Raw genomic sequence first — 102,004 nt, 5'->3', positions numbered from 1 at the left:
GGCTCCAGCTCCAGGGGCACCAGACCCCTGTCACCAGCGGAGGATGCTGTGGCGGCCCCATGTCCACCGTTCCGCAGCCGGGCTTGCAGGCCTGTCCGCTTTTCCCCGTCCCCCTCCCCACCTGTGACGCACCCTCCCTTCCTCCTTCCTGCTCAGGGGCTCGACCCACCCTACGGAGCCACCTGGACAGCACCCTCTGACCCAGGGGCCCCGACCCGCCCTCCGTGCGCAGCAGTCACTGTCCTAGACCCTCACCCTGGCCTGGGGACCCAGCTCTGTACCCTCCTGGGGCAGGTCAACCCCGCCTCCTGCTGGAGCTCTCCCTCGAGACCGATGCCCCTGCAGTCAGCCTCACACCCGCGCACACTCACACTCGCAGACTCACGCACACACAGGTGGCAGCTGTCCCCTCCCCAGCAGCGCTCAGGCAAGGACACGAGGGCCAGGGCACAGGTATGCTTTATTACTTCGTTTCCACAATCGATTGTCCTCAAGAATAATTCAGACCCCTTCCCACGCATTTATAATCTGTGAAGAACCGGCTATTCGGGGTTCCAGGTGCTTCCCGAGGAGCCAGCCCGCCTTCCCGAGACCACCGGTCATTCTGGCCCCCACCACAGGCCCCCACTCCTGACCCCTGACCTCAGGGAAAAGAGCAGGCGCATCCAAGAGGCTGTCCCACCTGGGTCCCCTGCTGAGAAAGGAAACGGGGGTCCCAAAGTGGTGAGTCAGCCCTTCCCAAGGCCCCACCTCCAGGAGGCCAGGTCCATCTCCATGAAGAGAACAAGGCACAGGTGTGAAGAGGACGAAAAGTCAAAAAACGGAGCTGAAGACGGCCGGGGGGGGGTCCCCTCCAATGCAGGTCACCGCCCCTCACCTTTCCTTTCTCCCAGACTTACCCCAGGCAGTTGGGTCTGTGGTGGGTGGAGGTGGGCGCGACAGGTGAGTCCACAGCAGAGGGCTGGGGCCGGGTGGGACTGGCAAGAAGAGGCATGGCCCCCAGCTGTCCACCCCCCAGGGTCCCAGACCAAGCGTTAGGGTTAAGGCCTCACGGCTCCTGCCCCCCTTTCCCGTGGTCCTCAGGCCAGCCTGGCACCCGACGGGGCGCTCCTCGGCCCTGCATCGCGGCTCAGCCCCGGTAACTCTTGAGCAGTTGCCCGGCGATCACCAGCCTCTGGATCTCGCTGGTGCCTTCATAGATCTCGGTGATGCGCGCGTCGCGGTAGTGGCGCTCGGCCGGCATCTCTGTCACGTAGCCCATGCCTCCCAGGATCTGGATGGCCTACCAGGGAAAGCAGCCCATCAGGAGGGAAAAGGCCGCGTCAGGGGCAGGATCGGCCACACTGGGGGACCAGCAGGGGCGGGGACGCTGGCCCACCCCCCGCCCGCACAGGGACACTCACCTGGTGGGTGATGGCAGTGGCAGCTTCCGACGCGGCCAGCTTGGCCATTGCCGCTTCCTAAGCACAGGGGACAGTGGGGTCACAAACCTGACTTCCAGCGGGAGCCACCGGCACATGGCGCTTCAGTGGGGCCGGTCCTGGGGAGCCTCCCCCTGCGGCCATAAACCCACAGGCCCGAGGAACTGGAACCCCACCCAGACTTCTCGCTCCACACACCAAAGCTCTGGGCCATGCCTGGGGAAACCCCTTCCCCACAGGCACCTTGGTGAAAGGCTTCTTATTATCCTTCAGCATGGCAGCACGCCAGGTCAGCAGCCGGGCGCTCTCCAGGGCCAGGGCCATGTCCGCCAACTTGAACTGCAACAACCCAGCCCCCCCACCCCCACCCCGCAGCAATCAGTAGCCGCCCCTCCCTCCAAGGATGTGGGGGGGGAGAACCCAGGAGCCAGAGAGGAAAGGCCTAGCTGCCCTCCCTCCAGCATCCGGGCTAAGCTCCCCTGTTACCTGGATGCTCTGGAGCTTGGTGAGGGGCGCCCCAAAGGCCCTGCGATTCTCGGCGTAGTTCACAGCACAATCGAGGGCGGCCTGGGAGATGCCCAGGGCCTGGGAGGCGATGCCAATGCGCCCCATGTCCAGGGTTTGCTGTGGGGAAGGCCCCGGTCAGTGGCTGGCCAGCTGGGCCCCAGGGCCCCGGCCCCACTGCCAGGCTCACCATGGCTATCCTGAAGCCCATCCCCGGCTCCCCCAGCAGGCTGTCCTTGGGGATACGACAGTCCTCAAAGATGAGGTTGGCCGTGGATGAGGCCCGGATGCCCAGCTTGTCTTCCTTCTTCCCCAGCGTGAGCCCAGGCGTCGGCATGGGAACCAGGAAGGCACTGATGCCCTGCAAGGCCCAGACACAGGCAGTGACGTTCTCAGGCTGGCCCAGCCACCCCCCTTACTCAAGGGCACCAGAAGCAAACCGGCCCCCTCCCACCACCTCCCTCAGACCTCAGCCAGGGCGCCCTCTGCGGGCTGCACGGGGAAAGGTGCAGACTCGGGCCTCAGGCCACCAGCAGGCCAGGGAAGCAAAAGGGCCGCCCCAAGGGGTGTGAGAGCAGGGACAGCTCCACTGAGCCACAGGGAACTCGCGTCGAGAAGCTCCGGACCATCTGCAGCCCAGAGGTCTCCCCGGCCCTCTCCCTGGGGTCCTCACCTTGTTCTGCAAGGATCTGTCTGTGCTGGCGAAGACGACGGCAGCGGAGGCCTCCCAGGAATTGGTGATCCAGGCCTTGGTGCCGTTCAGGACCCACGAGTCCCCCTCTGCCCGGGCAGTGGTGGAGGCGGCTCCCGCGTCGCTGCCGTTCCCTGTCCCCCACACAGATTCAGAATCCACTGTTGCCACCAGTGAGCAGGGGACCCAGCCTGGCCCCCAGCTCCAGCACAAAGAATCAGGGTTTTGGCTCCCAAGAGGAAGCTCCCGGGCCACACCAGCAACCAGAGAGCTCTCAGAGACTAGTCCAAGAGGGCCCAGGGCGGGGGCTGCGCAGAGCGGGGCATCTTCACACCCAAGGGACCCCAGAGCCAGGCGGCCAGAGCTCAGCACCCCCCGCCCACACCGAAGGCCTGTGCCCTTGTGTCTCATAGCCTCGCTCCTGCCTCAGCCCCAGCGGCAACCCAGCTCCAACCCGAGTCTGTCACTGTGATTCTGCACAAGGCACGGGGGCCAACCACGGTCCCACCATGGTACCTGGTTCACTGAGCGCAAAGCAGCCAATTCTGTCGCCACCAGTAAAAGGGGTGATCCACTGTTGCTTCTGCGCCTTGGAGCCGAACTTCAGGATAGGCCCCAAGTAGAGGGACTGTGGGGGTGGGTGGAAGGGGTGGGTGGGTGGTCAGAGGGGACCTGTGGACCCCACTCCAAGACCCGACCTGAAAGAACTGAGCCCAGAGGAGGTTGGGGGCTGGGTGCCAAAGCCCGGCCATGCCCGGGACACCAGGACATGTGGCCAGAGTGCCCACCTGCCCACGGGAGCCTCCCTTCCACCTGTGTGTCCCAGGAGTGGGGACTCACGTTGTTGACACTCATGATGACTCCTGTCGAGGCACAGCCCCGGCTGATCTCCTCCATGGCAATGGCATAGGCCAGGTAATCGAGGCCGGCGCCGCTGAACTCCTCAGGCACATCCATGGCCAGAAGCCCGAGCTTGCCCATCTTCTTCACCTGGCCACAAGGAAGGATGTCACGGCAAGGGCAGCTGGGGGCCCGTGCCCATCCCTCCCAACTCCAAACCCTCCTGCTCCTGAGCCAGTGCCTGTGGAAACTCAGGCCATGTGGTCCCTCCACCCGCCCCCTGATCCCCGAGGCCAGACGCTGAAGACCCAGCCTCAGCTCAGGTCTGCATGACAACACCGTGCATCCAAGCTGTTCTGCCCCCACACTCCACACTGGCTCACCTCTGTGTCCACAGCCACAGCCAGCAAGCAGGCAGAAGGCACAGGAAAACTTCAGAGGCCCCCAGGGTAAGGAGCAAGACAGCACAATGCCGTACCAACCTTCTCTCAGCTCTACACACATAGCCCTGTCTCCCCACCACAGGGCCTTCGCACGTGCTGTTTCTGTCAGTAATGCCCTGTATCAACTAGTTGTTGTGGTCCCCCTCCCTCCAGATCTCAGCTCAAGCCTCACTTCTTGCAGCTCTCCCAGAACCTGTGCCCTTCCAATGCAGGGCTTATGCAGCTGGAAGTTCACACCTATTACTCTGCTGGTTTGGGTTAAGATCCTTCTCCCTGGGGTGCCTGGGTGGTTCAGTCGGTGAAGCGTCTGCCTTCGGCTCAGGTCATGATCCCAGGGTCCTGGGATCGAGCCCCGCATCGGGCTCCCTGCTCGGCGGGAAGCCTGCTTCTCTCTCTCCCACTCCCCCTGCTTGTGTTCCCTCTCTCGCTGTGTCTCTCTCTGTCAAATAAATAAATAAAATCTTAAAAAAAAAAAAAAAAAAAAACCTTCTCCCTGACCATGAGGGCCAAGACTGGTTTTTGGTCACTGCGATATTCGCAGTGCCCATGAATGAGTGAATGAATGCTAAGAGCTTGGAGTTTCTGATTTGGAACAACAGTAACAGTAACCGTCAACCAGCAAGTGCCTACTGTGAGCCAAACTCCACATCTGAGTCTCTCCAGACCTCAAACACATGGAGCAACCTGCTCGGGGCCAGAGCTCGTGAATAATGCGGCCGGACCGCACCCCAGTGACTCCAGGGTCACAACCAGCTCAGCACAGCGCCCAGCTCCACCCCTCCGACCTGGGACAGGTGAGCCTGCATTCTGGGGGACCGACACAGGCCACACAGAACCTACTGAGCTTCGAAAGGAAGCAACTGAAACCAACTGCCCATGGGGAGGGGCAGGGGGCACGGGGAGAAGGGCAGCGCTGCTTTCCAAGAGCCCCTCGGTGTCATTTGATTCCTGGAACCGTGTTCTTACACTATTTGGACTTAAAAAAAAAAAGCAAACATAAGAATTTTCACAATATTTTCTCATTTTTCTATAATTAATATTACTTCCGTGATTATCAATGTTGCACCCCCTCTGCAAATAGCACCTGCGTCACGGGACTGTTGGACTGAGAAAATGCATATGAAGTGCGGAGCCCAGCGCCTGGCGCAAGTGGGGTGATCGGTGAACGCGCCTCCCATCACGAAGTGGCTGACGAGTGGTCACCTGGACGAGGGTGAACGGTATGAGAAGCACTCCCATCATGATTTACGTGCCCCTCCGTGAAATTCTTACCAGACTCTGCCTTGAACTGTTCCCACGGGAAACCCTCCTACAAGCCTCCACGCTTGGGGTGACCTTACTTCCCCCTCAGTGTCTCCCGAAAACACCCGGGGTGGGGGGGACAGACACTTCTTGTCCCCGGGGTAGCACTGACCTACCGAGCCCACAGTGCTGATGGCACCCTGCGGCCACAAGAGGGCAGACGCGGGTACCTCTGCAGGGGAGATGCAGTTAAGGATCGTGGGTTATCCAGGGGGACCCAATGGCATCTCCAGGGTCCGTACAAGGTGAAGAGGGAAACAAGGAGAATGAGAGGTGACAATGGAAGCAGGCGTCCGAGGGACCCGAGTGCTGACCGGAAGGGGGTCACGGGCGGGTAGCGCAGGCGGCCTCCACATGCTGGAAGGGGCAAGACCTGGACCCTTCTCCAGAACCACCAGCATGCTGATTTCGGCCCAGCGAGACCCACTTTGGATTTCCAACCTCCAGGAACTGTCGGATAATAAGCTGCTAGTCTCTAGTCTGTGGTCATTTGTCACAACAGCACAAGAGGAAACTGACAGTTTCTGAGCCTGGGTGACTCAGTTAAGCGTCGGACTCTTCATTTCAGCTCAGGTCATGATCTCAGGGTCACGGGATCGAGCCCCGGGTTGGGCCCCGCCCTGGGCACGGAGCCTGCTTAAGACTCTCCTCCACCCACAACCTGGCCCCCACTACCTGTCCCTACTGCTCGCGCTCTCTCTTAAAAAAAGAGGGGGGACTCAGAGGTACCCCAGATGTGTCGCTTTAAGAATCTCTAAAAAGACGAACATTCTGTGGTGACCACACAGCTGCAGCAGGAGGGGGTGGGCCTGCTCGGAGACACTGCAGCACGGCGGCAGGCACGGGAGTTGAACATAGGGTGGTCGACACAGCACCGTATCTCATTCCACGTGGGGGCTCACAGGGCCCGGGGCCGGCACGAGTGTGGGCCTCAAAACAGAAACCGTCAGACTCACCCTTCAAGGCAGCCAACAAACCCATGCCAGGGGGAACGCGGCCTTGTGCTGGGGAAGGCGGTGCGGGGTCGGGAGCCTGGGCCACACTCACCGGGGGCTGGAAGCACGCGGGCCTCCGGGATGCACGCGCAGGCCTCGGCAGGTGTCTTGCTGGAAAGCTCTCTCTGGCCTCCCGGCAAAACTGTCCCAGCTACAGGTGCCACCCAACCTCCTCTTCATCCCACAGCCCTTCAGGGTACATCCCTGGAATGAAGGATGGAGTCGTCCCACACCCCGCAACTCCACTTCACCCCAAGAAACAAAAAGGGAACCGAAATCCCCAGGTGGGGTGTGGGCAGAGTGAGGATGATCTGTCTTCCTTCTGCAGGCGGGGGGGAGCTCCCACAGAGAGGCGACCCCTCCGGGACACAAGACGTCAAGCCACGTCCAGGCCACAAAGAAGCCAGAGCTCAGGGGCCCTCTCCCCTTGACTGCACCCCCCACCAGCTCTCCTGACAGTTCTCGTTCTCGCTGCGGGAGCTCACTGCACCCCAACCAGTCACTCCCCTCAAGTCTCACCCAGGTCCGCTCCGCCCCCGCTACTTGCCACCAGGGTTTGCTTGAAAAGCCTCCAGCTCCAGCTTGCTCAAGGGCAGGAGCTCGCCCACATTGGACCCAGAGCCTGGACGCAATCCAGCTCACCCAATTTCATCAGTGACGCCTGGCTCTGCTTTTCCCAACCTTTCTACTCAGAAAGCCCAGGGCGCCTGGGGGGCTCAGTCGGTGAAGCATCTGCCTTCGGCTCAGGTCATGATCCCAGAGCCCTGGGATCGGGTCCCGCATCGGGCTCCCTGCTCAGCGGGGAGCCTGCTTCTCCCTCTGCCTCTGCTGCTCCCCCTGCTTGTGCTCTCTCTCTCTGACAAATAAATAAATAAATCCTTAAAAAGAAAAGAAAAGAAAACAGATCACCAGATCCCTGGCATGATGCTACAGCCAGCTCGCAGGAACGTTCTAGGGAGAACACAGAGACAGAACAATGCTCGTGGTGTACACGCGCCAAAGTGTGTCCAGGCAAACAGACCGGCGGCGGGGGAGACAGCCAGCCTGGCAGCGCAGGGAAGAGATGACAGCACGGAAAAGACAGAGAGACCGGGGACAAGATGCAAAGCAGCAGAAACAGGAAGAACATGTGTGTCCTTCCCGTTGGGGAACGTTGAGTGGGCACTTCCTAGAGACACACCACCGTACGCCTTCACAGAATCAAACGTATCCTAAGTTTGCATGAGCTCAACACAGTCAAAACTGACTCCCTTCAAACGATCCGATCTCATCGCTTGCCGGAGATCTGCTGCTTATTCAAGGGAGAGAAGCCCTGTTCGCCGCCGCCTCGAGTGTCCGCTGGTGGCCGGCAGGTGCTACGTGCTGGGCCAGAACGGCCACGCAGCGTCACCTCGCCTCCCCGTTCGGTCAGCAACCCCGCTGTGGACTGTCGGGCTCTTTCCGAGAGCACAGTGTCATGTGGACAGGGACATGCGGGCGTGAGCAGGAAGCCGACCGCCCGAGACAGCACAAAGCACCGTGCTAAGGCCAACCACAGAGTCGCCGTGAGGAACAGGATGCTCCTGGGACACAGATGGATGAATGCGCTTGGGACAGAGGGGAGGTGGCATTCGGGACACACTTCCAGGGTGGAATTAACAGGACTCAGTGGGTAGGAGGAAGAAGACAATGGGGTATGGTTCTAGAGGTTTCTATGTGGCTAACTGGGTCAGGGAAGCACCATCACCGGAGACAGAGCACGACAAGGAAGAGCAGGTCTTGCACCTGCTCTAGTAAAGTTATTCAATAAACAGTCACCGAGTGAAGAAGAAACGAGGCTTGGTTTTTTTGTTTTGTTTCGTTTTTAAAGTAGGCTCCGCACCCCAACATGGGGCTCAAACTCATGACCCTGAGATCAAGAGTCGCACGCTCTACTAACTGAGCCCGCCAGGCATGGGGCTCAGTTTTATACAATAGATATACAGCCCCCACGTGCTGGAAGGCTGGTGAGTCCAAAATCAGTTGAAACACCATTTTATTTCTTATTTCCCTTTATAACAAAGTAACATTGTAAATTTTCCTTTGTTTCCTTTCTTCTTCTTCCTTTTTTTTTTTTTTGGCTTGAATACAGGAAAACTGAAGCTCAGTTTAGGTTCCCAAACCAGCCAAGCAAGCAGAAATTGGCACTAGCCTTCCACCTAATTCTCGGCCTCCCTCAATTCTTCTCCCCTTGAATCTTCCCCCATGAACCCACTTTTTCTGGGGGAACCGGGTGGACAAAAAATTCTTCAGGAAAAAATATTAGAAATCACTAACTAAGCACCTACTATAGGCCAGGTGGGCACTCAGGGGTCTGTATCTGGCTCCTCCCATCCTACCTGTGGGGCTGTTAGGCAAGAAACTTAACCTCTCTGGGCGCCTGGGTGGCTCAGTTGGTTGGGCGACTGCCTTCGGCTCGGGTCATGATCCTGGAGTCCCGGGATCGAGTCCCGCATCGGGCTCCCTGCTCGGCAGGGAGTCTGCTTCTCCCTCTGACCCTCGTCCCTCTCGTGCTCTCTATCTCTCATTCCCTCTCTCTCAAATGAATAAATAAAATCTTTAAAAAAAAAAAAAGAAACTTAACCTCTGCCTTCAGTTTCTTCATCTAAACACCGAAGACACTTTGAGTAACTTCCCCAGAGTGTTGTGCTGAAGGCATAATGCGTAAGCACCTGGAATACAGTAACCCCCAAATGACAGCTATTCCTGTTCTTATCAACGTTTTTTTGGGAAACGTTCAGTGGTATTACTCTTTTGATTTAGGCAACCTGCCATATTATCTGTGAGTCTAGTTCTCTGATCCCTCTGCCCACGTAAGCCCTGGACTCCCTTCGGTACCTGGGAGCTGAGCGCCAACCAGAGTAACAGAGCCGGGGATAAAAGCACAAACCCAGCAGGCTTCCATCTGCCACGAAGGGAAGCAAACACGGATTAACCTCCGCACCCCATCAGCCGCCAAGAGAAGAGTCCGGGGCGCGGGAGGAGTGGTGGCAAGATCAGAAGGTGAGGCACAGCTCCCCCCTAGCTCTACACCCAGCCATTCAAACAGCTGCTCCTTCGTCATCTCCGACAAGGGGCAAGTACGAGCCGGATGCGTGATCAGCGACACAAAAACACCTAGACCGACAGACCCAAAGACAGACGCCATCACGACTCGGAGCTACGGCTGTGCCCTGGGCGAGTCCTGATGAGCTCTCCCGGCTTCCAGCGGGAGGGAGGCTGACGCCATGGCCTCCTCCCTCCACACCTGTGTCTGTCACTGCTCCAAGGGGTAGCTTGCAAACTCCCCAGTCCCAGGAAGCAAGGAGGAGAGGATAAAGCCAGAGGACTAGTTCAGAGGAGCTTGGGGGAAAAGAAATCTGTTTCTACTGCCAGCTTTCTTGCCCAGAGCAAATCTAGGCCTGTCATCTTAGTAAGAATTTGAGGGAACAGGGATGCCTGGGTGGCTCAGTCGGTTAAGCGTCTGCCTTCGGCTCGGGTCGCGATCCCAGGGTCCTAGGATCGAGTCCCGCATCAGGCTCCCTGCTCGGCGGGAAGCCTGCTTCTCCCTCTGCCTCTGCGTGCTGCTCCCTCTGCTTGTGCTCTTTCTGTCAAATAAATAAAATCTTAAAAAAATAAATAAAGGATGAGTCATAAAATGTTAAAAAAAAAAAAAAGAATTTGAGGGAACATAGGAAGAGCAGAGGAAAAGTAAATCAAGCTGTCTGTCTTTTGGTAGGAAAAGCCCCAACACACAGCCATGTCTCAGGCAACTGCTCTGGGAGCAACGTCTTGAAACTCCTCTTGGCTTGTTCCCATCCTCTGCTCACAGAGAGCTGGAGTTTGGTCACATCTCCATTAATGGCACTGAACGATGAAGGGAACGTGCCAGGCGGGGTCACAGAGCGGAGGGCAGAAGGGTAGTTTAGGCCCTTGATGGGAATATTCCCAACTAGAACAGGCCTTCCCTGCCCGCCAGCTGGGCTTCTGGGCCAACCTCGGGGAAACTGGATGGAGAAGGAGGTCCTGGAGCCAGCCAGGCTTGGGATGTGAATTCTAGCGCACAGATCGGTAGCCTTGGAAAATCACTTAACCCCTCTGCCTCAAATTTCTCAACTGTAATAAAAACGATCATAGTGTTGCCAGTTCCCACGCCCCCCGGACCAGGAGGCACCAGAATTCGACATGTGTTGGCTCACTTAATCCTGGCAAGCATTCTAGAAGCCAAATGGGGATCAGATTTGCAGGTGAGGATGTCCTCAGACCTAGCGGGGATGACCCAAAAGTTACCCAAAGTTACCCAACCAGTGTCAGTGCCCAGATTGCCATCTGCCCGCCTCACTCGGAGCTCCCCGTGTGTCGCCACAGTCCGGGCACGGTGCCCAAGACGCTGTGAACAGCACGGTATTTTCTAAGCTGGAAAAGTGGCCCCAGAGCCCAGGAGACATGAGATGGCAATCAGAAAACTCTGGAACTCCTTAGAGTGACAAACAGGCCAGGACGAGAGGCCAGAAAGATCTACAACTCCACAAACTTTACTGAACAAATATTTGTTGGATATTTATGCCATGTGCCACAGCGCTCGCCAGGCCCCGGGGATCCAGCAGAAACATCTTACCCAGGAAATGACAGAGGAGATGACTGCAAGGGAAACACACAGAGGCACGGGAAGGAGCATGCTCCCTGGGGTCTAAGGGTCGGGCAGAAGAGCTGGGCCTCAGCCCTTGCTCGACATCTCATTAGCTCCCTGACCTGGGGCACAATATTTAACACCCCCCCCCCCCAGTCCATGTGAGTTCACCAACTATCCAGCAGGGTATGTAATACTTGGACCCTCACCTCACAGGTTGATTGTGAGTTGCAGATGGGCTGGCACACCTCGAGGGCCCTAGAACCAGGCCTAGCCCCTGGCAGGCATCCTGCAAGCGCTAACCGTAGCTAGCAGCACAATGCCTGGCCCACGATAAGTGCGATGCCCACCCACCATTATGACTGTTACTGCGGAAGTTAAATCCGGGCAACAGGCCTCATGCTGGATGCAGGAAACCTCCAGAGCATCTTCTGGGTTCCAGGACCCACCTTAGGATTCCTGGCTTGGAGTCTCAGTGCCCCTGGCTGTCCCTGTCACCGCCAGTCCCGCAGTGGCTGGCAGACCACCACTGGGGGCTGCTGAGGTTGGAACTCTCACCTGGGCTGCTGGGAAGCGATGTTCCTTGTCCAGCTGGGCTGCAATGGGAACCAACTCCTTCTCAGCAAATTCCCGGCACGTCTGGCGCAGTATCCGGTGTGTCTCTGGCAGCTCCACAGACTGGTAGATAGTATGTGACCGACGCCAGGCCCGAGGACGCAGAGCTGCAAGCAAGAACAGGTAGTAGTGGGAGGGGAATGCAGGAGGTCCTGCTGCATGATCATCATCGTGGTGGCCATCCAGTGACTCAGTGGGCCTCCCCCAGGGATGATTTTGCCTCCCGGAAGATATCTGGCAACGTCTGGAAACATTTCTGGTAGTTGTAGGGTGGACTGCTATTACTCTGGAGTGGGTAGAAGCCAGGGATATTGCCTAACACCCTACAAGGTACAGGACAGACCGCAAGACAAAGAATTATCGGCCCAAAATGTCAATAGCAAGCTGTTGAGAAACCCACACCAACGGAATGCTTCTTCCACTTGCTAAACAACTATCCCAGTCGATCTTCAGGACGACACCAATCGTACTAAGACCACAGCTTTGCCGCCTTAGCCAAGGATCTTAACTTCACTGAGCCTCCGGGCCTAGAAAACCTGGTAGCCAGCAGTATTGAACTCCTGGGGCTGGGAGGGTGAAAGAGATGCTGACTGCAGCACCAGCACAGGGCCTGGCAGACAGAGCCCTCCACGGGGGTCCCCTTACAGTTGTCCTGCAGGCAAAGGAAGCCCTGGCCACATGAGAGAAATAAGCTGGGAAAGGTGCGGCATGAAATAATCAACAAGCCCAAACAGTTACTGAGAGCCATCTGACAGGCGCTGTGCTGAGTGTTTTACCCAGCCTGCGTGCGATCTGATCCTTGTAACAACTCCACGAGAACAGGGACACATCGCTAGGACCATTTTACACCCAGGCGAAATACGGCGGACGGGCCAAGCGTCTCGCCCAAGGTCACAGACGCAGAGTCTGGGTTCAGACCCAGGCCTGGCTCGGGAGGACGGGCGCCCCTGGGCCTCCGCCGGCGAGGAACTGAGCGGGGGTTCGGGGGGCGGTGTGGATGCCACGGCGAGGGCGGGGCGGCGGGCGCGGATCGGAGCGGGAACCGAGGCCGCGCAGGCGCCAGCAGCGGCCCAAAGTGGGGCAAAGGCCGCGCGCGCTCCCGGTGAGGGTGCAGTCCGGCCAACGGGACTCGAGCCCGCTCGGCCGGCCCGGGCCGCCGCCGCCCCGCTGTGCAGAGCCGGAGCGCACTCACCTCCGCGGCTGAGGCCGCAGGCCCGGGCGAGCAGCGCGGCGGCCATGGACGCGGACGCGGCGCCGGGCTTTTGCTCGCCGACCTCCCGCTCGCCGACCTCCCGCGGGAGCGCACCGGTTCCGGGCCACGGGGGGCGGAGCCAGGGCGGGCCGACACGCCCCTTCGCCCCGGGGGCAGGTTCCGGCCCCGCCTCCCTCCCCGCACCGCTGAACGCGCTCTCCGGCCCCGCGCCCACCGTGCCCTCGCTGTCTCTGCTCCAGCCGCACTAGCCAGCTCCAATACCCCGGCTTGTTCCTGCCTCCACGACTTCGACTTCGCAATCCCTGTTCCTCCACCTGGAAGGCTCCTTCCCTCCATTCAGGTCTCACTCTCACTGAGGCCTGCCCTGACCACACATTCTCCATCCCAGCGTCTGTTTTATTTATTCCTGGCACTCAGCGTCTGACATCTCGACTCCTCCCTCTAGTCTGTGAGCTCTGAGAGGCACAAGGATCTTGTCTTGCCCTGATGCTCAGTATTCGGCCCCAGGGAATTGGGCTGCCTGGGAGGGGGATGTCTCCTCCAGAAGTTGTGCAGGTGGGGTGGAGCTGCCATCCCTGTTCCACTGCAGTCCCATCTGTCTCACCCCCAGTCGTGGGGCAGAGCCCATTTGGGAGCAGGGGGCACTGCCCCCAACGCCATGCGTTTGGTCCTTGGCATCCTCATCGAGACGCCTTGACCCTCCCCAGGAAACTGGCGACTCCAGGGCCCTGACAAGGGTCTTCCTTCAGCACAAGCATGAGTCAGACTTCCACACCCTCCCGGGCACCCACACATCCCTCTGTCCTTTACGCCTCTGTAACTCAGCCAGGCACCTGTCCCCAGCACTGACACGCATGCCAAAATTTGTCTTCCACCAAGACCTTGCTCTCCCTCCCCGAGATCAATGAAAAGATGCAGCAAAGTCCTTAATATGTTACCTCTCATTTAAGAGAAAGCCTCTAAATCCACAGTACTTTAGACCCGAACCAATGAACTGTGGTCGGCTAATGCTCTGAGGCCTTCCTTACCTTTCCACTGCCCCACCTGGTGCCAGTCCTGGGTGAAAGAAGAAAGGAAGAAGCAGGAGAGGGGGAAATCAGTGAGTGGACACGGGCCAATGACTGCTTCGGCTGCCACAGACCATCCAAGCCAGACTTACTTCAAAATTGTATTGTTACCTTAAACAACGATGTTAGTTTTATATTAAAAGTACACCAATTTCCCAGTAAACACAGAAACCAGACAATGGTTTCAAGGGAACTGGCCTTTGAGGGAACTTTGCAGGGTGATACAACAGCCCTGTATCATGATTGTGATGGGGCAATAAGGCTGCGTGCTCATCCAGCTGTATCTCAAACCAGGTGAATTCTACTGCAGTTAATGCATACCTCAATAACCCTAACATTAAAATACTACATACATTTTTAATTCACAAAGCCCCCCCAGCAAAACAAAGCAAAAATATTAAACCTAGAGCCCAATACTGTTCACTGATCATCCTAAAAACCAGCAACACTCATTATTTACAGGAAGGTCATTTAAAGAAGCTTGGAGCCCACCCCCACCCCAAACCTGCTCCCCCGCAGCAACCCACAGGGCCCAATCAGGGGACAAGAGAAGACGCACGTACTGTGAAAATCTTTTATTACTGTCTCTTGTGGCAAAATAACATTTTGTACAAATAAGTCACCTAGTTTACTTTGGACACAAAGACAATACAAACTGGAATGAGGATCTTAGGTGAAGGGGAAAGAGGAGGAAGGACAGATCAGGTCATTGATGTTTCTTATATTCTGTGAAAAATAGATTTACAGGGAAAAAATAGACTTTCACAACTTCAATGACTTTACATGATCCTTTGTAAAACAAGGGGTAAATCCGCCTCCACCAGACCCTTTTTGTGGCGAAGATGTTCTGTAACATGGAATGTGAGGAAATGAGCCGACGATCAGGCGCTTACAGCAGGTACAGCAGCACCTCCGCACCAGGAATCCTCGGGCCCTGGCAAGGAATCTATGCTGTGGTTCTGGGGACACTGTCTCCAGTCCTCAAATCTCACTGCCATCGTGGTGACAAGAGCCACCAAAAGAAAGTGACTTGACAGAGGGGAAAAAAAAAAAAAGAGTACCCTGGGAGCCTACTGGGGGTAGCAGGACACACTAAGGCAAGACTCCCCCAACTTGTCCATTACACACAACCTATTAAATCCATCCCAGAAATGAATTCCACTTCAACTGGAAAAATAGGTCGACGATTACCCGTCACTGCCATTTCAAGAATCACCAGTCTACGGTGAGCCCCACCTTCCCTAAATCACTGCCCCTGCTGGAGAATCAGATGGCCCAATGGCTGGACGTGTCTTCCGGGAGTTCTGCAGGCCCCTGAAAACTGCCTTCTCCGCAAAGGATCACTGAGCAAACACATAAGGCCAGGGCGGCCTACTTTAGCCCACAACTACTTTTATTGGTTATTTCTTCTGTTTGCTCTTTAGAACAAAATGAAATCAACAGGGATCTTCTTTGGAGAAGCAAGAAGGGCATCATAGCCCAAAAGCTCCACAGGAAAAGAGAGATATTCTTCCTGGAGATTCCAAGGCAGAGGGATAGGAGCAGGACGGCAGAGGAAGAGGCGCAGGCATCTGGCCCCCGTGGCACCAGGTGGGCCTGCCAGGCTGCTGGCATGAGTCCCTCCAGGAGCTGCCACCCAGATGCCAGCTCTGAACAGGAGGCAAGGTGTCCCCGTGCAGGTCACTTTTCCCCTCCCCCAGCAGCACCCCCAAGACAACTGCTATCACCAGCCCCGATTCCTTACTAACATGGCCTCCCGATTCAACTTTTGACGGCTTCAGCTACTTTCAGAGAAAGGAGGACTTCCAATTCTTTCCCCAGGTCAGGTACAAAAGCGTGAATTCCAAACTCACTCTGGTTCACCCCCCAGAGTGGTGATGCTTCTCCAGATTTCCTGAGTAGTGAGACACAAGAATCCAGACTCCCAGGTACAGAACACCAGACAGACCGTCGGGAGCAGATGGTATACCCCTGTGCTCCTGGGCACAGACGGAGCACACGGCCTCCAGATGGTCCGGTGAGACTAAGGCAAGCTAATGGGGAGGAGGACAAAGCATGACTCAAGCCAGCATGCCTAGCCCCCCGCCCCTCCCCCAGCAAAGGCTAACACTGCAGAGAAGAGACAGCCTACTAGTCCACACGACGTGGTCTGCCCTGGGACACATTTCCAAGACACTCTATTGAGCAGAGCTCTGGACAGCTCCAGAAACCACATCCTAGATAATAATTAAATAACAAATAGTAGAAAATCTCCCGATTAGGCTACTGTCCCATAGAGAAGGGGTGATTCTGAAGCTCAGTATGTACACACGAATATGCTAGAGAAGTCACGAGGAGAAACCAGGCAAGGAGGCAGTACTGGTGTCTGTCCACAGATGAGGAGGGAAGGAGGGCAATGCAGCTTTTCCCAGCAGCACGTGGGACAGAGCCACACATAAGGCACCTGGATTTGTGGTCGACTCCAGTTCTGAGATTCACCCGGTCTGGTGATGAGTAACCCATGTGCAGGGTGCCTGGTCTCTTCCCTCCCTCAGTGGTTGGATCCAGTGCCAGCACACAGGAGTAAGGGTTTTCTCAGTGAGAAAGCTGCCAGCATCTGGCACAGCCCAGACTCTGGCCTGGCACAGAGCACTGGGCCAAGGTTCAAGGCCACTCACACTCTAGAATCCAAAGAGGGAGCAACACTGGTTAGCGAATGCACAGGAGACTTCTGTGGCAAAGTGCTGGCCCTTCTATCCTGGGCCCCATGTGGCCTTTGTCCCAAGCATCTTGGGAGACTGCTCTCCAGCTACTATGATGCTTTACAGTGACTATTCCCTCATGCCCAGGCCCTTCCTCCTGCTACCTTCCTATCAGTGCTAAACCCTGGCCACAGCAACAATCTTATCAGAGGGTCAGCCACCCCAGTCAGACAACCAGGAGGAGCTGAGGCTATCCAGGAAGGGCCTGAGGACAAAAGTAGCCCACAAGGATGTGCAGGGAAGGTTTTCTGAGAACACCTTTTGAGAGCCAACTCGGCCGACTTCATTCATCTTTTCCGAACACCCAAAAACATTCCAACTAGCAGTATGAAGGATCGGAATATGCATTACTGAGGTCTGACCTGCCAGGATGGTTCCAGAAATTATTTCAGGAGAAAGGCAGACAGGAAAATCCTCCTAAAGAAGAAATCTACCAAGAGTTTCAGAGGCAAATCCACATCATAAGCCAATCCTGCAGGCTCTCCTGTGTAGAGAAAAATCAAATCCCTCCTTTAAGTAGCTGCTGGTCGGTAACTATCCCAGGCCCCAACATGAGCCAGATTAGCCCCAGGCGCCTGTTTAATACTATCAGAAGTCTAACCACACACCATATATGCTGGGAACACCACGGTAGTCTTATAAAACCTCCCCAAAAGAAGACTAAGGGGGGGAAAAAAAAAACCAACACAAAATACAAGGCCTGCTGTGGCCTCAAGAGATCCTACTGTTCCAAAAGCACAAAACTGACAGTCTATTTCAGGAGATACTCAAAAGTTAGGAGCGAGGACAAGCAGAGCAAGCTCATCTTTCCTCCAAAATGGCAACAGGAAGGCACTGCCAGGCTGAAATCTTGGGTGTGTCCCCAGGAGGGCTGGTGGAAGATCCTGGAAGTCAGACAGAGAAGCAGGCCTCGCCACAACATGGACCTTTCAGTCTGGCAGCCCTAGCGGCCCCCTGCACCCCCACTCTTGGCACCCTTCCACCACCCCCTTTCTTTCCAGTTGCTTTAGAACTACACACAAACTGAGGTCACACTATGCCAACAGCAACACTGTAAGCAAGAGGAGGAATCGCCTAGAAGAGGCCTAGCTGTCAGCTTCTCACCGTGCCCAGGAAGCTACGGAGAAGCTGCTGCAAGCCGGCCGGCCAGAGCCTCCTCACCCCGACGCAGCTGTGCCTGCAGAGACCCAGGCTCATCAGCACAACCAGCAGGCAGCTAGGACAAGAGGAAAATAGACTTTCTTTTTTTCTCTGGACTCCAGGAACCTGACCCTAATCCTTTACTTTACTCTAGTACCTCTGCGACCTACGGGGCAGGGAAAAGGGAAGAAAAAATACTGGGGAAGAAGACACAGCACTGCTTGGCACCTCTCTTGAGCACAGGAAACTACCACGCCAGCCTTGGCTTTCCGGGATGAGGCTCCAGATGTGTGTGGACGAACAGCAGGTTCAACCACCTCCATGTGCCAGGACCTTGGGCCACAGCAAAGCACCTCCCCGTCCACTCCTGCAGCAGTCACTGGCCTCCATTATAGGCATAGTCAGCCTTGTTGTGCATTATCAGCTTGTTGTCAACAAAGTAGAAACTGTCAGAACGGGTCTCATAGGGATTTTCAATCATCAGACGAACTGCAAGTCAGAGAAAGGGAAACAGGAAAGACATATGTGTGAGTCTGCCCCCTGGGCTAGGTGGGAAAAAACGTAGTATCCCCTCTGTAATTCATAAGCCAGCCCTCCAGAATGTGTGAGTGTACTCTGCCAGAATAATGAGGTCAGAACAGAGGAGGGTAGGCTTGGAGAGCTGGAGAGAACCAGAGGCCCCCAAATTAAACATGATACCCACTTCAACATAAGGATGTAATCAACTCTGACATGGCACTACTTGGGCATCTCCAGCCCTTAATCAGAACCCCAGGGAAACAGGATTACCCTTTTGCCAACATGGACCACTGAAGACTATTTATTCAGTACTTCTGGTCTGTTCCCCATCTCTAGACACTCTGGCCCAAATTCCAAAAGCTGTGCCTCACTGTGCCCACTCCCCATGGGGATCCCTGACAACCAAAGGAAGCCTAGGAATGCATGAGTGCAGGGGGACAAAGGGCGAGGACGCTTTCACAGGCATGGCTCGGGGTATTAGGTCGCAAATGATCCAGCAAAAGATCTGCTTGTCTTGGGATCCAGATTTAAATCTTCTGTTTGCTCAGGCAACTGCCCAGACCTCTTTAGCCATACTAGACAGTCAAGATAATTAACAGTCACAGCCTCTGATCGGTTTTGAGTTAATGATCACATGCTATTTTGGCTCCTCTGGAGGAAATGCGCTTGTTTACCACAGTTCTCAAAAGATGAAACGAATTGTTTCAAGTCCTTTGAACCCACTTGGGCCGTACTTATTTGGTTTATATCCAGAATATTGACCTCCACACTCCTTCAGCTTATTTGGTTTCAAGAAGAAAAGTTCTATTGCCTTGGGTAAAAACTTGAAATACTATACATAATCCTTTCCTGCAAGTATCTACCTATTCTGGCCCAGCTTGGGGAGCGGGATCAGAGGCCGTCATCAACAGCCTGCCCCACATCAGCAATCCTCATTTTACCTGGAAACAGCACTGTCAATGTGAGTGGAGAATATTCTGGTTTTTGGAATCTTAACAGTTTTAAGGACCTGGGATTCTGAGAAAACCAGTGTATGTAGGTCCTTCCCTACAACTCAGCCAAACTCCCCCGACTATTCACTATTCACAGGATCCCGCTCACATTCTCATTGTTCTGGAGCCATTTTCCCTGGTTACCAACAGGGAATGCTAACCCAAGAGAGCGCCACCAGAGTCCCAGGAACTGATAAATCCTGTTCTTTCTCTCGATCAGTCCACCTCTTCCCCTGCCTCGGCTTCTCCCTCTGGGGCCTCCTGAGTTCTTCCTCCTCAGAACTATAGGATTACTCTTCCTAAGACATGGCTTCCATCCGGCCACCCCTGCTGCTCCAAACTCTGTAACAATTCCCTTTTTCCTGTGGATCTAGTCTGACAGCAGAGGATGAGAAAGACTTCTGATTCTAGTTGGTCCCCAGCTTCACTTCTCCCTCTGACTAAGGAGCGCCAGGCAGGAGCCAATGACCAGAACATAGTGGAAAACCAAAGCGGCTCAGAGAGGCACTCCAGCTAACCCTAGGCCCAGGGATCATCACGGGCCTCCCCGCCTCTCCTTCAGTCACCCCCTTTCCCGCAGCAGGCACCTAAAGCAGACAGCCTGCATTATTAAAACCTTCGATGCTCCCAGACAGGCAGAGTTTGGAACCCTAGAGAGGAGCACTAGGAAATGAGAAGCCTGAGGTCAAATGCCTACAAAGGCATCATGTCACCACCTCCCTCCTCTGCCAGATGAGGGCGTTGGACCAGATGGACTCCAGGGTTTGTTCCTTCTAGCCCTAAGAATCTAGAATGGTACAGAAGTCAGGGGATACATACTGACATCCTCAGAAAGCTGGGGAAACTCATAGATATGTTCACAAGTGTTTCTACTGCTGGGGATGCAGAAGCCGAAATCGAAGTCAAAGTTCTTCAGCAAGCGTTCCCGGAAATAGTGCCGCTCGATCATCCGGAAGTTTGACACAGGTTTGTCTCCCACTGTGAACTCCACTCTGCAAAATAAACCTCTGTGAGCCCTACTTGGCCTCCTCCCTCCTCTAAAGTCAATCCAGAACCCAACCAAGAACATTCTTTGTGGACAAAGAGTGTTCTCCCCTCCAGAAATACTGGTACTCACGTTGCGCCGACTGTCCGGAGGCGGAGAAAGGCTGGTGTGAACTGATAGCGGACAAAACGTCCTGCACTGATATCCGCGTCCCCACCTTCGTCGTCCTCCTCCTCCTCTTGGTCTGAAAGAGTGAGCACACAGCATCTCGAGTGCACTGTCTTGGCACCACCGGTCCCAACAGCACAACCGGTGAATGGTACTAACACCCACAGCAGGATGGTCAATGTCGACTGCACATTTGCTACATACCAGGCCTTGTGCTGATCACTCCCCAGAATCCTCAGAGTAACCCTGGGGGGTGTCATCACCATCTCCATGTTACAGATCAGGACGCAGAAGCTCAGAGACATTAAGTCACATGTCCAAAGTCCCCCAAATAGTAAATGGGGGAAGAAAGGATTTGAACCCAGGGACTCAAAGCTTGTTCTCAAACACTAAGCTATTTACCTTTTATGTAGTTTAAGGGCTTGGGCCATATCCTAAGAGAGCCGGCCTGAAATATAAGCCAGGTGCTAGGCCCCTGGCATGGTCGAGAGCATACAGACATGTCTGCTGGTGACGAGGTTGCAGTCCTAGCCACCAACCAGAAGAATGAGACTACAAAGGTTGAAACGAGTCAAAAGGCCAGTTCAAAGAATGCAAAAATTTCTGATAGGCAGCAAAGATAACCCCTAGAAATAACCTTGTTATTTAAATGGAAGATACTGGCCTACAGTCTTGGGGTACCGTAATGCCTATTCCAGGCCACGCCAGGTCCAACACTGACCAACTGGGAAACAGTGAGGCAGATAGATGGGCAATGGACCAACGTGTGGGACCTGAATGAGAGCCAGTCTAGTCCATTCCTGAACCCAGAAAGTGGAAGTTCTGTAAAATGAATCAAAGAACCACTCTAATGTGAAAAACAAGGTAGTTCCCACTAGTAGCCATCCAGTGTCCAGCAAAAATATTTTCTCCAGGTATAGGCTGAATATGGGTGCAACTGATGTCTTTTTTAGCCCCAGACATCTCTGCCAATGACAACCCCAAGAGCATATGGGCAACCAGACTGAGCAGGGGTTCAGAGCCAGCCACTGGAGAGTCCTCGCTCCAACAATGTGATTCAGAGAGAATCAGACCAAATCTTCTCAGGAATTCAAATTCATCAGAACAAGAGCAGCAGGAAGGTACTGATTCAGTGGGAGCATATTCTAAGTGAATCAAGATCCTTAAAGGTAAAGACTGGAGAAGTTGAAAATCAAGGTATTTTTACAGGATCTGCAGCTGACCTTCTTGAGATAGTTCAATTTTGTACTGAAATGACTACTATGGGCCCAGCCTAATCCAAATCCACATATCTGAAGCAGCCCTGGGGTCCGCAAAACATCTGAAGTACTGGGACGGGGTCACTTAGGGATGTGAATGCCACAGACCCAGGAAGCTGGCTGGCCCTGATCCTCCCAACACCAGCTAAGCACCCACAGGCTGGAGCCGTTAGGTGCCTTGGTCAGCCCTAGATTATGAGAGCACAAAGGATGCCGGATGGGGTGAGAAGACTAGGGCTCCAGCCTTGGCTGTACAACGAACCTGAGCTGAGACCTTCTCAGGAAAGCCTTTCGACCTACCTGGGATACTAATACCTGCCTTACCAAATTTACAGGCTCTTCTGAGCAGCGAATCAGATGAGAAGAGCTTTGCAAAAAGAATTATTAATACAGACTTCAGTGAATACTCTGCAGACATCGCACTGGTGTTCTAAAAACTAATGCCAGAGGGCGCTCCGTCTCCGGTGATGAGCTCCAAGACTGACATGTGGTCCCCTGGCCAGGAATGAGTCACCCTGGGGCTGCATCACAAGCACGGGAAGTATCTATTCAAAGCTAATTTAAGGAATCCCAAGTAGTTCATAGGTCTGGGCTTTCTGTTCATCCAGAAAATGGTGAAGATTAAAATCCAAACTAGGACTTACAGGGAAATAGGAGGCACTGTTTAAAGGAAAGCGAGGGAGAAGACAGGGGAGCCCAGACCGGGACCCTCAGCATCACCCCTTCCAGTGTTCCCAGGACACAAGGCTCAGGGGAGCTTTCCTCATTCTACTTTAATTCCAAGGCTTCCTATCCTAAGTGGAGGCAACATGGTAAGATGAACGAGCACAGAACCTTAGGAAAGTACCTGGAAATTCTGGGTCTGTTTCCTTATCTGTAAAATGGGAATAACATTTCTGCAAACAGAAACACATGTACAATCAGCAGAGGGTAGATACTCAACAAACACCAGCCTCTCAGCACAGCTTCCGACCAGTACGCCAGGCAGGCCAGGTTTCAGGAGGAGGCACTGCACGGACATGCTGGAGTACAAGCCACAGGATGCAACGGCTCACACAAACGGGAGCCTCGGAGACCTTCTCAAGTGGCTGCGACAATACTGAGGCCTACCTGAAACACAGGGTTTGGCAATCTCAAAGAGCACTGTCCCTGTCTCCAAGTCTCGAATTTTGAAACGAGTGAAATCAATACTGTAGATGTTATCTTCGGGTTTACATAAATAATCTGAAAATAAGAGAGAGAGAGAAAGACAAATGCTGTTTAGTAATCCTCCAAAACTACCATTTCTTTCTTTGTCAAGTTTTGAAGCAAACTCAGGGTTTTTCTTCTTACACAATTCACTTAAAATACACCAAAAACTTCCTCTTATGTTACAAGCAAAAGCTGTGTGAGAAGAATAAGGGGATTGAAGAAAGAAAACAAGACCATGGATTTGGATGGGATGAAAGATTAACACTTTTAGAAACAGGGATAGTATCAGGGGCTTGCTTTAGAAACACCCCCAAAATGGCCTACAAAGCTTCCATGATCTATTAACTTGATGTCACAACAGAATTTTTTTACAAATCCATTTTAAAACATTTATGCTGGGGCGCCTGGGTGGCTCAGTCGTTAAGCGTCTGCCTTCGGCTCAGGTCGTGATCCCAGGGTCCTGGGATCGAGCCCTACGTCGGGCTCCCTTCCCCGCGGGGAAGCCTGCTTCTCCCTCTCCTACTCCCCCTGCTTGTGTTCCCTCTCTCGCTATGTCTCTCTCTGTCAAATAAATAAAGTCTTTAAAAAAATTTTTTTAAAAGAATACTTTAAAAATAACAAATAAATAAATAAAATAAAACATTTATGCTGATCTAATGGCCAATATAGTGCCTGTTTGCCAGCCATGGGTATCGCACAGCAGAGATCAGCAAATGTTTTCTGTAAAGGGCCACATCATAAATAATTTAGACTCTGGGGCCACACTGTCTCTGTCACAACTACTCAACTCTGTCTCTGTGGCAAAAAGCAGTCGCAGACAACCTGCATATAAATGAGCATGTCTGTAGTCCAATAAAACTATTTACAGACACTGAAATATGAATTGCATATAACCATGTGTGCCGACATTTTTTTTCCCTCAACTATTTAAAAATGTAAAAACCATTCTTAGCTTGTGGACTGTACAAAATCAGGCGGTGGACCATACCTACACAGGTGACAGGGCAGATCTGCTGGGAGGGCACTGGGCCAAAGTGAAGTGGAGCCCGTGACAACCTGAGCAGCTGGTCAATATGGTACTGATCATAGGAAACTTCCCTGATTTCTTTCTACGATGTGACTCCTGATAGCATCTTCTTCTCCACAACTCATTTGAGCACTTTTTCTTACACTGTCTGCTTGTGTTAGTTGTTCCATGTTTTACAAGCTGTCTCTCCAGTAATATGGCAAACTTGAGACCCGCTGATTACTTTGTAAATCCTAAAAAGACTGAGATGGCTTCTGCACCTTTCAAGGGTATTCAATAAATAACTTGCTGAACGGAACAGACTTGAACAAAATCCAGAGGTCACCACGCTCTGACCTGTGGCTTTCTCCAGTAGGCTACTGGGGTGAGTTTGAGCAAGAGCACCAATCCCAAGCTCCTACACATGACCTGAGTGCCCACGGAGAATGCCGCTAAGGGCCAGGCATTAGAATGGCCTGATTCACCCTTGGTATCAGGAGAAAGCAGGAGGCTAGAAAGCTCAGGTGATGCGCACTTCTGGACCTTCAGAGCCCCAAATGAAAACGGGGATAGAACAGAAGCAGCGTTTTCACAATGTTTCAATAAACTGAATAGCAAGACCTTCTATAGATATACTCAGGCACGCAAAGGACAGGCCCAACCCAATGGAAAGGGGGGACATCGAAATATCAAGAGTCAAGTTAAACCTATCAGGAGATGGGAATTCCTTTTCATACAGGCTGCACCAAGGCCCACTGTCTAAACTCCCGCCCCCAAATTACTGGAGCTGCCACCAGCTACCTGAGGTACACCTGAGCAGCCCCAGGCTGACAGCTAAAGCAATTCAGCAGGTAACGCTGTGGCAGCCTTAGATCCACGGAGGGAGTGCTGGTGTCGCAGGGTTAGAAGTCTGGAGGGCCGCAGGATGGGCAGGGCAAGCAGGGTCTAACCTGGGAGAGGGGAAAATAGCAGCAAGAGAAAGGGTGGCAAGTCAGGGCTTGGCTTGGAAAAGAATATAAAAAGGGAGAAGAACCAAGACAGGGGGTGGGCAATGTATTTCTTCCCACCCTTCCTTATTATCAATGAAACCTTGTAGGATGGTTGCATTTTACACAAGAAATGCATTTCTTAAACACTGACACATTCTTAATTCACTAGAACAGGTGTCAAAAGCGAGATTCACATTTTAGACTGTGTACATAAACTGAAACTTTATTAACATATCTTCTAAAGTGGCAGTTTTAAATTTGCATAAAACGCCACGGCAATATGTTTGAGGAAGGAAGGGCCCTCCTGCACACAAAAGGGGCAAGGCTTGGGACCAAAGGAGTAAGGGGGCCAAGGCAGGCCGGAGAGGGGGCTGTCAGGGGGCGGAGTGGACGGAAAGGCAGAGAAAGCAGGTAGGGGTCTGGGCGGGCAGAGACTGCAGAGGCTGGGAGGGGGCAGGTTGAGGGAGCCTGGCTGAGCAGGAACTTCACTGATACCCGTGGGTCTTCCAGGACGAGGGGGCAGCGGTCCTATTTAACCAGGGTCAGGAGGTTCCGGTTAAGCTAAAGGGGCTCCCTACCCAAACGGATCCAGCTGAGGAGGAGAACGACCCAGCCTGGAGTTCCAGCTGGGGCCGCCCAGGAGCCTGGCGCGGCCGGACACAGGGGAGCGCGGTCAAGCTCAAGGAGAACCCCTTCCCAACCAGGTCTGGCTGAGGGTGGGGAGCGCAGAGCCGGCCCGGCACAGCGGCGGGCGACGCGGCCTGGCCGGCCGAGGGGCCTGGGTGGACCCCCGGGCCGGTCAGGCGGCGAGCGGCCGGCTCCGCTGAAGGCGATAAGGGGCCCAGGGCCCGGGGCGAGGGCAGGGGCGCAGTCGGGCCGGCACTCACTCTCGGTGACCCGGCTGAGGCGCAGGACGTGCTCGGGCCGGATGGTGTCCAGAGCCAGCAGCTCCTGCTCCGTGACCGCCGCCCCGATGCCATCCTCTGCCGCGTGGTGGGGCGCCTGCCGCCGCGCCTTGAGTCGGTTCAGCACGCCGCCGCCCGCCTTCTTCTTCTCTTCCTTGCCGGCCACCAGCCCCCCAGGCCCAGCCGCCGACCCAGCGGCCGCAGCCTTCGGGTTGGACCCGCTCATCGCTCCGCCGCCAAGATGGCCGCCGCCTCCACAGCGCCGTAACTATGGAGAGCGGGGGCGGGGTCCGGGGTGGTGCCTGGGGGCGGGGCGGGGCGGGAGGCGGGGCCTACGGGCAGCGGCCAGCCGCGTGCTCTGCCAGCTCGGTCCCAGCCAGGTGTGAGCGCTAGGGGTGGCCGGGGGTGCCACCCACCCAGACTCCATCAGGCTCCCAAGGTCACTCCAAATGTCTTTAGAATATTTCACACAAATGACTTTCTGTCATATAAACTAAGCAAGGCATCTTGAGGAAATGTTTTCTAATCTGTAGCACAGAAGTTAAAACAAGTGCTCGCTATGCAAAAGCAGCTTTCCCAATTAGATTACCATTTCTAAACCCTACTGTGCCAAGCTTTGAACTAGACATCCGGCTAGATTACAGGAAATGTAAGAATATGAACCAAGACAGGGATTAGGTCCACCTTATTCACTACTGTATTCTGGCAGCAGAGCTAATGCCTGACACGGTGCTCAATAATGACGGAATGAGTGAAGGCATGCCCCATAATAAAGGAGCTCCCCCTTTGTTGGGGAAGACTGTGAAGTACATAATTCATTATGTGGCCCTTCCTCTTGACCAGCCCAGTATGAATGAACTAGAAGATGAGCCAGACTGCCAACTGCTCTAACAGAGGCACAGCAATGGTGCTACCAGCACACACAGGAGTGGTCTGGCCGAATCGGAAGAGGCTTCACAGAGGTAACATCTGCATAGAACCGGGGCAGTTAATCATGATTTCACTAAGTGGAGGAGGTGGGCCAAGGGGTTGGGCGGGTGGGTGGAGGGTGGGTTAAGGCTGTCCCCTCACACCCCAAGTGGCTCCTTCTCTAGGGATTCTGGGTCAACAATCTTCTGTGTTAGAGGCCTGGGTCCCACTGTTGTACTGTGTCTGCTGGGTCTGATATCACCTCTCAGCCAGACTTAGACCAGAGTGAAACCCCACCCCTCTCCCCACAATCAGCCTCAAGACTTGGTTTATGCCAGGCCTTCCTGGGTCCCTCTTCACCTTATGTAAGGGGCTTGGGAGGAGCTGACAGGCCTAGCCTGGTTCCTGGACAAAATCCAAACCTGACTCCACCCCAGCTGCCCAGCCTATTTGAACAGTATGTGGCCAAGTTCCTATCTAAATGCTGCCCTATCTTTGAGAGATTACAACTGGGTGGCATTTACAAAACTGTTCAGGAAAATTTTATTTATTTATTTATTTTTAAAGATTTTACTTATTTGAGAGAGAGAGAGATCACAAGCAGAGGGAGGGGTACAGGGAGAAGCAGACTCTCTGCTGAGCAGGCGCCTAATGCGGGACACAATCACAGGACCCTGGGATCATGACCTGAGCCTAAGGCAGACGCTTAACTGACTGAGCCACCCAGGTGCCCAGTTCAGGAAAAATTTAATAGATGTGTACAAAGAATTAAGGTCCTTCCCTTCGCAAACAACTCTTTTTAAACCACTCAGCAGTGAGTGGTTACTGAAGAATTTCCAGAACTTTTAATATGCTACTTAATTGTGAATCACCAGGAGGGAGGCTCAGCATGCAGCCATTTCCCACAATCACTTACTCACTAAACCTTCGTTCTCAGAACACCAGGACTAGTTACCTGGATCCCCGCTTTTCTTTCTAGGGATTATAACAAATGTATTACCCCCCTTACCTGCAACTCCAGATCCTTTAGCACAAAGATGTTTACCACAGGACCGTTTGTAACACTGAAAAATTACAATAAATTACAGTTGCACCCATTCATGTTATGCAGCTGTTAAAAAGAATGAAATCCATCTATATGTACCAGTATAGAGGGAGCTTAAAGATATATTAAGCTGGGGGGGGGGGGAGCAAGCCACAGAATACCATTCATTTTAAAATAAAAAGAATGTGGGGCACCTGGGTGGCTCAGTTGGTTAAGCGACTGCCTTCGGCTCAGGCCATGATCCTGGAGTCCCGGGATCAAGTCCCGCATCGGGCTCCCTGCTCAGCGGGGAGTCTGCTTCTCCCTCTGACCCCCATGATCTCTCTCTCTTATCTCATTCTCTCTCTCAAATAAATAAAATCTTAAAAAATAAATAAATAAAATAAAATAAAAAGGATGTGAATATATTGATTTGTATTTGTAACTGCAAAGAGGTCTGGAAATGCACTGAAGTGTTAACCGTGGTTCCCTCTGAGGAGAGTATTGGAAAGACACGAGAGCTGCTTATGCACTGTTTTATCACAGCAGGCATGTGATCATGGGTTGCTTGTATATTAAAAAATATATATATATCTTAGGATCTCTGTCTGGAAGAAAATACAAAGCCAAAGTAGCCTTCTCTTCACATTTAAAAGCAACTTCACACTTGATCACTTTTTTCTGCTCAAAAGAAAGTTAAACAAAAACTGTCATATAAGGGAGTTAGGGCCTGTACTCTCAGGTCACCACCTATGAATTGTGATTAAAAGGAAAAGGCTGTCTTTAGAAAACACACACAGAAATAATACGTATATATAATAATATGGTATATGTATTTATATATATGGAAAGAGTAGGAAAAATAAGGGCTATAAACTCCAATCTGCCTCTGCTTCTCTTCACCAAATCTTCCTAAGGCTTATCAAAAGGCTCTTTTAAAAATTTTTCGGAAAGTACATAAACTAACACTGTGTTTGGGGGAACGAGGACAACAGAGATCTACCGCATTAAATAGTAACCCCAAGGTTTCTCTGGGCTAGACAGGTAAAGACCAGCATGAAAAGGATGGCCTTCCCTTCATCCCAACCCCAGGCTCTGCAAGTCCCTCTCCTTCAGCTGGTTGTTTTCCTCTCTGTAAGAGGTGTGACAGGAGCTGTTTTCCAGGGCAGCCCCAAGGGTAGCCAGGCAGTCTGCCTCAAATCAGGCCAGGCAGGTGGGGCCTGGAGCTGGTGCAGCCAAGGTAAGCAAGACATTAGAGGGCTTTTTTCTGCAAAGACTGGGAAATTCAGTCCTCCTTCCTAGTGCCTCCTAACGGTGGCATGCATCAAATCAGCAGGTCAGGCTGGGGCTGCAGGCATGCCTTGTGGTCTGGGACTGAGAGCTGGTATATTTCCCTAGTACCCAAGTCACCACTCTCCCTGGCTGAGGGTTGTTTTTACAAAGTATTAATTTATTATTTATATCCCACCTGTTTCCAAAAAGGATTTCTGGCCTCATCCCAAATCATACAGCACAAGATTGGTGAGCGAAAATTCATGGAGCCTCGAGAATTTGTAAATACATGTACTGTTTGACCCAGTAATTCCTTAATGGAGTCTGAAGAAACACTTGTATGTGTGCACAATACATATGTGAAAATATGTGCATATGGACATATATAAAAATACATATAAAAGGAAACATATACTCCGGACTGTCACCTGTATTATCCTCTAGGGATTAGACAGGTAGGTATGAGGATGATTGAGTTTTCACATTTTGCACCCCATATAACTTTAAAAAATATATATATGTTTATGCATTTCCTGTATCACTAAGTCTTAAAGTGTTACTTTCTTTTCCAGAGAAGGAAGGATATGATAAACCTCCACGTAACCATCACCCAGCATCATTAGTTACTTTCATTCAAACAGTTCTTTTTAAAGAACAGCCCGTGGTGTCTGGAAAACAGTATAGAGGTTCCTCAAGTTGAAAACAGAGCTACCCTGCGACCCAGCAATTGCACTACTGGGTATTTACCCCAAAGATACAAATTTAGTGATCTGAAGGGGCACATGCACCCCAACATTTATAGCAGCAATGTCCACAATAGCCAAACTGTGGAAAGAGCCTAGATGTCCATCGACAGATGAATGGATAAAGAAAATGTGGTGTATATACATATATATACATACATACATATATATATATTATATATATATATATATATACACACAATGAGAACATTATGCAGCCATCAAAAAATGAAATCTTGCCATTTGCAACAATGTGGATAGAACTAGAGGGTATTATGCTAAGCGAAATAAGTCAGAGAAAGACTATTATCACATGATCTCACTGATATAAGGAATTTGAGAAAGAAGACAGAGGATCATAGGGGAAGGGAGGGGAAAATGAAACAAGACGAAACCAGAGAGGGAGACAAACCATAAGAGACTCAATTTTAGGAAACAAACTGAGGGTTGCTGGAGGGGAGGGGGTGGGAGGGATGGGTGGCTGGGTGATGGACACTGGGGAGGGTATGTGCTATGGTGAGCGCTGTGAATTGTGTAAGACTGATGAATCACAGACCTATACCCCTGAAACAAATAATACATTATGTTAATTAAAAAAATTAAAAAAAAAAAAAAAGAAGAGCCCGTGGTGGCATTGAGAGCATGAGCGTGCAGTTCGATAGTCCCAGTCCTCACTCTGCCACTGACCAGCTGTGGGACTTTGCATGGGTCATCTATCCCCTGAGCCTTCCTTTCCTCCTTTATAAGTCAAGCTAGGCACACGTCTCCCCTAGGGCTACAGTGAAGAAGAGATGAAAACGAGCAACGAAAAGCAAAAAGCACAATGCTGGTGCCAGGGAGTGTGTCTCATGAATGGTCACTATGCCAACCTATTTCAGTAGCCTTTCTGCAGGACCCCTCTGCCGAGGGCAGGCACGCTGGACAGAGAGAAGACATGGAGCTGGACGGGAGAGTGTGTTGACTGGAAAGAGCCAAGGGGAAACGAGCTGGAAACCAGGCTTGAGGAAGTGACACACGGACTCCAGGGGCAGCAGCAAGGAAACCTAGGAGAGCGAGTCTGAGCACAAGGCCAAGCCGAAAAGCAAGTGGGGTTATGTTTTACTAACATATACATGGGTAACAACAAACAAAACTACGACTCTTGGGCCAGAGTCCTGCGGTGAGGTGCCTGCCATCTCAGGTTGCTAGAGAGCAGAGGCAATCCTGCTCCAGAACCTCCCTGCTCCACCTCCTCTCTGCCTTGACCCCTCATGACTGCTAATAGCAACAAGCTTTCCAGTAAATGTGGGGAAAACTCATCTCTCTTCCCCTATAAGGGGTGGGGGGGTGGGGGTACTAAGTATGGAGAAAGGTCCAGCACACCGGCTCCAGCCAACCGGGAGCCTGATTTCCTTAGCGAGATTAAGATCTGGACCCAAGGAGTGGTTTAACCCAACCCCCAGCACTTGGCCCAAGATCTTCTGTCAGACAGTTTTCCTCCCTGCAACTCCCTAGAGCAAGGCTTCTTCAGGTCTCTTCCCCCATTTGGCAGCTCATGGAAAGCTACTTGAAATAGTAACAGCTAGGTCTGAATTAGTAAAGAATTCCAGTTATGGGTGGGCTCGAGCTAAGAAAGAGGCTCTGTGGGCCTCCTGGTTTATTAGGGCCCTGAGAACAGACTCCATCAACACTGGCCTCATTCTTGGAGCTGAGCACTGAATTCTGCCCTTCAAGGGGTAACTGAGGGAGGTAGGCCAAACTCTCCCTCCCTCTCCTCATACCAGCAGCCTCCATTCCTGCTGGGGAAATTTAGCAGGTAGGTTCTCGAGTCTGAAGCCAGTCGCATAGCATCGTGGGGAAAGGAAAGGTAATGAGAGTAATAACAGCGTAATGATCAAGAGCCAGAGTGCGGGTATAAAATACCAGCTCTGTCTTTTGCTGGCTGTATGGCCTTGAGCAAGTCACTTCACCTATGAAAGGCTAATACCAACTGGTTTGTTGAAGATTAAATAGGAGTAACATCTGTAGAAGTGCTTGGCATTGTGCCTCATCCATTTCGAAGGCTTCATAAGAGGTATCTAACATTATCCTTACAGCCTTAGAGAGAACATGGGCTTTGCAGGCAGACAGACGGAGTTCGAAGCCTGCCTTGACCGTTTGCTGACTAGCCTGGGGTAAATTACTTAAGTTTTTTGAGTTTCATGTTCCTCAGCTATAAAACAAGGGAGATAAATTACAGGAAGAACATCCTCTGGTCTTTCTGCCCCTTCCCAATGTACACTCAACACTGAAAACACACTAGAAAAAGAGAAAGCAGTTAAGGTATGTGGGTGCTCAGTTGGTTAAGCATCTGACTCTTGACTTTGGCTCAGGTTATGATCTCACGATTGTGAGACTGAACCCTGTGTTGAGCCCACGTCAAGCCTGCTCAAGATTCTCTCCCTCTCCCTCTGCCTCTGCCCACTCCCCACGCCAATCCCACAGTGCGTGCTCTCGCTCTCAAAAAAAAAGGGGGGGGGTGGAGAAAATTGTCCCAGGGCTTTGTCTGTCCACAGGCTGTCACGGAAGCTGAGTGAAAGATGTGCACTGGGAGGGAGACAGTCATGGCCTGGCGTTCCAGTGAAAGTGGAAACAAAACAACTGTTTATTTTTCCTTGAATGCACTACTGGCTGAAATGGCCAGGCAGAGTTTTACAGAACTTCATTCCATTAAACAAACATCCCGGCTAAAATGGACAAAAGCCCTAGTCTTGTCACAGGAGAGCCCTTCGCGGCCAAGTGAGCCCCCGGGGTCTCCCTTTTCCCACCCCATCACTTCACCTCTTTGCAATCAAGTTCAAACTCAATCTCAACAGAGTGTCACTGCAAATTGTTTATTAAAACACAAAGCAATGGACAGTGAAAAACATCCTGATTTTTTTACTTTTTGGTGGGAGTAGGGCGGGGCATGTAAAGGGTAGGGACAGATGGAGACAGCCCAGAAGGAAAGACAGCTCTATCCACCCCTACTGCTTTCCCGGGCCAGCCAGGTTCAAAGCCCCTCACTGTGCTGCTGTAAATGCATGTTGTGGCTACAGACAAAGAGTTGGTTTGACTTCCGCAGGGAGAGGATGGGAATCTAGGAGCTACCAGGGCTACTACGAACTTGACACTATTCTCCAGAACTTGGTACAGAATAGAGCAGCCAGGCCCAATCTGGAGGGGCGGGGTGGGTTTCCTGACAAGCCAGGTTAGGCCGATAACGGTTGAAGAGGCTGCTCTGAGCTCAGAATGGGCAGCTGGTCCTAGCGTGTGAGAACATGGTGGAAGGAAAATCCAAGGAGGGGACTAATCCAGGGTCAAATTTCTTTTCATTCCCTGGATCATGACACACCAGGGAAGAGAAGAGTCAAGAACGCCTCATTCCTGGTTTGCCGTGAAGATCTCCCTGCCAATTCTCCCCTCCCACCTGGCAACTCAGCTCTCCTTTCCCGACAGTTGTCCTTTGAAAGGACGGAAAGCACACTTCAGTTTGTTGTTGTTTTCCCTCATAGTGAAATAAAGCACTGAAGCTCAAAATAGAGGTGAGAATGAAGTTCTGCTTCTCCTGGTGCTATGTGCCCCCATCTCACAAGCCTGCATGGATGTGAGAGGTGCCAGGGCCCTCCCTGCCAACTCTAACAGGACTACTGTTTCCCTGGCTGCCAGCACAATCCTGGCTCCTTGTTTTTATACTCCTGGGGGGACGGGGGAGGTGGGAGGGGACCGTCCCAAGAGATCCATCCTGCTCTTTTCCTGCCAACCCAGCCAGTCCCCACATCACCTGCTCTTATCAGAATGATCTGGCAACCGAAGGCAGGCTAGCCAAAAGGCAGCTGGGGAAGGACAAACTAGATCGGCAGCAAGCCACCCTTGTACAAAGAAACCCGCCCTAGCTGGGCAGCTGACCCACTGATGCCAATCTGGTCTCATAATAAAATGAGGAAACCTAGCCCTCTTGCCCCAGGAGAGGTCTAAACACACAAAGAGTCCGAGCTCGGACGGATAGGGAGAAATTACTCTGATCTCTCTGAAGCTTGAACATGAAGGTTTCTTTGCAATTTTCTTAGAGTTCTTTGAACCCTAATTAGATCTTTCCATAGAAGAGAAGCAGACTTCTTCTAAGATTTCTGAACACATCCCAGGTGTTTCTGATTCTGCTTCTGCACTATCACTTAGCCTTACCCCAGGCTCCTTCCCCAGGGCCGCAGCAGGAGGAGGCCCAAAGCATCTCCTCCTCCTTCCTTTTTGAACAGGAGCATCTGTTAGTCTCTCAGTTTGGAAAGCTCACCTGCTCTCCTAGGCCCTTTGGAGAGGCATGGAGGACAATACTACATGTTGCCACTTGATGCCATTAAGGCTCCTCGAGGCAAGAAGACACTTGAATTAGGTCAGAGCCGGCCAGCAAAGGGGAAGGGGAGAGAGGGATGGGGAAGCAGCCCCATGGCAGGGACTGTAAGACCCCTGCCCAGACCTGAATCTAGAGGGAATGCCCACCCTGGCTCAGAGCAGGAGAGGAAAAGGCACTGTGCTGACCGGGGGTGGGTCCTGCCCCAATCTCCAGGGAGGGTAGAGAACTTGTGGACTCTTTCCCTGGGCTTCCCAAGGTGAGCCAATTTCTAGAGAAAGGCGTATACCTGCTAGGAAAGGGAAAATACTGCTGCTGTTTTCTGAAGTTCAACTGAGATTCTAGAAGCCATGGCCAGGCGTTCTCAGGAGAAAGTAGAGACAGGATAAGAAGGAAGAGAAATTCCTTAAAACAGAAGCTTCTCCAAAAAGATAAAGAAGTCAAAACACAATTCTGAAACTGGATTAAACAGTTTCCAGGCACAGAAAGGGGGAGGTAAACCTAACTTCACCTCAGCTCTTCAAAGTCTAATTGACCTCTAATGTGATCCCCCAATTTCAGGCCAGTATCTCTTAGGCAAACAGTGGGAAAAAGAGAAGAAGGTCACACTCTCAAACCAGCCAGTGGCCCTGTAGGCCCCATGGCCCCCCCTGGGAGTCTGACCCCACTGACACGTGAAGAGAACCATCTTTCAAGTCACCAGAATTCAAGATATCCACTGAGCAGCTTCTCCTCCATAATGGAGACTTTGTGGGAAAATGGACCTGGTTTAGGGGACATGGGTCCCACAGATTATTTCCTGGCACAACATTTCAGTCAGCGTGAGTAAAACCCACAACGGCCACCTGGCCCCTGACCCAAATCAGAGCTAGGCTGCAGATTCTCAGCCCATCCCCAGCAGACATCTTTGTGTGGTCTACCCAGAAACTGAACCAAAAAAGGAGTTTCATCTTGGCCATCTGTTCTTGGCTTTGGCCAGCTGGGGTCAGGGAAATCTAAAAACCTAAGGGAGCGTGGATCCAGTAGAAGTGCCCAGATAGCCCTTTCCCCAGGTCTCAGTGGCATCCCTCATCACCTCCCAACCCCAGATAGACTCCCGGCAGCATGGCTGCCTGGTCCTCGCACTAGCTCAAAATATAGGCAGGGGAACAAACAGTGCAAAAAGCAAACGATGAACAGAGTAATTTGTGACACACACAATACAAAAATAAAAATACAGAGTGCCCCACCCCACCCCTTTAACCTAAACTTCATGTACCTATATCATCTTGGAGGAGCCAAAAAAAACAAAAACAAAAACAAAAAACAAGCTTTCAAGTTCAGCATCCTGGGCCAGCTGTGACCGGCCCTGGGCAGCTCTGTTAGCTGGGTGGGCTTGGCTCCAGGGGACTCTACCCGGGCCCCCACCATACTTCGTCCTGTTTCCTCACTTCTCCTTTAGTTTTTGTGAGCCACAGAAGGATGTTCCTTCCTTTCGGACACAAGCAGAGGAAAATGCCCATCCCTATCCCTGAGCTCAGGGGAAAGAAGTGGGCTTGGAAACAGGGGTGGGCTTGGAAGCAAAGCTGCTTGGCTTACAGTACCATTAGGAAATGGCCCCAGGAGCCAGGGTTTCCTTCTGAGACTCTGAGTCACTGAAGGGATGGGTTGAGGTGAGGAGGCGGGACCCCTCCTTCCTCAGAGACCCAGGCAAACTAACAAACAAGGCAAAATGGAGGCAGCACATCCTCCTTCCTCATCTCGTCTACTTCACTGGCAGTGGCCTACAGCTGTGGGAACTTCTGATGGAAGACGAACTGAAGCCACTGTCAGAAGCCCAATCAACAGTCAGGATGTCCACTGCCCCAGGCAGGGGGTCCCCAGGACCAAGGCCATAGGATGCCATCCTTTAAAGCAGGGAGCTTTGTGAAGGACTCCAGAAGTATTCCTCTTACTGTGGCCTCAGGCCACAGCCATCCAGATGCCTGACTCAATACCCTACTACTGAGGCCTAAGTCACAGCTAAAATAAAGGGCTCCAACTCTCAAAGGACTAAATGCTGGCCCAGAGTAACTCATCAAGAGTCAAAACCCAGGACATGAGCCCAAAGCCTACTTACTTTGTCACATAACAAACAGTTCAAATATATGGAGCTCTTTAAAACATTAAAAAAAAATAAAAGACAAAATTAAACACATTCTAAAATGATGAGCCTTGTCTGAGATTCTATGCTGCTCCAGCCCAAGCAGAAGCTAATCCTGTTGCCTTCCATCCACAGAAAAGCTACAAGGGTAGCTTGGCTGGGTCCTCCCTCGTTGCTGCCCTAACTGGGAAAAGGATAACAGTGACCAGAAAGGAAGAGAACAGGGAAGCTTCATTTCCTGCAGAAGTTTTTCCAGGGAATTTAAGACAGACACTTAGATGCTAAGGTTGGCTTCAGAGCTGCCAGGACTATGGCTGACTGGAAATCTTTCAGCCCCATCACACCAAGAACTCAACTGTAACTTGGATAGGGAGATGAAAGGGCAGAGGGGCATACTATTAAGATCAGTGAGAGGCACCCCTGGGCCAGATACAAACAATCAGTCTAGTTCCGTGGGGCAGCCCTGGGCATAAACCAAAACTGGTTGACTTGTGCCACAGACGCAAGATGGGAAAAAATGAACATCAGATACTAGACACTCTAAACAGGGGTCAGTCACTTAGTAGGGCTCAAGTCTCTGAGGTGGCTCTTAAGTTATGCTAACATAAGCCTTTTCTAATCCAAAGACCAGAAAAGACTTTTAAGGTCAAGTGTGCTGTTGCTGCAGGCTGGAAAGCACCCCTGTCCCCTGGCAGCAAGACCCTACAGAGGGGCCAGTAAAAGAACTGCTAGGTCAGGTCCTCCTGGCTGCTGGCTCAGAGATCCAGGGAGGGAAGTACCAACAAGGTGAGGTGGTAGAGGATAAGACATTCAAGCAAAGGGAACCCCAAATCCCCATGTCTCCTTCCCTTCTTGGCAATAACTTAGCAGGATGACTGGGAGAGAGAGAAGAGATTTCAAATGAGCCAGATTAAGGGGGGAAAAATGAGAGGAAATCAAGTCCCCAACAGGCACTGAAATTAAAATGATTTGTTGTGGTAACAAGTCAGAGGCAACTTGAGGACCTGACATAAACTATTTGTCTTGGATACCAGACAGTCCTCTAACTGGCACATGTCAGGGAGACAAGCAATGACAAAGCGCAAACACTTAAGGTGGAACCATCGTTAGGCTGAAACCAGAAAGGCTTCCAAGTAAGGAAGTATCTACTTTTCTTTCTTTTTCTGTTTAATCCCCCTCTGTTTTCATCTTTATCATACAAATTATACACCTTCACACATACACAAAGCACACACACTTTCAATCCCAGGGCATCTGAAAACTTATCTGGACGTCACTTCAGAACATACCCAACTCCCAGCACTGGTCTTCTCAGGTAGTAAGATGACATTTCCCTGCTGTTAATTTCTAACCTAAAAAAAGGAACTGTGTCTGCTCTGGGTTCAGAGTCCTTTCCACTAGGTGTGCAGACGAGGATCCTTGAACACGTAGGATCCGCTTTGCCCTAAGTACCCTGGAGAGGAAAGAGACGGCTGGGGCCAGCCACAAAGAGAGCATAAGGACTGAAGCAGGGCTGGGACCAGTGGTGGATGAGGGCTGCTCTCTACCCACTCTGCCTCTTTTTTTCTCCTTTAATTTTTGTGTGTGGTTTTTGTCTGTTTGTTTTTTTTTGTTAATCACTGTGAAAAATACAGAAACCAAAACCAACATGTTTGGTTTCTTTCCCTCACCCCTCCACCCAGTTCAGGATGGTATTTGTTCTCACAACCGGCAGAGGCAGAAGAGGGTTGGAATGAAGACTCCGAAGGCCACCAGGATGGGAAACATGAGGCTGCTGTTGTCCGAGGCATAGGGGTTGGGCGTGCGGGGGCCTGACTGCACCCGATTCTTATTGGTCTGTCTTTTGAGATTAGACCCTTCATCGTATTCTTCTTCTTCTTCCTCCTCCTCTTTCTTCTCCAGTCCTGGATGAGGCTGCAGCTTTGGTACATCTGACACAAGAAAACAGACACCTGTTAAGTGAGATCCACAGCATTTAAGTGAGACCCTTAGGAGCCGTAAATGAGCTACAATAAAGAGATGCTATGACCTAAGCTGGGTCTACGGGAAAAAAGAGAAGTAGCAGAACTAGCTCCTGGCCTAGAGAAGAACAGATTGCTGCAAACACTAGTTTTCTTTAGATTTAACTAAGACACAGTACAAGCCCTGCACCCAGGGAGGTTCGCTAGCTCCTCTTCCTGTCCTACTTCTCAGAACCGCGGGAGGACCAGACTGAACAGAGACAATGACCCAACACCCTAAACTTAACCTTTTCAAATCCCTCCTGCAGCCTCCGCAATCCCACATTCCCTTCTGATTCACGAAGCAACTGAGGAAAAGCTGAGCCACAGAGCCTTGGGCTGTCAGCACCCACTAAACCTCTGCTCTGCCTCCTCCTTAGCGAATCAAGCTGCAAATCTGTTTTTGTGGCAAGACATCTGCCTAGATGTCAGAATACCAGCATCTGGGGACACATCAAGACAACAGGATGGGCTCCCCGGTGCATTCAGGACAAGTTGGGAAAATGTACAGAGGTGGAATGGAGGTGAAAAGTCACTTAGACACAAGCTTTCTCTGCAAAAAATCAGCCTGGGAAGCTGGTGGGTAGGATGATCACAATGCTGAGAAAGTGATACACCCTAAGGCTGGATCCCAAGGCCAAGGAGACATTGGTAAGTAAACTCTTGTCCAGCACAGCCCAGCAATGCTGGAGCTCTAAGAGCATACCAACATGCAAACGGACTCCTCCTCCTTTTGCCTTTTCCCTTTTTGCCCCCAGTAATTAGATGTCAAAGAAAGAAAATAAGTCCAAGTTCTAGGCAATTCCAAAAGACTCCAAGGTTAGGGCACACCAGTAGGTACCATTATTAAGCCAAATTTACAGTGAAGTTAAAGGAATTTGTCCAAAACCAAAGAGCTGATTAAGTGACAGCAACAAAATTTGAACACAGACCTTACTCCAAAGCTTATGGCCAGCACCATGCTACACTTCATCCCCATCCGTTTGGCTCTGGATTCCCCACAATTTGGCTTTAAGTGTTCTCACGAGAGTGATCAGCTAAATTATCCCCCCAAGGGCTTCCTCAACCACATCCTTCAGCCCAAGGAAAAAAGGAGGTTAAAGATGCCACTTACCATCCACTGTCCCAGCCATGATGTAGAGTGCACAAACTTTGGGATTGTCATAGTACCCCTAGGAAATGGGAAACCATGGTCAGCACCACACAGCAGTGAACATTCCCCCTGCACCCATTCTTTTATTAAACATTTCCTCAGCGGGGAGGGCAGAGGGAGAGCATTACCTTAACAAACTCGATGTAGAGTTTCCCTGTGAAGGTGGACACCTCCCCTTGGACACTCAGCTTCCCCTTTCTGATGCTCATAGGGATGATTTCATCATGAGCTGTGCTGTGCCCAACACGATCAAAGATATCCAAGTCCTTCACCACGACGTGGCCATTCAATCGCACATCAAACACCTTCCACGATTTAAAAAAACAAAAGAGAGAGAGAGAGGACAATGTCAAAACCATCAGCTTCATACTCCTTTAGCAGCTGGACTTCATGTACCTGCCCGGGTCTTCAAGTTCAGAAATAATTTTTAAAATGACAGGGCTGGATATAGTCAAGGGTACCGAGTTCTTTACATGAGCTAAATCAAAGCCATGTTCTTTCACTGTCAAGGTCTCATACTGGCCTTAGGGAACAAAGAATACAAAGAGCTCAACATGGACAGAAGGAAATTCGCAAGAAGAGACAGGAAAAGAGTAAGGCTAAAAACAAGAAGGTGCTGACAACCGAGGAGGACAACCAGGATCAGTTAGTTGCCAAGAACTGAGTCTGGCATTGCCTTCTGTCACCAACCCCCAAGGCAAGTGCAGCCTTGTGAGCAATGGGACATTGCTTCTCTAGGGGCAGAAGGAATCCAGCTTTTCCTCAAAGCTCACCTGTTCCTCCCTTCTGGGGAGGCTCTTACATTCTCTGGCCCATAGCAGGGGACTATCCAAGAGTGGCAATGTCCCACTGACCAGGCCTCACCTTCTGCTGGGACTGTGCGAAGTAGACCTCAGCAAATTTCAACACCAGCACATAATCCCCCTCCTCCTTAATGGGCACTTCGTAGCCGAAAGTCTCCTCATTGTACCGCTCTGTTTGATACAGGATCTGGTCCTCCGGGTTGGAACGCAGGATCGGCAGTTTCATACCATAGTCAGAGGCTGTGGACAAAAAACAAAGAGAAACCACATCAGAGGCAAGACACACACAAAAAGCAGAGACCCCAGGACTGCCAGCCATTTCCAGGGCAATGCTAGTAACCTTCCCAGGGGAAGGGGCCACCCCCTCTCCACCTGGCTGTAAAGAGACCAGACACAAAGGCAAGAATTAGAGAGCCATTACCAAGGAAGAGTAAAGCGAGAGAAACCAAACACTAATCACCCCGACAGCTCCCTAACCCTCAGAGTAGAACTTTTTAAAAGCCTGTTAAAATGACTTTCCTCAACTGCACAGAGAGTAACAGGAAGAAAACAGGCGATAGCTACAGTTCCTGGCTCCCTGAGAAGGGGAGCTTCAGAGAAAGCTCATAAAACGGGGGGGGGGGGGGGGGGGGGGGGGTGGCCAAGAACTCTGCAAGATGATTAAGCTCAGAGAATGTGTGTGGTTTGGTTTTTTTGTTTGTTTGTTTTTCATTCAGAAAAGCTCAAGAGTCTAAAACAAACAGGCTATGTTAGGAAAGTCATTTCTGCATTGTCTTTACCGCAAATAAGATACCCGCTTAGTTGCTTTTTATAATTTTCATTCACAAAGTTCCAAGGCTGGTAAAGAGAAACATGCTCATAAGAAGAATGGTGTGATGCTAATTTCCTTTACATGCAAGCACCTTAATTCTCACAAACTCACAAAACTCAACCTCACCTACTCTCTCTTGCACATTCCCCCAGTTAAACCGAAAGAAGAAAAAAGTTCCTACTGTGTCCCCAGCACCTAACAAGGTGGCTGGCACATAAACAGGCACTTAATATGTTTTGCTGAACTAACAAACAGCAACAAAGGAGATGCCTGCAGAGCAGTGAAGCCATGCTATTCTCTCCACAAGGCTAGAGCCATCCTAGCAAGAAAAAATCTGCCAAGGTCCTACTGGCACCTCTGGCCGAAGATGCCCAAGTCCTTGGGGAGCCACCTTTCCCATTTCATAGACTGACAAGGAATAAGGCAGGGTAAAAGTAAAAAGACACCTGGGTGGCTCAGTTGGTCGAGCATGTGGCTCTTGATCTCAGAGTTATGAGTATTCAAGCCCCACTTTGAGCATAGAGCTTACATTTAAAAAAAAAAAAAAAAAAAAGGTAAAAAGTTGGGTATCAGAAGAGCAGAAAACCTCTATTACCCCCAACCCTCTTCCCCAGCCTTGGTAGAAGACAAGACTATGTATGTTTTTCTCCCGCCCCATAACAAACTAGACTGGGGTCCTTCCTCAAACATAAGACACCAACCACACTCCAGCCCCAGAGATGAATAGCTATGTTCCTCCTTCGAAAGTAGCTTCTCTGATTCCTTTATCATGTAAACACAATGAGGCTTTCCAGTGTTCCATAAATCTACTTTCCAAACTACAGACTTAGCAATGATTTTGGTACAGGCCCAGTCGCTCCCCCAGCCCGGAATTAAGATTTCAAGACCACCTTCCAATCTCACACAGTGACTCTGAAGATATTTGGCACCTAGGTCCTTTGGGAGATGTCCAAGAGCAGTCATCCCTGGAGCCTTACCTTCTGAATCAACAAAACTCCAAGGGGATCTTTTATCTCCAAGGGAGGTAAAAGAGTAACTAAAAGAGCCAGGGGCTAAGGTCAAGCCCTCAAAAAAATAAACATAACTGTTGACAGTTCCTGTAAGGGAACAGTTAGCCATGACATCAGGTGGACCTGATGAGACAATGCAACGGGAAACTCATTGCACTTTTGTCTTCAGACTTTTTTCTTATTTCTTCTCAAGAAATCAAAGAAGGGTGCTAAGTAGCACTACAAAGGATGTACTGCCAACACGCCTCAGCTCTTTCCCAGGCTCAAACCATTACACCAGGGCACAAACCCATAAAGATTAAAAGACTGCTATTTCTCTTCCACTTGAGTTCTAAGAATTTCCTTCTTCCATGAGAACCATGATCCTTACAAATTTGGAACATTAACTAGATTTGCTTTTTAGATACACAGAAAATTTTGTGCATGTGTGGGGAATCTTTTCTTTTCTTGCCGAGTGGAAAAAGTGAGAAACTGACAGTAATGTAATCTGTAACAGCCTTAGTCTCACAACTAAGAAAACTCAGCCATGTGAATAAAAACTATTTAACAACCTTGGAATTACCTTTAAATATTTTCCCTTTAAAGCCCAAGTGGCTTTCCCAGGAGATGTGCCACATGTAAAGTTGCATCTGCCCCAAGTCCCAAGAGACGCAGCAGGAAAAAGGATTTTTTTCTTTCCCCCTTAGACTTTATGTATTCACAGCTAAACAGATTTCTCTAAAATACAGTGATGTGTACACAATCAGCACACTGCTGAAGTTGGCACAATATAGTTCAGACAGTTAACCAGAAAGGAAAGGGGCCAAAGGGACTACATTATGTCTGCTGCTAAGATTCTTAGTTCAGGACAATGGAGGAGCCAGGCTGCTCGAAAAATTCAGCCCCGGTTTTATAGTAAGACAGGCCTGGATCTGAATCCTGGCTCTGCCACCTATGATGGGATTTGGAACAAATTATTTTCTCCAGGTGTTTTCTCACCTGTAAAATGGGGGCTACCACCCACTTAAATTCTCTACCTATGAAATTCTGCTACTTGGTGGGCCTGCAGATGAAGCCTGCCTCTTAGGTGACAGTACAGGGAGAGAATCCGAAACAAATCCCAAGGCCTTCAGCAAATCGGAGGGAGCAGGGACTCTCATCCTCTTTTTAGTTCTTATCTCCCCAAAGCCAAATCCCTCCCCAGCCAAAAGGAAGACTGCCCAGAAAAGGGTCTCCCTTAGGCTTACAGAATTAGTAATCTGATAGGCTCAGGCTCTAAGCCACCTTTTTACCCCTCTGGAATCATGATGTGCCCTAGTTTTAACTTCATGTAAAAGGTCACTGAGCACAGAAAAAGAGACACTTTAACCCATTCTGGACAGAAGAGTTTTCAGACTCAGGGCCACTGATTTCTAAAGCATCACAGGTTATACTAAAAAAGGAAAACAAGGCCCAGAGAGGTAAAGTGTGTTCTTCAAGGTCATACAAATGCTCAGCAGGTATCTTTCTATTAAGAGGAAATAGCCTCTCCCAAAACCAAGCCAAGTTTTATGCTCTCAGGTCTTTTCCTCCTCAGTCAGGAGGAACCCACAATGAGCAAGTTCAAAAGAACCCAGAATGTTCAGCATGCCAAAACCCCAAGTTGAGCACTGCCGAAGCACAGTGGTACTACCATCCGGTGAAGCACACAAGTTGAAAGAGCCTTTCCCAAGCTGTAAGTCTCTCCGATGAGCACTAGCTATCCTCAAGGCAGAAATGAAATTCAACAAATATTATGGAGTGCCTTTGAAAGCAAAAGCCACTAGGTGCCCTAGGCCACTCAGTTACAAGAATGCTGAACTACAAAGACACTACAGAGAAACACCAAGTTCAAAAGCAGGCCAAACCCTTATCTGGATTAACTTGGCAACAAATACCTGAATTCAGTCAACATAAAATGAACTTTCTTCAGCATGACAGAAACAATTATCAGAGGCATGTGGCAAAAGAATAAGACATACAGCTCCTACCGCAATTAGTGTAAATAGCTGCCTGAGGCAAGGGTCTCCAAGTACCTGGCACATCCTACCTAAACAGTGCCAGAGAAGGGAAGGTAGAGTGAACAGCTACACTTCCCTCAGTGGTGCCGACTCCTTAGCACAGAAAGAAACTACAGAGTTGCCTCCCGAGAGTGGAAGCAGAACCAGAGAGTGGAAGCTGAACCACGTCTCAGGCCCAGATCTAACGCCACCAAAAATTACTCTCAGGAACCCAGTGTGCAATGTTGCAACAGGCTGGTCCAAGCTGCAGCTGACAACCAGCCTCCACTCTTCATCTACCCCTTCCTATTGCTATAATTCATGGTCCACGTTTGTCATACTGACAGAGTGGAGCAGGGAACCTCTGTTTATAGAGTGCCCCAAATGCCGGGCTCCAGTACACATGGGCTTGGGTAGGTCTCATGTATTTTACCTGCTACAATAAACTCCAAAGAAACTGCAACCATGAACCAATAACCGAAGGACACAGAGACTGGATGAACGCTGACAAGCACCAGCACCTCCCCCGCTCCACCCCCAAAATCACCTACACCAGCAAATTAAAACCAGGATTTCCAAGTAAGAGGAGAAGCTGGGAACTAAACCTTCATGGTCTTAGCTTTTTCTTCTGCACAATAACCCTAATAGGATAATGTAACCTATGTGAAGCCTGGTATCCGTTAAGTGAGAGAAACCATCTGTACACTGTCCTCACCACCGCTATCTCAAGAGGCAAAGTCCACAAACGGTCTCTAGTTTCCTCAAGGGCTCCTTCCTCCCTGCCCACACCCATGAGGAAAGAGGAAGGGTCCAGGATGGAGATAGCAATGACCTCCTGCTTATATTAAGTCTGGCTTTGGCTGCTGTTACAGCTGCTAAAGATTGGAGCCCTGACTCAGCTGAACCCAGGCTACTGAGATCTACACGCCAGGGCTAACTAAATTCCAAGACAAACATAGAACTTCAGAAAACAGCCCTGTGTCCCAACACCCTCACATGTACGTATGGAAGCAATAAACTCGCTAATATAACAAACTCCAGGACACTGCAATTATCTTGGAAGAACTAAGTTAAACCCTTTCCTAAAGGCAAGAGCCAAATCTGGGCATTGTGGAAAGAATGAGAGAAAGTCTGTCTCTTGGTTTTCTGGAGATGGCATACTGCCAATTTGGCAGCCTCTGAACCCAGCATGCAACATAAATCTCCTTCCAACACATGAAGTATGGAACTTCCCTCCTAAACCTGTTGTCCAATCCCACTTACAGAAGAAACAGGAGTCTAGAGCAGATCTTCCCAAAGTCTGGTCTGGGGATGACCAACATCAGAAGCCCCTGGTGCAGAAACGTGGGTTTAGTCTACTAGGTCTGGAATTTGCATGTTTAACCAGCTCCCCTGGCTATTCTTACCCTAGCTTTGAGAACTGCGCAGCTCTCTAAAAACCGCTGCGGCTCGTCAGTTAAGTCAAAATCATTTTTCCCATACGTTGGAATCATACCTCTCAAGGCCACTTAGGGTAGGCTCTACACACTCTGGAACACAACACTCAGATCTTACACTGGCTGACCCAGCTGACACTCTATCAGCCTCACGTGCAGAATGGCTTCAATATAACCACCCTCTGGGGTGGCCTCAACTTACACCTTTAGGCGCACATATTCCTAGCTCTAAAAGGGGGGCGGGAGGAGGCTACCATCAAACTTTCCTGGCCCATCCTCTTCGAAGATTCCTTCCTATGCTGGCTAAGAATCAAGCCCCGTTCCCGCAGAAGGGGTAAGAAAAGCGGCTCGGTGCTGGGATGGCAGGAATCTACCAGGAACTGTCTTGTTAGGAGAGCAAAACCCCCCAGGCCTGGGACTCTGATAACCTACAACCCGTGAGGCCTCGAGGTGGCAAGAGGCCGCCCTCGTCTTTACTTTCCCAGATCGGGTGGAAGTGAGGGGTTAAGAAAATGCAGGATGTGAGGTCCAAATATAACTTCTCGCCAACTCTGCCTCAATTGTTCTTCCTAGGTTCGAGCCAGCGCCAGGCTTTGAGCTCGGACCGGGTCCCTGAGGAAACTGCAAAGAGAGAGACTTGGCTCCAGAGACGTGGCTCCAGGGTCGAGGAGGGGGCTCAGGGCCCGCAGCCCTCCGCCGGCTGCTCCCAGCACGGCAGGCCCCGGATCCCACGGCTCGGCTGAGGGGCTCTCACCTCGGCCCACCCGGCCTTCCAAAGGGTCCTTGCGGAAGTGGATCCCGTGCACGTCCACATGCGCCTCGCCGCCCGCGTTGACGGCCCAAATGACGCTCTCGGGTAACCCGGCCCCCGCGGAGCCGACCACGCCGAGCCCCGGCCCCCGGAGCGCCGGCGGCGGCAGCAGCAGCAGCAGCAGCAGCAGCAGTCGCAGGAGCGCCACGGCGGCTCCCTCAACCGCCCGGGCCCCCAGCATGGCGGCCACCACAGCGGGGGCAGCCTCCGCCGACCCTCGTCCTCAGCCGGCCGCGAGGCCGCCCCGGACTCAGAAAAACAGCACCACGGGCCGCTCTGCCTCGGCCGCCGGGGACATGTCGCTCTCAGGCCTCCTTCTCAGCCACGGGTGCCGCCTCCCACCTCAGGAACAACCTACCCCGCCGCCCAGCCCCCGGCCTCGACCCTGCAGCCAATCAGCGCCCGACCCTCATTAATTACCCATCACCCCGCCGAGACAAGACCGTCCATTGGCTGCCAGGCGAGGGAAAGGGCGTGGCCACTCCCAGGCGCCGGCCCAACCATCAGGCTCGAGAGGGAGCGCGCGCACAGGTTGAGAGTTCGGTTGAAGCGGCGGTTCAATGCGGAAGCGGCGGGGTGCAGCGCCCGGGCGGCCCCGGAATCCCGCAGCTGAAGAGGAAAGGTGGCCTGGGAGGGAAGGTTTAGAGTAGGGCGCACTGACACGTCGCCAACACTTCCGGTGCTCCAGATCTTGGGACCGAATAGGCTCCCGAGGGGGCGTTGCTGACTTTCCCGCCCCCTCTTCCTTTCTCAGGGAGAGGCATGAACATAAGCTCTAGTAGGAGTGCACACTCTTCGGACCTGAGCCCCAGTCTTTTTCTCCTTGTGAGGCAGAGAACCCATTCTCCCCTAGAGCGGCCACAAGCACAGCTCTTCAGGGCACGAGTCCGACGAGGACAACACCCCGCCCCCACCCCTTTGCGGCCTCAGGGCTGGTGGTAGCGTCCAGGCGGCCAACCAATCAGAAGGCTCCAACACAGCGGAAATGCGTGGCCTTGTGGGGGAGGGGCTCCAGCTACCCGTGTCTCCATGGCGACAGCCTCGGCCCCGCCCCAGCGACTCCGGGACGGCATCGGGGTTTCCCCCACGTTGGTGGGGAGAGTCGAGCGTGGTGCCCAGTCTGGAGGTGTATGCTCGACCGGAGCTCCTTCTCTGCTCCTTGGCAGTTCACCCAGCACTTTCCTACATTGGCGATCCCTGCGCTGAGGTCGCTGTCCGACCTCCCGACTTTTCAGACAGAGACAGTGAGGCCCAAAGAGGGTCGCAGAGTTGGCCAAACGGTGACACCGCAAGTTTAGGGCCGAGCCAAGGCAAATTCCGCAAATATTTTTTTGAGACCCTACTACTAGGGTTGGCAGATGTAGCAGATAAAATACAGGAAGCCCAGTTGAATTTGAATTTCAGATAAACAAATGGGACATACTTATATGAAAAAATAATTCATATTTTGTTTAAAATCCAAATTTAACTGGGATTTTTGCATTTTACCCGACAACCTTTCCTACTACGTACCAGGCAATGCAGTGAACAAAAACACACCCAGGGTCCTGAATGAGAATTGCAGACTGAACTACCCACAGCTCAATTATTTAGTTAGAACAGAGATAAACAAAATGGGATACCAAAATGGAGAACATCAGTGAGAAATTTAAATGCCCCATAATTCCTTCCCCAGCCCCCAGGGTCAGACCCCACAGGGGTAACTTTTAGAGTATCCCCTCTTGGTCCCACTTCCCCCCTATATTTGGCAAGGATCTGGACTAGCTTTCTCCCACAGACATGTTTCCTGCCTCAAGGCACCTCTGGAGTCCTACACTAGGATGTCTTAACCCACTCTCCACTCTCTCAAAACTCGTCTTTGGAGGAACCTGATAAGTCAGCTCTTGAATAGCCCTCAGGGCAGGGATATGGTGTAAATGGGGATCAAAGGTACAAAGAGGTGATGGGGGCTTCTTCCTTCCCCGGCAGTTGAGCTTCAGAGCCCATGTTCTAGCCACCCACTACAAAAGACCTAACCTTATGCCTCCTCTCAGTTCCCCAGAGCCTTGGTCACCCCACGAGATGAATAAGATATTTGGCTAGCCCCCACTGGGCTCCTCAGATTCCATTCCTGGCTGGGCTACCTGTGTACAAAGGAGCCTGGCCCGGTTTTGTGAGATTCAGTAGCTGGTGGATTAGATTACCTCTTGGGTAAAACAAAAGTTCTGAGACCCTGAGGCAGGATGAGCATGGAATTTGAGCTAGATTGCCTGGGTTCTAAGCCCTGCTCCACCATTTACTCACTGTGGCCTTGGGCAAGTTATATACCTCTCTGAGTTTCGGTTTGCTCAACTGTGAACGTAGTAGTTCCTACTTTGAAGGCTAGAGCTGATGTTTATAGAAAATAATGCAACCATTTGACCCAGCAATTTCACTCCATTTTACCCAAGAAATGAAACTAGTGTCCACACAAAAACTTATACACGAATGTTCATAGCAGCAAAAGTGGAAGCTACCCAAAAGTCCATTAACTGATGAATGGATAAACAAAACTTGTATATCTATATAATAAACTATTTTTGAGCCAGAAAAAGTAATGAAGTACTGATATACACTACAACATGGATGAACCTTGAAAACATGCTGAGTGAAAGAAGCCAGACATAAAAGGCCACAAGCTGTATTACTGAATTTATATAAAATGTTCAGAATAGGCAGATCTATAGAGACAGAAAACAAATTCGTGGTTGTCTGGGGCTGGGGGAAAGGGAGGTGGGGGGATGATAGCTAAAGTCTTTTTTAATAATTTACTTGAAGCCCACAGCACCCTCTCAGGATAGAGAACCGGCTTGTCCATGGAGTGACAGAAACTGAGATTTTGGGGTCACACAAAACTGGGTTCAATTCCTTTCTCAGTGGCTTCCCAGCTACGTCTGTTACTGCTTTTCTCTGTAATCACCTCTCTCCTAAAATGCATATGATCATCCACCTCACAGTTGTAAGGATTAAACGAGGAAAAAAAAAAAACAGACACCTAACAAGGAATTATCTGAAAAAGAAATAAAGAAATCTATTCCATTTACAACAGCATCAAAAATAATAAAGGGGCAGCTGGGTGGCTCAGTCAGTTAAGCATCGACTCTTGGTTTCAGCTCAGGTCATGATCTCAGGGTCCTGAGATAGAGGCCCACCTCTGGCTCGGTGCTCAGTGGGGAGTCTGCTTAGGATCCTTTCCCTCTCCCTCTGCCCCTCCCCCTTGTGCACGCGAACTCTCTCTCTCAAATAAATAAATCTTGAAAAAAAAATAAAGTATTTGGGGATAAACTTAACTAAGTGAAAGATCTCTACTCCAAAAACTGTTAAGACATCAGTGAAAGAAATTGAAGAAGACACAAATAAATGGAAAGATATTCCATGTTCATGGACTGGAAGAACTAATACTGTTAAAATGTCAATACTACCAAAAGCCATCTAGAGATTCAGTCCAATCCCTGTCAAGATTCCAATGGTGGGGCGCCTGGGTGGCTCAGTTGGTTAAGCGACTGCCTTCGGCTCGGGTCATGATCTCAGGATCCTGGGATCGAGCCCCGCATCGGGCTCCCTGCTCAGTGGGAAGCCTGCTTCTCCCTTTCCCACTCCCCCTGCTTGTGTTCCCTCTCTCGCTGTCTCTCTCTCTGTTAAATAAATAAATAAAATCTTTAAAAAAAAAAAAAGATTCCAATGGCATTTCTTTACAGAAGTAGAAAAATACACTCCTAAAACCACAAAAGATCCCAAATAGCCAAAGAAATCCTGAGAAAGAAGAACAAAACATGAGGCATCACAATTCATGATTTCAAGCTATCCTATAAAGCTATAGTCATTAAAAAAAAATTTGGTGTCCATGAATTATTTCTCACTAAAATTGGAAAAATACAAAAAAAATTTTAATAAACATCATTTTTTTTTGTTTGTGGAAGAAAAACACACTTTTTGTGGAAAATATAGACAACTCAGAAGAGAACTTTAAAAAGATAAAATTCACTATAATTCCATCCAAAACTGGGATAAGACCTATAAACCTGGGCCCTGATGGACAGTTTCTCTATAACCATTACTTCCCACCCACTTATTCTCACAACCACCACAAGAAGTTGGGAAAATAATGTCCAGCATTTTGCAGATGAGAAGCTAAAGTTCAGTAGGGTTAGGTGATTTGCCTACACAATGAGGGCCGAAATCTGTTTTTTTGGTTTCTCATCTAGTACTTTGCCTCTGAACCTCTTAGATACCACTTGGTGCGAATCGTACTCTGCCATTAAAATACTGTGTGATTTTGGGTAAATGAATTCATCTCTCTGAGCCTCAGTTTCCTCATCTGGGAAATGGATAGAATAATTGTACATACCTTGTAGAATTATGAAAAATAAAAAGACATATTTTAAACAAGAAAAACAGAAAGGACATGTTTTACAAGCTAGCATGGTGAGACCCTGAAGCCCACAGCTAAATGCTCAATAAATATTCGTCATGGGTGTTTGGGGACATAGAGCCCTGGATTCATAGCCTAGCTCTACTTTTGTAGAGCTGTGTGTGGCCTCGGTAAAGTCATTTCTCCTCTCTGGGCCTCAGTTGCCTCATCTGTGCAATGGTAATAATTAGAAGATCCACCATACTAGGGTGATAGGAGCCCTTAACAGAATGCCTGGCCCGTAGTAGGTTCTCAGTGAACAGTAGCTATTAATCATATAAGAAGAAATAATTATAACATATAATACTGGCAACTGAATAAATAGAAAAGGTCTTGGCTAAAAAGTTGGGAAAAACCCTCCCACACACAGGAGAAGGGAAAAACCAAAGGGAACCAGAGTTCAAAAGTGGAAAATGGAACAGCTGCTGGTAAGCCCCCAGGAGCAGTCACCTTGACCCACAAAACTGAAAAGGGGTGTGTCTTCCTGAACAGATAAGGATCAGAAGAACAAAGCATGCTATTAATTAAGTCTTGCCTATTTTAAGTTTATGGAATATTCTTTCCCTTAAAGATAAGCTCACAATTAAAGTTCAAAAGGTAAATACAGAAAGGGGGTGGGGGCCTGTCCTGCCTTCTGCTCAGCAACCCCTGCCAGCCCTTGGACTCAGAGGTGGGTGGTCTGGTCCCAAAGCCAAGTTTCCTCACCCAGGGCCTCTAGCAGTCAGACAGCAGGGGAACCAGATCTACCCAGAGAGCCTGGGAACCAGCCCCATGGTGTCTCCTGGTCCTGGCCCCCAGCGAGCAACTGGAACTGAACTTCAGGGAAGGGAAAATAGACTCGGCTTTTCCTCACTTCCCCCGGGAGGATATGAGTCACAGGGAAGAAGCCAGGCAGGACTGGAGTTGCCTAGGATGTGGACAGAAAAAGCAAGCGCCTTCCCATCTACGTGGCCTTGGGCAAGTCACTTCCCTTCTGCATCTGGGTTTCCTCACCTGTAAATGAGGTGATGACAACCTTCAGCCTCCTAAGATTGGAATGAGGATTATAGAAAGTAGACTTCTGGGGAGTGCCTTCCATGGCCATCGTAAGTGCTACACATAAGCTAAATGTTTTTATTATCTCCCAGATTCTTTTCATTGTGTTGAGGACACAATTTATGGAGCCAGGAACATCAGGTAGTGTTTACTGTCTACTCGAGGTGTAAGCTTGGCAAGTCACATCCCCTCCCTGAACCTCAGTTCCCTCATCTGTAAAATGAGGTGATTATAAAGATGGAGTGAATTGATGAATAAAAAAACTTAACCTATACCCAACAATACCATGTAAATAAATAAAGTTGCTGCTTTCTCCTTTCTGTTCCCTCTCCTGGAGCTGGGCAAATTAGGGAAGCAATAAGAAATATGATGGGCAGTGCTCACACATTGGACTGTAAATGGCTAGTTTACTTGCAGCTACCCCTTTAGACCAGAACTTTCTATCATGATGGAAATGTACTACATTTGCCCCATCTAGTACAGTAGCCACTAGCCACCTATGGCTATGGAACATCTGAAATGTGGCTGGGTTGTCTGGGGAACTAAATTTTTATCCCATTTTAATGAATTTAAATTTAAATAGCCACATGTAGCTTGTGGCTACCATGATGGACAGTAGAGTTTGGATTGTAAGCTCCATGAGACCAGCCATCAAATGTCTTTTTGTCCTTATATCCCAAACACCCAGCAGAGGACCTGGCACATAGTATGTGCTCAGTGTATATTTGTTGACTGAAAGAATTACCAGAAGCAGAACTGACAAGAGAACATTCCAAGATCTGTTTCCCTCTTCCTGCGAAGTTCCCAAGACTTACCTGTAAAATGGGGATAATAGTGATTTCTCTCTCCTAGAGGTATAATGAGAATTCACAAGTTAATATTTGTAAAGGGCTTGATAGAATGCCAGCAACAGAGCTGGTGTTGTACAAGTGTTTGTTATTAAAATAAAACCCACCTAGGGGCTCCTGGGTGGCTCAGTCAGTTAAGCCTCCAACTCTTGATTTCAGCTCAGGTCCTAATCTCAGGTGGTGAGATCGAGCCCCAAGTCCCAGCTTCGTGCTCAGAGGGTAGTCTTCTCTCCTTCTCCTCTGCCTCTGCCCTCCACCCATCCCCCCTCCCAGCTCATGTTCTCTCTGTCCCTCTCTCAAATAAATAAATAAATCTTTAAAAAAAAATACCTAGCCCGAGTGACTTTGTCTTTTTCAGAATGTATCCATTATATTTAAATTAGGTTGCAAGTGAAAGAAAATTTCAAAGTAATAATGGCTTAAAAGACACAGAGGTTTTTCTCTCTGGTAAAGGACTCTGGAGGGGGGGCTCCTAGAAGGTGTCAGGGACTCAGGCTCCTTCTATATTGATGTTCCATTGACTCCACCTCAACACTGACTTCCTCATGGTCCAAAATGGCTGCTCAGGCTCCAAGCTTCAAGGCCACATTCCAGCTAGCAAGAAGGAGGAAGAAAGGCAAAGGAACCCAGGTCTTCATTTTAAGGACACTTCCCAGAAACTGCACACACTTCTATCCCATCAGCCAGAACTTGGGCACAAGGTCCCAGCGAGCTGCAAAGAAGGCTGGGAAATGTAGTCTTGATTCTGAATGTCATAGAAATTGAGAGTTTTATTACTAAGGAAGATGAAGAGAACAATGTGGATGGACACCCAGCAGTGTCTCCCCAGAATTCGAGTTTCACCCTAGGATTTGGTTTTCTTTCTTTCTTTCTTTCTTTCTTTCTTTTTTTTTAAGATTTTATTTATTTATTTGACAGAGAAAGACACAGTGAGAGAGGGAACACAAGCAGGCGGAGTGGGAGAGGGAGAAGCAGGCTTCCCACCGAGCAGGGAGCCCGATGTGGGGCTCGATCCCAGGACCCTGGGACCATGACCTGAGCCGAAGGCAGATGCTTAACGACTGAGCCACCCAGGCGCCCTAGGATTTGGTTTTCAATGGCTGTTTTCACACCTTTGTAGCTACTAATGCACATGTGTATGGGACTCTCCAACCCACATTGGGCTTTCATGTCTGCTACATGATCTGACCACTATAACCCTTCCAGGCAAATACGTTGTAATTGTTGCTATGGTTATTATTTCCCCTGGAACTGATGAGAAAATGGAAGCTTCACCAGCTAGCTCAAGGTCCCAGAGATTGTACATGATAGGTCAAGGACAAGAATCTAGGTCTGTCCAGCTCCCAATCTTTGGTCTGTTTCCCATTCCATGGCACATGCCTTCATGACTTCATGGCCCCCCCAGCACAAGGAAATGATCCAAAAAGACTCGACACTGAGTAGATCGAGACCTGAGGTCCGGGGAATCACCGGGGACGGGGTCTAGAGCCCTTCCTGCAGGTGAGGGTAACAGTCACAAATGGCTGCCCCTCTCTGCACCCCCTCGCTCATATCCATCTGACAAGTATCTACTGGGCATGCAGTGTACACACCTGGCCGAGTGCAAGGGGTTCAGGAGACCCAGCAAAGCAGTTGGCAACAGGTCAGATAAGATCCTGCACTTCTGTCCCTCACAAGCAAGTCAGGGAAGACAGATGATAGAGGGGTGAACAAATATATTTATTTATATATCCAAGGATTTTGTCCATTTATTCAATAAATAATTGCTGAGTACTTACTAAACACTGGAGACACTGCAGTGAGCAAGGCACAGGTGGTCTCTGCCAACACGGAGAGTCCATTCTCGTGAGGGGTAAGGGGGTGCCACATAATAAGCAGAAAACCAAAAATATAATAAAATAAACATAATATGTCAGGACATGAATGTCATCTATCTCTAAATAGTATAAATGGGATGTGGCCATGGCTTCCTACCTTCCTTCAATAGGGAAGTCAAGGGGATATTGAAGCACAGCCCCCCAAAATGAGAAGGATCCAGCTACAGGAAGTGCAGGGCAAAACATTCTAGGCAGAAAGAACAGCATTGTGAAGGCCTTGAGCCAGATCCTCTACTTAGCATTGTGCAGGGATCGTCACTTCACCACCACCGCACCAGGCAGACACTATTATTAATAATAGATAATGAGGCTCGAAGAGGAAGACAGACTCCTTGAACACATCCATCCCTTAACTCCCTTATGTGGCAGAGCTGGGATTCGAACGCAGGTTCATGTTACCACTGAAGCCCGTGCCTCAGTCGTGATACTCAGTCCCTCTGTCCTCTCTCTAAGAAAGACGGGCATCACCAGAGCACCTCCAGAGGGGACGAAGGGCTATTCTGGCCCTGCAGCCGATGCCACAGGCACAGCCAACAGCCTCAGGGCCACCTGGCAGGACCATGCTGTACAGTCACTCCCTGGTCATAGAGCCAGATCCCAGGTTTAAGCTGAGTATCGTGTCACTGTCAATGAGAGGCTCCACCACAGCCATCACAGGATACCCTAGCTGGCTCTCTTTTCCTCTTTCCTTGAGAGAGGATCATGGAAGCATGGGGACATATGGGAGAGATGGGTAGGGAAATGCGGAATAACAACACAGTAATAATAGCAAAAACTTATATAATGCTTTCGGTGCTAGCTACCGTCCCAAGGGCTTCCGTTATGCTAACTTGCTTAATCTTCAAAATAAACCTCTAACATCTCCCCCATTTTACAGATGAGGAAACCAAGGCCCAGAGGGTCTTATCACTTACCTAAGATGGCACAGATGATAAATGGCAGAGCAGGGATTTGAACCCAGGTGGCTGATTCCAAAGCTCACACTTCTTTTAGCCTTTTTATGACAAAAGAAGACAAACAGAAAAACACACAGAACAAATGCATAACCTTGTGAATTGTTATAGGGCAAACACCCTTGTAAGCAGCACACGGGTCAAGAAATAGAACTTTGCCAGAAACCCCAGGAGCCCCTGTCTGTGCTCCCCTCCCAGGCACAGCCCCCTCCTGCCCTCTCTCTAAAATCAACCGCAATTTGGATTTTTATTGGAAGAATTTTTTTTTTTAAGGAAGAATTCCCTGTGTTTCTCTAGAGTTCTCTCACCTGAGTGTGTATCCCTAGTCACTGCTGATTAGTCAGTCCAAATTTGGTAACCTTTAAGTCTCTTTCAATCCATACATTCTCCCTCCATCCCTCTCTTTTTCTTGTAATTTATTTATAGAAGAGCTTTAGTTGTTTGACCTGTGGCTTTTCCCAGCCTGGATTTTGCTGGTGGAATATGCACGGTACAACTCAGCATGTTGCTCTGTCCTCTGAATTTCCTGCCAACTGCTCGCTGGATCTAGAGGCATGCTCAGACTCAGGTTCTATCCTTCTGGCAAGGTCCAGGGAGGCGGAGCAAGGGGGGAGGCATATTCTTCCATCAGGGGCATGGAATGTCTCTTTTCTTCTGTCTCTTGATCAGAGCCCATGCTATTAACCACATTGCTATAGGGATGCTTCCTGGGTGTCCTCAGCTGCTCCATGATTTGCTCCACCCCCTGGACATATCTGTCTCCAAAAGCAAGCCTTTTATAGGCACCACGGTTTCTGCTGCCGTGGGCCTGGCTGGCACTTGAAGGCAGCCCTTCAGAGGTCCCACCTGAGCTTCTCCACACTCCAGGGGCTGCGGTGGATGAGGCCCTGCCTCCCCGATGAGCATCACCTCTGTCTGCTCCTCCCTCCAGCCCAGTTCACCAGGCAGATGGAATTCTGCGTCATTTCCCAAGAGACCCAGGTTCTCCCCTACCGCTGGGCCTTTGCTCATGCTGTTGCCTCAACCAGAAACACTCTTCCCCTCACCTCCTCTGACTGAGCATGGCTGATCCTTCGGGTCCTAGCAAATCTGTCCCTCCCACCCTATGCCCACCCTGCCAGATTACCTTTTACATAGCCTCACTTCTCGTAGGCTAACCTCGTAAGTAGCCTCATAAGCAGCACTGATGCCACTACATTATACCTGCTTGTTTTCTTAACCGTTTTCCCTCCTAGAGACAGGGACCCTAGCACAGGACCTGGCATACAGTAGGTGCACAGTAAATGTCTGTCCAATGCATGCATGCACCAGTGAATGAATTGGACTTTACGAGTCACATGGAGGCAAATCCAGGCTTGGACTGAAGGACCTTTGAGACAATGAGAGCCCTTCTAAGATGACACACACCCAGTTCCCCACCCCCCCGGGGGGGGGTAGTTAGGCAGTTGTGTGTGCAGATCACAGAAGGAATTCCCACTGGGGTGGCTCAGTCGGTTAAGCCTCTGTCTTCGGCTCAGGTCCTGATCCCAGGGTCCTGGGATCCAGCTCTGTGTTGGGCTCCCTGCTTGGTGGAGAGTCTGCTCCTCCCTTTCCCTCTCCCCCTGCTCCTGCTCTCTCTCTCTCTCTCAAATAAATAAAATCTTATAAAAAAAAAAAAGAAAAGAAAAAGGAATTCACACCTGGGATAGAATCCGTCTAGAAAAATGAGTCTTGCTTCTTGGAACATAGCAGAATCTTCTCTTCAAACAATCTTACTAGGAACCACTAAATATAAGCCAAGTTCAAGAGGAGTTCGTGTTTCAGCACTGGAGGAGGCAGAAGCCCAGCCCCTGGGCTTTCCTTTGTCCTGAGCACAAGGGTTTCTCTGAACAGTGGCCTGCCTGTATTTTCAAGTTGCTTTATCATAGCCACTGTGTCTGCGATTAGGAGGCCACCACACTGGGGAAAGAAGTGTCCTAGCTGACACCCTAACTCCACCCTATCCCTGTGGTACCACCGGGGGCTCATCCCTTCTTCATGCCCACACAAGCCCTCTTTCTATGAACTGCTCCTCTGGCCCCCCAAGGACGTCACATTTCTGAAACCATGTAGATCAGAGGACTCTGGGCCGAGCCAACCCAACAAAGGAGCAAGCAGAGCTGCAGGCCTGCCTTGCAGGGCGCGGAGCCAAGGGCTTAGTCTCAGAATTGGATTATGAGAGTGAATTTAGAACTCCCAGCAACACCCTCCCCCCCTCCTCCCTAGCCTCAGGGACACGGGGATTACCCAGGCCTCTGGCCGGCGGGCCCTCAGTCCTTCCCACATTCCCTGCCAAGTGTGAGAACAAGGATCCTCCGGCTGCTGCGCATAAAGGCAGGGATCTCTCCACCCAGCCCCCACTTCCAGCCTTTAGCCCACAGCCTCCCCCTACCCCAACCCTGTTGCCTGGGAGCACACCTGCCTCCCACGTGTCTGGGACTTACAGCAGTGTTATTCAAATTGTGTCCCAGCAGTTAGGACTCACTTCAGTGCCCTTTCCTGGGGATAAGCCTTTAGTTCTGCCAGAATCCAAAGCCTGCCTCCATAGCCGTGGCTGTGGAATTCAATGTTTTGGTGAAATTCATGTTCTCTGGCAAAACTATTCATTAGTCTCATGTCATGGGTGCTCTTGATTTGTTGAGGCTTTTAAAAACCAAAGTATGGTCCTCGACTGGCAGCAAGGACCCCACCCCCCACCCCCGGGGAGCTTGTTAGAGATGCATGTTCACAAACCCCACTCCAGACCCTGAATCGGAATCACTAGGGGGCTGCCCAGATCACTGGTTTAACAGTTTCCAGGTGATTCTCACACGCTACAGCTTGAGAACCACAGGCTCGAAGTACACGGGTCTGTCCCACACACCTGATTTTGCCCTAACCCTGTCAAAGATTCCGGGCAACTTCTACCCACTAACATCTCCGTTAGACTCCTTCAACCCTTCACCTACAGAACTTAGTTACAGTGATTACAAACGGGTCCTGTTTAACAGTGCCTTGCACAGCTGTTATGTGAATGACGGCCCTTGGAGGGGATTTTATTAGCCTTTATTATTCCCCTACTACATATGGGGCTCAGAAAGGGGACATGACTGGCCCAAAGTCACAGAGCAAGTAAACCCAGGACCTAAGCACTCTACTCTCCCACTGCCCACTCTGCTGAGCAGGGGGCAGCTGTTTGGACATCTGTTTTACACACACCCTGGGATTTCCTCCGTGGCAAACACCTTGTCATCGCTTCCTCAGGAAAGCCTCTGCTGACCTCCCCGGAGGACGCCAGGCCTCCTTATTAGAGCCTACCACAGGTCCCTGCATTTTTCTCGCATAAAAGCATCACGATTTGTAACCCCGGCGTACTGAAGCACTTCATGTCTGTCTTCCCGCCAGGCTGGAAGCTCCAGGAAGACAGGAAGTGGGCAGACCCTGGCTGGATGCTCACCCAGTACCTATTCTCCTTTTCTAATAGAGCCTGACTTTGTTCGGGGCAGCTGGGTACCCAGCCAGATCACTATCTCTCCCAGGCTCCCCTCCAGTTAGAGGTACAAGGTTCTGGCTTCTGAGATGACAGCAGGTCCCTAACGGTGCTCAATAAATGCATGCTGGGGGCACCTGGGTGGCTCAGTTGGTTAAGTGGCTGCCTTCGGCTCAGGTCATGATCCTGGGGTACTGGGATCGAGCCCCACGTCCGGCTCCCTGCTCAGCAGAGAGCCTGCTTCTCCCTCTCCCTCTGCCTGCCACTCTGCCTACTTGTGCGCTCTACCAAATAAATAAATAAATAAAATCTTTAATAAATAAATAAATAAAAATAAATGCATGCTGAACGCAGGACTGTTGGGCCAGCTCTGGGCGTGCAACTGGTACTCAGGAAATGCCCGTCATCTGACTGGGCCCAAGAAGCAAAAGACCCCCACAGCTGCCCTTGCCTGGGAAATACGTTTATTGGTTCTGAGAGAACAGGGCTGTGGCGAGCTGGGACGGGCACAGAGCGAAGGAGGGCGGCGAGAGGCTTTGCCCCGGGGCGGACATGCTGTGTGGGGGCTGCCGGCGGGCTCCCTGGCCCACCCCACCAGCAGCGGCTGGGTCCGTGGCACTTGGCGCCCGGCGTCACCTCTGCCGGCTTGGCACGGTGGCCTCGGCGGCGGCGGGCGCCCCCCCTTTCCAGTTGCAGGAGTTGTGAGTCTTTCACAGTGCGGAGGGGTGGGGGTCCAGGGTGGGCACCTCCCCGGGGTGCAGGCAGGCCCCGTCCGCCAGTCCATCCTGGGCTCTCGGCGGCTGCGGCGGGGTGAGGCGCACTGCGGCTCCTCTTCTCCCGCCCAGGAGCTTGGCAGTCCTGGAGGGGCCCTGGCGGCCTCAGCGGGACATCATCCGGACAAACTCTGCGAGGGCACGGGACGGGGTGGGGAGAAAACAGCACAGTCAGGCCCAGCTCAGGCCGCCGCCTCCAAATCTCCCTCGGATGCGAGGTACCCCCACTGCCATCGGGCCTCTTCCAATCCATCCTGTGCACAGCAGCTGGGGGAGGGGGCCTGTTTCATCTACATGGCTGACCCCTCTGAAACTTCTCAGGGCTCCCCACGGGAAAATGTCCCATATCCTGTCGGTGGCCTCGAGGCTCTCCCTGCTGTGGCCCCAGCTGACGTCTCTCTCTCTCTCTCTCTCTCTCTCTCTCTCTCTCTCTCTCTCTCTCTCTCTCATGGCTCACCCTCCCTGAGCTCCAACTGCCCGGATCTCCCTCTCAGGGCAGCGGGCACACTCACCCTCCCTCCACCTCTCAGCTTGCCTGCAACCTGTCTCCTCTTTCTCCTTTTTCTTTGAACTAGACTTGATTATTTGGAGCAGTTTTAGGTTCACAGCAAAATTATGCAGAAAGTACAGAGTTCCCATTTACACCCTGCCCCACACCTGCACATCCTCCCCCACCATCAACATCCCGCACCAGTGTGGGACGTTTGTTACAATGGATGAACCTACATGGATGTGTCGTTATCACCCAGAGGCCACAGTAACATTCAGGTTCACCCTCGGTGCTGTCCATTCTATAGGTTGGGGCAAATGCGCAAGGATGTGTATCCACCACTACGGTGTCATACGGAACGGTCTCACGGCCCTAAAAATCCTCTGTGCTCCACCTGTTCATCCCTCCCTCCCCCTAAACCCCTGGCAACCACTGATCTTTTTACCGTCTCCATAGTTTCGTCTTTTCAAGAATGTCACACAGTTGGAATCACACACTATGTAGCCTTTTCAGATTGGCTTCTTTCACTTAGCGATAGGCACTTAAGATTTCTCCCTGTCTTTTCATGGTTTGATAGCTCGTTTCTTTTTAGTGTGAATAATACTCCATCATCACAGTTTATCCACTCACCAACTGAAGGACGTCTTGGTTGCTTTCAGGTTTTGGCAATTGTAAATAAAGCTGCTATAAACATCCGTGTGCAGGTTTCAGTGTAGTCGTAAGTTTCAATTCATTTGGGTAAATACCCCTTCTTTCTTTTTCACCTGGCAGTTCCTACTCATCCCTTAGGGCTCTACTTATTTACAGCCTCTCCAGGAAGCCTTCCTTAATCCCCTCTCCAGCTTGGCACAGATGCCCCCTCTGTACCCCACAGCTTGCTGTATTCCCCCCAAAACAGCATGGATTATACTGTTGGCTTCTGTTTTCCTTGTTGGTCTTGGGTTCCTCAAGGCAGAACTCAACATGCAGTAGGAGTACGATACATGCTAGAAGAATAAATGGGGGAGGGGCGCCTGGGTGGCTCAGATGGTTAAGCGTCTGCCTTCGGCTCAGGACATGATCCCAGGGTCCTGGGATCGAGCCCCGCATTGGGCTCCCTGCTCAGCGGGGGGCCCGCTTCTCCCCCTCCCTCTGCTTCTCCCCCTGCTCATATTCTCTCTCTCTCTCTCTCTGTATCTCTGTCTCTCTCTCTCTCTCTGTAACTCTGTGTCTCGAATGAATAAATAAAAAAACCTAAAATAAATAAATAAATAAATAAATAAATAAATAAATAAATGGGGGACCCTGGGCTTGTAGGGAAGGGCCATTGTCTGTGGGGGTGAGGGGGCACTGCCAGGACACAGGGCGACCTGAAATTCAAATCTGGTGGCAGCAAAGCCATCTTTCCATGTAGCCACACTCTCTTCAAACTTGGAGTCTACCTGCTCCCCAGAAAAGACCTCCCAACCTTTGGGTTCTGGATACACTCACATTCTGGCACATGTTTATCTTGTCTTTCTGTTCAGAATGCAAGTTCCTAGAGTTCAGAGTCAATGTTTTACTATATTTTTGCCCTGTATCCCATAGCTGTCCTGAATGGTATCATGCAGTGTAGTGTATGTAGTGGTTGAGATTCCAGATGTGGAGTATGATCCAGCTCTGCATCTTAATAGTGAGGTGATCTCAAGCAAGTCATATGACTTCTCATATGAGCCTCAGTGTCCTCATCTGTATCATGAGGCAATAAAAGTGCAGTCCAGAGGGTTGTTGTGAGAATAAAATGGGACAATATGTATAAGCGTACTTAGTACAGTGACTGGTATATAATACATGTACAATAAATGATAACTATTGGAATTATTACTAATTTGTTTAAAAAAAAAAACACTCTTACTGAGCATTAGCTATGTGCCAGGTGCTGAATTATGAGGAAATACAGAGATAAAGAAAATGTTCCTTTCCAAAAGTTCCATCAAAAGGAGACACAGCTAGCACTCGAGGGACAGTGTGAGGAACGAGGGCGAGCCTGAGGTGCTGTAAAAGCCCGGGAAAGAGGAATTCAGCCTGCAACCAGCGAGGAAGTGCCAGAGGAAGTGGCCCCACTGCTGGGTCTTAAAGGGTGAAGAGAATTTAGTCCAGGTGAAGAGCAGAATAAAAGGCATCCTGACCAAAAGAACAGTGCATTCAAACGAGAGCATGGCAGGATCATGGACCACAAGTATCAGGGTATGGCTTTAAGGCAGAAGGTGAGTAAAGGGACAGGTGGAGCTGCAATTGGGGAGGTGAGCCGTGGTCTGATCTCAGGGGCCCTGAGTGTCAGATTGATGAATGGGGTGCTCCGAAAATATCTAGCATGGATGGAAGCAGGAGTAGATGGACAGATAGATGGGCAGAGATGGATGGGGTCAATAGACGCAAGAATGGATGGATGGATGGATGGGTGGATGGATGGATCAATCAATTGATGAGAAGATGGATGAAGATGGGGAAATGACTCTACAAACAGAGAGATCAATGGAAGTGTGGGTAGAGATATAGGCAGTTGGAGAGAGATACATGAATGTATGAACAGAAGCACAGAAGTATAGATGTATGGGGCGCCTGGGTGGCTCAGTCGGTTAAGCCTCTGCCTTCAGCTCAGGTCATGATCTCAGGGTCCTGGGATCGAGTCCCGCATCAGGTTCCCTGCTCAGCAGGGAGCCTGCTTCTCCCTCTACCCTTCCCCCATGCACATGATCTCTGTCTCTCGCAAATAAATAAATAAATTCTTAAAACAAACAAACAAACAAAAAACAATCCTTTAAAAAAACAGTATAGATGTATGGATAGACAGATATACATGGGTAAGCGGATACATGGATGAATGTACAAAAGAATGAACAGACACATAGTTACATAAGTGCAAGAATAAATGGTAGAATGGATAATTGTTTAGAGATGGATGAGTGGATAGACACCTGGACACACGAAAAGATGGGTGAATGAATAGATGGCAAGATGGACTGATGGATGGATGGGGGTAGGAATGAATGGGAAGGTGGATTACAGGAGTGCCTGGATGAAGGGGTAAGAGAATGGAAGGGTAGGAGCATGGAAAGTTGGAATCATGATGGGTACACAGTTGGAAGTCTCCATGGATCGTCACTACCACCTTGGCTTCTCTTCCACATTCACACCTCACCTACCTTCAAAGTCTACTCGTCCATCCCCATTGAGGTCCACATCTCGGATAATTTCCTCTATGTCTCGGTGTCCCACCTGATGACCCAGGAGTTTCCTCATGGCCTCTCGTAGCTCACTGGTGCTTATCTCCCCATCACCATTGGTGTCAAACTGGAGAGGGCAAAGAGGAGAGAGGAGTAGCTACAACATGGGGAATGTAGAAGCAGATCCCAAGGTTGGGCTCCTTTTCTAGCCTGTCTCCCCCCTTCCCCAAAGACCCTTCTCTGTCCAAGCTCCTTCCCCTGGTATGTGATCCAGGGCTCAGATTTCTCAAGTAACCATCCTGCAGGTCGGAACTCTAACAACCCCCCTCACCCCTGCCTGTCCAGTGCCCATTACTCACCTCTCGGAAAGCATCTCGCAGTTCCTTCACTCCGATCATATCTGCTGTTTCTGCCAGGAGTTTAGGTCCCATTAGCTCTACGAAGTCATCAAAATCCACATGGCCACCCACTGGAGATAGAGGAAAGGGCTAGGTCATCCATCCAAGCACTCCCCATCTCTAATTAAGCAAAGGAAGGCACTGTGAACCCCCCCCTTGACCTATCTAGTGCCAGGTCCAGGGTACAACCAAAGCCCAAATGAGGACAGAGAGGTGACTATGGACAGTTGGTCTGTCACAGAATGGCTCGGGGGGTGGCCAGGGTTAGGCCGAGGGAACCAGTCAGCAGGTGGACAGAGGCACATAGGGATGGAAGAAAGAAACACTGGGGAGGGCTCAAAGTGGGAACACAGCACAAACTCCTGGAGCTGCCTAGCAGAATGAGACTCTCGGCCCTCGTGGTGCCAGCTGGCTTGAGAGTTCACCCTCTGTGGGCTGTGCCTCTTTGTGGTCTCACTTCCCTACTCCCTCCTGACGCTTCCCTTCACCTTCACATAAATTGCTTGCACTCAGATACTTGTCTCAGGGTCTGCTTCTGGGAGAACCCAAACTAAGACAGAGAATAATATAGGAGTAATAGCTTCCTTCTGTTCAACAATCCCTGTGTGCCAGGCGCGGGGCTGTTTCACAGATATTCCCTCACGGACTTCCTGTGCTTCTCTCATTTTACAGTTTCCCCCTGAGAAAACAGGCTCAGAGAGACTAAGTCGTTTGCCCCAGGTCACAGAGCCCGGAAGAGATGGGCCCAGAACTGAGACCCAGGCCTGTGTGACTGCAGAGGACCACGATGGTGGGGGCGGGAAGGGAAGGAGGTGCACAGTGGAGGGACTCACGGTTCATGTTGATCTGCTGGGACAGCTCAATGAGCTCCATCTCCGTGGGCATGTAGCCCATGGTGCGCATGCAGTTGCCCAGGTCCCGACAGTTGATGTAGCCATCCTTGTCCTTGTCAAATTCTCGGAAGGCCTCTCGGAGCTCTGGGGAAAAGAATAACAGTGGGCATGGCTGAAGAAGAGACGAAAAGTGGGACCTGCAGAGCCTCTGGGCAGAGGCGGCCCAAGCGCCCACCAGCCGGGAAAGCCAGGCCCCGGAGCTGCCCAGACTGCACTCCCCTGACCCCTGGCCCCACAGAGGATGCCCAGCCCTATACCAGGCCACATCCCCAGGAGGCCAAGATGTCTCTTCCTCTCTTCCCAGCAATCTCCCTTCCCTCACCTTCCTGGACAGCTGAGCAACCCTTTCCCCTAAGGGGCCGGGTCTTACCTTCAATCTCCTCTGGCCGCAGTGATCTGTCCTGAAACAAAAGAATGTGTCCTATTAGCAGCTGCGAGGGGCCTAGAAGTCACAAAATGCCCAACCTGAGGACCATCCGAGGGACAGCAAACACCGGGTGGGGAGAGGGCCTGGACCACGTCATTGAGGGAAAAAAGTTCAGCCCCACATTCCCCATAGACACAGGAGATGCCCAGAGACCCCAGAGCCCCATCTGTGTCCCCATTTCAGACACAAGAATGTGTCAGGGAACAGAGTTGGTATGGAGGCAAAAACCTGTAAATAAAGCGGGGTGGGCGGGTTGTTGTGGGTCACAACAGAGAAGAAGCCTGCAAGGCAACAGGAGAAGGGCTGGAGGGACAGAAAGCCGGGACTCGACAGGCTGCCTGAGAGGAAGGGGAGGAGGAAGAGCCAAGGGCAAGGAGGAAGAATTAGGGCTGTGCCCTGCTTCTTGGGCATGGCCCACCTTCTCCAACTTGACCCCCATCCTACACCTTGCCCCGTCATGGGACACAGCATAGGACCCTGGGGGCTGCCAGTGCTGGGGGCTGCCGCCAGGGTCCAAAGCACACATCTCCAGCTTCGAGCCGTGCCCAGGTCTCCTTGGGGACTCAAGGAAGCCCTGGGTCTAGGGCATCTGAACAGATGGCAGAGAAGTCTCCAAAGAGCAGGCCCAGAGGACGCACAGGGTGGGCTCTGGCCGATGAGGTGCCGGTCACTCCAGACCTTCCCAGGAGGTGGACAGACCAGCACGAAATGGATGCCCAGCTGGAGCTATTCAGTAGGCTACAAAACTGGCGCCCAGGGCTCAGCCTCCCCACACGTCACAGCTCTCTGACTTTGGGCAGGAAGAATGTGGGGCAGGGTGTGCCTGCCCTGAGGAAGCGCACGCCGGGTGTGGGCACACCTCACATGAACACACACAGGCAGGCCCCAGCGAGCATGAGGCGTCTCAGCTGTGCACGCAGGCTGTTCTAGCCAACAGGGTCAGGGCAGGCAAGAGACAGCTGCCCACCCACTGGCCCCAGGGCAAGAGACACCAGCTCCGGAAACTCTGAGAGTCTTCTAGAAAGGGGCCGCTGAGGGACGCCTGGGTGGCTCAGTTGGTTAAGCATCTGCCTTTGGCTCGGGTCATGATCCCGGGGTCCTGATATCAAGTCCTGCATCGGGCTCCCTGCTCAGTGCAGAGTCTGCTTCTCCCTCTGCCTCTCTCTCCCTGCTTGTGCTCTCTCTCTGACAAATACATAAAATTAGGGGAAAAAAAGAAAAGAAAAGAAAGGGGCTACAGAGCAACACCTTGGGTGGATAAAAAGGATGATTTTTGCAATGCCCTATACCCCCAGCAAGTGAAGTGAGCAAGTAGGCAAGTGTATGCATGCACACACCTTAGGACAAGTCATTCAGACATGAGTCCTTTCCCACCCTTCAAGCCTCAAGCAGCCTCCCACTTCTCCAGGACCCAGCTCTGCAGGATTGGAGAGGAACAGGATGCTGCTGACCTCCACTGCAGCACCCTCCCCTTCTTGCATAACCAGAGCCAGGGAGCAGGAAAGCCAGGTACCCCTGCTCCATGTGCCTCTGGCAGAGCTGGTCTGGCGGAGTCCAGGCGGCCGACCCTTGGATCACACACTCCCCTTGTGGAGCAGTGGGGGTATGCGTAGTAGAGCCGGGGATGCCCACCAATGTGACAGGGAAACCATGAGCACCATCCCCAGGGGTCAGATGGGAAGACAGCACATGCACACTCCTTTTTCCCCAACACATGCGGTCTGGGAGAAGAGCTTGACCTCTAGAGTCAGACAAGCTCAAGTGCAAAGCCCGATCTGCTACTTCCTAGCTGTGGGGCCTTGGGCAGGTCACTTCAGCTCTCTGAGCCACAGTCTCCTCATCTGTAAAATAGGTTAATACCAGTACCCATGTTACAGGGACTTTGCGAGCATCTCGTGAGATGAGATATGTAAAGTGTTTAGCATGTGGCATTCAGTAAGTGGAACCTGCAAATGTTTGTGTCTGTAACATCATCATTATTACCCTCCTCCCTGTGACCGTTCAGATATCTGCCCGGACAGAGTAGCCGTGAGTGTGGTTATTTAAATTGGAATCGGAAGCCAATGAAATTAATAATGCAGGTCCTCAGTTGCCCTAGCCACGTTTCAAGTGCTCAATAGCCACGTGTGGCTGGTGGCTACTGTATCGGGCAGCATGGATCGTAGAATATTTCCACCACTGGAGGAAGTTCCCCTGGACAGGCCTGTGTATTCAGTGCTGCCGTTAGGAGAACAGGAAGCGTTTGAGTCAGACTCCCTGGGTTTGAAGCCGACCTCTACCACCCCCTAGCTGTCATCTTGAATATGTTTACCTCTCCAAATCAGTTTCCTCATCTGTAAAATGGGGGTGATAATAGGACTTACCTCTCAGAGTTGTTCTAAGCCTTACATGAGGCGATGCACCAAAGCACTTAGCACATAGCCTCGCACAGAGTATGTGTGCAAAAAAACAAGCAAGCAAGCAAACAAAACACATTAGCTGCTATTGTTACTTCTTGCTGGTGCATGTGGACACACCAGTGCTTTGCAGCCATGGGTGGGAAATTTGGGGGGGGTCAGATTCACAAGTTGAGGGTTTGGGGTACATCCATGAGGGGATACGGGTTGCTGCCGACAGAGCCCCTCTTCTTCCCAGCACCTCCTCATGCCCTCTGAAGCCAAGTCGAATGTGGCTCCACTGGGGCCAACTTACGTACAGGCTGCCTGTTCTCGGCGAAGCCCTTGCGCAGGAAAATGCAGGCGGGGCCCAGCAGGTTGTGCATGACGGCGCAGTTCTGGGCCAGCATCAGGAGTGGTCCCGGGAGCTCGCCGCTGGCTGCGGGCCCCTCCTGGCTCATCTGCACCACCATGTAGCTGTTCTTCTCCTCCCGGCGCATCTTCAGCCAGCACCAAGCAAATACAAAAGAGAGGCACGGTGTCACCTCCATGCCCCACAGGCCCTCCTGGCCTTAGCCTGGCTCCGGGTCCTAGAAGGGGCTCGCCTCAAGAGGAGACCCTTGAGAGTCAAATAGCGGGGTTCAGGATGCATGGGAGGCAGGAGTCAAATTGGTTCAACAGATGGAGTCTCTGATCCTTGACTGTCACAGCTGCTCCAGGAAGATCTGGGGGTGACACCCACTGTGTGGGACATGTGCACACACATGCTCACGACACGTACACACAGAATCACACACTCACGTGCATGTGGAAGCTTACAGAGAGAAGGGGCGGGGGCAGGGCTTCTGCTCCAACCAATGGGAAGTGCTCACTCAGAAACTAATGAATACCATCCTTGCCCAAGATGCTCCCAAACGGATTTGTGGCCCTGCGCCGCTGGACCCCACTGGAAGGCAGTGAGGACAGTCAGAGCTGGAACCACACAGAGCAAGCTCAGGTGGGCTGCTGGGCTGGCAGGTGCAAACACAGGGGCCTCGCTAACAGAAACAAGCAGGGAGGGGAAGAGGGAGGCCTGGGGCAAAATGGAGGCTGTAGGCTGCCTCTGAAGGGGCAGAGCCTTACTTAACTCAGCCCGATGTTTCCTTCTGATTTAAAGCACCGGCTGGGCCAGGCAAAGCCTATCTGTGGGTCAGATTCTTCCCAGTTTGCAGCCTCAAGACCAGACACTCTCTGCCCCCAGCAGCTCTCTTTCTCCCCCCTCCTGTCTGTCTCTGGCTCCCCGCCCAGCTTGCCCGACCTCTAGAGGCTGAGGCAGGGGCCCTCTCTGCTTACCGAATATAGCTGTGCTCCCAGGCCCTGGCCCTCCCCTCCTCCTCCCTGCTGGTTCCCATGCAGCTATAAAAAGTCAGCACTGTCCACAGACCGTCCCCTTAGGACAACAGCAGCATCCAGACACAACATTCTACTCCACCCTGGCCTCCCCAGGATGCCCAGGGCCCCCCAGGATCCAGGACAGGGTGCTCTGCCTTCAGTCCTGAGCTTGGATGCCTCCCCTCAGTGTGAGGATTTGGAGGCAAACCTTCCCAAGGAGAAACAGAGCAGCTAATACTTGGAGGGCTGTCTTTGTCCTAGAACCCCAGAGCTGCAGGCCCTACCCTTCTAGCCTGCTGCCCCCACCCCCACTTGCTGCCAGGTTCCTCCAGCTGACAGAAGGTCATGCCCAGGAGAAGACCCTATGACCTAGGGGGCAGCCTCTCCTCCCAGGCTGAGAAGCAGAACTAGCTCCCCCCGGCTTACGTCATCCTGCCTCTCCTCTCCTGCCTCTTCTCCCCAAAGCCCCACACTCTGGGGCTACAGACTAGACTCCCCTCCCAACTTCCTAAGCCTCTCAGGCCTAGAGAGGGAGGAGCAGTATCTTAGTTCAGACCCTGGGTGAAGGTCTTCAGTGCAAGGCCCAAGTTCAGTGAATGCAATAGGGTAGGTCTTTGGTTGTCTCAGAACTTGAGAGATGTCAGAGAGGCCAAGGGCCATTCTGGCTTGATGTCTAAAAGAGTTCAGAGCCTCGGCCATACTCGCACAGGCTTCCAGGACCCAGGCTAGAGCGAGGGCAGAATCAGAGAGACCTTCCCAACTGGGAGGCTGGCTCAGAGGAAGCCCGGGAGTAGAGAGCGGCTGGACCCCAAGAAACAATCTCCGGAGATGTGTGTAGAGAATCAGCCTTTTCGTTCCTGGCTGAGTCTTGCACACTTGGCTCAGAGTGAGCACAAGCCTGGAGGGTGGAGGCAGCAGGCAGCATAGAACTCTGAGAGGTGATTCAGTGCCTGGCTTTGGGATCCAACAGTTTGAGGACAAATTCTCGCTTGCTGTGTGACCTTGGGCAGGTGACTTCAACTCTCTGTGCTCTAGTTGCCATCTCTGCCCAGTGGGTATCAACGTGGCCACTCACAGGATTCTCGTGAGAAATAAATGAGCTATTGCCCAGCGCCTGGAGCATAGTAAGAGCGGAAGACATGGAGCTGCTGTGGGGATGACAATGACGGGGATGCCGGAGATGCCGATGGTGGAGATGCAGCATAAGAGATGCTGGGAGCCAGAAGGCATTTACTTCTGGCTCCAGAGCAAGTGGGAGAATATGTGCCCATCAGGGAAGACCTGAGAAGGGATGGAGAAGAACGTGTCCCCACGAAGGAGGCACCAGTGGTGGCTAGGGATTTTCCACTGCATGTCTTGATCATAATACCGCCTGGCACCAAGTTGCCCCAGGAGGCTGCTGTTCTTCCCCGGCCGGTGATGGCACCTGACAGCCTGGTCCTGCCCTGCACAGAGCCCGGAGCAAGCCACCTCTCCCCGGCCCCGGCTGCCCGGCCGCCACACTCAGGAAGCCAAGTGGGCAGCGGTCCACAGGCTGACAATGTCTCCTGGCACCATGGGGCCATCTCCCAAGTGTAGCATAGCAACAAGAAGGGTCAGCTGGCCTCACGACCCAACAGCTTTCTAACAACCCAAGCTGGCCAAGAGAAGGCAGGTCAGAACTCTCTCTCTCCTGGAAGGTATTCAGGAGTGGTTAAATGAGCCAGGGCTTGGTGAGGTGGGAGAGGGAATCACTCGCTGCAGCAAGTGGGAATCCGGACGACCTGCAAAGTCCGACGCGGGAATCTGTGAATAACACTTCTGCCAGCAGGGAAGAGAGAGGCAGCCTCTCTCGGAGGCAAAAATACAAATAAAATACGAGCTATGGATTCACACGGACCGACGTTTCAAAACTCTCAACTCTGTGTCCACTGGGCTGTGTGACCTTAGGAAAGCTCTTATCTCTTAAGTCCAGCTCCTTTCTCTATAAAACAGCCAAGAGAACTACTTGGTGGAAAAGAGCAAATGAGATCACAGACGCTGGATACGTTGTAGCTATTCAGAAGAAAGTAATTATTACTATTACAAAAGAACATGAAATTGAATGCAATGCGTTTTATTGTCTTTTACCTTATTCCGCGGACTCAAACAAAACCTCTCCTATTTTCCTTCTTCCCTCCACCCCGCCTTCTCCGAACATCCAGAGTGGAAAAATGGGGATCATGATGATGGTAATATGAGCTGCCATTTATTGAGGACTCCGTTCCGGGCAGTGTGCACAGCACTTTATTTGCTTCTAACGATCACCTTAGGAGGTAAATATTAGTATTCCCACCTGGTGGACGGGGGAACTGAGGCCCAGAGAGGTTACGTAACTTGCCCAAGGTCACATGGCTGGAAAGAAAAGGTTTGAGAAGTGGGGCTCTTAAGCACTCTGTGGTGTACGGGGGCGGGGGGAGATGGGGGGGCAGAGGGACAATGCTTGTTGTTGTTAAAGTTCACCTCTTTAAGCTCCGGACAGAACTCCGGGGGAAATCTTTCACCCTGTGGTCCTCTAGACTAATTCAGGTCAGTTTCCGCTTCTCTGCAACAGCGTGGAGGTCACCTCTGGTGACAAAGACTCCCCTAAGATGACAGATGATGTGGGCTGTATGCACAAAAGGAACTGTCAACCCTCGGAAGGATCCAAGGGACCAGTGAGGATTAAAGGGAATTTGATGTGAGCAGCTTAGCTAAATAGGAAGACGATGAACAGAAAAACCCGGAATGTCCTAAGAAGACTATCGAACTGACCCAGGAGGTAGTACGGGGTTAGGGACAGAGAAGCCATTAGCTAACCTGAGACCTTGGGTAAGTCACTTCACCCCAGTGGTAATTAAGTTCCTTGACTGGAAAATGACAGAACTGGAGGAAAACATCCCTATCATTCCTCCTTCCTTTAAATAATATCTACGAGTTTCTTCTCCAGCTTGACTACAGAGGGCTAGAAACACAGGCAGAGCCTGCCTGAAGCAAAACCCTATAGATGTAAGCCCAGCTTTGCATAAAAAAAAGTGTTTTGGAGGTGGTGATTTGCTTTCCAAAAGGAATTCTTGCAAAAGGATATTATCCTGGTGTATAAGCAATAAATCCACGGCAAAAAGCGACTTACAGACACCTTTGCTCAATATCCTATTTCTCAGTAAAACAATCTGGGGCCCTGAACCAGCCTGGTCCTAGTTGAGATTCTCTGACCGGATTCAGGAATTATTGAGGGTAGCAGGGCATACCCCAGTAGCAATGGGAGCTACTTCAAAACCCACAAGTCGGAAGGCTTAGAGACCACCAGAGAGAGGGCCAGAGACTCTTAAAGAGATGAATGAGCCACCACCCCTCCCACAGCCCTACAGCTGAGAAGCCCTACCTCAGTAGCAGCAGGGTCAAAAGCCCAGCTCAACCTTCTTCAGATCCAGCAGCCCCAAGGGGATCTGTCCACTCACATTCTATGGACCTGGGCTTGTCATTTTATGGCCCAGGAACTACCTGGTTTCTTTTCTAAATCTTGTGCTAATTCCCAAACACAGCCCACCCACCCCCCCCCATGCAGCTGTAAGTCCCAACTTCAGCTCAGAGCCCGAGACACTGAAAACGGGGATCAGAGGGAATCTGGAGGTGGGAACAGGGAAGGAGCTCTCGACAGAACCCATGGAAAGGGTAGCAAACTTCAGATGCCCACCCCCTCTGTCCCCAACTCTGGGACAGATGGCAAGAGGCCCCCTTCCCCTGCCCCAGGTATTGAGAATTCCAGAAACATACCTTCCTTGAGAGATTTCTCAGTGGAGACTTGACACAGTTGCCCATCCTAAGCTGAGGCAGCCCCTCTCAGGATCCCCAGGTCCATGAAGGAGGCTCCTGGGGTCTAAGAGACCTTAGTCCCTGTCACGGCCAACCCCAGCCTCCCTCTGCCCGCGCAGCTCTTCCTCCTGGCCCGTTCTGAACCCTCTCTCTTGCGCGCGTGCTCTCTTACTCGTCTGCCTGCTCTGGCTCTCTGATTTTTTTTTTTTTTTTTTTTTTGGTGGATTGTCTGTGTGTTTGTGTGTCTGGGTTAAACTTTCTGGACACTTTCTTAAGGAGATGAAGGCAGGAGGGGAGAGTGCAGGGCACATAGAAAACCCTCCGGGGAGCTGATGGCAGAGGACAGCAAGCTGGGGAAGGCTGCCGGATCATCTACATCAGATTAGAGCTCAGTCCTCTCTCCGGTTCATTTCCCTTCCCTCAGCCCCTCCTCTCCTGCTGCCAAATCTGCAGGGAGATTGCTTCAGGGAGGGGGGCCCAGAATGGCAGCTGCAGCTGGGAATTAGGCCAGCAGACCTAGAAGGGGAAGCAGGCTAGTTTGGGCCACCAAAGCCAGGTTGCCTCCCAGCTCCCAGTCTTGTGTGTGCATTCACACACACACACACACACACACACACACACACACACACACACACACACACCTGCGCACAAACACACACACGCAAGCACCTAGGGACAGACACACATCTTAATTGCCCCCTGGCGATCGCAGCTGGATTGAGAGCAGGCAGTTCCAGTTCAGGGCCTGGAAGATCATGTGACATCCCCATCACGCTCCATTTTTCACACTTGCTTCGTCACTGAAATGGGATGAAGCTCCGGGGCTGGAAGCACAAGCTGAGCCAACAGCAGCAAGCAGATCCTTCCGCTCCCTTTGCTACATGGGGTCTCTCCAACCCAAGAGAAATCAAGAGACTGCGGGGGTAGCGGGGCATGATGGAGGCAGTGCTGGCGCAGAGGGCGTGATGGAGGGCTGCCAACCCTCGAACAATCCTTTGCCTAATCCTGAGCGAGGATCTTTCAAGGCTTCCTTGGGGTCCAGAGCAGAGGGGCCGCCCTTTGCAAAGTGGTCTTCAAGGTCCCACGACTGGAACTTTTTAGGTGAGTGGCTCTTCCTTGTCCCTCTGGGTTCCAGGTTTGATGAGAACTCATCTCAAGCCTCAGATGTCACATTCAAGATCTAGGGCAGGAGCCGGACGACCCAAGAGCGGAAGTGTCCCTGTTTCCCGGCCTCCAGCTTTTCCCAGCAGGGGGCGCCAGAGAGGTGATGGGAAGCCAAACTCTCCCCGCCCCTGATGCAACAACCCTTCCACGCCGCGCTGAAAGTTTTCAGTCCAGAGAGGCTGCTTTCCCAGGGACTTTGTGTCCAGCTTCAGTGGCTGGTCAGAAGTTCCATTAAGGGAGTGGGTGGGGCGCTACCCAGAAGGTGCCACAGGCTCGCTCGCTCCCAGGGAGTCGGGGGAGGAAGTCCTTGGAGAGCTCTTGACGTCTGTGCTGCTGCTGACATTGCAATGGTTTAATTAGGGGAGTTACTCAGCAGCCTTGTGGGGACCAAACCTCCAGAGGAGGTACGAGAAGGAGGGGCACCCCTGAGGACAGAGGGAGGAGCCTGGGGAGGTGTTGACGCCCAAAGGGCAGGAGAGACACCCGGGAGATGAAACCAAAGAGTGAGCAGCTAACATAAGTGCCTTCTCCAAAGATGCGTTCCTCCACAAAAGAGCATGAACCAGCCTCTCTGCGGGGCCCGGGGTCAGGGTCATGAGACTCAGGTGCATGAGAAGGGACTGCAGGCTTGAATCCTGGCTCTTTCGCCAGCTTCTGACTTCTCACATTCCAGAGCTTCTGTTTCCTTTCCTGGAAAAGGGGGTTTCCCCTTATCTTGCTTTTAAAACGGATGTGGACAAATACCCGGCGCGTGATAGATACTCAATGAGTAATTCTTAAAATGGAAGAAAGAAGTATCATTTGTCCAGTGTTTATGTGCCAGGCACTGTGCCTGGCTCTGTGAATGCTGTGGGGAACAAGATAAGCCTGGTCCCTGCTTTCAGGGAGCTTACATTCTAGCAGGCGGGCAAGAGCTATTAAAGAGCTATGAATGCACTTATTTAATCACGTTCCCGGTAAATGCTATGAAGGGGGAAGGAAACGCAAAACCACTGAGAATGTGAGACAAAGGAATCTGACTTAGTCTTGGGGGGATCAGGAAAGACTTGGAGATCAAGCCTAGGAAAGCAACCATCTGCAGACTCTTGACAAGCTGGCGCTCACCAGGGACCCCAGAGGGAAATCCAGTTAGGTTCCAGGTATAAACCCAATTCATATTAACTACCTGGGCAGATATATGGAAAGGCAGCGCAGCGTCAAGTGAAGATTCTCAACGCTAGCTGCAGATGATTCTGATTTAATAGGTGTAGGTGAGTTCTGGACATTGGTGGTGGTTAGTGCTCCAGGTTATTCTGATCTGCAGCCAGTGTTGAGGGCCATGGACACAGATACTAAGAGCTTGGAATGCAGGGGCAGACAAACCTGGGTTCAGATCTTGCCCTGCTGCCTAGCAAACTCTATGACCTTGAGAACTTGTAAATCTCTCTGAGCCTCAGTTTCTTTATAAAATGGGTACACTAATAACCCTTCCCTCCTAGGGCTGTTGTGAGGAGTTAGTGAGATATACAGGCAAAGGGCTGGACACAGTGCCAGGCACCTAGAAGGTGCCCCTTCGCCTGCCCAGCGTTGGTCTTAAAGGGCCGGCTATGCCGGCCTCTCCATACTCAGCAGAACACCCACTCAGTCAGACCTGGTGACTCCTGCCCCCTGCAGGCCAGCCCTGAGCACAGCACCCGCCTGCCGACCTTGATATGCCTGTCCTTGGAAGCCGGAGACAGGAGACAGCAAAATCAGGCCCCCGTGGAAAAGTCGTGCACTCTGAATAAATCCCATCCTTCTTTACAGGGAAGGATGCTGACCCTAGGTTGAGGCTGAAGGCAGCAAGGGACTCAGGGATTCAAACTCAGAGCTTCACTTAAGCTATTTGGGGCAGGGCAGGGCAGGCCGTGGTGGTCCCGAGGGACAGGGATAACTGGTATCTAGAGGGAGCAGCTGGCTTGACCTTTAGCAGCAAGTTTTTAGAAGGGCTGAACAGTAGGGGCTTCTCTAAGGAGCAAAGCACATGACGTAGCCCCACGTTCCCGCCCCCCTTCACTGGGGCAGCAGACCCTGGGCTTCCAGAAGCCTACACTTGGGAGTTCTGGAATGGAATAATAGGACCAGAGGGATGAGAAGGATAAACCCATTGCTGATTATTCCTGATTAGGAGGGAGGCTGGCCTCCAGCCCTAATCAGTTCTATCACCAGTGTTCAGACTTGGATGACAGCCCAGGGTGAACGCACTCAGGGAAAGCTGGGTCGTAACCTGAGAGGTGCTTTGTGGATGCTTCTGACAAATAGGAAACACTCTTATGTGACTTCCCACCCAACCAGTTCTTTAGAGATCACAGTCCTGCCATTTACTTATTGTGTGGCCTTTGGACAAGCCACTTCCCCTCTCTTGAGACTGTCTCCTCATCTCTAAAATCGGGGATGATAATGCCAACCTTCACAGGTGGCTGAGAAGATACTTGGGCAATTGTTTAGTGAGCTCTTGACTGAGGTCTCAAGCACCCTTGCTGCTTCCCCCAAACAGCTAAAGGCAAACGCAGCTGTCTGGGAGGACTCCACAGGATTGATATCAACCACAAGCTGACCTTCTCTTTCCCTTTCCCCAGGCCCCAGGGGAAAAGCAATAGGGGCTTTTTGCCCAAGTAGGGAGAGACTTTGCAGGGCCGGAGTGAATACGGTACACAGCCCTCTAAGCTATAGGAACTAAGAAACTTCTGCAGATCTGAGGCTGGAGATACTGGTCATTCACCCATTAGATACTGTGATCTTGTTATGTGCAAAGCAGCTTGGGAATTGGGCTAGACTATTCAAATCAGAAAAGATGTCGCTAGAGCTAGAAAAAGGGGAAGGATGGGACAGAGATGTGGGTTTTATACACATCTGCCTCCGCTACAAGGGGTGTTTCTTCCCCAGCTTAGAGTAAGGAGCAGAAAAACTGTTCTTAAAATAGTTTTACAAGACCCAATGCCAAGAGTTGCCCCCAAATCATGCCTATTCTGAGTTAATGTCTGATATCACATCTCTCTTGGCCGCTGGGTGGCATGTCCTTAGCTGGCCACAAAGAGGGTACTAGGGAAGGTCCCTTGTCATTCAGCTCCTACCTTTAATGGCCTTTCTCACCTTGCTCAGAGACAGCTTTCAAAGTACCTTACACAGGCCCACATTCAGACAGTTACTTTACTAACAATAACATTAATGAAGGCTACCGTTTTTTTCCAGAACATACTGGAGCCAGTCCATTTAATATCCTTAATCTTGTGTGACCCTCGTTAATAGCTCTGCAAGGTAGTTTTTGTCAATCTCATTTCTGGATGAACAAACCCAGACCAGAGAAAGAGAGAGAGGAGAACAGGCCCAAGATCACAGCAATGGGAAGTGACAGAGCTGGGACTGGAACCTACATCTCTACTTTCTCCCAAGCTACCATTCTATGGCTTCGACTCAAAACCACACCATTTGCCTGCAGGCAGTAAGGATGCTCTGGGAGGTCACTGAAAGAATCTTAATTCCTGTTCCCCCTAACATGGGAGTCTATCTCGGTCCCTTCAGTGTCACTTTGAGCCCTGGCTCTCCCTGACTCTAGTACAAATGGAAGGAAGAAGGTCTCGGACAGCACTTGGTAGTTAATCAGCAATAACAACAACAACAACAAAACAACAACAATAATAATTAATATCAATGGAGCCCTTGCTCTGGACCATGCACTGGCCAAAATCTGTACATATCTCCATGTCCCATTTAATTCCCCCAAACCCAGTGAGGTACTACGATCTTCCCTATTTTGCAGATAAAGAAACAGAGGCTTTATGAGGTTAAGCGATTCACTTAAGGTTAAAAAAAAAAATAGAACTTGGGAGACATGAGAAAAAGACCTCCCAGGACTATATTTTGCCCTAAACAGATTCTATCCGAAGGTTTCCATATTCAGAACCTATGTCCCTTCTCTTGGTCCTGGCCCTGTCTCTAAGAACAGAAATCTCAATACAAAGAGACGGGAAGGAAAGACTAATTTCCCTCTGTCTCAGTGTCTCAGGAGACTGGAGACTCTGACCCAAAAGTCCCAGGCTGTGTTCTGTTGTCATTGCCGCTGCTGTTCAAGCAGATGCCTCAGAGCTGTTAGCAGGAAGCCCAAACTGAATGTGCTGAGCTTTACAGAAAAAGTCTGCAGCTCCATAGTCAAGAGCTTCCAGAGGGAGGTGGTAAATATTTGATGGGACCTTCCAGCTCTTCCTGACTCAGGTGACCCTGGTGACATTTCAGAATACTGGGCTGGAGAATAGTCTTCATTAATGACTAAGAAAGTAGAAGGAGGAAGAAAAGCAGGTAGCTGAAATGCTCTGAGCTCACAAAGGGCCCATGCAGGCAAATTCTGTTAAGATTGGAAAAAGAAGAGGCTCTTTTTCTAGGAACGAAGTCATATTCGCAGCAAAATGAATAACCAGAAAGTGAGTGATTCTGGGCCAGTGACTCACCCTTATAAACTGCTAGATTGTAAGCTCCAAAACAGCCAGAAGCCCAGCTGTCGTGTCCACTGGTGTCTCCCTCGTGCCCCACAAATACCTGGGCAAAGTAGATACCCCCAAATATCTGATAGATGTATGACTAGATGTCACCGATTCCATGACCCAGACCCACTCCACAGACCACTGCCCGAACACCCCACACCGCCTGCCAAATACATAAGCCACTGCAGTGAACTTCCACCTCAACACGTTGCTGCGCTCAACACTCTCAAAGCTCTGCCTCCAAATCTCTACTCTGAAGAACTGCTTCCAGCTAACTCGGCTAACAAGGGCTCCCCACAGGAACAAAGCCACACATTGCTGCCCTATCACACCACACAGCAGCCCCGTGCAACCCGAATCCACGTGTAGCTCCTTCATGTCAGACCTCCACCGGCCTCAGCCGCCACGGAGTAGTATTTTGAAAAGGAATGTGCAGATCTGAGGCAGAATACACACACGGCCTCCTTGGAATTCTGATCCCGCATGGCGAGCCAGGAGCTTGAAACAGCTTCTCTACACTACATCCCAGCACAGAACCACTCAGGGCCCTCTCTTCCTCCACACACCATGCAAACTCTGCCATCAGACCCCTGCATTACTCCCCTCCTCGGCTGCCGCAGAACGGTCTCAACGCTGTGCTAGTGAGTTTGAATTAATTATGGACTCAGAACTAGAGGCAACCCTGGCTTTGCTCGGGAGTTCACAGGTTCTTTTCCGCGAACCTCTCTCCCCAGCAGTGCACCCCAGACTGGAGACGTGGATTAGAGGACAGATGCTCAGCTGCCTGGGACCCTTAAGAGAAAGACCTAGAGGAAACGAGTGTAGCCACTGGTGAACCCTTAGTGACCTTTCTGACCCTAGAACGCACATCGACTCAGGCTAGGGTGTTATTTCACGGCCTACGACCTGACAACTGCCCAACCGCCATCCCAGCGACATCCCTGGAGTGACAACCTCCTTAAAACACCCCTGAAGTTCCGATTTGAGCCATAGCTCTGTGTAGCCCCTCCGTGCTACCCAGACACTTCTCTTTTCTCATATTTTTGAGTCTCCATCTAGCTCTCCTAACTTTTCCCAGGTCTCTGGGGCCACCACAGCCCGTGACCAGCGTCCCCCATCCCCAAGCAAGGCTGTGTGCCCCGAGGTAGCCATTCTTGAGCCCCCTAACTCCAAACCCCTTGCTCCTTTGGGTGGCTCACTGGCAGTCTTGGCTGGAGACCAGAGGAGTGGATTTGGCGCCACCTGCTCGGAGCGCCCCTGCTGACCCCTGCAAATCTCCAGACGGCTTGCGGCGGTCGTTCCCTTCCAGGACTGGCCTATTCTGGCAGGTGGAGGGCGGCGAGGCGCTGGTGCTTCGCCCAGGAGAGGCCCGGAGCGTGGACAGCGCACAGGGTGCTGAATCAGGCACCGGGGGGGGGGGGGGGGGGGGCGGGGAGGAGGAGTGCCGGCCAGGGCGCAGGGCTGCGGAAGGACTACGGGGAGTGTAACCCGGGGCCGCGGGCAGCGGGAGGAGGACTGTGGGCGCGCAGCCGCGCAGGGTCCCGAGCGCCTTGCCCGGGAGCGCGGGCGGGAGGCGCGGCCCTTACCTGGCCGAAGGCGGAGCTGAGCATGGGGCGCAGCTGGTGGAGGAACGGGTCTGCCTCGGACGCGGCGGCTGGAGCGGAGTCCCCGCGACCCGGGGCTCTCAGGGAGCCCCGGAGGCCGAGCGCCGGGGACAGCCCCCGTTCCTCCCCATCCCGCCCGCGGGCCGGCGGCAGCGGCGACGGCGGCGAAGGTCGGGACGCCGCGGTCGGCAGCGCCTCCCGGGGCCTGCAGTGCGCCTGGGGGAGCCCGCGCCTGCTCCCCTGCGCTCCCTCCTCTCGCGGCGCCGGCCGGCACAGGGGCCTCCGCGAACTGGGGTCCCCGGACGGCGGCGGCGTGCCGGGGCCGGTGCCGGGCAGCCGGCGGCCAGGCAGCCCTGGCTCCCGGGCAGGGCCGTGGCGGGGAACCCGGCTGCCCCCGCTCGCCGCCGCCGCCTTCAGCAGCGACGTCTTGGACTCGCTTTTGGCGATGTGCGAGCTCATCGCGGCGGGGCCCGCGCTCGCATGGCCCGGCGGGGGCGGCGCGGTGCGGCGCGGCGCGGGGCCCCCGGCGGGCAGAGAGCGGGGCGCCCGGCGGGAGCCAAGCCCGAGGACGCGCTGGAGGCGGGCGCCGTCCCCCGGCCGCTTAAATGCGGCCCCGTCGCCGCCGCCCATGTGACAGCGCAGCCTCTACGCCCGGAGCCCCGAGCTTCCCGGCGGCTGGCGGTGCGGATCTGGGGGGGCCGCCGGCTGTCCCCGGAGAGCCCACCCCCGGCTCCTCGGCGGCCCAGGTACCGCCGCGCACCGCCCCTTTCCCCGCCCCGCGCTCGAGGAGCCCCGCTTCCGGGCGGCCCCTGGCGGCGGAGGGGGCACTGCGGCGCGTCGCCGGGAGCGCTGGGGCAGGGGCTTGGCGAATGGCCCCAAAGATGCTCGGACCTTGGTGGCCCGCAGTGCCTCTTAACACGCCCGGAGGTTCCCACAGTGACCCGGAGCCGCCGAAAGCTCCAGAAATGCGGGCGGGGTGCATGCCCCAGGGGGTACAACTTTGGAAATGAGAGAGGTGCAGTAAACTGGCGACCTAAGGAGGAGGAAGGCACTCTATGACGGCACTACGTGCAGACACCGGAGCCAGAATGGCGTGGAAGGACACTGCTGGAAGGAGTGTCTGTGGGGTACTTCATCCACTCCAGTACCGCGGAGTGCGACCAGGATGACCCTGGTACATCAGCCAGAGAATTCAGTTTTCAAAACAGAAGAGAAGCCAGGTGGCATCTGTATAACCAGGACTTTGCAGGGCCTGGTGATGATCAAGTTTCAGGTAGGACCCATTTGCTGCCCCTCCAGCTGTTGCCCCCCGCCCCGCACCCCACCTCCACATCCTTCTAGATGTTAGAGAAATCCTTGCTCTTGGTGGGCAGCCAGGGAGTCACACAGGCCTGGTTGGAATCTCAGATCCTAGTTCTGCCACTTACCGTCTTGGGCAAGTGTCATCAACCTCTCTGAACCTGGTTTTTCTCTTCTCTGAGATGCAGGTAACAATCCTAACCAACTCTTGGTAACATCCAATGACACCATGCACATAAAAGGCCTGGCTCAGTACTTGAAACAGAGCCCACGGGCAGTTAACCTAGTTAGTTCCCTTCCCTCTGCACCTTATGAGGCCCCATCTACCACTCTTGTCTAGTAATGGGATACTTGAGATTTGAGGGGGGGATGGGGTGTGAACCTCCCAGGCTCTCCCTGTTCTGGTCTCTGGCCCTGATGCCATCCATGCATGAGAATCGGGCAAATCTGGTCACCGCTTGGCCTTAAGAGGACAGATGGACAGATTGCCAATATGCTACACTTCACCCGTGCCAAGGGTTCACCCTCCTCTGCACTGCCTGCTTCTTTTACATCCCCATATGCAAGGAATTAAGAACAACAAACAAAATGGGCAGGAAAACCAACTGCCAGAGGCCAAAGTGGACACGAAAAGTGTGCCAAATTGTTCCCCAGCTCACCTAGAAGGGACCGAACTGCCATATCAAAGCCACTCAGGTTCCTAAAGCACAAACACTAAGGCAGGCTGGGGTGCAGCCGCCCAGAAGCCTCATTGCAATATCCAACTCCGATACGAAGGGTGTAAAGGGCCCACCCTCTCAGAGTTTGGGGACAATCATTGTTCCACCTGTTCCAGCCCTCAGAATAATCTGTGTTCAGTGGGATTAAGAGCAAGTGTACATTCTGTATAAATCACAGGAGATAGAATACCTTATCAGAATCCGTCAGGAGCTGACAAGAGGCAGTGGGGCAGAAGGGTATTCAAAGTCCCTGCTGTGCCACCCTTGGTTGTCTTTCTGAAATTCCCTAAGTATTCTTGGGCAGGACCTCTGTCAACAACCAATTTCTGAAAAAAGTGAGGAACCTGGGTGCATCACCTATGATATTAAATAAAAGCAAGATTATGTTCATGGAGCAAATGGATGAAACACTTGCGCTCAGATCCTGGGTCATCCTGGATATATGCCAAGATTCCATGTCATTTGTAAAATTTGCTAATTTGTTCATCCACTTAAGGATTTCTAGAACCAGACACCATGTTAAACACCTGGGATACAAAGATTCACCCATTCATTCAATGAACACTTGAGTGCCTGTTATTTGCCAGGCACTGTTCTAGATGCGAGAGACATAGTGAGAAACAAAACAGTCTCTCTCCTCAGTGACAACTGAACAACTACATAAATGCATGGGAAATTAATGGCGACGACTGGTGGCGTTTAGTGTGAAGAGAAATAAAGCAGGTAAGACAGGAGGGCATAATGGAGGGTGCTCTTTTAGACAGTGATTAGGGAGGGCCTCTCTGGGGAGGGGACATCTGAGCAGGGACCACAGTGAAGTAAAGGAACAAGCCATGCATACATCCAGGGGAAGAGCTTTCCTGGCAGAGGGGAGATGGTTCCTAAGTCCCAAGGAGAAAACAGCTTGGCATATTCAAGGAGAAGCAAAGAGACAAATGGGGCTGGAGTGAGCAAGGGGGAGAATGGTACAGATGAAATTAGTGGGGAAGGCAGGGGCCAGACAGCCAAGGGCTTTGGGTTTTTCTAAGTGTGAAGGGAAGCCACTAGCGGGTTTGTGGTAGAGGAGTGGCATATGGTTGTTTACATTGTTAAAGGACAATTGGCTGCTTTGCAGCAGGTCCTCTGTTGGACAGCAGTGTGGCAACATGCATCCGGTCAGGTGCTGTCACATGGAACAGGTGAGAGAGGTTGGCGGCTTACTCGAATGATTGGTGGGGGAGGTGGTGAGAAGTGGTCAGATTCGGGAGATATCTAAGGAATGATGGTGAGATTCAGTCCCTGCTCTCAAGGAATTTACAGAAAAATCAAAAGAGGATGAAAGCCACTATAATGTAATGGGAAACAGGCAATAAGGGAATGACAAGCTGGGTAGGAGAGCACCAAAACAGGCCCTTTAGGGGGAGCTGGAGAAGGTGACATTTGAGCTGTGTTTGGAGAAGTGAAATTCCACCAGGTGAATAAAGAAGGTAAAAGGAAGGCCATTCCAGGCAGAGGGAACAGCTTCAGTGAAGGTTTGGGAGCATGAGCCTGCATGGAGTGTTTGGGAATCCTATGGGGGCGGGCGGGGGCGGGGGTGGAGGGCGGTGGACAAGGGCTAGAAGACTAGCCTGGAAAGGTGCTTGGAACTAGACTGTGAAGGAATTTGGATGTGACATTCAGTAGTGTGTCCTTTATTCTACCAATGACAGAGAGTCCTTGAAGGTTTTACAAGTATGTACATGACACAGGTAGAACTGTGTTCTGATGCATCATGGAGTGGACTAGAGGACCTTAGCGAATTAGGTCCACTGATTTCACAAAAATGAGTGAGTGCCCACCATGTGCCCCGTGTGCATCAGGAAGAGAGCAATAGATAAATCGCCATCATGCCTTTCTTTATGGATTTTAAGTCTGGTGGGGAGGTAATAAGGACTAAATGTAGAGGTGGGGTCAGATTCAGGAAATATTTCAGAAATACCATCATTAAGACAGGGAAAGTTCTGGATGTGGAAAATGAGAATGGCTTACCTTTCTGATTGTGAGCTACAATGGGAATACAGTTACTGCAAAGTATCCTGTCTCGGAGAAATAGTTTTTAAATGCTCTATATGGATTATATACACCTTTAGAGCTTCAAGAGCATTTTCACATAAAACGTCTCACTTGCCCTTAAACAAATTGTAATTATTAAATAGTTATATGTTGTAATATTATTTGACTGCATAACCCTTGGTCAAAGCGATGTGAAAGAAGAGCTGTTTTGGAGCACTGGGAAGACCTCCCGGCATACGAAGGCAGTTAATTCGAGAAGATGGGTCTGAGACTGTGGCAGCCGTGTAGAGGGCACAGTGTGTTTAGCTGTCTGTGTGTCTTATTTCTAAAAGAATCCATTCAGAAGGAGTAAGGCAGGGTTGAAGGCAAAATTCTGAAAAATGTACATGGGTCTTTCCTTTAACACTTTCCACCCTGATAATGTCACGTCCCTGTAGCAAACTCCTCTAAAAAAACTGTGCTTCCCTGACCAGGACTGTGCGTCATATTTAGAGTCTAGAAAAAGGTTGTGGAGCGTTTGCACAGTGGTGGTTGAATTAATTCTCCATGACGTTTCTTGTCTAGCTCGTTCCTTTCTGCTGTTGTCAGAATCAAATTCCGCACTTAATCTCTCCCTTGTTTTCAGATGACAAAATCTCTGTTAGGTTTCAGAAAGCTGGGATTACAAAATGTTCTTATGGCTTTAAGTCCTCTATGGTGATTGGGGAACTCAGGAAAGGATTGGATGAGAATTTTTTGTTGTTTTTCACGGGGAGGGGGCAGCCGGTGGACTGAATAGGGGATTCCTTTCCAGAAATCTGCCTTTGGACCCAAATGTTCATCACTTAAGAGGATTCCAAAATTTTTAAAATAAAATGAAAAGGGATGTGGGTTACAGGAATATATGCATATGTCAAAACTGAATTGTACACATAAGACTGTACATCTTACCATGTATACATCATAACTCAATAAAAACATCAATCAAACAAGCAGGAACAGAGAGAGCAAAAATCATTAGTACTGCCAAGTAGAACCAACTACTGGACCGTCTTAGGGATATAATTACGATTTTCAAAATTGTAGCAACTGCACTCTGTTGGTTAAGAGCCTCTGACACTGAGGCCAAGGTTGTCATGAGCTGATTCCTATGTAGGCCACTAGCTCTCCATGATTTTGTGGGTGCAGTTTGTACCACTCATCCTAGCTAGCAAATTCTGTATGTATTTGTTTCCTGGTTTCAAGGACAAAGAAGAGAGAGAGCACAGATGAGGGAAATTCTGTCCGCTCCAGAGGACTAGTCAGAAGTTACCATCTTTATTATTATTATTATTATTATTATTATTGAAGTATAGTTGACCCCCAACGTTACGTGAGTTTCAGGCGTACAACAGTGATTCGACAAGTCTACACGTTATGCTGTGCTCACTGCGAATGTAGCTACCCGCTGCCACCAGACAAGGCCATTGCCCTTCCACTGATCATATTCCCTGTGCTGTGCCCTTCATCCCTGTGACTGAGTTCATTCCAGAACTGGCTACCATCCTCTAAATACAGCATATCTGATCTCCAAATGATAGAACATATCAGGACCATTGGTCTCATTCAGAATCGTACTCCCTTTCCTTCCTCCATCCGGAGCAGTTCTTAGCCTCTCTGAGATCTTGACTGGATGCAGGAGTCATCATTCCCCCACCTTTTAGTGCAGTACCACACCCCCCTGCACTCTATCAGTGGAGATACACACCATCAGTACACAACACGCCGGAAGTCACCGTTACAGCCGGGCAGTTTTCATGAGCTGAAATGCAACCCATGTCCGGGTGACCTGACAGCACTCCAAGCACGGTGGCCTCCTTCCTAGACTGTCCCCCGACCCCCGCAGACTGTGTGTCCCATGAAAGCAGAGATGGGCCTGTTTTAGTCACTACTGGATATCCAGCACTGGCGCAGGGACTGACACATTATAGGTGTTCACCTAACATTTAGTGCAGGAGTAACAAATAAAAGCAGCAAAGCATTACTGTTTTTATGGAAATGAGTCCCCTGTGCTTGGACTCAGTAGGGGGGAAATGGAATTGAAAGATGCATCGACATGGTTTGGTCTGGCTTTCCCCTTCAGACAGATCGTTTCTGTGGTATCTACAAATCCGGGTCCGAGTGACCAGCCAGCAGGAAAGTCCGTGTGACCTTTAAGGACCGGGCCTGTTCTTGCCACAGGCAGGAGGGTTCTAGGTTTTAATTGCCTGGAGGTTTCATCCAAAATCAGAGTCAGCCAACAGTGCAGACTGTGAGCAGGGCGGTTACATCTGTGGCACTTGGAATTGTGCCTGGCCCTACAGCAAGGAGCCCGCCTGGTACCACGAGGTTGGAAACAAAATGGGTTCAGCAAAGGAAACTCAGCGTTGCTGCAGAGAATGGTAGGGCTCCTCATGACGTCACCCACAGTAAGACCCTCTTGGCCGTAGACTTCAGTAGTAGCAGAGGGATGGGAGGCATTGGGAGCTCAAAGGTAGAATTATTTACCAATTCACATGGAAGTATGTCAGTATTTTCACACTCGAAAGGCTGTACCAGCGCATATCCGCTGATTTCCAGGCCTGAGTATCAGTAGAACTATCCCCAGCACAGGATGTCCGAGAAGCCCCTGCTTCCTCAGAAGCTGCAATGTCCCCGTTTTCAGATGAGATGGATAGGCAGTGTCTCTGGCTGACAGGGCCCTGAAGGGAGGCTCCTCACCTTACAGAGTCCGAGATAATTTTCCTTCAGCGAGGCTGACATCACGGGCCTGAAGGTGGATTCTAGGCAACTGCCCTATCTGGAGAACAATCATTCCTGCTGGTGTGTGAGTCACTGAGAGAGAAAGGAGAGAGGGAGAGAGAGGAGAGAGAAAGAGAGAATTCCAGAGACCTTCTGAAGCAGATCTCTGCTCCCTCAGCCCTGACACAGCCAGCCCTGTCCCGAGGCTATGTGTAACCCAGCAACAAAGACGGCGACGGGGACCAGGCTGGATGAGGAAGTTGAAGGTCTGCAGCTAACACCCCAAAGACACTCAGCCTTTAATGGAGGAGGGCTTTTAGAAACGATCCGGCAAATTCTCTGCCCTTTCAACTTCACTTTCTGTTCTCTTTTTATCTGCTTTCAGCATTTCCAATTAATCTTGGAATGAGAGCCCGAGGCAAGAAGCCAGTGGTGCCTGAGGAATGCTAAAGAGCAAACTGATCCAGGGAAGCAAATGCCAGCGAGGGACCCCACAGCAAAGAGACAGACTCTGTGAGCAACTCTCCTGTTACCATGAGGCTTGCGAGGCGTGCGCGCGGGTCTCCGCATTGGCACCATCTGCCAATTCCTCAGGAGGACAGAACAAACCAGCGAGGCATGAAGATTAGATTATGTAAGGCTCGAGGATTGCTGTTTTCAAAGAGGAAACAAATGGAACAAATTGATTTGCTTGTCAGAGTCCTGTCAGTAAAGGAGACCCGTTCCCTCCTCCTCCAAGAGGACCTCATTAAAGAGGGGCATGATTTCACAGATTCAGAACATGTGAGACCACAATCCACTCCATTCATAACAGCAAGTCCAATTTCCAGAGTGGTACCGATAAATACTACTCTGCTCCCCTTGCCTGAAAAATGACTATTCACTACTACCTAGTAGGTACCCACATGGCAAGGAACTTAACTGCCAGGTGCCCCCCAAGAGATTCAGAACCTGGGTGATTTAACTGACCTTGCTTCTGGGGAAGCAGTATCTAATTTTGAGACCAGGGTGGGTCATGTTTACTATTCAGAGCTCTAAACAGGTGCTTTGATAGAGTGGGGATGTGTTCTTAAAAATACATGCATCAGGGGCGCCTGGGTGGCTCAGTTGGTTGAGCGGCTGCCTTCGGCTCAGGTCATGATCCTGCAGTCCCGGGATCAAGTCCCGCATCGGGCTCCCTGCTCGGTGGGGAGTCTGCTTCTCCCTCTGACCCTCCCCCCTCTCATGTACACACACACACACTCTCTCTCTTTCTCGCTCTCTCAAATAAATACATAAATCTTTAAAAAAATACATGCATCAGTGACATTGTTTGATGACAGATGGTGACTACACTCATCTTGGTAAGCACTGAGTAATGTATAGAATTGTTGAATCACTGTGCTGTGCACCTGAAGCTAATAGAACATTGTATATCAACTATACTTTGATAATAAACTTTTTTACATACATGCATCAAGAAGGAAAATTCATTGCATGTCTGGGATTCTTCTGCCATTGCTGGGCTTCTCTCAAAATGCCCAGCACAATGCTTTTTATGGTATGTTCACTAGAAGAATGAACAAGTGAACCATAACCCTCAACCTACTACCATAGTGCCGTTCCTAAAGGTTCTTTTATTTTCTTACTAAAATACCAAGATTTAAATGTCAAGTCTTTATTCAACAAAGAAATGAAGTCTTCTCTACCAAATACTTTCCATTTGCCCCTTCAGATCCACTTTTCTACCCATTCTGTTTGCTCTGGGGTACTCACCTGTCTAAACTACCTCAGCGTGGGGTGCCTGGGTGGCTCAGTCGGTTAAGCTCGGGTCATGATCTCAGGGTCCTAGGATTGAGCCCTGCATCAGGCTCTCTGCTCAGGGGGAGTCTGCTTCTCCCTCTCCCCCTGTGCTCTCTCTCTCTCTGAAATAAATAAATAAAATCTTCAAAAAAAATAAATAAACTACATCAACTTGCTCCTTTGTCTTCTTAGCTTCCATCTGGGCACAGCAGAAGACTGGAGGGCAGAAGGAGGGGTGAGGTCAAAGTATTTATTCCTGCAATCCCCCCGCCAGATCACCTTGGGGTCTGGTCCAGTTGGTTGGGCCTACAGATAACAGGTCACCGCTCCTCCTCAAGGGGGCCCTCTCTTTCTGGGTTCTGTAATTTCTCCCTCCTTTCAACAGTCAGATCTAGAAATAATAAAGACCCTAGTTATGACGAGCCTCCTGGGTACGGCACTATCCTTATGGTTTCCCGACACCTTACCGACCTTTGTATATAGTCTCTCTCTTAAATCCTCCCCTAATTATCTAATTTGAGTGTGCCATCTGTTTCTTACAGACCCTGACTGATATACCTACCACGGGTGTCAGTCTGTTCTAGGCCCTGCAACGCAGTGTTTTTAAAAAGTAGCAAAATTAATAATACGATATGCTACTACTTTATGCTTATTCTCAACGTTCACCTTCTCACAAGGCTATAATAACAACTTAAAGATAAAACCTAATTCCTCTTTACAACATAATTGTGCAGTAGAGTTTGTATGAGCTAAATATAATTCAGAGAACAAGCTTTTCCATGTCATCAAAATTCATGTTAACAACTATAAAGGGAGAACTGCAGAACTGATGCCCGACTTGAGATTTAGCAGAAAACATATTCCAGTATTTAAATCAATCACACAAATATTCAAGAGCCTACAATGTGGCCAGAAAGGTGGTGATCTTAGTAAGAAACAACACAGATGTGGGTTCTCACATTGTGCAATTTGTTCTCATTTTACGTGATAAACGTGCTCCTAAAAAAGTTCAGTACAAATTGTATTTACATAAATCAAAACATAGGTTATACGATTGGAGCAACCTTACTATTTGAATAATCATTTGGTAAAACAATCACCTTTTGATCTTTTGAACCAATCCAGATTTTTCATCCATCCAGAGTACTTCAGACAAAATTTATCTTTGGTCTGCAGGGAAGATCGGTCTCCTTCCATGCTCCTGGAATAGGAGAAATTGTGGAATGGAATTTAGAGGAAAGATAAGGGAACTACCATTTATAGACCATATACAGAATGCTAGGCAGTTTGCATCTGTCAGCACATTTAATCCTGGAGGTATATATGTATTCCATTGTTCTCTTATTTTCTACTTCTCAAAAAAAAAAAATTAGAATAGCAGGTGTGGAATTCAAAAATCCATTTTTTTGAACGAGAAGGCAAGGCAAAATATTCAATGCAGGGCTATAAAGATCACATTATTCCCCAGCTTCAGTGGCTTCCCACTGTTTAGGATCAAGTCCAAAATTCTTCACACGGCCACCGTCCCAGCCTCAGGACTCTCGGCCAACCAGGCTTCTTCCCACTTGAAGGCTTTTGCCCTCTTTGTCGCTAGAACTGTCAGCAACCACTTCTTCTCCCTTCTTTTTCAGACTAACTCAGACTCATCCCTCTGCTTTCCGCTCAGTTTACACTTCCCAGGGAATATCTGTCTCCCCAGCTGGGCCTATGTCACTGTATCCCAATGCTGAAAACCAGACAAGCGCTGAACGCTCACGGCTGCCTCCTCCTCCCAACGAGGAAGGGTCGCCCAGCAGGGCTGCCCGGTCTCACAGTGGCCCCATCTACCCCTCCCCGAGCAGGGCTTTGTCTGGGCCCCAGGAACCTGGCAAAGCCTCCCTCAAAAATAAAAAGGCCAAAAGAACCTCGGCTAAGGTTCTAGAAGGTCTTTGCTTTCTCTCTCCCAATCAAGCGCACACCCAGGTTCTCTAGGACCCGGAGCTCCAGCTGAGGCGAGAACATACCAGTCCCACGTGTCCCAACAGGAGCATGGCTTCCCTCCCGCCTCACACCTGTACACTTGTGTGGCACCTAGCCACGTGATGCAGAAGCTGCGCATGCGCGGGAGAATTGTTCGTCACGTGATGTCTCCGCCCTAGCCCGGATGTTGGGGCATTTCAACATGGAGGGCTGGAGGGCTGGAAGAACTGGGAGAGGGGTTTGCGAGGTCACTTGGGAGGTCAGGGTGGGCCTAGGATGTACTGAGCCTAGCCCAGTGCCAGGCATTGGGCTGAAATACCTCAGTGAATACTCCCAAGGGCTTTGTGTAGTCTAGGGGTTGATGTGCCCGTTTTACAGATGGAGAAACTGAGGCTCGTGTAGTGAAAACCAGGGACTTGTCGGAAGGCGCAGGTAATGACAGTCCTGGGATTTGAACTCAATTTTCTCTGTCTCCCAAACACCCAAGCCCTCTGAGGCCCTGGCTCATCCTTCAAAAGTCAAGTCTCTTTTCCCAAAGTATGGTGGCCCCTGGGCGGGAGTGTCCTCTCTCCTTCCCTGTTCAACCTGAGTCAGCTGTCTGCCGGGATTCATGTCCTGGCTGTGTGACTTTGGGCAAGTTATGTCACTGCTGAGCCTCCGTTTCATCATCTGTAAAATGACAACGTTGCCCTCCGCCCATTACTTATGAAAATTAACTTTTCTAACAAAAATGTATTGATGCCTACCAGATGCCAGGTACTGTGCTAGGTAAGCCTGGGGTGTGCCGAAGCAGAAGAGATCATGTAATTATGGGATAGCGTGTGAACATACTAATAAACTCCGAAGCCCATCAATAATCTATACAGTGTGTTAGATAATGGCAAGTGTCATGAAGAAAAACTGAGCAGGGAAGGGAGTCAGGAATGTATTGCATGGGTGCAGTTTTAAGTAGAATGGTCAGGGAAGGCCTCATGAGAAGTTGGCATTTGAGCAGAGACCTGAGGAGATGAGGGAGGAAGACCAGCCAGAGATTATTCTAGAAACCTGGGAAAGTTTGGACCCATCTCCCATTAAGAACAGATGAGATCTAAAAATGGGCCTGGCATCCCCATTGAAGCTCGCAGTTCTGCGGGTTTCCCTTATTGGAAGGTGGGCAGCTCTGCTGTGGGTTTCTCACAGCTGGTCCTGAGGAAGTGGAAACAGCCTGTTACAGGTATAGGGATTCACAGCCAACAAGCTCTTTCCTTGTATCTCCAGAGAAGTGGGGGCTTCCATCAGTTCATTCGAGAAGGGTCTGCCATGCCCTTGGAAATTTCTACTTCTTGCTCCGTTGGAAACAAAAAGAAGCAGGAAGACAGAATTAGGACCTGTGCTGACATTTTGCTGGAATGTCCTATCTCCACCAGGTTCCCAAATACATGTTGAGGCTCCTTCACACATATGCATCTGCTCAAAGCCCCTCACAGACCCGAGAGTGTTGGCACATGCCCGCTCACACACTTGAACACTTTGCACAGAGAAGTCTAGTCTGGGAAAAAATATCAAGCCAGGCCTTGGCCAGCTCTCCTTTTAGCAAGGAAAAAATCTCGGGAGCCAGGCTGAAGCGAGGGAGCCCTCAGACTGTCCACACTGGAAGGCCACGGAGTCCAACACACTAAGGCCCAGAGAGGTGAAGTTAGCTGTCCAAGCTTACACAGCAAGTCCAAGAAAACCTCCCTGAACTCACACAGTCAGCAAATGTTTTGAGCACTATATATGTGCCAGGCACTGTTCTTGGCACTAGGGATGCAGCAGTGAGCAAAACAGACAATAATTCCTGCCCTCTGGAACCAACATTCTAATAGAAGGAGACAAAGGAGAAATTAGTAATATATGAAGCATATTAAATAATGGCAACTGTTGTGGGAAAAAAATTGAGCAGGGAAACAGAATAAGGAGTGTATTGTATAGGTGCAGGGTTTTTTGTTGCTGTTGTTTTGAGAGAGAGAGCGCACATGCGGGAGCTTGTGCATGCGCTGGGGGTGGGGGGGCTTAGAGGCAAAGGCAGAGGGAGAGACTCTTAAGCAGGCTCCACACTGAGCAGGGAGCCCAATGCAGGGCTCAATCTCACGACCCTGAGATCATGACCTGAGCCGAAATCAAGAGTCACTTAACTGACTAAGCCACCAAGGCGCCGTGCGTGGGTGCAGTTTTAAGTAGAATGGTCAGGAAAGGCCTCACAAGAAGTTGGCCTTTAAGCAAAGACTTGAGGAGGTGAGGGAGGAAGACCTGCCAGTATCTGGAGGAAGAGTGTCCCAGGCAGAGGAAACAGAGCAGCGGCCCCAAGGCAGGAACATACCTAGTGTGTTCCCAAGAGCCGCAAAGAGGCCTCTGTAGCAAAGTAGGCAGGAGGGAGGGTAGGAAGTCAGAAGAAGCAGGGTCCAGATGGTGTATGAGCTTTGTAGGCCACTATGAGAACTTTGGCTTTTACTCCAAATGAGATGAAAAAGCACTGGAGAGTTTGGGGCAGAGAAATGACGTGATCTGACCCAATAAAAAAAAAAACCTGGAGTGGCGCCTGAGTGGCTCAGTCAGCTAAACGTCTGCCTTTGGCTCAGGTCATGATCCCAAGGAGTCTGCTTCTCCCCCTGCTCCTCCCCCCAGCTTGTGCTCTCTCTCTCGCTCTGCTCTCTCAAATTAATTAATCAATTTAAAAAACCCTGGAGCTACTGCTATTCATTCATTCACTCATTCAGGCGTCTTAGGTGCCAGGCACTCTGCTGATGACAAGCTAGACAGCCCCAGTGTGAGCCATGGGGCCCTTGGGTGTGCATTTTGTTTGATCAGAGCGTCCAGAGCAAGGAGAAAGGAGGCTCAGCTGGTGGCCTTCCCCCACCACTTGCCTTCCCCTCCTTGCTGTGCAGCCCAGGGAGAAGGGCCCCAGGTAGCTGCAAGACTCCATGCTCTGGAGGCTGCTAGAACCTGCAGGTTATAAATAGCATCTCCTGCGGCTGGGAACTGAGCTGCTCCATGTGAGTGAGTCAGAGGCTGGGAGCCACAGCCCCTCAAACTGCAGCATCACTCCCTAACCCCACCACTCCAGCCCCGGCTCCCTCACTGACCTCTTAATCAAGACCAGGCCTCTGCTTCTCACCGTGACCCTCTCTGGCCCTGTCACTCCCCATTTATCCCAGGTTCTACCCCTGTAGCTCCAGAAATCCCCCTGATTCCTTAGTCCTGAGAGACAGGATTGCATAATTTTGAAAAGCCCAAGATCTTCATTTGAGCCTACCTGGATTTCAGGCCCAGGGCTGCTCGGTTCTGGCTGTGTGACCTTGGGCAAGTCACTTCCCCCATGCGAGCCCCATTTTCCTCCCTCATAATAATAACACTATGATGACAATGTGATATTATGATAGTATTATGATGATAATGATAATAATACCTACTTCGTGGAAGTGGTGTGAGGAATGCAACAAGATGACCCACCTAGACTGCTTAGCCCAGAACCGGGCAGATAGTAGCTATTCAGCGGACGAGTGATAGAGCCTGTGCGCAATTAGATTATAACCCAGAGAAAGGTAATAATAAATAAGAAAACGGCAGCTTTCACCTGTTCTACTGAGCATCCACCATGTGTTTGAAGTACGAGTTCCTGACATACAATGCATATCCCTAATCTTCCATAACCAAGGAAATGTCACCATCTCCATCTTACAGAGGAAGAAACTGAGACTGGAGAGAGCTGTGTGACTCGTCCAAGCCACGCAGTCCCTGGTGAGGCAGAACGTGACGTCAGCAGAAAGGCACAGCCACCTCCCCTCAGGCCCTGGGGGCATGTGCAGCTGCTTGTTCCTAGCCCACCCCCATCTGACATAGCACTGTGAGCGGGGAGCGGGGGGAGGGGGGAGAAGGGGGGCAGGTGGGTGGGAGTGCAAAATATCTCTGCTTCCCCTGGCATCCCTTCCACTTCCTGAGATGAGAAGTTCTCTGCCACTCCCCAAGGCACAGATTAGCTCTCCTTTGGGTGGTATTGAGTAAAATTCTCTACCTGATGGCTCCTCAAAAGATCTGCTTAATAATTTTTATGGGTCACACACACTGTTTAAAGATGAAGGTGATGGGGGCGCCTGGGTGGCTCAGTTGGTTAAGTGACTGCCTTCGACTCAGGTCATGATCCCGGGGTCCTGGGATCGAGCCCCGCGTCGGGCTCCCTGCTCGATGGGAAGCCTGCTTCTCCCTTTCCCACTCCCCCTGCTTGTGTTCCCTCTCTCGCTGTCTCTCTGTCAAATAAATAAATAAAATCTTAAAAAAAAAAAAGATGAAGGTGATGGTGACAATTTGGCTTCATTGACACCCCCACTTTGATGCTCCAGGGTTGTGTCTAGTCATCCCCCCCAACCTCCAGGTGCCAGAGACATCCCCTTAAGTCCCCTCTTCCACCATGCTGGAAGCCTTATAAAATAGTAGAGGGGCGCCTGGGTGGCTCAGTCGGTTAAGCGTCTGCCTTCGACTCAGGTCATGATTCCGGGGTCCTGGGATTGAATCCTATGTCAGGCTCCCTGCTCAGCGGGGAATCGGCTTCTCCCTCTACCCCTACCTCCCCTCTTGTGATCTCTCTCTCTCTCAGGCTCTCTCTCTCTCTCAAATAAATAAAGTCTTTAAAAAAAAAGAAGTGACATGAGAATAAAGGAAATAAAACAAGGCAGTGTGCTCATAACTGGGGTGGGGGCAAGGGTGACCTCGCTCTTAGACAAAGGGGTCAAGAAAAAGTGGCGTTGCTTCTTCCGAACGATGAGCAGGAGTTGGCTGGAAGACCTCGGGGCAGAGTGAAGCGCAGCCACGTGGGCCTTGAGAAGGGAATGAGTTTGGCGTTGGGGCTGGCGCGGTGGGGGTGAAGTGAGCCAGGGGGAGAGAGCGGGGAGATGAGGTCAGAGAGGTAGGCAGGGACCAGATCGCAGAGCGCCCAGTGTTGAGCATCCCAGCTTTCGCAGGCTGGCGTGCATCTGGCAAGATGATGCAGGCACTAGCCGTGGACCTGGCGTACAGTGGGTGCTCCACACGCAGTAGCTGTTATGCTTATGAGCCTTCCTTGTCCTCCTCCTCCTCCTCCCAACGACCCTCATGTCCTGCCCCTGCCTCTCGGCCCCCTCTGCCCCACCATCCCTCCCAGGTCCCAGGAAAACGACAAGGACACTGGCAAGGATCACAGCAGGAAGGAGGAAGCACTTCCCACCCTCTCTCTCACCCCCTTCCTCCTCCAAACCCTCCCACTGCAGCCCAGTGATTTTCCTGCCTCTCACAGGCGATTTTATTAAACATCTCGAAAAAATATTCTCTCACTCCCTCTCTCTTTATTTATAAAAATCAACTTAACACCCTGCTCCTTTGTTCTATTTGGAAACTGGAACAGCCTGGTTTATATTTAGCCGAAATCCTGCTCCTTTCCCCACAGACTCCAGCACAGCCCAATGAGTTAGAGGGGCTAAGGAAGGAGGAGTAGGGAGGCTGGGGGAGGAAAGGGTGCTACCAAGGACAGAGGGTCCCCCAGAGGCCCAGGTCTCAGCTAAGTCCAAAGAACCAGAAAGGATAGGAGCTGAAGAGTCCTTCCCGAGATGTGGGGTGTCCCAAATCCAGGCTTCGCCCGTCATGCAGTCACTCTCTAGTGCCATCCAGATGTCCCCAGAAGAAGAACGACAGGGGAGGTAGAATACAGAGAAGAAGAAAACCCCAACCCCAATCTAGAACGAGGCTTGGAGAGGCAGTCATTACAAGGCAGTACTTATGGGTGTGGGTCTCGGTTCAAATCCAAACTCTCCTCTGCCACTCACTAGCTGGCTGACCTTGGGAAGTTAACACGTTCATTGCAGTGTGTGGCACATAGTATGTGCTTTATAAATGATGGTTATTATTATTAATCACTGTGGGCTCAAGGAAACTGCTCTCCTCCTCAAACCTCAAGGCTCCGCTCAAAAGCTGCTTCCTCCATGAAGCCTTCCCAGATTGACACCTATCTGGTCAGCTAAGAGCAGTGGACTAAACACTGGGGCTATGGAGATGGACGAGCAGGAACAGACAGGGCCTCCAGTGTGATCAGGAATGGACATACACGACCGCCAGAGAGCATACTAAGTTCCAGAAGAGACTAACTCCACTTGGGGAAGGCCAATTCTCCTCTGTTCTCTGCTGTATCTGGAGAGCTAACAACAGCACCTGGCACATGGAAAGACAGCATAGAATAGTGGTTAAGAATACATCTGGGTAGGGGCTCCTGGGTGGCTCAGTCGTTAGGCGTCTGCCTTCGGCTCAGGTCATCATCCCAGGGTCCTGGGATCGATCCTGCATCGGGCTCCCTGCTTCTCCCTCTCCCACTGCCCCCGCTTGTGTTCCCTCTCTCACTGTGTGTCTCTCTCTGTCAAATAAATAATTAAAAAAGAATACATCTGGGTAAAGAAATTGCGGTGTTTCCTTACAATGAAATATTACTCAGCCATAAAAAGGAATAAAGTACTACTAGGGGCACCTGGGTGGCTCAGTTGTTAAGCGTCTGCCTTTGGCTCAGGTCATGATCCCAGGGTCCTGGGATTGAGCCCCACGTCAGGCTCCATGCTCCGCGGGAAGCCTGCTTCTCCCTCTCCCACTCCCCCTGCTTGTGTTCCCTCTCTCGCTGTGTCTCTCTCTGTCAAATAAATAAATAAAATCTTTTTTAAAAAAGGAATAAAGTACTTCTATATGCTGCAGTGTCAATCAACCTCAAAAATGTTACGCTAAGTGAAAGAAGCCAGACACAAAAGGTCACATACTGTACAACCCCATTCATACAAAGGGTCCAGAATAGGTAAATCCATAGAGACAGAACGCAAATTGATGGTTGCCAGGAGCTGTGAGGAGGGAGAATGGAGAGTAACTTCTTAATGGGTGCAGGGTTTCCTTGCGGGGTGATAAAGGTGTTTTGGAACTGGATAGAGGTGGTTGGGCAATGCCACGGAAGGGCTCACTTTAAAAACGGTTAATTGGGGGCGCCTGGGTGGCTGAGTCGTTAAGCGTCTGCCTTTGGCTCAGGTCATGATCCCGGGGTCCTGGGATCGGGCCCCACCATCAGGCTCCCTGCTCAGCGGGAAACCTGCTTCTCCCTCTCCCACTCCTCCTGCTGGGTGTTCCCTCTCTCCCTGTGTTCTCTCTGTCAAATAAATAAATAAAATCTTAAAAAAAAAAAACACAAAAAAAATGGTTAATTGTAAGTTAGGTGAATCTCACCTCAATTTTTTTTTCAGCGGCAGTGGGAGAGGGAGAAGCAGGGAGCCCGATTCCCAGGACCCTGGGATCATGACCTGAGCTGAAGGCAGATGCCCAACCGACTGAGCCACCCAGGTGCCCCTCAATTTTTTTTTTATAAAAGGATATAACGGATCCACTTCATGGTCATACCAATTGACATGAGAAGACATTTGATACAATCAACACCCATTCATGATTTAAAAACAAAAACAAACTTGAGCAGGGCCAAAATAAAGAGAATTTCTTCAACCTGTTGAAGGGCAGCTTCAAAATACCTACAGCTGGGGTACCTGGCTGGCTCAGTCAGTAGAGCATGAGACTCTTGATCTCTGGGGCATGAGTTCGAGCCCCACGAAGAGATTACTTAAAAAAAAAATTTTTTTTAGGGGCGCCTGGGCGGCTCAGTTGGTTGGGTGTCCGACTCTTGGTTTCAGCTGGTGTTGTGATCTCATGGGTCATGGGATCGAGCCCCGTGTCAGGCTCGATGCTCAGAGAGAATTTGGCTTAAAGATTCTCCCCCTCTTCTCCTCCCTCTTCTCTTTCTCTCTCTCTCAAGTGGATACATAAAATCTTTTAAGAATAAATTAAAAAGAGGGATGCCTGGGTGGCTCAGTCGGTTAAGTGTCTGCCTTCGGCTTGGGTCATGATCCCAGGGTCCTGGGGTCAAGTCCCACATTGGGCTCCCTGCTCAGCGTGGAGCCTGCTTCTCCCTCTCCCTCTGCCTGCTTCTCTCCCTGCTTGTGCTCTCTCTCTCTGACAAATAAATAAAATCTTAAATAATAAATAAGAAATTTAAAAAAATTCTTAAATCTGTAAAACAAAATATCTACAGCTAACATATGCTGAAAGTTTAAACACTTTCACCCCTAAGATTGGGAACAAGGCAAGAATATCTGCTCTCACTACTTCTATGCAACATCGGACTGGAGGTCCTAGCCAGGACAACAAGGGAAGAAAAAAATGGGGAAAGGATGAAGTTAAATTGTGTTTATTTGCAGATGGCATGATTATGCACGTAGAACATCCTAGAAATTTACAAAACAAAACTATTAGAACCTCGTTTAACAAAATGAAAGGATACAAGGTCAATATATAAAAATGCATTTCTCTATAACCAGCAACAAATAACTGGGAAGTTAAATGTATGAAAACATTTCAAAAAGCTTCAAAAAAATAAAATATTTAGGGATACAGTTAATAAAACGTGCAAGATTTGTACACTGAAAACTATAAAATCTTACTGAGAGAAATGAAAGGCCTAAATAGATGGAGAGATATATCACATTCACGTATAAAATGTCACTTCACCCCATACCGATTCTATAGATTCAGTGCAGTCCTGATTGAAATTTCAGCAGGTTTTTTTGTTGTTGTTGTAGAAATTATCAAGTAGATTCTAAAATGTATATGGAAATGCAGACAAATTAGAAGAGCCAAAACAATTTTGAAAAACAGGAACAAAGTTGCAACACCTAATGCTACTTGATTTCAAGAATTACTGTAAGTCTGCAGTAATCAAGGCAGTGTGGTGTTAGCATAAGGATAGACATATAGATCAATGAAACAGACTGAAGTCCAAAAGTCCATATGCATCCAATCAACTGATTTTGCCAAAGGTGCCGAGATGATTTAGTGGGGAAAGGAAGCTGGTAGAACATGTCTGTGCCAAAGAAGAAATGAACCGTGACCCCTACCTCACACCATATCAAAAACTCTCTCCAAATCGATCAGAGACCTAAATGCAAAAACCAAAACGATAAAACTTCTAGAGAAGAGTAGAAGAGAAAACCTCTGTGGCCCAGGGTAGGCAAAAATTTCCTAGGACACACAAAAGCACAATTAATAAAAGTAATTAATTGGTAAATAGGACTTCATCAAAATTTTAAACCTCTGTTATTTGAAATATACTATTAAAAATGAAACTGTAAGCAGCAAGCTTATAGAAAACATTCATTTTATGGCTGTGCCTGTGTGTGTATGTGTGTTGTGTGTGTGTATCTCACAAAGAAATTATATCCAGAATAGATAAAGAACTCTTACAACTACATAATGAGAAGACAAATAACTCAGTAAAACATAAGCAAAAGAATCAGATAAATACTTCCCAAAAAAGAACACAAAAATGGCCAATATGCACATGAAAAGATGCTCAATATCTTTAGCTGACAGGGAAGTACAAACTGAACTATGATAAGATATACACAGATTAGGGGCGCCTGGGTGGCATCTGCCTTCAGCTCAGGTCATGATCTCAGGGTCCTGGGATCGAACCCCACATCGGGCTCTCTGCTCAGCAGAGGAGTCTGCTTCTCCCTCTCCCTCCACCACTCATGCTCTCTCTCACACACCCCCTCAAATAAATAAATTAAAAAGATATACACAGATTAGAATGGCTAAAATTAATGGTGATACAAAATGTTGGTGAGGATATGAAACAATTAGAACTCACATCCTCTGCTGGTAGGAGTATAAAATGGCACAGTTACATTAGAAAAGTTTGGCAGTTTCTTACGAAGGTTAATATACACTGATCATTTGATCTAGCAATTCCACTAGCTTTTTACTTGAGATAAATAAAACACAAGTCCATACAAAGACATTTTTTTAAGATTTTATTTATTTATTTGACAGAGAGAGACACACAGAGAGAGGGAACACAAGCAGGGGGAGAGAGAGAAGGAGAAGCAGGCTCCCCAAGGAGCAGGAAGCCCAGTGCGGGGCTCGATCCCAGGACCCTGGGACCATGACCTGAGCCGAAGGCAGACGCTTAACGACTGAGCCACCCAGGTGCCCCCATACAAAGACTTTTACGTGAAGTTCATACCAGCTTTATGCATAATAGCCCCAAACTGAAAAGAACCCAAATGTCATTGAACAGGAAAATTGGATCAGGGACTTCTCCTATATCTATGCAGACTACTACTCAGCAATAAAAAAGAAAAAATTACCAATGCATGTAACAATATAGATGAACACTGCAAACATTTTTGTTCAACAAAAGAAGCCAGGCTCGAAAAGGAACATACTGTGTGGTTTCATTTATATGAAGTTCTAAATAGACAAAACCATCTATAGTGACAGAAAGCAGATCAATGATTGGCCAGAGCAGAGCCCAGAAATGACCGCAAAGGGGCATTGAGGAAAGATTTCGGGGGGGAGAAAAATATTCTATGACTCTGTTAGTGTTTTTTATTGAATGTGAATTATACCCCAATAAAATTGATTTTTTTAAAAAGACCGCCTGGGTTGGGGTGCCTGGGTGGCTCAGTCAGTTAAGTATCCGATTCTTGGTTTTGGCTGAGGTCATGATCTCCAGGTCGTGAGACCGAGCCCTGGGTAGTGAGACCGAGCCCCAGGTCGGGCTCCGCACTCAGCACAGAGTCAGCTTCAGACTCTCTGCCCCTCCCCACTGTGCTCTCCCTCTCTCTAAAATAAATAAATTTTTAAAAAGAAAAAAAGAGAGAGAGAGAGACCACCTGGGTTGAATTCCTGGCTTTACTACTTACTAGCTGCGTAATCTTGGGCACATTATTTCATTTTCCTGTGCCTCTATTTCCCCAACAGAAAAGTGACAATAGTAATAACAATAATACTTCCCTCATAGAATTTGTTTCGTTTGTTGTTTGTTCTTGTTTTTTTAAGTAGGCTCCGTGTCCCATGTGGGGCTCAAACCCATGACCCTGAGATCAAGAGTCACATGCTCCACCGACTGAGCCAGCCAGTGCCTCATGTTTGCTAGGTTTTTGTTTCATTTTGTTTTGTTTTGTTTCGTTAGATAAGCTCATAGGATTGTTGAAAGGATTAAATGAGCAAATGTATTACGAACTGTGGTAGTCAGCCTCTAAGAAGGACTCCGATGGTTCCTGCCCCCATGGAGTCCCCTCCACATTGAATAGACTGACCCGTGTAACCCACAGGATGTTGTCGAAATGAGGGTCTGTGGTTTTTGAGACTAGGTCAAAAAACTCATTGAGCCTTCTGCTCTTGGATCACTCTTTCTGGGGGAAGCCAGCCACCAAGTCGTGAGGATTTTCAAGCAGCCCTGTGGAGAGGTCTGGATGGCAAGGAATTGAGGGCTTCTGCCAACAGCCAGCACCCGGGCGCCAGCCATGGAAGGGGGCCAACTGGATCCTTCATTCCCAGTCCAGCCTTCAGATGGCTGGCCAACAGCTTGACTGCAACCTCAGGAGGGACCGTGAGTCAAAACAACCCAGCTGAGCTGCTCCCAATTCTTGACCCACAGAAATTGTGTGAGGTAAGAAATGTTCATAAGCTTTTTTTTTTTTTAAAGATTTTATTTATTTATTTGAGAGAGAGAGAGAGAGAGAATGAGAGATAGAGAGCACGAGAGGGAAGAGGGTCAGAGGGAGAAGCAGACTCCCCACCGAGCGGGGAGCCCGATGCGGGACTCGATCCCGGGACTCCAGGATCATGACCTGAGCCGAAGGCAGTCGCTTAACCAACTGAGCCACCCAGGCACCCTGTTCATAAGCTTTGAAACTGCTGAATTTGGGGGTAATTTGTCATGCACCAATGAACAACAAATACAAG

The 102,004-nt window shown here is 50.5% G+C and overlaps 4 protein-coding genes and 1 long non-coding RNA gene across 8 annotated transcripts; 1 reads left to right on the top strand and 4 right to left on the bottom strand.

The window, feature by feature from the left end:
* Window positions 1-441: 441 nt before the first annotated feature.
* Window positions 442-12,760, bottom strand: ACADS (acyl-CoA dehydrogenase short chain). 2 transcript variants are annotated; one of them, XM_027577417.2, is made up of 10 exons: window positions 12,631-12,760; window positions 11,382-11,545; window positions 3,457-3,606; window positions 3,133-3,244; window positions 2,599-2,750; window positions 2,116-2,286; window positions 1,908-2,045; window positions 1,665-1,760; window positions 1,404-1,460; window positions 442-1,282 (listed from the first exon to the last, which is right to left on the bottom strand). In XM_027577417.2, exons 1-10 carry the CDS (start codon window positions 12,674-12,676, stop codon window positions 1,130-1,132), a joined length of 1,239 nt encoding a protein of 412 aa, XP_027433218.1. In that variant the 5' UTR covers window positions 12,677-12,760; the 3' UTR covers window positions 442-1,129. The 2 variants fall into 2 exon arrangements, with proteins under 2 accessions (XP_027433218.1, XP_027433219.1); XM_027577418.2 differs by lacking the exon at window positions 1,665-1,760.
* A 1,518-nt stretch (window positions 12,761-14,278) lies between these two features.
* UNC119B (unc-119 lipid binding chaperone B) lies at window positions 14,279-25,882 on the bottom strand. The gene is made up of 5 exons (XM_027577463.2): window positions 25,596-25,882; window positions 22,633-22,746; window positions 20,228-20,339; window positions 19,930-20,102; window positions 14,279-18,088 (listed from the first exon to the last, which is right to left on the bottom strand). The coding sequence occupies exons 1-5, from the start codon at window positions 25,837-25,839 to the stop codon at window positions 17,976-17,978; spliced, it is 756 nt and encodes a 251-aa protein (XP_027433264.2). The 5' UTR covers window positions 25,840-25,882; the 3' UTR covers window positions 14,279-17,975.
* Window positions 25,883-25,884: 2 nt separating this feature from the next.
* On the top strand, window positions 25,885-33,466 carry LOC113913269. Its single transcript, XR_003517134.2, has 2 exons — window positions 25,885-26,575; window positions 30,443-33,466. It is a non-coding gene; the product is annotated as an uncharacterized LOC113913269 (long non-coding RNA).
* On the bottom strand, window positions 32,389-46,418 carry MLEC (malectin). Its single transcript, XM_027577462.2, has 5 exons — window positions 45,993-46,418; window positions 40,046-40,224; window positions 39,310-39,486; window positions 39,143-39,200; window positions 32,389-37,959 (listed from the first exon to the last, which is right to left on the bottom strand). Exons 1-5 carry the CDS (start codon window positions 46,228-46,230, stop codon window positions 37,730-37,732), a joined length of 882 nt encoding a protein of 293 aa, XP_027433263.2. The 5' UTR covers window positions 46,231-46,418; the 3' UTR covers window positions 32,389-37,729.
* A 12,703-nt stretch (window positions 46,419-59,121) lies between these two features.
* CABP1 (calcium binding protein 1) lies at window positions 59,122-80,297 on the bottom strand. 3 transcript variants are annotated; one of them, XM_027575201.2, is made up of 7 exons: window positions 79,650-80,255; window positions 67,540-67,719; window positions 64,788-64,818; window positions 64,358-64,501; window positions 63,486-63,595; window positions 63,106-63,253; window positions 59,122-59,582 (listed from the first exon to the last, which is right to left on the bottom strand). In XM_027575201.2, the coding sequence occupies exons 1-7, from the start codon at window positions 80,124-80,126 to the stop codon at window positions 59,557-59,559; spliced, it is 1,116 nt and encodes a 371-aa protein (XP_027431002.1). In that variant the 5' UTR covers window positions 80,127-80,255; the 3' UTR covers window positions 59,122-59,556. The 3 variants fall into 3 exon arrangements, with proteins under 3 accessions (XP_027431002.1, XP_027431004.1, XP_027431003.1); XM_027575203.2 differs by lacking the exon at window positions 79,650-80,255 and adding an exon at window positions 72,365-72,424; XM_027575202.1 differs by lacking the exon at window positions 67,540-67,719 and having other exon boundaries at window positions 79,650-80,297.
* Window positions 80,298-102,004: the final 21,707 nt, after the last annotated feature.

The sequence above is a fragment of the Zalophus californianus genome, chromosome 14 (genome assembly GCF_009762305.2).
Source record: "Zalophus californianus isolate mZalCal1 chromosome 14, mZalCal1.pri.v2, whole genome shotgun sequence".
Taxonomy (NCBI): Eukaryota; Metazoa; Chordata; class Mammalia; order Carnivora; family Otariidae; genus Zalophus; species Zalophus californianus.
Note: the sequence above shows the minus strand (reverse complement) of the source record. Positions and strands in the feature narration are given on the sequence as shown.

What these genes read in the sequence shown, in the direction of transcription:
- ACADS (XM_027577417.2), bottom strand. Translation starts at nt 12,676, where the DNA reads ATGGCCGCCGCGCTGCTCGCCCGGGCCTGCGGCCTCAGCCGCGGAG. An exon ending in CTGCGGCCTCAGCCGCGGAG is followed by an intron (nt 11,546 to 12,630) that starts GTGAGTGCGCTC and finishes TCTTGCTTGCAG; the next exon opens with CTCTGCGTCCTCGGGCCTGG. An exon ending in TCATCATGAGTGTCAACAAC is followed by an intron (nt 3,245 to 3,456) that starts GTGAGTCCCCAC and finishes CCACCCCCACAG; the next exon opens with TCCCTCTACTTGGGGCCTAT.
- UNC119B (XM_027577463.2), bottom strand. Translation starts at nt 25,839, where the DNA reads ATGAGCGGGTCCAACCCGAAGGCTGCGGCCGCTGGGTCGGCGGCTGGG. An exon ending in TGCCAAACCCTGTGTTTCAG is followed by an intron (nt 20,340 to 22,632) that starts GTAGGCCTCAGT and finishes TCACTCTTTCAG; the next exon opens with ACCAAGAGGAGGAGGAGGAC. An exon ending in CCAGCTTTCTGAGGATGTCA is followed by an intron (nt 18,089 to 19,929) that starts GTATGTATCCCC and finishes TCTGACTTGCAG; the next exon opens with TTCGTCTGATGATTGAAAAT.
- MLEC (XM_027577462.2), bottom strand. Translation starts at nt 46,230, where the DNA reads ATGCTGGGGGCCCGGGCGGTTGAGGGAGCCGCCGTGGCGCTCCTGCGA. An exon ending in GGAAGGCCGGGTGGGCCGAG is followed by an intron (nt 40,225 to 45,992) that starts GTGAGAGCCCCT and finishes TTTTGTCCACAG; the next exon opens with CCTCTGACTATGGTATGAAA. An exon ending in TCTACATCGAGTTTGTTAAG is followed by an intron (nt 39,201 to 39,309) that starts GTAATGCTCTCC and finishes CCCATTTCCTAG; the next exon opens with GGGTACTATGACAATCCCAA.
- CABP1 (XM_027575201.2), bottom strand. Translation starts at nt 80,126, where the DNA reads ATGAGCTCGCACATCGCCAAAAGCGAGTCCAAGACGTCGCTGCTGAAG. An exon ending in TCGCCGAGAACAGGCAGCCT is followed by an intron (nt 64,819 to 67,539) that starts GTACGTAAGTTG and finishes CTTTTGTTTCAG; the next exon opens with GACAGATCACTGCGGCCAGA. An exon ending in CCAGCAGATCAACATGAACC is followed by an intron (nt 63,596 to 64,357) that starts GTGAGTCCCTCC and finishes CTCTATCTCCAG; the next exon opens with TGGGTGGCCATGTGGATTTT.